This window comes from Drosophila rhopaloa, unplaced genomic scaffold (assembly GCF_018152115.1).
Source record: "Drosophila rhopaloa isolate 14029-0021.01 unplaced genomic scaffold, ASM1815211v1 contig_69, whole genome shotgun sequence".
In the NCBI taxonomy this organism is placed as follows: domain Eukaryota; kingdom Metazoa; phylum Arthropoda; class Insecta; order Diptera; family Drosophilidae; genus Drosophila; species Drosophila rhopaloa.
In genome coordinates this window covers 324,070-468,248 of record NW_025335166.1, presented here as the reverse complement: position 1 = coordinate 468,248, position 144,179 = coordinate 324,070, and the positions used below count along the sequence as shown (strand labels likewise).

The 144,179-nt window shown below is 41.9% G+C and overlaps 4 protein-coding genes across 7 annotated transcripts; 2 read left to right on the top strand and 2 right to left on the bottom strand.

The window, feature by feature from the left end:
• The first annotated feature begins 6,075 nt into the window (after positions 1 to 6,075).
• Positions 6,076 to 6,243, top strand: LOC108039011. Its single transcript, XM_017115908.1, has one exon. The coding sequence runs from the start codon at positions 6,076 to 6,078 to the stop codon at positions 6,241 to 6,243; it is 168 nt and encodes a 55-aa protein (XP_016971397.1).
• Positions 6,244 to 27,001: 20,758 nt separating this feature from the next.
• Positions 27,002 to 110,715, bottom strand: LOC108039013 (zwei Ig domain protein zig-8). Of its 4 annotated transcripts, none has more exons than XM_044461754.1 (10): positions 110,031 to 110,715; positions 78,063 to 78,093; positions 44,674 to 45,586; positions 35,475 to 35,599; positions 34,737 to 34,826; positions 32,697 to 32,864; positions 31,067 to 31,201; positions 30,787 to 31,000; positions 29,284 to 29,395; positions 27,002 to 29,213 (listed from the first exon to the last, which is right to left on the bottom strand). In XM_044461754.1, exons 3-10 carry the CDS (start codon positions 44,783 to 44,785, stop codon positions 29,195 to 29,197), a joined length of 975 nt encoding a protein of 324 aa, XP_044317689.1. In that variant the 5' UTR covers positions 44,786 to 45,586; positions 78,063 to 78,093; positions 110,031 to 110,715; the 3' UTR covers positions 27,002 to 29,194. The 4 variants fall into 4 exon arrangements, with proteins under 4 accessions (XP_044317689.1, XP_044317691.1, XP_044317690.1 ...); XM_044461756.1 differs by having other exon boundaries at positions 34,752 to 34,826; XM_044461755.1 differs by having other exon boundaries at positions 34,737 to 34,823.
• A 6,600-nt stretch (positions 110,716 to 117,315) lies between these two features.
• LOC108038292 (odorant receptor 42b) lies at positions 117,316 to 118,642 on the top strand. Its single transcript, XM_017115062.1, has 3 exons — positions 117,316 to 118,082; positions 118,136 to 118,493; positions 118,557 to 118,642. Exons 1-3 carry the CDS (start codon positions 117,316 to 117,318, stop codon positions 118,629 to 118,631), a joined length of 1,200 nt encoding a protein of 399 aa, XP_016970551.1. The 3' UTR covers positions 118,632 to 118,642.
• A 9,175-nt stretch (positions 118,643 to 127,817) lies between these two features.
• Positions 127,818 to 128,872, bottom strand: LOC108047760. Its single transcript, XM_017128111.2, has one exon. The coding sequence runs from the start codon at positions 128,789 to 128,791 to the stop codon at positions 128,042 to 128,044; it is 750 nt and encodes a 249-aa protein (XP_016983600.2). The 5' UTR covers positions 128,792 to 128,872; the 3' UTR covers positions 127,818 to 128,041.
• Between the last annotated feature and the right edge of the window lie 15,307 nt (positions 128,873 to 144,179).

Genomic DNA, 144,179 nt, shown 5'->3' with positions numbered 1-144,179 from the left:
TAAACATTGTACTTTTTTGAACTAGTCTTTCTAATGGACTTGCCATAGAAATGAGCAAAAAGACAGTTTGAATAAAAGGAAAAAACTATTGAAATGTGGTTATAGGGCTTAAAAAATAATTAACTTAGTTCTCATTGGTCTCTTTTTTGAGCAGAGAAGGAGTTGTACATAGATAAAAAAGGAAATAAGATATACACCATATACCATACACGAAAAGAGCACGATTTGGTCATGTGGACGATAGATGCTTACGGCAATCGAATAAAAATTCTGTGTAGAAAAGCACGGTAAGCGAAGTTGCTACACCAAAACAAAAACTGAAGAGTCTACAATTGTAATATGTTGTGTTATTTTTAAGCCACATAGAAATACATTTTCAGTAAAATTAATACTCTTTTTTTTAAAGAAAAAACTACAGAAATTCAGTATTAATTAATTAATTTATATGAAACCTACTAGAAAGAATTCAATATAAAATATTATAAGGTCCATTCTCTGTAGTGAAAATACTAAACCGGAGTTTCGATTCTTGTATGTGGTGTAAAGCCAGGACAATAGCGACAATTCGAACACAATACGCGTACCACATTTTATTGCTTTTCGTCGCATCAGAGCTTTATTGCGGTCGTCGGGTGCCTGCATTCAGGTGAATTCGTTTTGTAGAAAGGCGTAAGTAAACTAAAATTGTTTGGAAATTAAGGGCAATTACATTTTGTGTTATTGGTAATATATTAATTAGAACCAAAAAATCTGTTTACAAGTAATTTGCTCTGTCGTAGATATGTACATACAAGTTTGTATGTGCTCCGGCAAAACAACTTTCGAAGTTATTAATATCATAAAGCTCCCATGGGAACAATCGGGAAAAAAGAGAAATAAAATTATAACTTCGTTGTTTCTTAACATATATCTTTATTCACCTAGATAGAGTCTTTCCAATTCAGAATTACGGTTTTACTTTTATAAATATCGGACGACTGTATCTAATAGAACCTTAGAAACAAAAAAACTTCGTTGGTTTCTTAACTCGATTTATTAATGTTGGTTGTCCCGGCAGATGTACATTTATAACTACCCTTTTTGAAATATGTGCAAATGTTTTCTGCTCAAAAATTTTACTTGGTCGACTATATCCTATAGCCGCCATATAACTGATTGATTGGAAATGCCATTACTTTGATGTTTGTAAAGTTAGGAAGTTAGGATTTTTTATGGGTTTTATATTTGGCCAATCAATTCGATCTACCAAATATCATTAGGATCGGCCGACTATATCCTATAGCTGCCATATAACTGATTTATCGGTAATGCCATAACTTTGGTGTTTGTTAAGTTAGGAAGTTGGGATTTTCTATGGGTTTTATTTTTGGACAATCAATCCGACCTATCAAATTTCATAAGGATCGGCCGACTATATCCTATAGCTGCCGATTGCAAATGCCATAACTTTGGTGTTTTTTAAGTTAGGAAGTTGGGATTTTTTATGAGTATTAAGAATGCATCATATGAATAATTTTGGAGAATATAATGTACATAATATTCTGCAAGGGTATATCAACTTCGGCTCCGCCCGAAGTTAGCTTTCCTTTCTTGTTAAAGTTGGGGAAGTTGGGATCTTTTATGAGTTTTATTTTTGCCCAAATAATATAATATACGGAATATTTGGCTCCCCCCGAATCTAGCTTTTTTTTCTTGTTGTATGTGGTTTTAATAAATCAACATTAAAAAAAACTTACTTGAGTGTTAGAAAATAACAATTTTTAAAATATTTATAATTTCTTATTAAAAGGAAATAATTTTAGCGATTACCTTTTTTGGTGTGGCGATGTATGTATATTGAGCCAAAAAGTTTTTTTAGCTCCGTAAGAAAACCTAAATCCTAAATCTCTTGTAGTTTCCAAAATATCGACGTTCATACGGACATGGCTAACCGACTCGGAAACAGTATACCCCTTTGCTCTTTGAATAACGAGTATACAAAATTATAATTTCGTAGTTTTTTAACATTATATATCCAATATGTAGTAGGTTTTAACAATTCCGGAATTATGGTCTTAATTTTATGAAAATGGAACAACTAGATCTTAAAGCTGCCATAGGAGCGACCGAAAATTGTATCGGAAAATCTTCATTTCTTTAAAATTTGATTAAATTTAATTAATTTAAAATCGGACAACTATATCATATAGCTGCCATAGAAACGATGCCAAAATGCAGCGCAAAATCGACAAAGCTTCAATGTTTTTTAGTAATATAGACATATAAATTGAAATGTAGTCGTTTTTTAATAACTGCAAGAGTATATAAACTTCGGCTTACACGGATGCCGGAGTGCAAGAGTCCCGGAAAATATGACGCGGAAAATTAGGTGAAAGAGAAAACTTGACATTACAACAGGTCGAATAGCTCGGCGGGCTGTTATTGGCACTGCGTAAGTCTTTCAATGTCGTACAATTCAGGTGACGAGCGGCTGTTGTTACTGGCCGTGTAATTATGTTTTCATTCGGACATCAAATTTAATAGCGCCGGCATAGAACAAACTACTTTCATTTTGTTGAATCGGCTGATTTTGATTTGATGGAGTGGCACTTATAAAGCACTCTTCTCGCCCAAGACACACACATCCGCACAAGCATTCGGCTCACACGCACTCCAATTTATTTGCACGTTGCGTGTGGGTATATACTCCAAGCCCAACACCAACAAGCCAGCAGCCATCGACAATCAGCAACCGGGGGCAACAGTCACCGAAAAAAAGCAACAGCCAGCCAGCCGTGGTCTGGTGGATCAGAAAAAAGGCGAGGAGCCCAGTGTCCGAGTGTCATAGTCAAGTCCACGTAAATTGTCAATAATGCTGCTTCGGCATTGTTGTTTTCCACTTTGGCCGTGATTTGATTTTGACCCTCCCCCACCGCTTTTCGCTGGCGCTTGTTGACTGTTCCTTGGCTGAGTTTATGCCAATAGCTTTTGGCCGAAATGTCACTTTTTTATTGTCTTTTTATGAGCGCAGCGTGTCGTTTGGCTTTTTCTGCCCGTTTTGGCTCCGTTACGGCGTGCCTCGGCCATGCTGTTAAGTGTGCGCCGCAGCTTTCGATTAACGAAAATTATTTCACTACCTTAGTGGCCAAATGAGGGTCTTTTTCCCAACCCCTCTCCCAAATGCCTACAGATTCAGACTGCGTGGAAAGCCCTTTGCTCCGCCGTGCAAATTGACTAAAGCGATTTAGTTATTCAGACGAGCATTGAATTCCTTTTTGCACACGGTCCTCGAGCCACTCAATTGGCCAAGTTAGACGGTGGCGTTTTACATTTCTGTTTGGCGACGAGCATATCTCTAAGGTAAATGTGCGCCGAGCATTTCAATTGCAGCCTTTTGATAAATGGCCAACCAGCAGAGCGGTGGCAGCGGCTTTCGTTGCTGAACTACATTTGACGAGCGTCGTCAGCGCCGTCGTGGGTGAAAATGGCCAAAATGCCTTTCAGCTTTCGCCCATTTCAAAACATCGGCACAAAAGCACCCGTCAGCAGCAAGCTGCACTGAGCCCCAGTCCAGACCCAGTTAACCAAGCAATCACTCAGAAAAATATTGCCAACAAGTTAATAACTAATTTTGCATAATTTTAATAAACACTCATAAAAAATGCATTATTCCTTGAATTTGATAAAACATTTATTCATTGACTTTTATTTTATACATCCGAAAGACCATTTACGATTTGAGTTTTAAATAAAAATCAAAAAATTAAATTTAATACCCTTTTAAAATATATGCATATTAAACGTTCTGTCTGGTTTTCTTGTTATTATCTCTTATTATTTAATGGTGTTGATCACAGTATGAATGTTTATTTTAAGCATTTGCAATTGTACACCTCAAATGTTTAAAATAAAAAATTCAAAAATAAAAAAATTAATAAAATAAAAAAAAATAAAAATAATAATTATTTTCATTCTGTGAAAAACATGAATAATCAAAATTACCAAAATATCTTTACGGAAATTTGGGTAGATTTGCTGGGAAGCTGATACCGTGCAAGGGCTTAGGTGTGTTTCATTACCATAGTAATCTTTGCGCTATACATTTTCATAGGTGTAGATTTGGCTTCACATCGGTAAAGTGGAATAGTTGAGTGTTCAAAGAGTTGCCCACTAACTAGCTGGCTGGGAGGAGCCTTAAACATATTTTCTGGCACAAGGTCAGAGCAGTTCTTCAAACATCTCACACAGGCCCTACATAATTTCTACGACCATTCCCTGCCCCAGCGACACAGATTACGTGCCTGCCGCATTTGTCATGCACGTTTCAACTTGCCGCATGCAAATGCCATCCAAGTGGCAGGCTGCAGCTCCAACTGCTGCTCCGTTTGGGACTCAGGCTCCATGTTCTACCCGCTGCAGAGGTGTCCAATTTTCACGCCTCCCCCGGCAGCCACTAATTTTACTTTCAAGCCGAACCAGCTCCCACTGGGCGAGCTGCAAGTCGGTCACGCATGCGCCTCACGTAGCCCGCTCACGTTTGTTGGCAACGGCCTGTGGTCTGTGAACTTTCGAGAAAGTTCTGCCTGGTGAGTGCATAAATCTTCCAGCTAGCTGCTGGTCTCTGGGATCTGGGAGCTGGAATCTGGAACCTGGAATCTTGAGTCTTGAATCTTGATTTTGGTGGATGCGATCTAGACAATCGCTTCCCTGACTACTTAACGGCTTTGCGGCCCCAGAGGTTCCCACATCAGCGGAAGGGCATTGTTTTGCTCACGCATAATTATGATGGCAATATAAATTTAAATTATTCCAAGAGATTTGGCGGCGACTTCTGGACGCTTTGCGGAGTTGAGTTGGCTGGGGCGGGGTGTTGGCGTGGCAACAGTTCTACCGCAACATGCATGCCACTAATGGCCGCCGCGGTGGGGCAATAACGTTAATTACAAGTTATTGGCATTTGCAGCGCGAAGTCTTTGGCACTTCTTCCTCGTCTATAATTTGTTTATTTTATAACATCTGCAGCTGCGGCTACTGCCACTACCACACACTCATAATGGGGCATTATGAACGCGTACGTCGTCGCATTAAAACAAACATAACAACTACGTGACTAATTATGTTGATATCAAACTTGTTCCCCTTTCCCTTTTCGCCGCCATTAAAGTTCATTCTCTTCTGGGCGATTTTATGCCACTGCGAAAGAAAGTGAAATTAATGTTAAGTACGCGCGAAACATGTGCGTTCGGTGTGAGCTTAGGAACAGTTTGATCAGGATCACATACAGGCACATCCACGGAACGTGTTTCTGTTTTGCTGAAATAAATTAACAAACTGCTGATGAGATTAACGCGAATAAGAGCCGGGAAATGAATGCAGAGAAGGCCGCCCTTAGTCCCAGGGCTTTGTGAGAGCTTATCAGATTGAAGGTTCGTTCAACCCGACTTTGCTAAACTTTCAATTCAACTGAAAGTGATTCTCTTTCTCGGCAATACGCTGCCAGAATTTTCACCGAGCACAACAGCAGAAATGCACATAAAAAATAGTTGCACGTATTTTAGTAAAAGCAACGACAAAAACAGAAGCCGAAAACGAAACTACAAACCGAAACGGAAACTTAAACGCGACCAGACAATAAAAAGTGAAAAACTTAATGCAAATGGCTCCCCACCGCCCCCCCTGCCACAACCAAGTGCATGAGAAAATATGTAAAACAGAAATTAGACTACGACAAAGTGGTGAATGGAAACCGAAAGTGCGTAATTAATTTCGTTTTCCATTGCAGGGCAATGAAAAATGCTAAGCAGGCCTTGGTACCTATTTTCTAAAAATTCGGGCCGCCCATGTACTCGTATTGAATTGACTTCTCAATCAGACCAGAGTGCAGCGGAAATGGAACAGGCAGCAGTACAAATTTAAATTTCATAAGAACCATATTTTTAAAAAGCCTGTCAACGGTCATTTAAGTCCCAGCGCAAACACACAGACACACCCAACACGCTCCCCAAAAACAACACCCGCCCAGAAACCCACACACACACACACACACCCACCGAAGCACACACGACCTAAAACAACAAACAACAAGGGGCACAACTGATGTGCGGTTTTGGTTTCATGGCTTACGGTTTTGATTGCTGCCATCGCTCAATTGATTTTTCACTAATGCCATCGATTGGCAAACCCAAAACCGAAATAAAAGTGAAATGCAAAGCATTAAAAAAAGTAGAACTTAAACGCCAAAATAAACAATTTGTCAAGCGTTGATGTGTGTGTGCGTGCGAGTTGTTTGAGGCAAACAATACATAAAAATCGCCGAGAAAGAAAGGAAAGAGCTTATGTTTGACATGAAATTAAATCGCATCCGAAATGGGAAATGTTCCACGGTAAACAATAAAACTAAAATAGGATTAGTTGCGGTCTGTGCCTAATTTCTCAATGCGAAATGCAGGCCCGGTTTCGGATTGGTTTTGTGAAAAAAATGCGACAAATGAAATAAAAATTTGGCGATACAGATACGCTTTAATGCAGCAGCGGAAAAATTAAGCTAAATGATTGTCAGCAGATTGGGTCAAATTAGATGGACTTTCCGTTTTTTTAAAAGAACAATTGGTAACAATTTTTTGGTCTAAATAGTTTTACACAACTTTTTATAGGCGCGAATTGTCTGACGCGAATTTCTCTCGACAAGACACAAAAGTGTACAAATATTTTCGTTGATGTAAGATTTTTTATTTATAAAAGTTTGCATTCAAAAAGGAGAGTAGTTTTGTGTATGTAAACCAAATCGATGCTTTACTGTCCTGTAATTATTTATAATGTATTAAACAGCTTGAGCTAAAAAATGATTGTTCTACGACTTTTAAAACCGGAAGAAACTCTATGGTCGAGTGCCTCGACTAAAAGATACCCCTTACCCAACTAAACAATTCCAAAACAAATATACTCAATAATAAGCAAATACCGGACAATACCTGCCCTCGGAGCGACATGACAGAGATTCGCAAAGTTTGGGCGTTACAAATGCCCTCTCTAGCCCAATTTTGAATATACTTAGACCAAAGGGGTATGACTAGACTGACTCGGCTCGTGATCCTGATGAAGAAGATGTATACGTTATATGGTGAAAAATGCGTCCTTCACTGTGTTGGAAACAATTTTTTTTTGCAAGGGTCAAACGGCGTTTCTAAAAAGGGTGCAAACGTGCATTACAAGGGCTCTCAGGAGGATGCTGGGGGTGAAGTGCCACCATTCTGGAGAAAACCGAGGACACGGGAAAGGAGACGATTTGTAAATCCTCAAGTCGATACCAGGAACGTCTGCTCACACATGCAAACTGTCTGGCAAGACATCTTGCAACACCACTGGGTCTACGACGTCTCCGCAGACTTATGGATTCTCGGCCGTGACAGACACGGTCGTCTTCTGTTACAACACATCCTGATTAGTTTATGACCGGCTATGACTACACCCGATTTGCCAAGAATGGAGCACCCGCTACCCACCCTTTTTTGGGAACTTTAGAAATAATTTGACAATACACGAAAACAAGGTCCATCCTTATGTGACGTGTTGAACAATCTATAAAAAAAAGATATCTTGCGAATACAAACATTTTCCGACCCACTTTTTACAGCAACATAAAAGGAGTTTTTGTTAAAACGATGTGCAAAGATACATAAAGATACAATTTTTTTAAATTTCACTTTCGAGCGTTAAAAAAATAAAAAAGAAATTTGGAAAGTCAAACATTTTAACCCTAACTTTTTTGTTGTATCTATTTAGCTAACGGGACTGCATATCAAGAAAATCAATTGGTTTACGAGTTTGCAATACCTTAATTGCGGTCTCACAATTGTTGGAGTATAAATTTATAAAATGGGTGCTGCTGAGAGCCGGGGGGGTCAACATTTTCCAGTTTATAGTTACATAGATAAAAAGTTATTGAAAAAAACAAGATTATGTGATATTTTTAATATGATAAGACATTTTAAAACTTTTGTTTGTCGGAATCAAAATCGTTTTGGCCAACTTCTCGAAAACGACCATAACGATTTTATTTTAAAATTTTGAAATTAGCCGAAAAGTATGCATTACAACTTTGGAAGTAAAAGGAAGAAAAATCACAAAATATTTTTAAAGTCACCCGGTTTGAACTCGAGGTCATGTTGACTATATATCGTTTCTTCTAATTTCGTTATTTCATTACTTTCATCACACTCTTTCATTCACGTCACTAGACTCTCAGCTATCTACGGGGATGGAAGCAGAAAATTTAAAACTATTATTAATTAAACAAAATTATATGAAGTCATCAAATTATTTAAAATATTAGTAAGTCTTACGCAGTATTAGTAAGTCTTACATGGCATATAACTATTACTAGCAAATATCTTTAAGACAATGAAGTTTATTAAATTTCAATTGTAAATTAGCATTTAAATTCTATCTAATCATTTGCTAAAATAAAACAGGTATAGCTAAAAGTTTATTTTTTAAACTTCTTTTGGCGTTTCCCTTACCCCTTGCAACCTTAATTTTTAACATATAACCATCTACCTTTAAACGACAAGCCCAGCTTTTGTAGCACAACATAATTTTTAATCAATGAATCAATGAAACTGAAATTGAATTCTATTTGGGTAATGCATTGGCTAATAAATAGTTCAACACTTTTGTGATGCAGATAGCGCGAGTAAGTCGTTTTAACGATCACGCTCGTAACCGTGTTAAGAATATTATTTTTCTATGTGCCTGCCAAAGTGACAGATTCAAAAGCAGGTTTTTTATTATTTTTCCCTGGCTTAAAACTTTAATTAGCGACTAGTGAAGTACTGCCACGCGGACATTTCGAGGCGACGGGAGGAGCATTATAAATAAGTGAAAGGAGAACGAATCTGTGTGTAACTCCGTCTGTGTGTCTGAGTGCATTGTGTGCGGCCCAAAGCGAGTTCACCGATACTCCTTGGATCGAGTCGGACTCTGTGCATAAGATGTCCTTATGTCCTGAGCTGCGAGTTCGTGAGTCGCTGCCTTTCCGGTGTGAACTAGCGCCGAGTGTCAGATGCAATTTCCGTTGTTGTAAATGGCAGCCGAACAGCGAGGGACGACCAATGGGAGGGCAGGATGGTAGCACTGCCAATATGGTTCTGGCCATGTCTTTAATTGTCGAACATGACACTGCTCCGGCTTATGGCGCACTTTAAATTTAACGCACTTTGGCCACTTAGCAAGAGCACACATCCCTCCAGCTTAGCCAACATTTGGTGGCCTTCGTTCCGGCGCTGATGCTGTGCATCAGCATTCAATTTGCCTGGTTGCTGCCACAACTCTCGGGCACTACAGCAACAGCAACAGCAGCAGCAGCTCCGAGCTCAACTATCTGCGGAAATTTGCTCAGTTACTTTTGCGCAATCCCCAAATCCCAGTTCAATTTTATCTATGTATCTATCTGAAACTGCTCGGCAAATAGCAAGCTCTTGGCCCACTCCCTCTGTCGCTCTGTGTGCAGCTTGAATGGAACTGTTGACGTAAATGGACAACAAAGCCCGGCACTCAGCAACCCTGCCCTATTCTTTGCAGCTGCACAACTGGTTATTGTGGCTAAAGGGAAATGCATGCTTCCTTTAATGGCAACTGGGCTCCAATTCATGTTTATTGCATTTCGCATCGTTCTGCGGAAAGTAAATGCTACCTGCCCTTGCGATCGGCTTGGCGGTTTTAAAAGGTAGTTCTGCAGCCTGCCTAATTTTTTGATTCCTTCCTCTATTCATCTGCCCCAAGGAGATACGCCTGCCGACGGCCTTGTCACAAAGCTGCAGCTGTGCTGTTGCTTTAAAATGTAGCTTTGGCTGTGTAAACAGAAACTTGATTGGCTGACCTCAACACCCGGCCACCCACCAGCAATTTGCACATGGCTTTGAATGGGAGATGTGAGCTGGGGGCTTTGTTTGTCCAGATTGATGCTAACTACGAGCTCTTCGGAGCACTGCGCTGCTGGTCATCCATTCATGCTTTTTCGTTCCTTTTATTTAGTTATCCGGACCGCAGGCAAATACGGAAGGGTGCCGTTCTCCTAGGTGGTGTCACCAAGGACACTAAAAGTTGATTTGCCATCGGTGCGTATACGCAATGCACCCGTCTGCCTGTCAATTTGGGCCTGTTTGTGCATCCAACGCTGCTTACCAGCTTGTAAGCAATCGATTTCCAGTTCCATCCGCTCTCCAGTCCCACCAGCCATTCGTCAAGTCACAGCCGAGCCATTTGCGTGCTTCGAGGCTCAGTCTCCGCCGACTCCTTCTTTATTTGCCTCCTTCGCTCTCGGTTGACTGAGGGGCATGTGCACCGCCTGAACATCCTCCAAGGAGTGGCACAAAGCGAGCATTTCCCGCACTGTTAACGGACTTTTCCTTTGTACTTTGGCGGCGAATTTTGTTTGTGCTCGCATATCACTCTCCATTATGTTCCGGGGGGCCGAGGATTTTCCCTAGTTTCCACGTTATACCGGAATACGGCGCCTGCCAGCGAAATCATTTTTATTTCATTTCGTACGGAGCCAGTCTGCCAGTGACTGGTTTGATATTATGTGTGAAAGCCAGCTGAAGAGCATGCATAGCTTGCATCGTGACCTGGGGCTCGAAGCACCTCGGCAGGTTGTGAGCACAATGCTCGCTTAGTGTGCCTTAACCAAATGTATTCCCAAGAAAGATTGCTCACAACTGCTGTGTATCTAGTTCTGCTGGAGAAATTTGAATACTGAATTCATGAACTACACAAAGGATGAACTTTCGTTTGTCCATCTTAACGAGCTAAAGTACAGAATGCAGCCGGGCGTTCTGTTCTGTGCTGCCGTCACTGGACGAAGGTAAATTTGACTGCACATTGGCTGGCCGTTTTCACTTTTAATTATTTACTGAAGGAGCAGGAAGGACAATATTAATTTTCCATTTTCATTTCCAATTAGGGCTGCTCAAAGGGAAAAGAGTTTCAGTGGAGTAATAAAGGCGACATAAATAATATCTGATGAAGAAGCGAATTAAGCTCTTGGGATGGGACATATTTTAAGCCGGTTACGTTGGCGCCATCGGAAGCGAATGCTGCATGAATATTCGATTAACTCGACAAGCCAATGAGGCCATAAAATTAGAAATGACAGACAGGAGAAGACAAGAATTTGACTAGTGGTTTTACGTAATATAACTCAGATATGGCCTTCCGATTTGGCCGTGCCTTAGTGTCAGCAGCCAGGAAAAACAAATTTGGCATTGGCCAGGATGTCCAAGTTGCTGGTGATTTGGCAACATCTCAATTATTCCAACTTGGCCTCGGACAAGCATTTCTTAATAATGGCTAAGAATCCTGGGGAACAGGAGATCTGCCAAGAATGGCAATTCCAAAACTTTCTCTGTTCACTTCTCGGGCTTTTATTTGGGTGCATAAACTACAAAAAAATTAGCAAGCTAATTTCTTAACGGGCAGTAAAAAGTAAAAAATGTTGGGCCAAATGAAAAACGAAGCCAGAAGGCTGCAAAAGCTGAGATAAATTTGTGCCAAGCCAAGAAATAACTCTATAAACGCCATTCAATGAATCGACAAGAACTTGGCAAAGTTTAAGATATAGATGCATATAGATGATTCTCCTTCCGAAACAATAAATTAACGCTAAGGCTGCTGAACAAAAGGCACAGCGGAAAAGGGAAGCAAAAGCGCAGCAAGGAATTTTATTTCATTAAAAGCCATGTGTGTGGGTGGGAAAAGTCAAAGGCAAGTAAATTCTCTTGTTATCCGTCAGTTGAACTCACTCCGCATATTCAATGAGCTGAGCAAGGAAATACATTTTTCCCCGGCTGTCCCTATTCGAAAAACGGCGTTCAATCAGCTCCAAGTCGAGGACCAATGCGCCTCAAAAGTCGAGCGGGACTCACGAAAGTCCAAAAGCCCAAAATATTCCGAGCGACGCGACGGTCATCGCATCGGCCATTCAGTTCGTTCCTTGGGGAAATTTCACTAAATCGTTCGTAATCAATCAGTGGCAAATTAAATTTCTCTGCGCCAGTTTCGATTAAGAACGAACAGTGGAACTGCCAGGAAAGAAGAGCCCGAAGGATAGTTTGACGAGGATGTCAGGCGCTAAATGCTGAGCGTATGTCGCTTTTTCATAATGTGTCTAGGCAGCGGTGTTTTCCCCGAAGCGGACGTCCAAATGCGACGATCCAGTCTCATTTGGCCCTTCCGAATTCCACTCCAGATTAATAATCGTGCCAGAAGGCATTGGGCCCGCTAGCGCCGTTTACCACCAGCTGACTGTCATTTTTTACACTGCCCATAGACGTCGCAACGTGAATGCGTGAGTTGAAAAATTTTTATTGCATACATTTAGCCCGTCAGCGTTATTTCTCACTTTTTAGAGGATTCGGGACTTGGCGCGTTGCGTGGAGCTTAATGGGCGTCGACACTCGCTGACGGATGTGTTCTCCCCTCCAATAAAGGGCAGAATTTCCAGGGAAATGGGCTGCAATGAATGGCGATTTGAACTTAAAATAAAGCCAAGGTAAGTCTCATTACAGGGTATGGCCTTACCTAGTTTCCACTGAAATACCGAAGTTTTTCGCCCATTGGAACTGCAGCAAAAATCTCAATTTTTATTTATTTCTAGCAGTTTATTTTATCGTCCTTTTGACGGGACACCCGCCCACTCAAAATTCATAAATAAACCTCCAGCACTTCACGATGATAAATTGTGTTGACGACACTTATGGGGTCGTTTTTTCACTCCTAATTTACTAGGCTGCCTTTTTTCTTATGTCGGGCTCCATTCTGGCTTTTTACTCGGTGCAGGACCTTGCTGAAAATAACTTGGTGCACTATTAACGTGCATAATTAAAGGTTAACTCACAATCAGAAGAAGAGCTTTAACCAGGAGTGCCAGCCAATATCTAAGATAATCACTTACGGTTAAATCAGAACTGAATTTAAATATAAACTGAAAGCAATACTATATAGTAAGGTATATGCAAATATATTCATTTAATAAACCAAAAATAGTCATTATATATGTTTTTTCACACATTATTTGGTTGCTAATTTAACTAACTCATATTGAGTACAATGTATGATTCTCAAGAACTCAAGAACCAAATATTCTCAAAGTGGTAACCACAGAGCACAATAAAATGTTCCTATTTTTTTGTTCAGTTGTATGGAAATATGAAAGGGTTAACGGCTAGATCACAACTATTTACAATAAAAACGAAAACAAACAGACATGGGCTACAAAAAAAGAAAACACAACTTCGAGAACTTGGGTGTCGACTCACAGCTGCGGAGATCTCAGACCGTTAAATTACTGACCTTGAGTTCGTGGTCATTTTTAGAACCGTAATCTAATTTAAAACAAACAGGTTACATTTCTCATATTATAAGTATCACACTGAATGCATTATTTTCTTATTGGTTTATTCATTTTAATACCTTGTATATTTAACATGCTGATTGATAAATTTAATTTAAATATGAAATAAACAAATTTTTATTCGAGGGATATACTTCCTTGCACTATTCCACTTTTTATCGGTTATATGGGTGGCATGGTCAGAAATTTCTGCTTCACTGCCTTGCAAACATCTGACTAAATTCTATTACCACTTGCGATGAAAGCCTTCCAGCAAACAGAAACTTTGGTATAGACAGTTACACAGAACTTAAAACTGAACTTAAACTCGAGTGCACCCAAGCAATACGACTTTTCCAACTGGCACTGTAGGACCCCGGCATTCCCAGAGTCGGCCACAACAGAACTAAGTCACCACTAAATCAAAAGTTTAAGAAAGCCTCAATGTCCAGGACCCACTGCGCTCCTCGAACTGCTGCAGTCGCTACGTGAGAAGGTTGTCCTTAAAATTTATGCACTCTCCGCATGCCACGGCTGAAGCTCGAGTGGAGCCGAAGGCAGAAAAAGAACTCGCTGACGTCCACAGGTCGAGCGGAAGTGGTGGCCCATAATGGCTCAAATCTAAATTATGCGGCAAAGAAAGCGGAAGCGAACGACCAACGCAGGCCGATCCGGAGCACTGGGAATGACGTGCGGACTTCCGACATAGGTCAGAAATCAGAAATCAGAAATCAGCATGCTAAGCACTTCAGCCCGACCCCGACGTCTCAGACGGCTCTGTCCGTCCATCGGCCTTATCAATTATGCAAATGGCAAATTTAACACCTCAGCAGCGCGGCACATACGACAGTGCAGAGGAGTTGCACTGAGTCGGCGGACCAGGACTCCAGCGACGCCATGGCCATAAATCCTTGTCGTAGGGAGTGCAATGCTGCGACGTTGGCAGATCGAGAATGAATTTAGAGTGCCTCGTGCTGCTGGCGGAGTTTTGAAGTGCGGCGGCAGCCCGCTGCTGGCCGACCTAACTGCGCTGTTTAATTTTACGGGGCTCGATTCCGGAAATCACGGCAAAGTGGATTTTTCCGTCAAACATAAAAGCAAAGTTCGCGCTGGCAATTAAAGCAAACCCGAAGTAAAGTCGCCCAAAGCCCAGGAGCATGTTAAGCTGCAGTGCGATCCTGGCGAACTGGACAGGAGAGCGTTGCGGCGAGGGATAATGGCCATGATGAAGACGAAGTTGATTACGTGGTGAAATACTTTGTGCGATTGCGAAAATGAAACACAAACGGCCAGCGGGCTATTAATTTATATGCACGTGTGAGAGCGAAGGAAAAGCGCCTGAGTCGTAATATTTTTTTATAATTCTGTCGCTGTGCTAGCATAAGCATTTGTTTTAAACCCACCGACACCCGCATTTCGACACACATGCGGCATACACGGCGTATGACAAACTCCGTCAGCTGCTGCTCCAGCTCCTGGTTTTCTCCTTCTGCTGAGAGAAGCACAAAATGCCTTCGCTTATAATATTAAAATAGCCGGAAGCGGAAATTCAAAACGCCATTGCACGAGCGTGTATCAGTACGTATTCACATGAGCACGCCAGTGTGTGTGCCAGGGTTTTTACATATTTGATTTCGTAAGAGAACCTTAAGGGAACCCCTTGCATGTCGCAGGGTATTTATGAATGTTGCATGCAGGCATGCCAAAATAAACGCCCTGCGGCCCCAGACGGACTTTCAAGTCCAGTGCTGGTCCTCATCCTGAATGCAGCTCAAATAAGCAGCCCAGCCCCTCTCACGACGGGGCCTATTGTTTATATGCCCTGCAACAAATTAAAACTGCAGAATGTCGAAGGCTTCCTGGCGAGCGGTTGAATGATGGCAGCTTGTTTGCATAACAAGCACGTGTCGGGAGGGCGGGTCGGCGCTGGGAGGGGAGCCAATCGGGGCTACACAAATTCGAATACCATATAATGAGGCGAAAGAAAGTCCCTTGCAGGACCGGCTAGTTCAACGACTGCAGATTGTAAAACACACACTCAGACGGATCCATTAGGAGTGTTTATCTATTGCAAATCCGCCCGGGCGACCCCTTGTTTAAATGGTGAGCCAAGGTCATCGCAAATGTCAAGCCCACGCCACTCGTTCACATTACATGACATTGATGCCTAGCGTGTCAATTATGTTCCGCTCGGCGACATGCGAGGTCATGGGGCAGGCCGCACTCGGGAGACACTCATTAGTCGATGTGCGTATGTCGGCGTGCCCTGATTGTCAGTGGGTCGACTATCGGCTGGAGAATTGCTCCCAATGCATCCGGAATCTAGTTGAAGCAACTTCAATATCCTGTTCATTAAAATTAATGATTTCGGTTAAGACCGCTCATGTATATATACATATTTACACAGAGGAAAATTTCGCTGGTTGAAACAACCAAGTGTGCAAGATACTTGGCAATTTGTTGTTGCATTCTGTTTTGTATTGTCGCTTAAACTAAGAAAAATATTTGCTCTTACTTATTTTGTTGTTGCTTCCTATTACGTATCAACGTTTACGTAAATTTAGTTAATGTTTTGCTTTTTATAATTCCATATCCGTCTGTTCTTCTGTGCACCCGTTTCAAAGCTATCTACATGGAACTTTTATAAAAGTGTATTTTTATTGCAGGTAGTATATGTATTGATTTTCAGTATATACGCATATAACTCAAGATATAGATGTTTTCTAGGATTTTAAAAATAAATTTCTAATTTTACAAAAATTAAAGGACTTTATAAAGCTGCCATAGAAACGATGGATAAATATATCGGAAAATAGGGAAAGCTTCATCGCTTTTAAGCTTACGATTAAGAATCAATATACATATAGACATGGCGAAACTTCTTCTTTTTTTTAACTATTTGTTCTTGGTTAGAGCTTTTTAAATACAAGAATTAATCTAATAAACTTAAAAATGGTAGTCATTCATAATCTACACAATTTATTATTGATTTTAGTTGGATTGTTGATTTAACCATGAAATTGTTGACTGTGCTTGGTATACATATTTATGTGTCTATCTGCATGTATCTGCAGGTATATATCCAAGGCTAAGCCCGTGTCGTAATCTCTAATGTGCAATGTATACTAGTTAACGAAAACTGTCGCAGTCCCCGACATGAGGAAATACATAAAGGGGTTTTATGCTAGAAAGCCTCAACGTCACTGTGGACGTAGTCGTTGCAGTGAAGAATCGTAACTAGAAAAAAATTACACAAACTAGTCATCAATCAAATCAAAAATAGGTAGAATATACACTTTTACTCTAAAAGTAACGGGTATAATTATCTCACACGAGTCATACCAATATGATATCTTCAAACATAGAAGACATTTTTGAACATTTTATTATAATGATATGCAACTCTTTTCTGATTCGCCATATTATTCAGCCATTGTTTATAAACCGGATGGTGTGAAATGTGAAATTAAAATTTATTACAGTCTGTAATCGTAACCGACAACGTATTTGAATTATTGCAATTTTAAAATTCAACGAGCTAATATATTTAAATATTATTTACATTTTCAATAAATTAAAGAAATTGTGTTGCTTTTATACCCTTGCAGAGGGTATTATAATTTTGGTCAAAAGTGTGCAACGCAGTGAAGGAGACATCTCCGACCCTATAAAGTATATATATTCTTGATCAGCATCACCTCCTGAGTTGATATAAGCATGTCCGTCTGTCCGTCTGTCTGTTTCTTTGCAAACTAGTCTCACAGTTTTAAAGCTATCGAATTGAAACTTTGCACACACCCTTCTTTTCTTTGCACGCAGTATATAAGTCGGAACGGCCGGGATCGGTCGACTATATTCAATAGCTGCCATATAACTGAACGATTGGAAATGTCATAACTTTGGTGTTTTTAAAGTTAGGAAGTTGGGATTTTTTATGAGTATTAAGAAAGCATCAATGAATAATTTTGGAGAACATAATTTACAGAGTGTTCTGCAAGGGTATATCAACTTCGGCTCCGCCCGAAGTTAGCTTTCCTTTCTTGTTTGATTTCCTTTTGCACCGGCAGACTCGTTTTGCAACTGTCCTTGAGAATATTTTAAAATTTTTTTTTACAAGATTTGTAAATTGTAAATAAACTTTTAAAAAATATAAATTAAAAGAATTAATTAAATAATTAATAAAATTAGAAACTGAGATAAAAAACATCTGTTTTTAAAGGGATTTCTTATTTTAAGAAATTTTTTGATTTAATGACTTTTTGGCTTAAATTTAAGAAAAGTTTATAATGGCTTTTAAGAGTCATATTCTAAATTCAAAAAAATCATTGGGGAATTCTTGAATAAAAGTGGATTTTCTGAAATGAATGGTACAATTTTATTGTGTATTCATAGAAATATAAATATATTCGTAGATCATGGTTGAATAACCCGATTATAACGTTGTTTTTCTTGGTCCTTTGCAATACAATAATATTGTGCTGAAAAATTATTTTGTTCAAAAGTCGTTCACAATAGAGTCCATACGGTAACTTTTTAATTATGCCAGGAACATAAAATTAAATTATATCCTTTACTTTTGGAGCGACCTTCGCCTTAGTGGGTCGCGGAGGGGGTGGGACGCGTGTGTCTAGGTGAAATACAGCGTGGACGTGATGATGCACTCCTCGCAGTGCCCGGCAGTCATTGACGATAACTTTTTCAGCACTTGCACTCAATACACAAATGTGCTATAAAATATGTGAAAAAATATTTCTTCTCCTACTGGGATGGTCAGCTTTGTAAATGGTTTTTGGCTTTACTTTATCCTGCTGCTATCCTGAGCTCCCTCCCTGTACGTTACGTTCTACTGCTGTTACCACTTTTTATTTCCTCAATGCTGCGCACGGTTGCATCATCAATTATGCTTATCAAAACACTGAAGGGCTAAACTTTTGCTGACCAACTGCTGCCCCCGGTAGAGTGGGGCTCGCGACCACACAACCCTACTGCCACATCGTCCAACCCCTCTACCGATGACCTGCCCGATGACCCAACAACGACTGCAAGTGATTTGAGTGCACTTGACAGGTAATAAATATGAAGTGCTAAACACGAGATACGCGCATTTTTCTGCTTGCAAAACTTTTGCCACATTGTGGCCAACAATATTGCAAAAGCTTTTAAACAATTGCCGTGGGCACGGGCGGGGAACTATGGACTCACTGCAAGTCGAAGTGCAAGAGGCAAATACAGATAAAAATGTCGACAGAAATGCACAAGGCAGGCCAAGGGCAAATCCGCGGGCGGGATTTGGTTTGGCTGAACGGAGCTGAGCTGAATTGAACCGAGCTTAGTCCCGGTGCTTTCCAATCAATTACAACTGGCACGGAAAATGCGGCGCGAATAGCATGCTCGGGTGGCACAGATTTACAGAAATGCACAATAATTTCTAACATCAGCGGAAAACATGACAGCTTAATGCCTGTGCGCCAAAAGAGTAAATGCTCACCAGGTTGCACCTTGTGACCACGGAGCGTATGCGCAATTTGAATGATTGTTTTGCGTTCTGCTCGCTGTTTTATTTGTTTGCTTTTGCCACGTGAGATTGGCAAGTGTGTTGATTACAGTTATTGCAAGTTATTTGCAAATTTATTGTGTGCACATTCGCCCTTTCAACTGTGATTGATGTGGCTTTACCTATACCAACCCATTTTTTGTACCCTAATGAATTAAAAAATCCGCTACGCGAACAAGGATCTCAAAAGAAATTCAGAAACTCGTAAAAACAAATACGCGCATATTTTTGTACCAGATACTAGTTGACTGTTCGTTGAAAAGTTTGTAACAGGTAGGAGGATGCGTTTTCGACCCTGAAAAGTGTATATATACATATATAATATTATTGACTAAGATCAATAGTCGAACTAGCTTTGTCGAGATATCGGAAACTGTACGACCTCAAGATTTCAGATTTAACATGCTGATTGTAGTGATACATAGGCAGTTTATTAACGTTTGCTAAGTCCACTGTAACGATTGAAGGATAAAAAGGGACATTAAAAGATAAAAAAGGAAAAGTCCGTCGATGTCTATCGAAACACCATTTTCCAAATCGAAGTTATTTAATTTTAGATAGTGAAGGAGACCAAAAGAACTGTTAGCGGGGGTTCAAGGCCTGCTCGAGAATATTGCGAAGAAAAAACCAAAAACCATTTTAACAGTTTTAAACACTGAGATTAAGAAGATTCGTTCCAAAAACCCTTGTGAGTCAGCCCTTCTTAAGTTAAATGTTCTTAATATGAGAACAAAATCGTTCCATGTTAAAGAACATTTTACTATTCAAACATTTTGAACATTTTGGACTTAACATCAATTGTTCAAATTCATCTAAGAATAAGTTAAAAACAATAAAAGAAGCAAACTACAGCTCTTACAAAAATTGTATGTTCTATATTTTGATTTCGATAAATATTTCGATCGTTCCTATGACAGCTATATGACATAGTCTTCCGATTTTTATAAAAATAAAATATGATATTGCCCGGTGATGCTGATCAAGTATATATATACTTTATATGGTCTGAAATCGTGGTGGTTCAATTTGTACTCAAATTTTAATAACCTTCTCTTAAAAACAAAATTAGAATATCAATTGATTAAATACCTTTTTTTGACGAAAATATCTCTGAGAACGCGAAGGCGAGTAAGCACTATTGACGGCAGTACACGTTAACTACGTGCGCATTAGGAGAGTGTGGAAAGGCGACTACTCTTTAAAACCGCAGAATTAAAAATCAGCGTGATAGTCTAATCATAGTCACTTTTTTAAAATCCAAACAGGTTCGATACAAAAGTTTTTCAATAAGAGCAATTCCAGCTTTGTTGCCGTTCATTGGGCGTGATTTTGCAAAATTAATGTTAAAGAAAAACAAGAAAGGAAAGCTAACTTCGGGCGGAGCCGAAGTTGAAATACCCTTGCAGAATATTCTGCAAATTATATTCTCCAAAATTATTCATATGATGCATTCTTAATACTCAAAAAAAATCCCCTCCTAACTTTAAAAACACCAAAGTTATGGCATTTCCAATCGTTCAGTTATATAGCAGCTATAGGATATATTCGGCCGATCCTTATGAAATTTGGTACGTCGGATTGATTGGCCAAATATAAAACTTATAGAAGGTCCCAACTTCCTAACTTAACAAACACCAAAGTTATGGCATTTCCGATCAATCAGTTATATGGCAGCTATAAGATATAGTCGGCCGATCCCTATGAAATTTGGTAGGTCAGATTAATTGGCCAAATATAAAACCCATAAAAAATCCTAACTACTTCAAAAAAACACCAAAGTTATGGCATTTCTCGATCAATCAGTTATATAGCAGCTATAGGATATAGTCGGCCGATCCTTATGAAATTTGGTACGTCGGATTGATTGGCCAAATATGAAACCTATAAAGGTCCCAACTTTCTAACTTAACAAACAGCAGAGTTAAGGCATTTCCGATCAATCAGTTATATGGCCGTTCTATTTTTTTCGGGGGGAAAAGGAAAGAAGGGGGGCAAAGTTTGAATTTGATATCTTTAAAACTGAGAGACTAGTTCGCGTAGAAACAGACAGACGGACAGACAGACGGACAGACAGACGGACAAACGGACAGACGGACAGACGGACAGACGGACAGACGGACAGACGGACATGGCTATATCAACTCAGGAGGTGATCCTGATCAAGAATATATATACTTTATAGGGTCGGAAATGTCTCCTTCACTGCGTTGCACACTTTTGACCAAAATTATAATACCCTCTGCAAGGGTATAATAAAAGCCATTTGAAATTTAATTTTTCAGTTTTAAAAACGACCCGACTGCCAGCTTCCAGGAGGGAACAAAATAAATTCGTTTTCAGAACCCAGTGCTAAATTTATAACTTTTCGCTCTTATTTTGAAAACATTTTTGACTTAATTATATTTTAAGAAGTAATTAATTTCATTTAAGCACAATAAGGAGACCAAAAACTTTTTATACCCTTGCAGAGGGTATTATAATTTTGGCCAAAAGTGTCAACGCAGTGAAGGAGACATATCCGACCCTATAAAGTAAATATATTCTTGATCAGATTACCAATTTTCTTTTTTTCAAACCATTTTAACAGTTTTAAACACTGAAGAGTTGAAAGAAGATTCGTTCCTAAAAACGCCTTATAACTGATCGGAAATGCCATAACTTTGGTGTTTGTAATGTTAGGAAGTTGTAATTTTCTATGGGTTTTATATTTGGCCAATCAATCCGACATACAAAATTTCGTGATTGATCAACATAGTGTTTGTAAAGGAACATAATTTACTATTTTTAAACATTTTGAACTTTATTTTGGGCTTATCAATCAATTGTTCAAATTCATCTAACGAATATGTTATAAAGCCATAAAACTGAAATTGCAAATGCTACAGCTTTTGTGTTTTTAAAGTTAGGAAGTTGGGATTTTATGTATCATATAATTTTGAAAATTTAATTTACAGAGTAAATATTTCGATCGTTCCATTTCCTTTCTTTTTTACTAATAAAACCGTTGACCAGTTAAAGAGTTTTTTAATTTTAATCGGACAATATCGCTTTAAAGGTCAACGGCTTCTACAGGGGCATGTTCTTCCCGTTCATCTCGACGGGAGCGATCAATTCTCTTCTTCGGCATCTCGGCATAAAAATAAAATGCAGCTGAGGAAGGTGTGCCACAGTGATTACCAGCGAGCAGTTGGAGTACCACAACATGTTCCTTGCGGGATAGGTGGCCGGATTCGTGCAGTCCTTTATCGCCTGTCCCATGGTGCTGATCAAAGTCCGCCTGCAGACGGCGACCTGTAGGTTTGACCTGTTGGTATGATTAGGAAATTGGCACTTAATGTCTCAATGCTCACAGATTACAATGACTACCTCTATGGTCAGCGCCGGACTGCCTTTGGCACTTTCAAAGAGGATACACAAGACTGATGGGATGAATATCAATTGATAGTTTATTTTAAATATTGTTTCAAATACGCATTTGTATTGAAATTGCTTTACATACATTTTTATACCCTTGCAGAGGGTATTACAATTTTGGTCAAAAGTGTGCAACGCAGTGAAGGAGACATCTCCGACCCTATAAAGTATATATATTCTTGATCAGGATCACCTCCTGAGTTGATATAGCCATGTCCGTCTGTCCGTCTGTCCGTCTGTCTGTCCGTCTGTCTGTTTCTACGCGAACTAGTCTCTCAGTTTTAAAGATATCGAATTCAAACTTTGCACACCCTTCTTTCCTTTGCAAAACCGCAGTATATAAAAGCGGGGAGGGGCACACTATATCCTATACTGCCATATAACTCATTAATCGGAAATGCCATAGCTCTGCTGTTTGTTAAGTTAGAAGTTGGGACTTTCTATGGGTTTTACTTTTGGCCAATCAATACGACGTACCAAATTTCAAAGGATGGCCGACTATATCCTATAGCTGCCATATAACTGATTAATCGGAAATGCCATAACTTTGGTGTTTGTTAAGTTAGGAAGTTGGGACTTTCTATGGGTTTTATATTTGGCCAATTTATGTACGTAAAAAAAAAAAGCCAAATTTTATAAGGATCGGCCGACTATATCCTATAGCTGCTATATAACTGATTGATCGGAAATGCCATAACTTTGGTGTTTTTAAAGTTAGGAAGTTGGGATTTTTTATTGAGTATTAAGAATGCATCATATGAATAATTTTGGAGAATATAATTTGCAGAATATTCTGCAAGGGTATTTCAACTTCGGCTCCGCCCGAAGTTAGCTTTCCTTTCTTGTTATTTTTGAGCACATTTTCAATTCAGTTCAGAAAGTCCGAAGTCCGATACTCTAAGAAAATCAATTGTTTATTAGAAATGCCGGTGGATATATGGAAAAATTTACTGTTGGGGCCAGTGTAGACAAATGTCCCAATTTAACATTATTATATTTTTGCTGATTGACATTCGTCAACCGACTTCTTAAATTCCGATGTTCCTTTCAAAAGTTATTAAAAAACATATTTTGTAAAAAATTCAAGTGTTGGGTCATGGTGGTTTTTATGTCCAAACAAAGTTTTTTTAAATCCTTTTTAGTGTAAAACAATGTTATTATTATTAAAACTCTTTTTGAAAAACCCACTGGTTCCGGAAAACAGATAAACGTTTTCCGCCAATAGACTTATAGATTTGCAAACTTATATTAACATACTTTGTCTAAATTCAATAGATACTAAATGATCGCTATTTTTGTTTGTTATCTCTTGACTGTTTTCAGGCCTAACGATATTTTTTTAATTTTAAATTATATTAATTTCGCTTTCCAAGTTGTATATATATTCGTAATATATTTTCGTTGCAGTCTATCTTTTTGTTATGTCTACACGGCTTTGAGGTTTTATCAAGAAGAACCGAAAAACATATTATTGGTTTGAACGTATATACACACAAAATACCACAAAATAATGTGATGTTCCTGCCACACACAATAATATTGATAATATAGAAATAAATCAAAACTTAACACAAACAACATTATAAATCACACATCAAAATAGAAAAAAATAAGGTCAAAAATCTTTGAAACGACGAAATTTGGTAATTTTCAACCAATCGTTCTATTGGCGAGCAGCTAGCAAAAATGTGTGTTGTGTTCAAAGTTACCATATGAGTTATACCTTTATTAAATGTGGCTACATATAAAAAAAATCGATCAGTCGTTGCGGAACTTATTTGTACTTAAATGAAACAAAAGCGTCAACCAACAACATTTGTGAAATAAAATCTTTTAAAATATTTAAGCTTCTTGTCTAGACACAAAAAAACATTTGTGAAATCAACATAGAAAAGTGTTTTTTGTACGATTTATGCAATTCTTATGTATTTTGTTGTTTTATATCTAAGGTATGTTAATAGTAACATCACAATTTAAATCGTAACAAAGGTATTTTTGTTTATTAGCCTTGTTGTTAAAAAATGTGCGTTCAGAACATATCAAAAGTAGACAATCTTCGAATTTTTATGTTTTTAAAAAATTTGAGGAACCGTGTTCAGAGTGTCAGGCTAGAAGTCTGTGGTTCGCGAGTTAAAGTCCAGCTTTAGCTGCGTGGCGTATATTAGAATAACAAGAAAGGAAAGCTAACTTCGAACGGAGCCGAAGTTAATATACCCTTGCAGAATATTCTGTAAATTATATTCTCCATTCTTAATACTCATAAAAAATCCCAATGTCCGACTTATATACTGCGTGCAAAGGAACGAAGGGTGTGGGCAAAGTTTCAATTCGATATCATTAAAACTGAGAGACTAGAAACAGACAGACGGGCAGACGGACAGACGGACATACTTATATCAACTCAGGACGCGATCCTGATCAAGAATATATATACTTTATAGGGTGGGAGATATCTCCTTCACTGCGTCGCATACTTTTGATATACTTTATAGGGTCGGCGATATCTTATTGACCAAAATTATAATGCCCTCTGCAAGGGTATAAAAAACCTATTAGCTATCTTGTTAGAATGATTGTGTTATTATGTTTAGGCAAGGCGAATAGCAATTTAATAGCATTTTTCCTAGGACATAAACAAATGTTTACACACATGTGATACACTTTAGTCGTTTAGTCACAACAATTAGTTTTTACAGCTGCTTTCCCGTTAAACTTGGTTGTTTTTCAAAGTGTTGTTCCTATATAGTAGTTGTTTTCGCAGTACTGCCATCCACAGTGGTTTTTAAAGATATTTTAATAAGCAAATTTAATTCAAGATCGAGTGATTAGGGACTTTTTATAAGCACTTTATAAGCTACGCGAGCTGTGTCTTAATAATTTATTTCGCTTGGTTGTTTGAGCTGAAATGGGGTGTGCAATTTCTAATGAATCAAATAGATAATTGCTCCATGAATGACGGTACATGTTTTTTTGCGAGTCAGCTGGACGAATAGTCGTTTTTCCGCTTAAAAATTCTAAAAAATTGGGAAAACCAACGTTTTGCAACTAAAGTTAAATAAGAGCTAAATTATTCCAGGACTCTAAAACGAAGCATACACCTGAAAAACTGGCCATCAAACAGATACACATTAAAGTATCGTTTTAAAAATGGTCTTCATTTGTAAGCTAAATAAATGTTCAATGGATTGGTTTCACGAGCGACAATTTTTGAAACCTACATTATTTAACTTTTATCGTAGCTTTACCGTATTATTTTGTTACCAGCCGATTTTTAAAACGCATAAGTATAAGCATCCGATTCTCAACGGACAATCGTAGCAGACTTTAAATAAATTTTACTGTAATTTTGTTAAATAGAGTTCTCTTATTAAATATGAGAAATGTCTAAGCTTAAAGTAAAACTCACCGTGAATAATGAATTGAAAAATTCTTTATTAGTACCAAAATGTAAGAATGTTGTTGTAGTAAACCTTTTCGACACCAGCAATTCGCTCCTGCAATCAGGAAGGGCTGAAAAGTGTGACGTCGGTGGGTAGGCTGGGGGTCTATCATGTCATGCCATTAAAGTTAATGCATTGGAAAATTCGATTATTTACAATTTTTATAACTTCACCACGAATTGATGTTGCGCCCTGAGCTTTTAAGCAAACAGGCGGCCAAAAAAGACCTGAATTCACAGCTGTCACCGTGTGGCCCGTGGTTGCATGTGCCACTCTGTAAACGTCCTCATAAAGCACATGTGGGTTGGGTGAGTTCGCAGAATTTCAATTCATCGGAGCCAGCAGGCTGACTCTGAAATTAGGCAGCATTTTGAGAGGGACCGGAGACTTAGAGTTCCGTGCCAAACTTTTTAATCAAAACGGCAAATCGAAAATAAAAATGGCAAAGTTTTCAATCTCCTGAACGTCGAAGTCTTTCGACACACTCAACTCGGAGCTGTCAACAGCCAATTTCGCCCATTTGGCTGCTTCACTGGAGAAATGCGCCGAAGAGGTTCTGGCCCTGGTTCAGAGCCGCTTGAAGTGGCTGGCAGGACTCCTTTGGTGTGTGTACACTATAACTTCTTGTTGAAATTCTCCATTACTTTTGCAGTTCAATGTTTTACTTTTGAGCCTCCACCCATCGACCCTGGCCCGCACTGGCACTTGTGCATGGCAAATTTACCCGGGGTTCATTTGATTTGCCAAAAACTTTGGTGGCCACAAAAGTTTGCTCCTCGGGCTGGAGGCAGCGTTCAATGCATTTGATTTCACAAACACACTTGGCAAACTTTCAGCGCGAATTTCGAGGCGGGCGCGAGTGTCGGTGGGTGTGCCCAAGTGCAACATGTTCGCTGCGAAATGAACGGCGACGAGGCGCTGAGTAAAATGTTGACAGAAAGTAAACTGCCGGTCTTAAGGAGAACGTCGAAAAATAATTGGCGCGCCGTTCTGAAAAAGCTGGCGACTTCGGCAAATAGGCAGTCGGTTGTGGGTGTTGTGCCAACAATAAGGTCCAATTATGGCGTGTTGACGAGCCACCTTAACAATGGCTATCGATTTGGATTTGCAGAGAAGTGGGCTGACTGATTGGTTGTTGCAAGACACTGCCCACTCTAGGTTAACTTACCGAAATTCCTTTTCCAAGCCCGGACCGACAAAAGGATAAATGAGAACTGGATTGCTTGGTTATTGTTTAAATTACATTTATTTTTCCATGATAATCACTTGATTTATTTGAATGCATTCGTATTGTTAGCCATGCATTGCTGCTTTGGTATTTCTGTTGTTTCCACTCTTTGTATCTGTGCGTGTAAGCACAATGTAGTTCTTGTATGGATTTATTAATATCTGTACTATTATTAAATTCATATTCGTCAAATTGTTGCAAGTTGAAATTTTACACTTATTTGCTCGAGCATTTACATTGAAAACATTTGAATCATTCTATATTAGTTGTTCGTTTATTTTTGCTCTGCCTGTTTTCACACCAAGAGTACAATTACCTATCATATTTCCTTTGTTTCCATATGTGATTTTTATTAAATAACGAAGGGCTATTATCAGCCATTCTATATACGTATGTTAATACAAAATATTTACAGTGGAAATGCTTAACAGTGAAAACCAACTAAGTGTTTCTTTTAATTCAGATTGTTTCAATCGAGTCAAATAACTTTTAAAGTGTCCAACGGGCTTTGGGCATTAGCAAACACATACAGACACATCAAGGAGGCTGTGGATTCGATTTAGTATTTTCGGTATTATCAATAGTTTTATAGTTTATTCAGTATTAATGATTACGCTAAGTTTTTGGTTTCTGTGGGTTCACACTAATGAATCTATTCAAACTTCAAATGGTATCTCTTAACAGTTTTTTTAAAGTACGTACCGACAATGAACGAATGATTAGTTATTGCTGGCTCAAGTCTGACAACACATCAACTCGAATTGGAGCGGATCCCCTATATTGTATTCTATCGTAAGTGCAGGCTGCAGCTATTAGTGTGGTCAGCCCAAGTTTAATAAACAGTCGAGAAGTTGTACATAATTCATTACGTAGATGTTTGTTTCATGATTGAGGTGTTCAGCTCGTTGGCACAGGCAGGAAACAAATGTGGGAAAATCGATGGAAATATTTCCAAAAATATTCCCTGCCACTGCCGGTCAGATGGAGTATTTGGAGCTCAAGATGTGTGTATTTTTTGGAGATTTCAGTAATCTTCCCATTCTAGATATCTGCTTGTAAAGTAATTATTTTTCCATTTTATGATTTGGCTGATTGGTGAATTTGGATTATCCTATGTTTGACTCTATAGCTAGGTTTCTGCCTCGACCTTTCTGGCACCTCTTTCCTTGCCTGCTTTTGCAATTAATTACAGCTGGATTTTGACAGTTTGAAAGCCCATAAAGCATTCGCATGCTCGCACACCTCTTCTCCGATCTCCGTCCCATTCCAATGACCAATATATTGCACATTTCAGTCAGTTGTACGCCTTGTGGTTGATGTTGTTGGAGCTGTATGGTTTCCTTTTTATTTACACAATTTAAATTAATTTTTTCTACTTGCCGTGTGTGTCCTTGTGTGTGCGTGTGCGTGCTATGCCATTCGCAATAAAAATTATTTACAAACTTATTAACATAATTAATTAATATGGGCTGATGTTCTCGTTCTTATTCTCGTTAACGTTAAATTTACTCTTGTTGTTGCTGCTGCCTTCTGGGCTGGACGTGCCCGCTGCTCTTTTTTTGTTTTTAGTTTTCAATTAGCAATTAGTAACAGTTATAATAGCGTTTTAATGCGTGTTTTTGCTCATAAATATACCTCATTTTAATGGACTCAAATTGGCTACTTATGCAAATTGCGTTTACAATGAACCATTTTTTGGGTTGCGAATCATTGAACTGGGTCGAACAAAGGCATTTCAAATAAGTTTCTGCGCTCAGCTCACCGAGCAAGGAAAATGGCACTACATATATACATAACAGGGGGCGGCAACCGAGGAGTTTGGGTGAATGCAAACCGAACGATGTTCAAAAACGCAATGCACATATTTAAAAATCCTTTAACATATTGTACACAATCAATGGGAAGTGGGTTACAAACTAAACTGGTACTTATCTAGACTTGTCTGGATGTACGGGTAAATGCCTGGCATACGTACAAGTACACACATAGTTGCATGCACAGCGACTGCGATTGGATTAACTTGATTTTTACACTTGAGTGCGCAGCTTTCACTGAGCTTAGCTTAGCAATTATCCTAGACTTGGGTTATCCAGTTATTAACTCTGCTTCGGTTTAGGTCTAACACTGAAATAGCTTAAATAGGATTTCTTTGTCGTCGTCCTTCCGCTCGCCAGGCTGGCCAAGAGGTCCGCTTAGGTCAGGAAGATGCGTCTGATGGAGGAGCGGGGTTAGGACTTGCAGGACTCTTATCGCCGGATATAGGATATCAGCCACAACTCACCTCACAACAACCGTGTTCAGCAGGAGACAGGGCGCCAGCATCGACCTGAATATGTGCGTCAGACGATCGGCCGAGGAGGTCTTCCGTCGCGAGATTGCCGCCATATTGTCGCCTGCAGGTGTCAGTGGGATAAATTTGAATTTGAATTTGAATTAGAGCCAGAATTTGTTTAGTGACAGACAGGCGAATGCAATTATGTGCACCAACAACCGTGCTCTGCATTTTCCCTTCCCCTACTCGCCACTTTCACCCCGCGTTTCCCATTTTCATGTTAATAAGCTGCAGGCTGCAGGCTGCACGCCATTTGCATACTTTCATTTACTCGTCTTATCGTTATTATCAAAAAGGGCGTGGTGTCTATTTAAATGCTAAAATCACAAGAAACGCAATGTGGCAAGGCAACAAGGTGCCAAGTTTTCGTATCAGGGAAAGGTACTATTTTGAATCCATTTTTAGCTCATCCTTTCTAAAAAATATGCTATGGCTGACTCGAGTGTCTCTTGCTTTAAAGAATTCGCAGCTTGTCTTTTTATTTAGTGCTTTTTTATGTAAGCAAAGCAAAATCAATGCGCTTCTATTCAATTTAACAGTTAATAAACACGTTTTACTGCTCTTTGATGACGCGGTGAAAGTTTACCAAAAACGAATCAATATATATAAAAAAAATATGTTTATGAAAATAGTAAAGTTAAATAAAAACGCTTTACTTTATTAGAAATTGGTTCAACTGAATCAAGGTTTTTTACTTCACTTCTCTACGTGATCAGTTTTTCTCGTAAATGTTAAAACTAATTAAAATACTTTAAAAAATATTACAGTTTAACGATTATTTTTTGATCATTCTGTTTTAATTACCAATTATACTTTTTTTTTAGTTAGATGAAAGTTTTTTTCGGTATCGTTACAATCCCTGATTAAGAAAATGACTCTTGAAATGAATATTATACATTGGTACCATTTTTTTTTAAGTGTAAGCAATGATTAGTGGCGGCTCAAATTTCTAGCATTAACGAATACCTTTAGAATTAAAATTTTAAAAACATTTTAAGATTAAAAACATGAATAGACTTTCATCTCTGAAGTAATTTGTCAATTTAATTTATTATTTTATCGATCAAAATGCTCAAAATTAAGTTTTCTTTGATAAGAAAAATAGGTTAGGTTATTAAATGAATCAGGACGAATCAATGAAACCAATTTTAAAACTTGTTACTAATAATACTAAAAGTGCGAGTACCATCTATTTGGGCATTTTATTCTATTAATTGGGAGCGTCTTAATTGCCTCTGTATATAGGTGAAAATAAATGAGTTAACTGTTTGTTTATCTGTGCCTATTACATTTGAAAGGCAAAGAATAAAAGCGACATGGCAAATGTTATATTAGAAATCTGTCCCTGGTGTTACGTTAAAAATCACTTTTAATACCTCGTAATTTTTTGTGCCCTGGCCTCTCGGCACTGCCAATAACAGCCTAGATACAAATGTAGAGGCTATCACCCACCTTTCGAGACGAAGACGTAGATGCTCGCCGGCTCCGTGTTGCTGGCCGAGCAGGTGTAGTTGCCGGAGTCGGTGATCTGTGGCTCCCGGATGATCAGACGGCTCTGCGTGCGGGGTCCCGGGGTCGTCTCGATGGTGATGTCCCGCCGGGAGTCCACGTAGTTGATCAGGCGGTCGTTCTTCTGCCAGTACACGTACTGCGGTGGTGTGGGACTCTGTGGCGAAGAGGCGAAAGGGGGATCAGGGGGAATGCGGACTTCTCCCTTCACCGCTCAACTTACCTTTTCAATAATGCAAACCAAATTGATTGTTGAGCCCATGTCGACATGCAGTTCGCCGGAGCCCAGTATGAAAGCCTCCGGCACAACCACTTGAAGATTCACAAAGTGGGAAATGATGCCAGTCGGCGTCGAGACCTGTGTGTGGGTGTTGGATTTGTGATAGTGAGTCCGGAGAAAGCGTAGAAGGGAAAGAGCAAGTGTGGCAATTGAGTGCGATTGGTATTCGTAATCAACTCGAGTCCTAATGCTTCAGTAAACTGCGAGCAGGAATCACTCCCCTCCCAGGCAGTTTCGAAAAATCGTGGCGAGTGCAGGCGATGTTGCACTCATTGAAATGCAAATCAAACAATTTCAATTTGGCACGCAAAAATGAAACAAAAACGAACGGATTCTATATAAGTGGAGCGCTTCCTACACGTCCCAGCTCGGAGCTCTTCTCCAAAATATCCGGCAGGCAGCGATTGCTGTTGCAGTTTCTCCGCATCCGCTGCCGCAATGGAGTAGGAAAATAATCATTTCGGCATATTTGCATGCAGCTCTCGTTTGGTGCTCAGCTTCATAGTCCGTATTGAGGTCCTGAGTCCTGAGTCCGTAGTCCTGAGTCCGCAGTCCGTAGTCGAAGTCCGTAGTCGTAGTCCGAAGACGGGAGTCTGGAGGGGACATTGCCCGACCCACTGACTCTGAGCCTGACTCTGTGAGTGACTGGTTTGTTCTGGCATGCGGCTTCTCATATTGAAATTGCATGCAAACAATTTTGAAATTGAAGCTACGTTTCTGAAATTGCACTCCGCTCCCCGGCTGCGCCGCCAAAACCCCCCCATCCATCCAGTCAAAGCAGACCGAGTGGCACTTGTGCTGCTGCACAAACAGAGTTACTGTCAAGTGTCCATTTCAGCAGTGTCCAACTTTGTTGCATTTCGGTTGGTTGTCTTCCCTTCCCTTCCCCGAATCTATTCTAAGCTGTTTTTCTTTCTCCCCGAGCCCGACCCAAGACCTTTCCTTTCCATATTTGCATTCGCATGACTTTCGGGCTTACTCCTGCATTACTATTACTTCGTCAGGCGGGAGCCTTGGTCCTGGCAGGCGGCCGCATTTGTCAGTGCTCGGTGTGTCAGGACCGTGTTCTGGCCAGATCCGTCGCAGCCTGCTGGCTGACAGTCACACGTTTTCGGCTGGCCGCACAGTCGGACTTGTCAATGTCACTCCCACTCCCACTCCCACTTCCAATCGGATTCGGACTCGGATTCGGCTTGGCACTCCCTTCAAAGCTCCCCTGACAACGACAGCTGACCAGAGGCCGGGGGCAGCTGCCTTAAATCGAACCCTTGCATATACTACTTCATTTGCATTTTACAATTAAATCATGTACAGGCGAACAAATCGACGTGACGTGAAATCAGCGAAAAGCAAAAGCCCGAAAACCTCAATGCAGCGTTCACACACGGCGCAGGGAGGCGAAACGAGAGCATATGCAAATGCACTTTAGTTTATTTCAACTGCGCCGCATGCATAAAATATGGAGCCATCATTCCGGCCCCCCTTCCGCCGCCGCCTCTGGCTCCGACAGCCTCCCACTGCCACTCCCACTGCCACTCCCACTCAGCCAACTCCCATCCCACCCCCCACTCACCTGGCACTCGTACATTCCGTGATCCCGGCGCTGCACAAACTTTATCTGCAGCGTCCACATGTTCGAGCCGGGCGTGTGCAGTATCGCGAAGCGCTCGTCGTTCGTGTAGAGCTGGGCCCCCGACGACAGGATGTGCCAGTCCCGGCGGCGGATCCAAGATATTTGGTTCTGGTGACGAAAGCCGATGCCCGACGGCGTTATTAACGAGCGGACAAATGGGTAATCGAGGACTATCGCGCTCACTGATAATCATTAGCGCAGCAAGAAGGCAACTCAAACAGGCCCGCTCGTGCAATTAGTGAAACATGCGACTATTTCTCGAAAAGTAATTAAAAAATGCTCAAAAGTCCCACCGCTGCCACCATCACCGCACCAGCGATGTCCGTGCGGGTTGACGTTTCGCAAGGAATGTGGGCGGTGGTGGTGGGATGCTGGGGGATTAAATTACGACATCGGTTTACAAGTGGATAAACTATTTTTAATGTCCCTAGCAGGTGCACTCTCGGAAGTAGGGTATACACGTTCCGTAGAGGGAGCAGAAAAAAGGTAAATAAATTAAAACAGCAAAGCGGAAGTAAAGTACAAACTCATATATAGCTATAATGCAATGGAATGACTAACATCGATAAATTACGAATTTATTATGTGATAATAACTGTGTGTTTAGTGTATTGTGTAGGAGGGGAGATAAATAAAAATCTACCAATTTTGTTTTATATAAATCGGCAGTTATTAAAAAATGTGTAGTTAAATTTTTACGGTAATACTTTAAATACGTTGCCAGCTAAGCAGTTAAAAGTCGCTTAACATCGAAAAGGAAACGAAGTGCGGTTACGATAACTCGCAAAGTACATTTTGAACACACGTTTCAAATACTACAACCTGTTCCTTGAACCACTTTGAATTAATTTTTTTTTTAATTAAACACTTTGTTTTTAACAAAAAAACGGAAAAGATAAGAAATTGACTTTTTTACTTTTAGCGTGTCACTTGGAGATGTTTTTTTTAATATTTGAGTCTTACAAAACTATTACAATCTTTTCACGAAAAACTGAGATTCATAATTTTTTATCAATGCATTTATTTTAAAAATATGTATGATGTGATTTCATTTCTTTATCGTAACAATACAATTTCGGGTTTGTATAAATTTTCTTAAATTCAATGAATTTCGTTAAGTACTCTTTTATTACTCTACTACTATAAATTGCCAGGATTAAAGTATGTATCGAGTTCCCAAAGAATCAATAGTGCAATCAATCCTTATTTAATTTGTATATAATTGAATTAAAAGGTTTTCGTAAAATGTTTGCATCTGATACGTTTCGGGGACATTTAACAATCTAAGACGATCTGAACTCGTTGTGGCAATTGTGTTTTAATTAGTTGTTATTTCGGGCTGGTACCATATATGCACAGCCGAATCCATTGCGTGAGGTACTTAGTCGCTTGTTAGCAAAACCGAATGTCAAACAATGTTTACTGAAATTGTCATTCTGCCAAACGTTTGCTTTCAACTACAAATTAAGCTCTTGTTCGGCATTGTTCGTGCTTGGCTGTTTAACAAATTAGACTTTTGCGTGCCGCTTTCTGGGAAACAAAAAGGCAAATGAAAATGCCATATAATTAGACAGGAAAATGAAATGAAAACGAAAACGCAAATGGGGAAATGGGAAAATAGTGCAAAAAACGCAAATACAATGTGCATATAGGATTGCAGCAGCAGCTGTGCTCGCAGCAGATCCTGCTCATCTCCATGTGCTGGGCTCGAATGGAATTCAATTTTGCAGCCACTAAACAAAGCGCTTTTCCATGCAAGGCATGCGTGGGAGGAGTGCTGGGACTGGGGTTTCGGATTTGGGAAGTGGGTGTGGTGTGGGTGGTGGGGTGTGGGTGTGCGGTGTTCGGTGTTCGGAATTCTGTGCAGGACAGGGCAGGGCATTGTGTTCTGGCCGAGCTGAGGTGCAGGAAGAAAGGAATGACGTCGCCGGCGACGACGTCGTGGTTCGACGAGGTACAATTAGAGAGACAAAAACAAACCCAATTTACACCCACTCTGTCCACGCCGGAGACCTTGCAGACCAGAAAGGCGGTGCCACCCAGCTGGACGGTTGTGTTGTGCGCCATCAGCTTTTGGAAAGGAAGAATCGGAGAAAGAAGCAGATGGGAGGGAGAGAAAAAACACAAGACAAAAAGTTAAAAGTTCATTTTTTACGACGTCGTGGGAGGGAGGTTTCGAAGGCGAAACGCGCCCGAGTCGCACAATTAGTCAGCAAAACAGCGCCAGCCCAGGTTCCAGGATCCGGACCGTATAATACATCAGAGTCAAAGCTATCCGGGCAGGATAGGGTCGATAAGAAGAGGTCTGGGCGCGCGTCCGGTGGCCGTGGGTGTCTGGCGGTTGTGGCGTGCTTGCTATTTGGATAATTAGATTCGAAGCCAGCGCGAATGAATTATAAATAAGCACTAAAGATTAATTAGTCCCGGCACTGGAGTCCAGATCCGAGTCGGGCTAGTCCTCGCCGTGCTGGTAATTAGTGTTGTGCCGGTGAACGCGGGCTCGATTGGTTCGCCTTCGGACCTGCTGCATTTTTTGGCAGCGACATTTACATATTGATGGGATAGGGGGAACTGTTTTGCTGACAAAACTGGCTATTGTCCTTGCTACGGCACGTAGCCTCTGCGCTTGCAGTCGATTCAATTTGAATTTGAATTCGAATAACAGTTCATTGCATCCGGTCGGGCGGACGAAGAGGGCAATCTGTCAATGGGACTTACCTCACTGTCTTCGAACATTGGGCTGTCGCTGGAGTCGAGATTATTATCCAATTTTGAATCGGCACTCATACCGCCGCGCATCCATAGCTTCTTCCAGTCGTTATCTGTGAGTATTGACTTTTGATCTGCAATCAAAGGAAAGAGCAGCCACGAGCGTTAGACAAGGCCAATTGCGGAGTGGAAAGTGCAGTCGCAAATTGTGTTAAAGTTCGGTTTCTTTCCCATCTTCTGGCCCCCAAATCCGATTGATGCAATTCGAATGCAATCAGCAAAAGTGTCTGGGGTGGTGCAGCTGGAAAATAAATGTGATTGGCCTCGGAACTTGAGCAATGCAATTCCATCCCAAGTCAAAAAACCCACTATCCTTATGGCTAACCACATAGCCATATCTTCTTATAACCTGAGCGTCTGAAAAGCAGTTCACGTAGTGACGAATCGCACTGAGAGTTTCCGGAAGAAGCCTTGCTACCCACCGAAGAATTGAAAATCTTTTACGATAGGCAGATCGAAAACATTAACAAGTGATCGAAAGCTGTTATTTTTATACCCTTGCAGAGGGTATTATAATTTCAGTCAAAAGTTTGCAACGCAGCAATGAATACATATCCGACCCTATAAAGTATATATATTCTTGATCAGCAGGAGAGTCGAACTAGCCATGTCCGTCTGTCCGTTTCTACGCAAACTAGTCCCTCAGTTTTAAAGATATTGCTTGAAACTTTCACAAAAGTTGTCTTTCTGTTGCAGGTAGTATATAAGTCGGAACGAGCCGGATCGGGCGACTATATCATATAGCTGCCATATAACTGAACGATCGGAAAAGCCATAACTTTGGTGTTTTTAAAGTTAGGAAGTTGGGACTTTTTATACCCTTGCAGAGGGTATTATAATTTTGGTCAAAAATGTGCAACGCAGTGAAGGAGACATCTCCGACCCTATAAAGTATATATATTCTTGATCAGGATCACCTCCTGAGTTGATATAGCCATGTCCGTCTGTCCGTCTGTCCGTCTGTCCGTCTGTCTGTCCGTCTGTCTGTCCGTCTGTCTGTCCGTCTGTCTGTTTCTACGCAAACTAGTCTCTCAGTTTTAAAGCTATCGAACTGAAACTTTGCACACACCCTTCTTTCCTTTGCACGCAGTATATAAGTCGGAACGGACGGGATCGGCCGACTATATCCTATAGCTGCCATATAACTGATTGATCGGAAATGCCATAACTTTGGTGTTTGTAAAGTAAGGAAGCTGGGACTTCCTATGGGTTTTATATTTGGCCAATCAATCCGACCTACCAAATTTCATAAGGATCGGCCGACTATATCCTTTAGCTGCCATATAACTGATTGATCGGAAATGTCATAACTTTGGTGTTTGTTAAGTTAGGAAGTTGGGATTTTCTATGGGCTTTATTTTTGGCCAATCAATCCGACCTATCAAATTTCATAAGGATCGGCCGACTATATCCTATAGCTGCCATATAACTGAACGATTGGAAATGCCATAACTTTGGTGTTTTTAAAGTAAGAAAGTTGTGATTTTTTATGAGTATTAAGAATGCATCATATGAATAATTTTGGAGAATATAATTTACAGAGTATTCTGCAAGGGTATATCAACTTCGGCTTCGCCCGAAGTTAGCTTTCCTTTCTTGTTATGAGTATTAAGAATGCATCATATGAATAATTTTGGAGATTATAATTTATAGAATATTCTGCAAGGGTATATAAACTTCGGCTCCGCCCGAAGTTAGCTTTCCTTTCTTGTTATTTATCAAAATATTCATTTTAGATATAGTAATTACTTACTATATCAGAATTACGCTTTTAGTTCTGTCAAAATCGGAAAACAGTATCATATAGCTGCCACAGAAACGATGACAAAATCGACATAGCTTCATTGTTATACCCTTGCAGAGGGTATTATAATTTTGGTCAAAAGTGTGCAACGCAGTGAAGGAGACATCTCCGACCCTATAAAGTATATATATTCTTGATCAGGATCACCTCCGGAGTTGATATAGCCATGTCCGTCTGTCCGTCTGTCCGTCTGTCTGTTTCTACGCAAACTAGTCTCTCAGTTTTAAAGCTATCAAATTGAAACTTTGCACACACCCTTCTTTCCTTTGCACGCAGTATATAAGTCGGAACGGCCGAGATCGGCCGACTATATCCTATAGCTGCCATATAACTGATTGATCGGAAATGCCATAACTTTGGTGTTTGTAAAGTTAGGAAGTTGGGATTTTCTATGCGTGTTATATTTGGCCAATCAATCCGACCTACCAAATTTCATAAGGATCGGCCGACTATATCCTATAGCTGCCATATAACTGATTGATCGGAAATGCCATAACTTTGGTGTTTGTAAAGTTAGGAAGCTGGGATTTTCTATGGGTTTTATATTTGGTAATCAATCCGACCTACCAAATTTCATAAGGATCCGCCGACTATATCCTATAGCTGCCATTTAACTGAACGATTGGAAATACCACAACTTTGGTGTTTGTAAAGTTAGGAAGCTGGGATTTTTTATGAGTATTAAGAATGCATCATATGAATAATTTTGGAGAATATAATGTACATAATATTCTGCAAGGGTATATCAACTTCGGCTCCGCCCAAAATTAGCTTTCCTTTCTTGTTTTTAGTAATATAGGCATATAAATCGAAATATTGTCGTTTTTGTAATAACTGCAAAGGTAGATAAACTTCGGCTTGCCGAACACAATTACGATGCCCAAACAATTAAGATTTCAAAAACATCTTTATACCCTTGCAGAGGGTATTATAATTTCAGTCAAAAGTTTGCAACGCAGTGAAGGAGACATTTCCGACCCTATAAAGTATATATATTCTTGATCAGCATCACCAGGAGAGTCGATCTAGCCATGTCCGTCTGTCCGTCTGTCCGTCCGTCTGTCCGTCCGTCTGTCCGTCTGTCCGTCTGTCCGTCCGTTTCTACGCAAACTAGTCCCTCAGTTTTAAAGCTATCTGCTTGAAACTTTCCCAAAAGTTGTATTTCTATTGCAGGTAGTATATAAGTCGGAACGAGCCGGATCGGGCCACTATATCATATAGCTGCCATATAACTGAACGATCGGAAAAGCCATAACTTTGGTGTTTTTAAAGTTAGGAAGTTGGGAATTTCTATGGGTTTTATTTTTGGCTAATCAATCCGACCTACCAAATTTCATAAGGATCGGACGACTATATCCTATAGCCGCCATATAACTGATTGATCGGAAAAGCCATAACTTTGGTGTTTTTAAAGTTAGGAAGTTGGGATTTTCTATGGGTTTTATTTTTGGCTAATCAATCCGACCTACCAAATTTCATAAGGATCGGCCGACTATATCTTATAGCTGCCAGATAACTGAACGATTGGAAATGACATAACTTTGGTGTTTTTAAAGTTAGGAAGTTGGGACATTTTATGAGTATTAAGAATACATCATATGAATAATTTTGGACAATATAATTTATAAAATATTCTGCAAGGGTATATCAACTTCGGCTCCGCCCGAAGTTAGCTTTCCTTTCTTGTTTTAATTCGTAACAAGATAGGAGGTCGTCCGATTTATATTTATTTTATTTTTTGCTTTTGGTTCCTATGGGAGCTGTAGAAATAGAAGGTCGATCCGGCCCCTTCCGACTTATGTAACTGAAACCAATAATAAAAACCTTTTGCCAAGTTTAGTCTAAAACTAAAACTAAAATTTTGAGTAGAAACGAACAGACGGACATGGGTAGACTCCCCTGCTCATGCTAATTAATAATATAAACTATATATTATGGGGTCGTCAATCTGCCCTTCACGGCATTGCAAAAAAAAACTAAAATTACAAGGGAATAAAAATTATATGACTGTTATTGAAACCATTTTAATCGACAAAACTTTATTGCTTTGTAACATCTACACATAGGAATTGAGATATGTATAGTCGTTTTAAAAAAAATTTAATTTGTGATAAAGCTTTAACAACAAGCCGAAGTTTACTGCTTTTATTGTTTAATAAAATAATACATAGCCCTTGGGATTCCTCCACTTTTGACATATAACCTGAAGCGTATTTAGGAAGTGGAACTGGGAAAACTTTTAGAAACAACACATTTTTGCCAACTTGTGCGGAAATTTCATTTTTGTGGGCCTTTTAGTGATACCAAAGTTAAGTTTAAAACAAAAGCATTTCTTGAAACAACAATTCCCCTATTTAGTTTTTGTTAAAGGAACATTGTTACTTAAAATATTAGGAGCATTTGTAAATATTGTAGGTACCATTTATTATTTATGTTTTTCTTGTTGTATAGTCCACTCAGCAGACATCCAAAGTGTGGCTTTAAACGAAACCTTTTTTTAAACAATTTTGTAACAAATCGTTGATTAACGGGGGTCTTGTTAACGCACTAGGATAAAGTTTCTTGTGTATAAAAAAAGATGTGCAAATTAAACGAGAAAAAGCGGAAATGTTTGTCCTGTCCGCAGGTAAGAACTAATTTCTTGGAATGCTCTTACTGGCAAACTTAGCAAATAATGTTTGCTAAAAGCTTCTGCTACTAAAATCTGTACGTCCTTATTGCGTGAGACCGGCTAAGTGGCAATTAATATGCCGGCTCTGGTACTATTAAAAATTCGCTGAGGCTTCTCCGGAAAATTTTAAATTTAATCAGTTCAACTACGGCTTTTCGTCTGGTTTTTCTCTAATTAGGAAACTTTGATTGCCCGGGCAACCCGCTCGAGTAGTGCAGCTGACCGTCTGGCATCCAAAATGAAATTTACGCCAAAGTGCGCCTCGCTTTTACGCTCCTCATGCTGCCTGCTTAAGACCCTGGAATATGGCCATCTGAAAGGTAGGTCGTCTATTATTAACTTGCTGAGAGCTCAAGTGTTTGTCTGTGCTCGGTTGTGAGTGTGCTCTAAAACGAAATTTTTCCAATCGATCAGGAAGCGTAATGCAAAAACTTCAACGAGGCGCTCTTAGCCGAGGCAGCTTTGCGATTTGTTGTGCCAAAAATCGAAGGAATCGAATCCCAAAATGCGCAGTGTCGTTGGCTGCAGGAAAGCGCGTCTCCACACCGCCCACCTCCGCCTGTGGGCTATAAAACACAGCGGAGCGAGCTCACAGCTTTATTGCCTCGTAAATTTTTATAGTTCATACTTTAGGCATGCGTATGCAATGCCGCAGATGTATGCTATCTGTGAGAGCTGGCTCTGTGTGTGTGGTTCGAGTGTGTCCGTGTATGTGTTTGGATCGTCCTTTGTGCGCTTCCACGTTATTTATGTGGCCAAAGTCCGCAGTGACGTCAAAGAGACGCTGCATTGATTTCAAATATTTTCCCCTTTAATTATTCAGGCATCTGATATATGTACATGTGATATGACCTTGCCAAAGCTGGCGACTTATGTCCAACTATTTATAATACGAAATGAGCAAGGAAAAAGGCAGCGACTAAAAGATACCCCCTTCTCAAAGAATCAAAATATGATGTGTACCCAAAAGAACTGAGTAATGTTTTTAAAAAAATCAAGAAAGAGCCCTGTGGTCAAGTTTCGAAAGCAAAATAGAGTTGCTTATATACTAAAAACTGGGTTAAGTTACTGAATTATTCAAAAAAACTATTGTTCTGTGTTGTAATTTGTGCTGAGATCAAATATCGCGAGAATGATAGAATATCACGCGTAAAATCAAACGCGTTTTATTTAATTTTTGTACAAATGTGTATTTCACTAAGTTGCAGACTTCTGACTGATATTTTCTAGTATCCGTGCAATTGTATAAATATATATGAAGTTGATATGGAATTTTAATAACTCCTAAGTTTTTGTTAACTTCTTTAAATAGATGGTATTGGCTCTTAATGCAACTCAGGAATAAATAAACTGCAGCCGTTGGTATGGTTTCCGATATTTGTGCGATAAGGATTGATAAATATAAGATTGATAAATTATAAATACTCGTTTACTGCACAGGTTCGAAGTCGTTTTCTTTTCCCAATTACCCACTTTTTCTCGAAAACAATATACACTTTTACTCTACGATGCGGGGGTATAGAAATCAAGGGCAGACAAAGGCGAGTCCACTTGACTTAAGTCGTCTCAAGGCGGCTTTATGACGGGTCAGGTCGGGTTTGGTGGAATAGGGAGCAGGCATAAATTGTTGGTACGCACACACATTCTTTATCTCTGCATTTGTATGCATGACAGGAGCAAGCACACACACACACACACCCACGACCAAGTGGAAATATATTGGGCATGTTAAGAGGAATTTAAATGCTCGAGCCGAGATACAAAGCCAACGAACTGTTGGCAGGAACTGTTCAGGAACTAAGGTCAAGTGGGTGGGGACGCGGGGTGAAGGCCGAACGCGATAATAGTGAAAAAACACGCACTGCTAATAAAATGGCTAAGGCCGCGTATTCCAACGCATCCTGTTCGACTCTCGGCTAGGCGGTACGTGCGCATGTCAGCTGCCTGCGGCTTAGGCGTGTGAATTATATTATGCCTGAAAGTAGGCAACTGTAATAAAACTTTCGCAAGAAGCGATAGAAAAAGGTCCCCGGCTACGGGCCTCCACGCCCATTTCGCTCGTCGCCTGGCTTTCGCTGGGGCTTTGGAAATCCATTTCTGGGCTAACCGGATGCCGCAACAAAAGTAGCAAAAACTGGCAATACATAAGTTTTCGTTTCGTTCGTCGCATTTTTCATTCCATTCTCCCGCCCTGCCCCCGCAACTCAACTGCTAAAAAGCGATAAATAATGAAGTCAGCAAGTGCGGCTGGCATTCTCGCATGTTTATTATTAATAATAAATATTTCTTGTCAATCTCTCGCCCCCCTCCCTTCGCCATCCGACCGCTTAAGTTGTATGGCCCACAGTCACGACACATTGGTTATTGTCCTTGTTGTCGACGTTGTTATTATTGTAGCTGTAGCTGTAGCTGTGGATGTGCGCACTTGCCATGTTTCAAATTATTATTTATCTGTCTCAGTCGCTGTCAGCAGTCAGCAGTCAGCGCCTCCCTGTTCTCCGCAGCGTATACGTAATATTTTAATACCCCACCAATATGTTTGCGCTGGGCGTGCTAGTGTGCGAGTGTTAATCCCTAAATCTGCTTAAGTCGACGGTCTTTGCCCGCCCGGCTGGAGTGCTTAGCTGTTTTTAAGCTCCCTGGCTCCCCGTGGCCTGGCTGCCGTAACCCATAACCCGTAACCCGTAACCCGTAACCCGTAGCCAGGACTCAGCCCGCGGGTGAAAGATCTCGCCCTGGCAATACCTTCCGCCACTCACACGGGCAACGAGCTTAATTTTAAAACCGCTAAGCAAATTTGCGAAAAAGCTGACTGCGTCGCAATACCAAGCTTCAAACTCATTTGCACTTGAAGCCTGGAATCGAGTGTGGGGTAAGGCAAGGTGAAAGGCAGCCGTGTGTCCCATGTCTGTGCTCCACACCGTGCGTGTGGAGAAGCGACCTTGAGCCAAGAGTGGCACAACCCCACAGAGAGACCGACATGTTGCTAAGCTGACTTTGCCCCGCCCTCCATTTATTTCCAAAGTGATGTTTTGGCCAAGTTCTGTGCTGCCGACGAAGCCAGAAAAATGTGTCTGTGGAATCCCTTTCCCTTGCTGAACAGGATCCAGTTATCAACGGATGATACTTTTGGTCTGACTTACGGGAACCAGAAGGAATCCACTTTTATGTTCATTCCCACATAGCTGATTTTCAAGAAATTAGTGTCTGAAATTAATGCAGGAGTGAAGAGCTGCGTGAAAGCTTATAAGCGCTTCGTCACTCTAACTTTTAAGTTTCACCTGCGCCGAGCTTGTACCTCCCCCTCCTTTCCTCCCGTCCCGCCTTTTCCCTACACACTTTTTGGCCCAGTGCGCTGTTCACTTCAAAAGTAAATTTAAAAAGTTTTTTCGGACAGCGATTTTCCAGCCACAAGTCGTAGCCATAAATTTTCAATTTTTGCACTGTCACACGATCTCAGTTTGTTTTTGGCGTGGCAAGAGTGCCGCCCTCACTTCTCTCAGGAGGCTGCGTAATGAGCGGGCCGCGCGATTTGATAAGGTGTCGTCGTGGATGGCGCTGGTTGCCGGTAATTTATGCGTAACGCGTTTGCCCGATGGGCGGCTGTGAAAAATAACACTAAACACAAAGGCAGCGTTCGAGCAACAAAAGCAACAAAAGCTACAAAGGCAACCAGGGGAACGCGGCGACTTTGACTTTCCATGGCGCTCCAGGTCAAAACCAAAGCCGCAAGGGCAGCAACTACGCCGTGCCCATCAACAAGGTGGGGCGCCCTTGGCGCTAATCTCTCCCCTGTGTATTTTTCATTATCCTTATTATTTGTGAATGTTACGTGGTGGCCATAACTTAGGAGCTCTAACGATGCGTATACGTGACGTACTCACACTGGCGGCGGGAAGGGCGCGAACCGAGGAGCCTCGAAGTGAGTTCTTGGGTGCGGCTCTCAGCTGGGAAACGCCGCCTTTTTGAGTAAATTAGCGGAAGGTCAAAACGCTATGCGTTTTGGATAAAACACCCATAATTGTTTGCATAGCAATTTCCGAAAGCTTTAAATTACTCGGCTGCATTCAGATAATTGCGCAAAGCCCCCCTCCCAAGCGCCTCCGATTCAGTTCGGTGCAAGCTCTGTTTACAGCTCGCAGCTCGGTTGCATTCCATTTGCGAAATGAATTGCAAACATTTAAATATCCCACCTACAGTATTGAGCTACCCCGCCCCTGCTGGAAATATTTCGAGCGAAAGTTTGTGCCGCAGGTGCCTGCTTAGGACACTTCCAGCGGAATTAAACGCCGCGGAGATGGTAATAAAATTCTTAGCACAATAAATCCGCAAATTGGCAAAGTTCCGAGCTGGCTTTCGGCCGGCGTTAAGGGGCTTTAATTGTGGGGCAAGGACAGGCGCCAAGTGGGCGGTGACCCCGAGCCCACGGTTTGAAACGATTTGTTAGCTTTGTATAAATATTAAAATAAACTGCCGCATACTTTGGGGCGGCTATCGGGAGTGTCAGTGGGCCGAACTGGGCTGAGCAGTTCGCATAAATTTCGTTTTAATTTACTTAGCACTTAGAGAAGTCCTTCCCAGCCCTAGGTCTCGAAGAAGCAGCCCTAATTAAATCCCGGAGGGTGGTAAACCTATTGGTCTCGGGACGAGGGGATATGACTATTGGAACGCACCTGGCTCGAGGGTCGTGGCCAGGAGCAGCGTCGGCAGGCAGAGCAGCAGGATGCGGAGTTCCATCAGGTGCAGGGGCCGCCGCAGACGCAGCAGCAGCCGTGGCGGCACCATTGGCTTCCTTTCGCGCTTCCCGGGCCTGGGACTTCCCAGTTGCAGCTTCTCCTCAGCTACGGCCTACTGTCCACAGCCTATGTCCTGGATGGCGGAGGGGGACTGGCACATCGATGGGCGGGCGGCGCGTATTGTCTGGCTGGCTTTTGTGGCTGCTTATTAGGGTTAATGGTTTTTTGAATGAACGCGCAGAATCCTTTCAGCTGCGGCAACCACACAATGCCAGCATCTCCGGCGCACATATGCCTCCTCGGGCTGGTGTTGCTAGTTGGGGCGATGCGTCGCTGATAAATGATGCTGGTCCGATGTGCAACGCTGCCTTTTTTGTCTTTTCTCCTTTTTTGCCTTTTTTTCCCTTTTCCTCTTACCGTCGCCCTTCAATGCGATGCTGTTGTCTGCTGTCTGTCGCCTGTTGTCCTGCGAGTTACAATGCTCCCCTGCTCCTCGCACGCGTCACAAATTTGCAGCTCCTTTCTTCCTGGGATTCTTCTCTAGCAACTGGGTGCGGGCGAAAGTTGCATGGTCTTCATCATTTTTCATGTCACTGCGTGTTAGCACATTAAGCCACGTCGGAGTCCGTGTATCACTGGCTGTATCTATCTTGTATTGTGTGGCGGGCAAAAAATTAACACTCGCCTTTTTATGAAATTACATTCAATTTGCTGTAGTGGCTGTTCTGCTTCCCCGCCTCGCACTCGCCTGCGAAGAACAATGCCAGAAGCGTAATGGTGGCGATGATGAATCGTTTTCAATGTAGTGTCCTCGGAGGGTCCTCCTCCTTCGCGCCTCCTGCGATGTGAGCTGAAAGAAAGAGGGTAGAAGAGAGCATGAATATGAGATTGCCGGGTAAATAAGGAATTCTTGTAAATAGGTATGCGGCCTATGGAAAACTAATTGCCTGGCCCAATTAATATTGCAATGCCAATGCCTTTCGTGAGATTTGTCCTCGACTTACTTCCGACTGCTCTGTCCGCCCGCAGGAATTGCGGGGATTTCTATTCATTTGCATATAGAATGAAATTTATTTATTGTTCAAGCAAATTTGGCACATTATTTATAGGTCAGCGATAGCAGGGAGTCCGGGGTGGGGTGGCGGAGTAGGCAGAGGGCCAGTGGGTCCGAGATTATGCAAAATGGCCGCGCGGCCACCGCCCGAATGGGCCAACAATTGGCCGGACAGGACACCACGCAGCAGGACTCAGTCCAGGCTTTTCCATAAATTTGTATTTATTTGCTCGCACGCGTGAGTGAGTTTATTTAAATTTTTATGCTGAGACGCATAAAAAGCGAAGAGCACTGAAAACTTGGGCAAAGTTTTGTAGCTTGTCATAATTTTTATCTGCAGCGCGGGTCTTTGTTCTAAGTCTGTTTTTTATTATTGCCTTACATTTCATAAGTTTTTTATATTTATGCCGATGTTTATATTGCTGACCCAGGGGCAGCTCTTCAGTTCTGCGGTTTCACGGACAGAGTTTATTCAACTCGCTGCGCAAATAGCGCTAATGAATCCGAATTTCGCGAAGCGCTGTGCACATAAATTAAAATTGAAATTCGGCCGCAGAATTGCCAAAGCGTTCGCTCATTTTAATTACAGAACTATGTGGCTTTCTGAGCTCGGCGGTACTGAATTTCTGATTTGCGCTGCAGCCCGCAAGTATGCCATGGTATTTAATTAACGCCGCCGCTCTCATGGACAAACATTAGCAAATGTCATGCAGCCCGAATTTATGGCACACTCGTGTACAATTCATTTAAATTGATAATGCCGGGCGGGCTGCAGGGGGAGGGGCTGCTAGCTGTTATTTGCTGCCACTTTGCTTCCTTCGCACTCGCATATCGCATATCGCATCGCAGCAAATGCAGCAGTTTAGAGTAATTCGGAGAGCAAATGTCATGCCAGAGGAATGCTTGTTTATGTATCTGTGTCCTCCGAGTGAGAGTGCTGTTCTACGCAACTATGCACTTAAATGCAGTCACGTACACTCACAGCGACGTACGTATTATTATCTTGACACAATGGTGCCATAAAACTTAAAGACCCCACAGCAGTTTCGCCCTGCCTTTCCTTTGCCTTTGCATTTGCCATTGCCTTTGCCTTCTCCATTGCGAGGGCAAGCGCTGAAGGACATGGCATTTGCCTCGCCTCCTTCAGGCGCTGCTCCTGACCCTTCACAACCCCCTGCCCCTCTCCCTCCCTCTTCCTCTTCCTTCTCTTTCTTTTTCTGTTTTTGTTTCTGTTTCTTTTCTCCTGTGCTTTTCTTTCATTCCACTCGCACACTGCATATGCGCATTTGTGCACTTGTGCATTTGTGCATTTGTGTGCATCTCACACTCACACACGCTCACACTGCTAACGGTGCTTGCTCTCTCCCGCTCTGGAGGCTATATGGAAATTGTAATAAGTTGCAAGCCCAAAAAGCTGATGTCATGAGGTTAGTTGCTGTGGCTCAAGTTTCAAGCGACAATCATGTGCTTTCCCTTTGTGTTTTGCCTCGTTTTGTTTTTCTTGGCTGCTGACCTCATACTTCATTTTGTAGCTTTTGTTTGGCCTGTCATCTGACTTGGGTCCTGATGTGACTGGGCCAGACTTTGGGCCCTGTTTGTGTCTGTGGCATAATGCACTGCGATATTGCCATGTTGCTATTGCCGCCGTGTGTCCGTGCTGACGGAAGTGTAGCGCCATGCCAGCTTGCTCAGCTCGCACCCAAACTAGGCTCAAACCGTGAGCCGGAGCAGCCTGCATAATTAGGTATTGCGAGGAGAGGGCATTATTTTGACAGTAATTGCGAAAAGTAGAAAAACGTTTAAGTGTCTATTCGGGGGCTTGGCCAATATCTGTCAGCGCAATATGGGCAAACAAATTTAAATTTCATGTTTTACTTTATTTGTGGATATCTAATATTAAAATAAAGCTATAGCAAAAGCGTATTGTTATATAAATCGACCATATAATGATTCTATGTCGTATATGATTAAAAAGCATAAATTATTAATAACAAGAAAGAAAAGCTAACTTCGGACGAAGCCGAAGTTGATATACCCTTGCAGAATATTCTGTAAATTATATTCTTCAAAATCATTCATATGATGTATGTGTCCCAACTTCCTAACTTTAAAAACACCAAAGTTATGGCATTTCCAAGTTCGTTCAGTAATATGGCAGCTAAAGGATATAGTCGGCCGATCATTATGAAATTTGGTAGGTCGGAGTTGATTGGCCAAAAATAAAACCCATAGAAAATCCCAACTTCCTAACTTTACAAACACCCAAGTTATGGCATTTCCGATCAATCAGTTATATGGCGGCTATAGGATATAGTCGTCCGATCCTTATGAAATTCGGTAGGTCGGATTAATTGGCCAAAAATAAAACTTATAGAAAATCCCAACTTCCTAACTTTAAAAACACCAACGTTATGGCTTTTCCGATCGTTCAGTTATATGGCAGCTATATGATATAGTCGCCCGATCCGGCTCGTTCCGACTTATATACTACCTGCAATAGAAAGACAACTTTTGGGAAAGTTTCAAGCAGATAGCTTTAAAACTGAGGGACTAGTTTGCGTAGAAACGGACGGACGGACGGACAGACGGACAGACGGACAGACGGACAGACGGACATGGCTATATCAACTCAGGAGGTGATCCTGATCAAGAATATATATACTTTATAGGGTCGGAAATGTCTCCTTCACTGCGTTGCAAACTTTTGACTGAAATTATAATACCCTCTGCAAGGGTATAAAAATTAATTTTAACAAGAAAGGAAAGCTAACTTCGGGCGGAGCCGAAGTTGATATACCCTTGCAGAATACTCTGTAAATTATATTCTCCAAAATTATTCATATGATGCATTCTTAATACTCATAAAAATCCGAACTTCCTAACTTTAACAACAACAAAGTTATGGCATTTCCAATCGTTCAGTTATATGGCAGCTATAGGATATAGTCGGCCGATCCTTATGAAATTTGGTAGGTCGGATTGATTGGCCAAAAATAAAATCCATAGAAAATCCCAACTTCCTAACTTTACAAACACCAAAGTTATGGCATTTCCGATCAATCAGTTATATGGCAGCTATAGGATATAGTCGGCCGATCCTTATGAAATTTGGTAGGTCGGATTGATTGGCCAAAAATAAAATCCATAGAAAATCCCAACTTTCTAACTTTACAAACACCAAAGTTATGGCATTTCCGATCAATCAGTTATATGGCAGCTATAGGATATAGTCGGCCGATCCTTATGAAATTTGGTAGGTCGGATTGATTGGCCAAATATAAAACCCATAGAAAATCCCAACTTCCTAACTTTACAAACACGAAAGTTATGGCATTTCCGATCAATCAGTTATATGGCAGCTATAGGATATAGTCGGCCGATCCCGGCCGTTCCGACTTATATACTGCGTGCAAAGGAAAGAAGGGTGTGTGCAAAGTTTCAATCCGATAGCTTTAAAACTGAGAGACTAGTTCGCGTAGAAACAGACAGACGGACAGACAGACGGACAGACGGACAGACGGACAGACGGACAGACGGACAGACGGACCTGGCTATATCAACTCAGGAGGTGATCCTGATCAAGAATATATATACTTTATAGGGTCGGAGATGTCTCCTTCACTGCGTTGCACACTTTTGACCAAAATTATAATACCCTCTGCAAGGGTATAAAAAGACATTTATAAAATTGTGTTTCAAATAACAGTTGAATAAAACATTGGCCATATTACCTACAAAAAAAAGGGCTGTTAAAATATTTTTTGGCGTCTGAGGCCTACAGTTTCGAACATTTTCTAATCTTATACGAAATTTCATTTTAGGTAATGCATTACCCAAAAATATCAATATATCGATTCATTAGAAAAGTACCACAAAAAAAAGGACTTTATTCCTACTTTTTAGGTAATGTGTAGAGAAAACGCTTAGGCAGTTCTTAAATTAAATTAAGCCTATTATAAAGTTATAAAAATCGAATGCGCAGAACTAATGTTTCGGTCGCAATAACCAGTCCGTTAATGCTCAATATACATAGGGCATATAAAAATACATTTCTTCTAGAGGGGTAAGATTTTTATTTATCAGTATTTACTTATAACAAGAAAGGAAAGCTAACTTCGGACGGAGCCGAAGTTGATATACCCTTGCAGAATATTCTGTAAATTATATTCTTCAAAATTATTCATATATTCATATATTCTTAATACTCATAAAAAGTCCTAACTTCCTAACTTTACAAACAACAAAGTTATGGCATTTCCAATCAATCAGTTATATGGCAGCTATAGGATATAGTCGGCCGATCCTTATGAAATTTAATATGTCGAATTGATTGGGCCAAAATAAAACCCATAGAAAATCCCAACTTGATAACTTTACAAACACCAAAGTTATGGCATTTCCGATCAATCAATTATATGGCGGCTATAGGATATAGTCGTCCGATCCTTATGAAATTCGGTAGGTCGGATTAATTGGCCAAAAATAAAACTCATAGAAAATCCCAACTTCCTAACTTTAAAAACACCAAAGTTATGGCATTTCCGATCGTTCAGTTATATGGCAGCTATATGATATAGTGGCCCGATCCGGCTCGTTCCGACTTATATACTACCTGCAATAGAAAGACAACTTTTGGGAAAGTTTCAAGCAGATAGCTTTAAAACTGAGGGACTAGTTTGCGTAGAAACGGACGGACGGACAGACGGACAGACGGACGGACAGACGGACAGACGGACAGACGGACGGACAGACGGACATGGCTAGATCGACTCTCCTGGTGATGCTGATCAAGAATATATATACTTTATAGGGTCGGAAATGTCTCCTTCACTGCGTTGCAAACTTTTGACTGAAATTATAATACCCTCTGCAAGGGTATAATAACTAAAATAAATCATGTAGCTCAAAAATATATACTCCTATTAAGAATTCTTAAATATATTATTCACTTTTTAGGCCATTTTAAAGCTTTAAAGTTACCTAAAATTCAAACTAATTTATATATCCTTATTACACTGTTTCAAGCAGTTTTGTTGGCTAAAATCTTTATCACCTGGGATTAGGGCCAAATTCAAGCAAATATTTCGGCTCTTTATCCAAAATGATTTTTTTTTTGTTTGGCAGCTTATCATTTAGCTCTCCGATTTGGCCAGATAATACTTATGTACCACTTGCAAAGGGATAGTTTTATCCATAGAGACTTTAAGACTAGCTTGTGTCTAAATCAGCTCCCCTGGTGATGCTGATGAAAAATACAAATAATTTTTTGGGTCGGAAATATATCCCTTACTGTGTTGCTAGTTTTTAAACTGAAATAATAATATCCTCTGCAAAAGAAATCCATACAATTATCTGAATTTACAGCAGGTGACGTCGACACCAAACAAATTTTCAAAGTGTCGTTTGTCATGTACGATCTGCAGGGATATATGTACCTTAGGAATAAAATTGTCTATTTTCTCAGTGCGCATACACTGCTTTACATTTTTAGTTTCTGCTCAGGTGAGGAGATGGGCTTGTGGGCCCCAAAAGTTTCAACCGCCAACTACTGTTTGGAAATTTTGCTCTAGATCCAGTAAGTGGTGGGCGCCCGCATTGGTTGGCTTTTTAATTAGCATTCGTAATTAACGCGATTAGCGGCAAGCGGGGAATTTAGATAATTATTACGGCTAACTCTGGCCATGGCCAGTAGATTGCATTTGTCACTGCCCACTCGGTTGTCGTCGTACTGCGTCGGATGGCAAGGGCCAAGCTATTTATGTCGGATTGCAATACAAATGCCATAAATGCGGCAGCAAGCCATAACAATGTCCATTCTGCGGCTGAATTGTTGGTGGGCGAATGCTCGATTTCTAGCGCCCTGCCGCCCTCACTCGAGCCCACAAATCCAAATGGAAATTACGCGTTACGCATTTTGATTGCACTTGAGTGCCTGCATAAAAATGAGCATTATATAAACCCCCCTCAAAGTGCCGACCATGTAGAAGCTCTGTGGTGCTATGTACTCGAATCAACCGCTTCTGTGAGGGTGCGTGTGCATGCGTGGCCATTTTGCATCTCTCGTGGACGGGTAATTGTTTTGCGCACGTTTCCGTTTCCGCTGCGTTGCACTTGAATGCCCTTAATTTGCGCTATTTTTATTTACAGTCATCTCCGCCGTCCCTTTGTACTCTTAATAATTGACCGATTATCCGGCTTGCGCCAAAAATCAGCATTAACTTGCCATTCATTTTTAAAGTACCCTGATATAGATAACGAAATATTCCGCGTATTGACATTTAAAATACTTAAATTTTTTCATTAAGCCATTATACGGAAATCTATTTGAAGAAATGTTGCTTAAAACTAAATTGAAAATATATTTAAGCAATTTTGTGTTTAAGAATCTCCTGAAAAGAAGCCCTTCGTGTTCGTAAAATTACACCAAAAAAAAATAAATCTCCTTAAGCCTTCAAAAACTTAATTTTGGTTCCCCAAATAAAGAATTCTCTTAATTTACTTTCGATCGTACGGAATTTAGCATAAATCAACCTCACATAAGAAGAGCTCTTGAACACGAATTCTTTTGCGGCATTATTTCCCAAGATGTTCATGCAGATTTATGAATGATTCGGTTCTTGACCCTCATAAAAGACATATGTATATATTCCGATTTCAAACTTCGCTTGATCATCTTGTGTGTTTAATATTATAAGGTCTGGTACGAAAACAAGCCTTCAAGTGTCGATTTCATGCGAGGGATCGGCAATCTGAGTCGGAGCTCACAATCGCAGCGGGTGCCAGTATACATGGCAAACTTGTTCGTGGCCCGAGGGGGTGCAGCAAATCCTTTCCCAGAACTAGTTCTCAACATTTAAAACCGAAAGAAACTTGCAAGCTACAAAACTTTTTCAATTTAAGCCCGATGTGCCCACTGTACCGCTCCGCCCGAGCTGCATCCGCTGCGGCGCCATAACTTAAAGTTTGGCGCTTGTTAATTTACCGCTGAAAAGTGCATTGGCAACATTTGAATTATTCCGTGCCATTGCGTGACTGCGAGGACAGTTTGTTGAGCTTGACTACCCCCCTCCCCTCACCACTTTCGGCCGCTCATTTAGCTTTAATTAAAACTGCCGGAGCAGAGACTAAGTTGTCGACAGCCCATTTAGCGGGTGCATTCTATAAGACGCTCGTAAGTATGCCACCAAATATTTAAGACGCCGTTCGCTTGGGCCCCTTGGGAATGGGAATCGGAATGGGAGTGGGTTGGGATGGGATTGGGCTTGGGCGGCTGGCGGAAGAAAAATCGTGGCAGTAGTAATAAAAATAAAACTATTCTCGGTGTTTATTTAAGTTTAGAAATTGTACAAATTTTCGTAAATTGTTTTGTGCTTTGCCACGGTTGTTACAGGCCAAAAGGACGAAAGTTTCCCAGCCATCGCCTAGGTATTGTTTGGATGTGTGTGTCACTACATTTGTGCCACCGACCCCCCTCCCCCCTCTCTGCACCCACCACAGGACCCTTACTTGTTCGCTCAGCATTTGCTGTTTTTTTGTGTCGTGACTGCAGCAAAGTTTTAGTTTGGCAATTTTGCTTTTCCGTTCGCTTCGTGGGTTATTTTTCTTTTTCATTTTCCAGCTTTCCTTTTCCACTTCCCCCGCTTTCGTAGCTGAGTTTCGCTTTTTTGGTGGACATTTTTGTTTCGTTTTGTGCTTTGTTAGTTCCGTTTCCGTCCGACGCTCGCTCGCTACACCCGCTCCCCCATCCCCACCCCTTTGCCAGTCCCCTTACCCATCCCCTCCGCCTTCCCCGGCTCCCTATCTCCACTGCTCTATTTACGTGGCTGGCTCGTTCGTTTTTATTTCATGTGGTGTTGTCAACTTATTTCTACGTTCGGTGATTTATTTTCTAAACAATTAAAGAACAAGAAAGGAAAGCTAACTTCGGGCGGAGCCGAAGTTGATATACCCTTGCAGAATATTTTATAAATTATATTGTCCAAAATTATTCATATGATGTATTCTTAATACTCATAAAATGTCCCAACTTCCTAACTTTAAAAACACCAAAGTTATGGCATTTCCAATCGTTCAGTTATATGGCAGCTATAGGATATAGTCGGCCGATCCTTATGAAATTTGATAGGTCGGATTGATTGGCCAAAAATAAAGCCCATAGAAAATCCCAACTTCCTAACTTTAAAAACACCAAAGTTATGGCTTTTCCGATCAATCAGTTATATGGCGGCTATAGGATATAGTCGTCCGATCCTTATGAAATTTGGTAGGTCGGATTGATTAGCCAAAAATAAAACCCATAGAAAATCCCAACTTCCTAACTTTAAAAACACCAAAGTTATGGCTTTTCCGATCGTTCAGTTATATGGCAGCTATATGATATAGTGGCCCGATCCGGCTCGTTCCGACTTATATACTACCTGCAATAGAAATACAACTTTTGGGAAAGTTTCAAGCAGATAGCTTTAAAACTGAGGGACTAGTTTGCGTAGAAACGGACGGACAGACGGACAGACGGACAGACGGACAGACGGACGGACAGACGGACGGACAGACGGACAGACGGACATGGCTAGATCGACTCTCCTGGTGATGCTGATCAAGAATATATATACTTTATAGGGTCGGAAATGTCTCCTTCACTGCGTTGCAAACTTTTGACTGAAATTATAATACCCTCTGCAAGGGTATAAAAACAGAAAAACGAGGGGGGGAGAAGGGCGGAGAGGAGGGCCGCTACAGATAACAGCACGCGTCAGTGGAACTGGCGCAGCTTTATGAATTTTGCAGTTGAATTATTTACAGGAAAGGCAGGATAACGGTCTGCTGGTTGCAGGTGAACGAAAGAGGACGCCAAACCGAAACTTAATATCCACAGTTTCCCAACAGGCAAACCTTTTAGGTATCAAAGCTATCGGTGCTTTGAGAGGATTCAGAACGCCGTTAGTCCTTTTCCAAGTTGAGCTACTGTCCCGGAACGAATACGTCCACCAAGATGCAAGCCAACTTCGGGCCCGTGCTTCACGCCAAGAAGTTTTGATGAATTTTAAAGCAGCCCTTGCCGCAGAATAACTAATAAAACGTGACTGCACTATTTTCTTTAAAATTCATTTCCCTTTCTGGCCCTCCACGTGTGTGTCCCCTTGCCAGTCAACTGGCACATAAATCTTGGCAGGTATTTCATTAAGTCAGCGCAGGGCGATGTCGCAGCGCATCGCTGCTCATAAATATGTGCAGACACCCCGCAGACACGCCCACCACGAGCCACCGCCCACAGTGGCAACTATATACCACACGTATAGACCCACCTATAAAGTCGTGTAATCGTCTTCATAATTCGCGCCAAGACAACTCGACTCAGCCCACCCGAACCACCTGAGCCACCAGAGCCAGCCAGCCGGCATAATGTTTAACGCTGCGCTGTGAACAATAAAGCGCAGCAGCGAGACTATTACACACACAGCCACACACACGGGGTCCTGGGGGAGTGGCACAGGGAGAAGTTTTCTTCGCTACTTCAGGAAAAACTACTGAAATTATGCGCATTTATCAAAGCAGCAGCGGCAAAGAAAACTTGTACGAGCGGGCGAACGCACACATAACTACAAGAGCAATTACATGAACGCCACGGCACATGGGGAAAAGTGCATGTAATTTTGTGTCAGAAATTATAAACTCGACACACACACGTGGAGCATAAATGTGGCCCAAGGAATTCCGCAGTGATGCAAACAACTCTTGAGACGACGAAGTGATATATTATTATAATGTTTATTGATTATTATTATTTGGTATCCGATTACAAATATTGTGGTTTTAACTTTAATGAGTTAACAAAACTTAAATTTCTGTGCTTGCGTGACGCTTGAGATCTTGACACCGACTGACTCTTCTTGAGTTCTACTTTATCGATTCTCTCGCGTTCTCGATATACTTTATTAGAAGCGACAACCGCTCCGTGTCTCTCTTCCTACTTGCTCTTCTGGTTTATTCCTGATTCCTACATTCGGCCCTCCTGACGTGATGTTCGTCCCGAACTTCTTCATAAATTCAGCTACAGTGGTTGTTTTCAAAGGACCTTCGCTATCTCCCACTTTTTCAACATCATACCTGCCATGTTTGTGAACTTTAACTACCTTATAAGGTCCAAGATATTTTCCTTTTAACTTTAGACCAACACCATACTGCGTTCGCCTGATCGCAACTAAATCATTCAAGTTGTAGAGCTTTTCCTCCTTCCTCTTTGAGTCAAAGGATCGTCTGTTTTCCTCCTGTAGGGCTTGAATATTTTCCCTGGCTTCTTTGCGAATCTGATCTCGGTCATCGGCTAACTCCTGAATCAAAGACTGCTGCACATGTTCTTTCAAATTCGCTATGTCAACTACACGCATATCGACACCGGTTAACAACTTAAACGGAGTTACTTTTGTGCTCCTAGGCTCGATATTGTTGATTAATTGCTGCACTTTACCGACATGCTTGTACCAATTTCCTGGATTCTCTAGACTCATTTTCGACAACATTGGCACAACAATTTTATGCATTCTTTCGACCTGCCCGTTACCACGAGGTACACCTGTAGCGATTAATAAATGCTGAATCTTTTGTTTGTCGCAGTATTCCTTAAATAAGTGCGAGGTGAACGCTGCACCCCTATCTGATACCATCCTGAACGGATTACCAAAGGTTACTGCTTGCCTCTCTAAACAATTAAGTACCTCTTCGACTCCTGTACTGCGCGTCGGATACAACCAAACAAATTTCGAAAATGCATCTACGACAACTAGGATGTGATTATACTTTTTCTTGGTGATCCCCATTGGTCCCACATGATCAATGTGATAAGTGACTAAAGGTTTGTCCCCCTTATCAATAGGATTTAAATATCCTTCCTGTTTTCCCATTTTTGCGTTAACCATAATGCACTCCACACAACTGCCTACTACTCTGGATACTTTATCTCTCAGCTTTGGAATGAAATAAGATTTCTCCACCAAGTCTTGTGTTTTCTTCGCCGAAAAATGGCCTTGCCTATGAGCAATTTGTATGATTTCAATTTCCATTTGAGATGGGACTACTATTAACTCTCGGTCGGGGTCTTTGAACAATATTTGATTGGCGATGTAATAATTCTCATGTCCCTTATTTTCAACCAGGCTTCGGACGGCTCTTGTCCATTCATCTGCCATCTGAGCTTCTTTTAATCTGTGCATCACACTCTCTGTCAATACGAAACAAGCAACTCGACTAAGCGCGTCTACATGCCTCATTTTCGTGCCTGATCTATGTTCTATCTCGTAATCATAATCTTGCAAAAACATTGCCCATCTAGCCACTCGCAACGGAACTTCTTTCTTTTTCATTGTCATGGCGAACGCGTTACAATCAGTGATGATTTTGACTTTCGTTCCCAACACATATACACGCCATTTAGTCAACGCTGCAATGACTGCCAACACTTCCAGTTCGTATGAGTGATATTTTTCTTCACATGGCTTCGTTTTACGACTCATGTACATAACAGGGTGTAGTTGACCGTCTTCTAGGTCCTTTTGCAGAAGGACTGCCCCAAAACCAAACTTAGACGCGTCCGTGTGTATTTCAGTAGTTAATTTAGGATTATACAGTTTTAAAACTGGTTTTCTAATCAATGCTGCCTTTAATTGTTCGAATGCAACCTGCTGCAACTCCTTGAACACAAACTTGACATCTTTCCTCAGCAAATCTGACAACGGCTTCGCTATAACTGCATATCCATCCACGAACTTCCTAAAATACGACGTTAGACCAAGAAATCGCTGAATAGCTTTACGATCAGAGGGCACTGGAAAATTTGATACCGCTTGCGTTTTCTCATTACTGGGTGTGATCGAACCGTTTTCTATAACATATCCTAGAAAATCGACCCTGCTCTGTAAAATTTGACACTTGGTCCAGTTAATCCTCAATCCATTTCCCTCTGCTACTTCAAGCACTTTTTTAAGCTTCTCTACTCCCTCTCTGATATCTTTGCTGGGAATAATAATATCGTCCATGTAGACAACTGCGTCACCGTTTTTAATGAGGTCCCTGAGAACTGACATTATAAAGCGAGTAAATACTGCCGGGGAGTTAGAAATACCAAAAGGCACATACAAGAATTCAAATTGTCCGTTCTGTGTAACAAATGATGTATACTTCTGAGATTCAACATCAACTGGAACATGAAAATAACCGTTTGTTAAATCTATTGTTGTGAAAATCATCGCTCCCTGTAACTTCTCGATAACGCTATCCATCTGTACCATCGGAAAGTTATCTCGCACAATTTTCTCGTTTAATTTACGATAGTCGCAACACAATCGTTTCTGCCCATTCTTTTTTGACACAAGTACGATTGGAGAAGCGTACTCTGAAGTACTTGTTTTGATAATTTTCTCTTCGAGCCACTCTTCAACCTGCGCATCTACTATCTTCTGTTCAGTATAAGGAATACGTCGAGGATGTTGAAATACTGGCGATTCATCGGTGAGTATAATCTTCATCTCGACCGGACAACGAACATTTCTTTTCGGCTTGTATTCATCAATCATGTGTTTCACGACACCTCTAAACGAATGTGGCAAATGCGTCAACTCTATGTCCTGCTTACTTTCCGTCTGCTCTATAGTTAGCATACACAAACTCTGAAACTCCTCCAACAACTCCGTGCATGAACTTACTTGTTTTTGTTCGCGAATTTGGCATTTTCGTCCTGTTATTACCTGCCTGTCTGATCTGCGAATCAACTCTGTACCGTCCTTTGTTATCTTCATATCCACACTATCTAAGAGAGTTCTACCTAAAATAGCTTCAAAAGCCATGTCCTCATCCGATATTATGTGAAATTCTACACAGAGATTAATACCATCTATTTGTACTGGGATTGTCACACTTCCAAAAGTCACAATTTGGCTTTCACCGATACCTGTCAAACATTTTTCGTTTCCTGTTAATTTTTCCACTCCGAGCTTTGAGAAAACATTGCGACGCATTAAGCACAAATCAGCTCCCGTATCTATCAATCCTTTAAAAATAACTTTTCCAGATGAAATGTACTTTAACTCCAATCCTGAAGACGTAAACGTGCTTGTTGGCTTCGCCCTGTCTTCCGTCTGTACTAAGTTTGTTGTCTTTTCCTGTTTAGGTACGATCTCGTATTTGCACTGAGCTGCTCTATGTCCTGGTTGGTTGCATCTAAAACACTTATTATCTTTCTTCGGGCAATCTCTTTTGATATGAGATTCGTCCCCACAGTTAAAGCATTTCCTTACTTTCTCGGCTGTTTTTACTACCTCTTTGTCACCTTTATTGAAGTGAGAGTCATACCTAAATTGCTTTACTGATACTCGCATCTTCTGATATGCCTCAATCAATACTTTCAACTGCCTCATACTCTTTGCTTGGTAAAGTAAAGCCTTATTTGTCTTAGAGTCTGGAATACCGTCGACAAAGTATTCAATCAAGCTTTCATCATCCAGATCAATTGGCTTTGCCAATTCCATTAATGCATACAGGTACTGATGCAACGATTCGGTCTTCCTCTGCTGCCTTTTGCCAAGTCTACGATGTATCTCTGCTGATGACACCCTCACACCAAATTCGTTGAGTAATGCGTTCTTTAAAGATCTCCAATCCCGAACATCTCGCTGACTACGAATAAAAAGCTTCGCCGCTCCGCTAAGTAGTTGTTTAGCATAAATAAAAACCTGCAGCTGACTCCATTCCACAGTAAGTGCACATTCTTCAAGTTCCTCTATCCACTGATTAATGTCTGGTGAATTATTTCCCGAAAACTGTGACACACTTCCTTCCACATCCTTCAAAGTAAACCATGACCTACCCGAATTAGAACTTTCACGGTTTTGCCCACCTACAATTGAATTCCTATTTGATCCACCATTTTCATGTGCCTGTGAAGGTACTGAAACGAAAGATCCGCCCTCATCATCATCCACTTCAATTCCTACCTCATTGTTATCATCAATTTGTAAACCATAGTGAGCAAGCAGTCTATTTTGCAATTCGATTTTCCTTCCATTTCGGCTTAATCCTAGCTCTGTCAATTTTTCGCGTAGTTCTGCCACAAGCAGTGCCAAAATCTCTTGCCTGTTCATTTTAAAGACTTAAATATAATCGTATAAAATAGAAGAGTAATAAAATGCTTATCAAATAAAATATGTACATATATCAAAAACAAAAACTCGCCAACTTACGTTATTACGTTACTCTAACATAGCAGCTTTATGCACTGCTTGAATGTATGCAATAATGGAAACTTAACTCTACGTTGCTGTAAACACAACAGCACGATTGCAGAACAGCAATCCAAAAATTTGTTATTGTCTTGGCAATTTGTCTCGATCTCTTCGTCTTGTGTTCTTCTTTCCGCAAATTTCTGCCCGTCGAAATCGCCAAATATCTTGTCTCGCCTTCCTGTCACTCACCAATACTGCATCAGCTTAACTTCTCGCCAGCCCACAAATACTGTTTTGTATTCTTCCTGTTGTATCACCAATACAGCTGGACTTCTCGTTGCCTGATGCACACGACCTTGAATTCGTCTTCTAGCCACGCCAAGTCACCAGTACTGCTCCAGAATGGACTTTTCGCTGCAAACCCACAATTGGTACTTCTCCAGATCTTCCTGCTCTTTGACCGCCGATCTCCTTCCGTACACTTTTCCGCTTCCTTATCTTGCGTTGACCAGCCTTTGAAGCCTGTGTCCTCGTCTTCTCCTGACGCACAACTTCTGCGATCCTTCTGCCTGCTACCGTACTGCTCCACGCCTTGCCTTTTGTCCAGATGACCACTGGCAACAATCCTGCTTCTTGCTTGTTGACCTGCACCACACAGCTATTGCGTTGCTTCCAGATTTGGTACTCGTTGATCAATCGCCTTCTACGTTGCCCACGTCAGTGTTCTTTGCGTCGGTTCCTCTGCAAATTCTTTTGCGTCTCACAAAACTGAATTTCACAACTTTTTTATTTCTGCAATTTTGCCTCTCCTTTGTAAATTCGTTTAGTTTTTCTTTTACTTTCCAAATTTTTTGTAGTATCTGGTTCTACCACCGCGTTGCAAAAAATTAAATAAGTTTTTAAACGCACAACTCAGTTTAATGACTGTAGTTTGTAATGGATCCAAATATCTCCGGTTGAGCCCCCAAAATTGTGGCCCAAGGAATTCCGCAGTGATGCAAACAACTCTTGAGACGACGAAGTGATATATTATTATAATGTTTATTGATTATTATTATTTGGTATCCGATTACAAATATTGTGGTTTTAACTTTAATGAGTTAACAAAACTTAAATTTCTGTGCTTGCGTGACGCTTGAGATCTTGACACCGACTGACTCTTCTTGAGTTCTACTTTATCGATTCTCTCGCGTTCTCGATATACTTTATTAGAAGCGACAACCGCTCCGTGTCTCTCTTCCTACTTGCTCTTCTGGTTTATTCCTGATTCCTACATAAATTCACACAGATCGCACAAAGAAAGGCGCCTCGGCAGAGTCGTGGAGTTTTCTGCTGACAGGACTTGAGAAAAGCTTAAGCTGAAAATACCACGCCCCGAACCGCGACGACGTTGCTGTATGGAGGGCTTCTTAACGCGTCTTGACCCGATCTGCATCTTTCACATATTCCTTGCCTTCCTATATTAACGAATATGAATTATCGCGGAAGATTAAAAAGGACATACATGATTAAAAAACGATAAGGACTTGTCCTGTTTTTAATTGGACGACTGGTATTTATAATACATTCTGCTATACGGACATTTTTTTATTTTTTGGATACTAAAAATATTTATTAAAACTTTATATATCATATTTACTTTGCAAGCTTAAAGATTATAATATTATTGTATTAAATTAATAATATGTCGTGCACCTCCAATATAAAACATTCTGGTATCCTATTTTGTGACGAAAACTGGGAATCTTTTCGTGTTAAAAAATACATTCTTTAGAAACATTCTCATTCGGTCCTCAGCAGAAATATATAATTTCTTTTAACCTTTATAGATTTTATTATAGCCGAATATAAATTGCTTAATAAATCTTCACAAATTGGAAGCTTTTCAATTCTTTTTGTTAATATTGCATTTGGGACATGCAATAAGTTATAGCTTTTATAGACAGCACAAGCAAAGATAAAACAAATTGTTAGATTACCATTTTCATAAGCGTAACTTTTCGGGTATCCGTCCCATTCCGACTTATACTATATACTATATACAAAATAAAGAAGACTTTTGGGAAAGTTTCGTTCAGATAGCTTTAAAACTGAGAAACTGGTTTGCGTACAAACGGACTGACATAGGGACAAACTGACAGACGGACATGGCTAGATGGACTCTCCTGTTTATGCTGTTCAAGAATATATGTGGGAATTGTGTGCCTGATGTACACTTCCTATTTGAAATGTAACGAACAGTTTTATTTTAAAAGTAACGAAAAGGTAACGACAAGTTTAGCAGCAAAGAGGTTCGCGAAAACGACGAGACAAAGACGACGACGAGAGCAAAAGGACGAGGCGATGATATGAAGCAACTAAAGACGAGCGCAGAGTTTAATGAAGGAAGCCGAAGACGACGCATCAAGACGAGAGCAACGACGTTCGCGATTAATTAAAAACTTAATAAAATCTCTAGACACTGTATTTGAAGAAACTGTAAATAATTATCCTAAACCTTAATTAAATATTCTATTAAACTTTAATCAAAACCCCACATTTTGAGGGCTCGCCGGGAGAAAAATAAAACTTTTTTCCGTATTTCGCAAGTGTGTGTGTATCGCAAAAGAGAATCGAAAAACGACGCAAATTTTTTGGCTAAAATTAAATGAAAAGAAGTTGCCGAAATGCCGCAACTTGGTGAAATTATAGCCGGAACTCTAAAATCGAGCAACAAATCGAGCATTGTTGCATTACACAAGTTTGTGTTCGGAAGTGAAGGAGACAGAAACAACCGAAAGAGGCTTCGCGAATTTAATGGTTTTTGCATTAGCAAAGAAAGCGATGAGTACAGGCGCAAATTGGCTTATATTAACGAAAACCTAAGTGACCGTGATCTCGTGAGCATTTGTGGTGTTCTGAAAATAACCCATGAAGTGGATGATATTTTCTCACACATTTTTAACAATCTGCAAAGTGAAAGCCTGCTAGAAGCCACTGGTGACGAAGAAAGTGAGGAAGAAAATGACGAGGATTCAGTAGATGAAGACGATCCTGAGAGAAGTAACCTTTTTTAACTCTCAAGTTTTCAATAGTGCCCAAAGCATAATGCAAAACGACAACGTAGCGAGTGTGCAACAGAATGCGAAAAAAGTCCGCCAATTCTAAGAACGGGCGGGAAAGTCAGGCAAATGGCGTAGTTCGTGTTTCGGAGAAGAGAGACAGCAGAAACTCTCCGCTTTTTGCTTTGAGTTTTCGTGACGTTGAGGAATCGCTTCGTGTCTTTGATGGTACCGATGTTTTACCCGTGGAGACTTGGTTGCGCGAATTTGACGATACGGCATCTCTAATGTGCTGGAGCGACTTGCAAAAATTAGTGTTCGCTAAAAAATCTTTAAAAGGTATAGCCAAACTTTTTGTCAGCAACGAACGTGGTTTAAACTCATGGGAATCGCTTAAAAATGCTTTGCTTGATGAATTCCGGTCTAATGTAAGCTCCAAGCAAGTTCACAAGCAATTAGACGAAACCAAACGCCGCAAAGACGAAACTGGGTACGAATACTTCTACCGTATGAAGGACATCGCTTCGCGTGGTAGTGTCGAAATAGAAGCGCTTATGCAGTAAGTCATTGACGGGATCGACGAACTATCGGTGAATAAATCAATATTGTACGGAGCAAGAAATTTAAGTGAATTTAAAAATAAACTTAAGGACTACCAAACGGAAAGTGATAAACAAAAATCGAAATCAATTAGCTCAATGAAAAACCAAAACGGTCCATTAAAAAGTTACAAAAGAGAGTGCGTTTGTTACAATTGTGGAGAAAAGGGACACGTTTCTAACGACTGCAACAACAAAAAGAAAGGCCCTAAGTGCTTCCAATGCAACGAGTTCGGTCATATTTCGAAAAACTGCGTGAAAAAAGAAAAACCAGCTGCAAATAAATCCAATATGAACCGTGTCCAACCCAAGAACGACATCACTAGCAAAGAAGTGGCATTTGATGGCCAAAAATGTGTAGCTCTATTCGATACGGGCAGCAAGTTTAACATCATACGCGAAGACTTGTATATCGAGATGAACAAGCCAAAACTCGAAAGCTGTGCCATTTTTATAATCGGTTTCGGTAATAGTAACAGCAAAATTCGCCCTATCGGTCGCTTCATGCGTTCAATTGAAATCGACGGTAATGAATATTTTCTAAACTTTTACGTGGTGCCAAACAACTGTGTCGATATAAAATTAATAATCGGAGAAGAACTATGCTTACACGCTGATATTTTATTCGGTCGCAATGGTTTAAGCGTTCGAAAAGTGCATTCGAATACTGAAGAATTTGAAATGAACCTGATGAAAATTGACGTAGTGTCCGAAACTGAACTAAATATAAACAAAGCGGTTAGTGCGAGTGCGCAAACAGAAGTTCGTGAACTTATATCAAACTACAAGCCACAGAAAGTAAAAACAACTGGCGTAGAGATGCGGATCGTTCTCGCTGATGAAAGCCCAATATTTTCGCGACCGCGCAGATTACCATTTGCTGAATCGCGCGTAGTCGAAGAGCAAATCGACGAGTGGCTAAAATCCGAGATTATCGAGGAATCTAATTCTGAGTTTACGAGTCCAATTGTTCTTGTCAAAAAGAGTGATGGTTCTCATCGACTTTGTGTCGATTACAGACGCATAAATAAGGTAATTATCAAGGACCATTTTCCATTGCCTCTCATAGACGAACAACTAGATCGACTCCAAAACGCTAACATATTCAGCCCCATAGACTTGAAAAATGGATTTTTTCACGTGGCAGTTGCTGAGACGAGTCGCAAATACACCTCTTTTGTGACGCAGAGCGGTCAATATCAGTTTAGGAAGGTCCCGTTTGGAATGTCGAACTCGCCCGGAGTTTTTCAGCGTCATATCAATGCTATTTTTCGACCCCCTAACTCAGAGAGGCATCGCGTTGCCCTATATCGACGATATAATCATCCCTTCGAGCGACGAACGAGAGGCATTGTCGAACCTTAAAGAAGTCATCAAAACATGCGAAGAGTATGGCCTAGAGTTGAATATGAAAAAATGTGCTTTTCTTCAAACGCGCATCAAATTTCTGGGTCACATTATTGAGAATCGCAAATTATACCCGAGCACTGAAAAAATAGATGCAGTTACGAAGTTTCCCAATCACACTGAAGCAACTTCAAAGCTTTTTAGGTCAGTCTGGGTACTTTCGAAAGTTTATACCCAATTATGCCAGAATTGCGAAACCACTCACGGACATGACAAAGAAGGACACCAAAATCGAAATAGGAATGCACGAGCAGGTCGCGATTGATACTTTGAAGAGAATGTTGACGGAGAGTCCTGTTCTAAGTATCTATAACCAGGATTACGAAACAGAAGTTCATACGGACGCTTTTCAGGATGGATTTGGGGCAGTTCTCATGCAGAAATCTCCGGAAGATGCTCATCTGCACCCCGTTTACTATATGAGCAGGAAGACGACACCGGCTCAAAGAGAGTATCCGAGCTATGAACTGGAAGTCCTTGCTGTTGTGGAAGCTGTCTCCAAGTTTCGAGTCTATCTTTTAGGCAGATTCTTTAAAATTTTCACAGACTGCGACGCATTTAACAAAACGATGCTAAAGAAAGACTTGAATAAAAGGATCAGTCGTTGCGTAATGGCACTTGCAGAGTACAACTGCACAGTTTTCCATCGTCCAGGTGTCCAAATGAGGCACGTGGATGCGCTAAGTCGCCATCCAGTTATGACCATAACCGAAGACAACATCACTCTTGCCATTAAAACAGCACAAGGCCAAGACGAACATCTAAAAGCCGTAAAAGAAATTCTGGACAACGGTGCAATATCGCACGATAACTACTTTATCAGGTCGGGAATTATCTACAAGCTCGTCAATGACATCGAATTGATCGTCGTCCCAAAGGACATGCAGCGTCAAATAATAAGCCGTGCTCATGACAGAGGTCATTTTGCAATAAAGAAAACGAAAGATCTCATTTCCAAAGACTATTTTATCCCAAACATCGAGTCCAAAATTGAAAGGTACATAAACTGTTGTATTCCTTGTATTCTCACAAATCGCAAACGAGGAAAACAAGAAGGTTTTCTACACCCGTTAAGCAAAGATGAAGCTCCGCTGCACACATTTCATGTAGACTTTCTTGGACCCCTTGATTCCACAAGTAAGGACTATAAACATATTTTGCCGTTATTGACTCATTCACAAAATTCTGTTGGCTATATCCAACCAAGTCAACTTCAACAAATGCCGTCATTGTTAAACTTCGACAGCAAAGCACAGCTTTTGGCAACCCCTCTCTTATTATTTCTGATAGAGGTGCAGCCTTTACGTCTCAGGAGTTCCTAAAATACTGCGAAGAGGAAAATATAACGCCAATAAAAACTACCACAGGATTACCCAGAGTCAATGGTCAAGTTGAAAGATTGAACGCTATCATCATCTCAGTTCTTTCTAAGCTCAGCGTGGACAACCCTACAAAATGGTACCAACATGTCAACAGAGTGCAGCAGGCCATAAATTCAACGTACACTAGAAGTATCGATTCCACACCATTCGAACTTATGATTGGAATAAAAATGCGTACCAAGGAAGATCACCAGCTACAGGATTTACTCAAAAGGAAACAATGGACGCTTTCAAAGATGGCCGCGACGATCTCCGAGAAAAATCGAAGCTACAAATTTTAAAGCTCCAAAACGAAAACAAAAAATCATATAACTTACGACGCAAAAAAGCAAACGAGTACAAGCAGGGCGACTTAGTAGCCATTAAACGAACGCAATTCGGTGCGGGCCTTAAACTTAAACCAAAATTTTTAGGTCCATACCAGGTAACGAAGGTTAAATCCAACAACTCATACGACGTTCAGAAACTGGGAAACTCCTACGGTCCTGGCAAATCTTCAAGTTGTGCCGAGTATATGAAGCCTTGGCCAACCAATAATAACATTTCAAACATATCCGACGACTCTGATAACTAAGCATTCGAGGCGAATACTTTCGCAGGATGGCCGAATGTGGGAATTGTGTGCCTGATGTACACTTCCTATTTGAAATGTAACGAACAGTTTTATTTAAAAAGTAACGAAAAGGTAACGACAAGTTTAGCAGCAAAGAGGATCGCGAAAACGACGAGACAAAGACGACGACGAGAGCAAAAGGACGAGGCGATGATATGAAGCAACTAAAGACGAGCGCAGAGTTGAACGAAGGAAGCCGAAGACGACGCATCAAGACGAGAGCAACGACGTTCGCGATTAATTAAAAACTTAATAAAACCTCTAGACACTGTATTTGAAGAAACTGTAAATAATTATCCTAAACCTTAATTAAATATTCTATTAAACTTTAATCAAAACCCCACATATATATACTTAGCATGTTCAGAGATCCTTTACTGCGTTTCCAACTTTTAAATGAGGTTATATAATCCTATGCAAGAGTATAACAAGAAAGGAAGCAAACTTCATTAGCTTGGGAGAAGAGCTATAGCTTATATATCCTTGCAGCTGTTACAAAAATAAGATATTCTATAAAAAGACTATACTTTTATTTTTATGGGTAAAGGTTTATAAAAAGCCATCTTTAATTTCCGATAACTTTTTGAATCGTTCCAATGATATATTAATATATATATAGATTGTCTTCCGCTTTTTATAAAACTAACGCGGTAATTCTAAAATTGCTAAAAATGAGTCTTCTGGTTATGCTGATCAAGAATGTATATTGGGTCGGAAATGTTTCCTCCAATGTGTGGTAAACTTTTTTCTGAAATTTAATATTCTCTGAAAGGGTAAAATAAAATATATTTGATCTACCTCAAAGACCTTCTGCGCCGAATTTTTTCGTTGACAGTGACAGAAAAACCAAACGTTCTCGACCCTTTAAAATTGAAAATATATTCACTTCTACTGTTATTAAAAATATGGAAACATGCATAAGAGTTTTAAATTGAACATGCATCACTAGACACGCGTTAATATATTTTTTTTTATTGTTGGCTGTTTACTTGAAAGCCGGTGGCGTTTTCATTTTACATGGCACAAATATCTTGATTTTGGTTCTATTGAAATGTTTAATTTCCCAGATGTCCAATTTGGCTCAAAAACTATTTTTAGCTAGATTGTTTTTGTGCTGAAAAGTGTACTTTGGTGGAGAGTGCTTGTGTGTGTCTAAAATTTAAGTTTGCTACTACTGAGTGCCAAGCCCATCAACAAAGGTGAGTATCTAGTTTACATTCTAGCAGGCCATCTTCGGGTCATAAGCTACGAAATTAAAGGTTATCTTGTCGGGAGGCTCGTAGTCCATCATCTGGGCTGGAACTCCAAGCCTCGTCTTCCATCCCACACAAAATCCTCCGGCCCCATAATCTCGGTCCTTGTTTTATGCAAATTGTCGCCTTACAATATTTCATAAATGCATGAAATTAATTTCGCTCGCAAGCGCTGCCGCATGCATAACTGCCTAAGTGCTGGTGTGGGTATATACACACGTATGCGTTTTGATTGATTGTTCTCACTTTGCGGTAAAAGCCTTGGGCAACGTTTTTCGGCTCCCCTCCCCCCTCCGAACTAGACCGAGCGTGAGAAATGCATTTGAATTTACAATGTGTCAGCCCAGCACCATTAATATGCCTTTCTCCGGGGATATAGATGTGGATGTGTGCGGGTGGGCGTGGCCAGGCGGCCCGGTTCCGACGCCTTTGTGCTAACCGCTCTCCGTCATTTATGATGGCCGGCCCGAAACTTTGGCAGTGTATAAATATTTCCCCCGCCGACACCTCCAGGCCAGATAATAACGGCTTGAATTTACGATAAATGCTTTCCAACCCGGATTTCTTTCTTTCATTCTGTCTTTATTTCGGCTGCGGTTTGTTTTCACTGGCATTTCAGCCGTGCGGGCACTTTCAAGGACAGCACGCAGGCCTCATAATGCGAACCGGTCGCCATTAAAAGGGGTCCATTCCAGGGTGCGGATCGGGACCCGGCCGGCACAAAGGTTGTCCGGCCGCAAACGTTCTCCTTCGCTTTCGATTAAGCGACGGAAGTCCGCGGCTCTGCCAGTGTCCGCCGCCCTAGAGCCGGTCCCGGGCCATTGCGCGGTGGACATCATTGCCGCCATTAAGCTCTAATGACCGTAATAAATAATAATTTATTTTACCTGCAGGCCACCCAGCTCCTCGCCGCTCCCACTGCGCTCTTAACCCAAAGCACGCATGAGGATTTGAATTTGAGGGGTGTTTGTGGCACGGGCTCTTCGCTCTGGCGTGGCACTAAAAACAAACGGCTTTGTTGCATACGCAATATTAATTGTTTTCCTTGGCGCGGTGTATTCTTCTGGCAGGGATTTAAGTGGCACTTTATAGCCGCTGCCTGTCAGGCCCGATGGCCTTTCCCTTTGCGGTCCGAGCCAGGGCTTTCTCTTAGCTAAACGGTTATTTTAAGCACACAAAACATTCGGGGCTGCCTAATGCATGCTTATTAAAACTGTGTGTCATTAGAGTGGACGAAAATTGGCTAGACCAACCGGTTGCGGTCAGCAGAGGGCTTTTCGTGCAGGTGGCTCGAGAAATGCTTCACCTGACTTGGCCCGACCGGATTTTCTCGACCTGCCTTTTCGCAAATTAAATTTGATGGCCTTCAACGCGGGGTCAAATTATTTAATGAGCCGTGTTATCGGTCCGGACACTTAGTGGCTTGTGCGAATCAATAAATGCGGGCCGTCAAAGGATAGTGTGGCCAATAAATGTCACTAACTGGATGGAAACCTAGAATTTAATTAATTTTTAGCTGGGCGCATACCCAACAAAGTGCAGCGCTATGCACTATGGTCACAACTACCTCTTTTTTTAGCATAAAATCTTGATTTTATTCTGAAAGTATTCTAATTCACAAACAAAATTAATAATATTGTTCAAGGCGTATAGAACATTAACTTGTTAGTCAAATTAAAAATATGTGTTATCTGTTTTACGGAATTATTCTTAAAGTAGTAATGTTTATCCGAAGTGTTAGTATAATATGAAGGGAAACAAAAGAAAGTATGTAGAAATACAATAGTAATGTTTAAGTATAGTTTGCATCATTATTTACGCCTTTCGACCGTTTTCCCAATTAAATACATATACAAATCTCCATTTCGACAACTGTTCTGTGGTCTACACCTTTGTGGTTATCTAAATATCAAATGTAACAAGTTACAGCATTTTAAGAACATTGCTCGATTTTTGCTTAGACATCGGTCCTTGGGTCCATAGTGTAGGCGACGTCACCAAAGTCGGGGGAAGCCATTCAGTCCGAATGGTATACCCTGGTGCTCCCACAGCTGAGATGTGGCTGGAAATAAAATCAATAGACGACAACGTCCCCGACAATGGCAGCATATGCTGCAGCGGGCCACAATAAACATGGGCGTGAAAACCACAAAATTTTATGCAAACTCATAAAATGATTTTTACAGCTAAGCAACGAACAAAAAATAAGACCCATTGTGGCGGGGCTGCTGCCAGGCATAGACAGCCAGAGCCGTCCATAGATGGCCACATAAAACTCCAAACAAAAAGTGCAGTAAAACATGGGGCCAAACGTGTTTGGTTTTGGGTTTTGTACGGCTCGGGGCGCTAAAGCCGCTCCAGCGTCAATATTTTTCGTGAGGCGATTTGGCCGAGTTCGCCAACAACCGCAAAACACCCAACGGATTTTTATACACAATTGTTTGTTTGTGAACGAATCGCCGAAGCGGTCGAAGGGGCGGAATTGGCACAAAATATGGAGGCAAAATCAGGGGCAACCGATATAAACTGCAAGCAAATGGAAAAGTTGGGTCTCGAGCGCCTACTGGTATGCTGGTATGGCTCGAATAATGGAAATCGAATCGGACGGCCACGCCCGGCACAAATCTCAGCTTGGCCAGCTTTTGGGCTGACCTCAGAGGATTTGGCGCATTAGTTGGACAGTCATGACTATTGAACTAAAATCCAGGCCGGAGGGGCAGGCCTCGGATTTGGCAGGCCAGCGGCCAACTGTTCCCCAAGCGACACAAAATTGAGAATTTTATGACAGGCATTTCCCGAGCACTTCTCTGCGTGTGCCGTGCCAAAGACGTTCGATGTTTGCCTTCGCTCGCAGCTGATCTGCATCAGACGGAATGCAGGCTAATTGGCTGTGTGCACAGGACTGCCCCTCCCTGCGACCGGCAGTCCTGCCAAATGGCCCGGGACTCTGCAGGTCGCTCGGCAAACAAAGGACGAGTGTGCAGGCCATTTGGGGCGAAGGACCGTCAAAGTCGCATGGGGGTGCACTTCAAACACAACTGTCACATACGTCCGCCACCCCACTTGGGGCTGGTCTGATTTTGCGATAGCCACACCCACTTGCCGCCAGATGGGGCCCTCTTGCTGGAAATGTCATTAAATTTTCGGCTCAAGTGTTTATGCAGAACTTCAAAGCTTAGCGAAAACAATGCGAAAGAAGTGCAAAATATTTACATATTATTGATTGGCTGACAAGGAGCTCGCACACAACTCCATATGTGTGCCCGTATATACCCGTGCGATGCCGTTTAAGTCGAGGGAAATGTTCAAGCAATAACCAGAGGGGCGGAAATATTGCGTATACGACGCGTGCAACGCAATTCCCCTGCTGGCCATAAGTTCGGAATAGGAGAGGCAGCCAGCCAGCGGTGAGGGGAGCGGTGAGGGGAGCGGTTCGGAGTAGAGCACACATGTGGCTGTGGGGCAGGGGGAAATTAAGCAAATCCCAGCTAAGCAATTCCCACAAACATGCAAGCATTTATGAGCAAAAGGGAGTTGTGCGGTTCATTAAACTTGTGCTTGGCATGTTCTTGTAGCCCGGTCCTTGTCCTTGCCTGCATAGTTCTGCAGCTCGTGCCAGCACACAAGGATTCCGATTGCCCTCACCTGCATCCTTTCGAGTCCCAGCAGCCAGCATTTTTCAGATTCAAGTGCTCGCCCCCTGCTAAGTCGCAATCGGTTCTCGTAGCCACGGCGGAGAATTCGCATCCTCTGGAAACTTATAATTATTGCCAATAATCGGACGCTCCTAGCGAGTACAATTGGGTACATGTAATTGGCACGCTGATAAACCGAATGCAGTCCCCTCTCAACTTTCTGCTCACTTTCATTCACAAAGTCATTACAAATGCAACATGGCCAAGTTGAGTTGAGTTTAGCCGCGAGGGGTGCAATACGAGAGGCCAAACCGAAAAACAGGGCAGAATTATTATGTTTCTGCTCGTCACTGCCGCAACATTATTCTCTTCAGTTAATTGCGACTGGGATCCGAGTCTGAGTAGAGACAAGCCCAGCACTAAAGGGAAACGGAGCTCTGAACTGGGGACAGCACAAAGAAAGAGTTTCATTTAAAAAATAATGAGTTTTCCGGCTTGCACGCCAGCAAACAGCAAACGGGCGCGAAAGGGATGGGCCTTGGACTGGGATAAAGTCAAGTCACACTACATCCACATAGCAAAAAATTAACTCTGCCCTTAATTATAAAGCTGACAAAACGGCAGGCGACAGTGGAGGCAGGCCAACTCCCGAATCAAGTCAAACCAGGCTAATGGAAGATGGATTCCAGAGGGCTAGAGGGACTCCCTATTCCGGCGGCGATCCTTAAGGGCTGTGCGCGGGAGTCTTGAATGAAATCAGCTCCGGGGGGCCCGAATCAGATAAAGTTCGGGTCAACGACAACCGCAGTTTCGACCAAGGTCCCTATTTCTCTGGGCATTGAATATTTTAATTAATTACCAGACGCCATTGCGAGTCCTAAGCAAAATGAAAACAAAACGGGGGCAGAAGCGTATAATTATTCAAATGCAAATGCAAATGAAAGTGAGAGAAGGAAAAGGAGTTGTCCTGCTTGCGAAATACTACCCCACTTAATTCCCTTGAACTTGTCGTAAATAATAGCAGATAACGCTGGAAGTGAAAGTGAAAATCGTGAAGTTTTCTGATTGTGAAAAACTCCGTCCAGCACTCACAACTCACAACACCAGAACCATGCCCAAATCATCACTACTCAATTCAGTTTGTCATTCGGAAGGAGTGGGGCTCTCATTACTCAGCTTGAGCTCTTGTTTAGAGGCACGTTAAAATGGAAATGGGTTTTCGGGATTATCTCCACCAGTTTTTATGATCTTTTAAATGTAATTGCCCCACATTATGCAGATGTGTGTCGAATATGTATGCTTTGGATATTTGCTTCCCATAAATACTGGCGGGGTAATAAATGAATTGCCATTTTATTTGCAGTGGCTCTGCCTTTTACTCTGGGAGTGTGAGTTTGTTTCCCTGCTAACGCGCATTTGGCATGTGCATGTGAATGTGTGTTTGAGTGAGCATTTGTAAAATTTATCTTTTGTGCATCGTAAATCTTGCTGCCTTTTCAGCATTTCCGTAAAATTTATTTCCTTATTAAAACTTTTCCCTTTTTATTTGATTTAATTCGGAATCGGCCAGGACCCTCGGCATATGGTAACCCTAGGTAAATGTAAACGCAAACTTAAGCGTAAGCCACACAAAATGTGATCTATGTAACGACTGTTTGGCTGTTATTTGTGGGATTCAAGGCGGCAGGAGCGAGTCGTGCTCTAGGGCGAAATCTACCCTTTAGCCAAAGTCAAATAGTTCTTCGAAAAGAATTCAACTTTATCGTGCGTTTCCTGGGAAATTAACATGCTGCCCCCCTCGTATCGTTCTGGATCCTAACTAGCTCGTCCATTCCCCTCTCCTCCAGCCTTCTGTGGCTGTAAAAAATACCATCTGTTTGCCTGGGCTGGCCTTTGTGTGAGCGTTCGGCTCAACACTAAACTTTTATTTTAGATTAAGTCAATTTGCCCAACAGGCCGCCCACACTCGAGCACACCCACATCCCACGTGCCCACACATGTCGGTGTGCGGATGTGGGACTGGGAAAAGTATTTTTCATTTGCTTGGCTGCCCTTTTTATTAACAACAACCTCGCTTTCGAAGCTATTCGGCTGAGCATCAAACTATGCACGTAACCGAGGCTCCGATCACAGCTCCCTCGTTAAACCTTCTGCGTGTAGATTGTCTGTTTTCGTTTTGAGTTTGGCCCATTATTACGTATACGCAACGTGGTCTCCACGGTGTAATCGACAAAGTTAAATTTCGCACTTCGGCCGGAAACTTCTCGGCCCAGGCCTGATTTTCGATTCATTCGGTCGGCCCCATATTATCCTTCCTGTGCGCCAGGGACCCGTTTCGGGCAGCGAGTTTAAAGCACGCCATAAATTATGTTGGAGGCTGTCTGTACAGTGTGCACTCACACAGCCGAACGGAGCAGCCCTTTTCGCTGCCTGATTGCTTGATTTATCCACTGTCTTTAGGCTAAAGACTTTATTGGAAAAGTTTGATTGGAGTTCTCACTACTCAAGCTGTCGCTCCAGAGCCGTGGCAACGACTGCCTTTGCGGTGGCTCTGATTGCTTTATTCCGCGGAAAGAACTAGTGGGAGTGGGTGGTCGAAGTGTATCGTGATTGACGTCAGCTCGCTGGGCCCATAAATCATACATGCACACGCCAATAAGGCACATTTTGAAGTGTTTAAACATTAATGGGTCTCCGCACAACCGTACTCAATCAATACATAATAAACGTTCGCGAAAAAAGTTGTCATTAAAAATGTATTGCCGTGCACAGCATGATTCCCTCGAGACGGACGGCATCGGGCTATTGACGGAATCGGTCTTGTTGACGGTGAAAAACTGCCAAAATGATATCGCAATTTTATCATGATAAATTTTTCAAATTAACTATGTAGAAACACTGGTATATTGCCTCGACTGTGAAAAACGCGGTACTTAATACTTGAGAAAAGATCATCAATAAAATATTTCACGCATTTGAACTGTCACAAATGAAATGGCCGTTTGAATGAAAAAATTCAGTAAAAATTAAATCAAATTATGCATTCACCATAGAAACAGATAAAATTGGTTTATTAAAACCAATGCTTTCGAGCGTCGTAATCAAAATTGCAATAAAATAAATACAACATAAAGAGCCGCATCCTGGTCGTATGCTCCCTGCACTCTGGGACCTACATTGTTAAATTTATTATCTTGCTCGTAAATCAAGTTTTAATTATGGCCACCCAGCCACTCCTACCTCCCGCCCCTACTAAAAAAGTACATCAAAATGTTAATTACCTGGTGGTTATTTTAGAAATGGCACCCCGTGAGACGATGTCCTTAATTACAGCGTCAATTCCAGTTGGTGGAAGGCGAACGACCAACCTGCAAGATCTTTTAGCTCAACCCCTATTATCAACGCGTCTGGCGTACATGTGCAATTGAATATTTCATATCGCCACCCCCCCTCCCAACCACGCCTCCTCAAGGTTACAGGCATCTGGGCCTGGCATTCTGGCTTTCTGCGGCTTTCTACGGAGCGAGGGATTCGCAGACTCGCTAAGGGCTTGTTAAGGCTCTTGCTTTGTCTTGGCCCTGTTTGTTTATGGCCTTTTGTTGCTAATGATTTCCGGCTCACCCACGTGTGTTTGCGTGCTCACAAGTGTGCGGTGGAGATTTCGGCCTCTGCCATGCGGTTTTTTTACGAGATTTGCAAATTGTCTTTTACAATATTTAATACGTGGGGTTGCCGTCTGTTTGTACGCACAGAGTACTTTCGGCCTGCCAGGCTATCAGATTCATGCACTGAAATAAAATTGGTAAAATCAACTAGTTCTACAGTTTAAAGCTGTAGCCGACAATTGTGGGTTCTATTTACGGAAATGTAACAGCAATTAATTGTATTGTTACTATTACAACACCTAATGAATTCCATTACCAGGAAATTCAAACCAAAAACCTGAAGTTAAAATGCCTCAAACGAAAAAAAGTAAAAAACGTATTACTGATGATTACAGTAAAGGTTCGATTTGTACAGCAATTACCGCTTGTACAATTTTATTAGTAATGCCTTTGCGAGAACCAGTCTTTTAGCAAGTGTGGAAGATACTAACAAGTAAAAAAATTGTGTTTTATCAGTGCCTGATTTGTAGGCCATTGTCCACGAAGCGCTAAAAGTCGCGAATTATTTAAGAAACCAAACACCACAATATATTTCATTTTAGTTATGATACTTTAAAATTGAGCAAACGATATGGTAACTTCTGTTTAGGCTAAAGAAAAGAAACACCCGTGCCATGTTGTTTTTCTTATTGAGGCAGTGAGTGGTGGGTATCGTATAGTCGGTGAATCGGATACAACGTTCTTTCTTGTTAATACTTAATGTTTCCGAGAATGCGAAAATTACTGTCGTTTGGGCATTAACACCAACAGTGACTTTTTAATGGCAGGAAGCCATTGAAATAGGCGCCGTTAGCAAAGATAGTGGCCAAATGTTTCCCGAACTGGTTTTAATACGCAATTAATGTGGTCTGCTGACCCTAATAATAAGAAAAGGAGACAAATTTTTTGTTTTAATAAATAGTGGGGGGGAGGATCATAAATCACACCTCGCTGGCCTCACGGGAAATGCAAATAAATCATCGCAAAAGACTTTGGGCTTCGAGGCCCTAGGCACGCCCAAACGCCTTCTTAGGGATCTCCGATAATTCTCCGAGTGGCTCTGTTTCTGATTGAAGTCCTCGAAGTAGTTGGCGCCGGCTTTGTTCGCCGCTGGCACAAGTTGACATCTTTGCACATGGGATGCCAAGCATTAATGCCAACCACGCCAGCGTCGCAAGATTTATCGTAGTTCCCCTTTACTCCCCGATGGGTGGATAAAGTTGTTATTGCCACATCTGCTGCCCGGAACCTATCAATACCAAATTGCAGTCGCTTAAAATATGCTTAAAGTTTCCGGGCAACAAAGGGAGCCAAGCATTTGACAGCTTGATTATGCGCAATCCCCCGCCTGCAAAATCCAACCAAATTAGGGTTCCTGCGCTGACCAGAGTATCGGCTAATGTCCACTCATTAGGAGCCAGTTCCTTTTTTGCCTGCTTTACGGGTCCTATGTCTTCCGCCTTTGTTTTTAACACAAATTTAAAAACAAAAGCAGACTTTTCCCAGAACCAGAAGGAGCGCGTTCCAACGCGGAGTGTGCAGCCATGCGTATAATTAATCTGTTGGCATTAATTGCGGCAAGGGCTGCAAAACCGCATTGCCAGCAGTAACAGAACCGAACTGGGGACTCAGCAGGAAAGTAGGGGAAAGCCTGGAATTATTTTAACGCTCAGCCCGGCGAGATAAACTAAAGCGGACACTTCTCCGCGCTTAAATGTCATTCGTAGGCAGTCAGGCGTGGCAACCAAATATAAATCTGCCGCCTACCAGCAGCAAAAGCAGCGTGCCGAGCAGCGAGAGATCAGCGAAGTGGGTCAGGGGTCGGGGTGACGGGGGGGCTTATCCAGGTCCTGCGATGGAAGTCGATTGGGCCAACCAAATGCGCTTTAAATGCCGTTTAAACTCGTCGGAGAACAGATGAGCTGGCGCTCCTATCTGGACGAGTGGCCGCCTGCCGGTCTATCCTGCTGACGCAATTAATTGCTGACCAAGTTGGGCTCACGCCAACACATTCTCACCTGGCCGAGCTCAAGGAAGACCCTGTCGGGGGAGGGGGCGGACAAACGAGTGCACAATTTATAAAAGTCAACACTTGAACACGTTTCTGCCTTCCAGGGAAAGAGAGAGACCGGCTCGAGCTCGAGCCAGGTCACTTCATTTTATTATCAAGCGTATTTCTGCACGTAATTGTTTTGACGTCACATTGCAAATTGTCCTTTTGGCCGTTGCCGTTCGTTCTCGTGCTGTTTTTCTACTCTGACCTCAGCCGATGTTATCGGGTTCTGTTCAACTAGTTCATTAACCAAAAGCCTTGCAATTAATTTCCATGTGCCAAGCCGGCCCTACGCCCCCACTCCCTGGAATGTGCATGATATGGATTTAAATGGTGGTCGGACACGCTGCGAACACCTGGCGTATGCGTAATGTGGGCCGCAAATCGATAGAGCCATCGATCCCGGGCTGAGGTTCCCACTCGTTTACTTACCAGTCAATCAATGCGGCCCGTCTGTCGCTACCTAGAAAAAAGAAACAAATATCGAAATCAGTGAGTGGGTAAAGAGGGCGATGAGCTCAAGCAGACTTGAGCATTGTTCAAGGATTATTCGGTTCAAAGTGCAGGCCTCGGCCTCCAAATGCGAGTTAATAGCTCCATGTTTTCATCGGCCATTGTGTCTGCCAGCTGTGCCTGCAACTCAAGCTCAACACACACGAAATCACATCGCAAAACAGACCCGCCCGAGAGAAGGATGTGTATATCCTCGATGGTGACGATGCCCACAGACACACATTCCTCCAGTGACACAGAGCCGACTTCGCTGATTGCCGCCTGCTGAGTCAGGCATGTCAGCCTCGGCGTCAGCAATTTGCGTGCTATTGACATTAGAGGCGGACGGAGTGGGATTGCGACTCCGAATCGGAATCCGGATCCGATCGAGAATGGGAATCGAAGCTGGAGTCTGTGCCGCGCCTTTTGTCGGGGCTTAAGTGCAATCAATGTCTACGACATCGTCGTCATCGCTCGCTCAAAGTGCTCTGGAACCCATGCCTCGTCATCGGACCACGGAAGTCCTCTAATCTGCGTATCAACAGGCAATGGGAATGCGCTGCTCGCATATCAGGGAGACATTCGCGAAGCTGTTTCAATTAATTATTGGAACTGTTCGGGGAAAATAAAATAAATTAATTATGCTCGCTTCGCCAGACCTACGCAGGGGAACCTAAAGCAACAAAGCTTTGGGCAAATAATTAAAAAAGGACACGCTCGTCCAATCCGAAAAAGTAATTATTTGACTCCGCCCCCCCTCCCTTCGCAACCCTGTCTCCAGCTCGTTGGCGGCTGGGGCAGAAAAGTTTTGCAGCGAATTAAAATTAATGAAAATAAATTTTGTGAATTGTTTTCAACCCCTTTTCGGCGGGCAGAGACCGGTGAAGTTGACTCTTGAAAATGATTTGAGTGTAATAAAGCAAAGCAAAGCAAGCCAAAGCAAAGAAAGCGCCACGAGAAAGGACGAAGGGTCCTGGCGCTACCATCCCGACCCATCATAGCCGTCATTCTGGCGAGCGACCCGTGGGGCCGCGGCACATAAAAGCACTTAAGATATTTAGTTCTTGTTCCCAATCTTGTATTTGAGGTCATTCCGGGGGTCGCAGCAACCTTTTCCCTCGACCGGTTTCTTTGTGCGGCCGATCAGAAATCTCGCAAATGCCTTTGACTTTGGCTGCGGCTTTGGCTTTGGCTGCCTTCTGTTTCCCTGAGCGGGGCATAATTCCCCCAAGTCCTATGCTAATCTTCGAGCCGATTTGGGATGGCATCAAACTAATTAAATATTCGATTAGCGAAAGAGACTGCGAGCTGGGCGCAGGACGCAGGACGCTGGACGCCACGAAGCGAACGCACTGACAAATTAAAATCCATTAATATGCTCTCGCAGCGTTTCATTATGCAGGCGTAGTTGGCGGGTTGCTCGGTTCACAGGGACTTAGCCAGCAACCATATCGGAGCCCTATCCCAAGCCTTTGGCCGCTCCGCATTTCTCGCGCCTCGTGTTGCATACACTTTTAATGCGGCCACGGGCAAATGCGCGCTGCCATTTGTTTATTTAATTAAGCCCATTAAATGGCGGCTACTTTGAGCTACAGCTTTTTGCCGAGCTTAGGTTGTCCATATGCTGCCGCCCACCCACACACATGCATAATTAATGGGCGGCTTGGCGGCTTCATCTGATTATGAGCATATTGAGCTTTGTTTTGGCCATATTGTGCTCGAAACTGGAAGCCCGGACGCCTTTGGCAATGTTTTGAAAAGATTTTGTGTTATCCCTTTTAAGCCGCCTCGACTGACATTTAAAACGCCTAATTAGCCGCGGGCCTGCCCCCGCCGGCGGATCCCGCCCTGGCCCCAATGAAATTATTGAAGCATGTCTGTCATGCATCCGAGAACCCATGTACGGCCGTTCATCCGTCCCAGCATCCACACTCCGGGCATGAAATGACCGCTTATTATAGCCAGCTGCAGACAAATTTAATTTATTCAAAATGAGGCACATTGTGAGCTCGTGTGTCCTTGCCGAAACTTTGAGTGGTCAAATGGCTGGATCCTTAATGTCCCCAATTCCAGGGCAGACTCTCCCCCCTCCTCCCGATGCCGCCCGTATCCATGGCCGTTTTCATGCATGAGCACACCTTGGAGCAGAGTGTTATTTAAAAAGGAGCAGCACATCCTTGACCACTGAAAGAGGGCCAACAGCACGGGCAATTTCATTTGAATTGTGAACGAGCCCCTTTTTATGCCAGTGATTATTTTATTTTTATTTATGTGGCCCGCAAGAGGTCAGCAGATATGCTAGGGAGCCATAAATAAGTGCACTTCCTGCTCGGGTACCGCTGCCTAATCCCCTCAAGGTTATTGAACTTTACGAGCTAGGATTACACGCCCCAACCGACGCAGGGAACCAGAATGGGAAACGAAATGGGGAAAGGAGCGGACCCTCTGCGATTTATGTGCCTATGTGTGACTGACAAGTTTATGCTTTCATTATTCTCGGACTCATAAATTTGCACCAATTCTGGGAGATTTAAAAATGAGTGCCACGAACTGCGATATAAATCCAGGGCTCCGTGGCCGGGTCCTTTGGCAAGTGCCCCCCTGAGTTATGAGCTCACGACGCTCCTTGGCTGGGTTTATTGAAATGTGAGGCAAATTAAGCCCGAGTCCGACCCGGATCTATTTATAAACCTGATTTCCATCCCGGTACCATGTGGGTCTGCAAAGCTGGCGAGAGAGTCCCTTTGAAATTCGTCCATAATGGCATTATGCACACTCGGCTGCATTGCGGCACATAGCTCGATTTCCACTATTTGACTATCTGCAGATGCTCCGCTCGTCCTGTTTATTTTTGAGAGTCCAAACAATGCACGTTGTTGGCCCAGTGTTTCAAGCATTTAATCAATTAATGTGAATGTGTGTGCTCGTTGGGGCTCCCGGGATGTTGCTCGAATCGGAGCGAACTCCCTCTTTGAGTTGCGCTTAAAACTTTCTGTTTATCTAAACAGGCAGACAGCCGGAAAAACCTCGTAGCGAGCAAAGTGAAAACAGCCCGAACGCCATTTTTTGCAGAGCATACTACGCCCCACTTGCCTTACTTTCCGTACTTTACTTGGCCCGCTGGCTCCGCAAAAGCCTTTCAGCGCCGAGCCTTTAAAGCGGCGGAATTGAATTTGCCAGCATGTTGTTTTAGCGCTTCCTTCCATGCACTTGGCCAGCATTTATCGCTGCCACTACTGGGCGCTCCGCTGCGCTGCTCTTTGTGCCGGAATGACCAATTTTTGTGATTTTCAATTCAGTTAACGGTGAGAAGAGCGACCTGCCACAGACGGGCGGCTGACCCGCCCCAGATTGCTTGTATTTTTGTAGCAGCCTAGGCCGCTGCCGGCTGCACTTTTCCCCCGGTTTCATCCAGCTCCTGGTGCGGATTCGAATGCGGCAGAGGCTCCTCCGCGTTTCCTTGGGCGCCCGGCACCATTAGCTCGGAAATTTATCTACATGCACTTGACAGGTGGCCAGTGGCCACAGCTTGATTTAGTTGGGGCGGGCGGGCTGCCACATTAAATTGGCCCGCCACTCGACGTGGCACACGGACATCGGACGTTGGACGTCGGACATCGGACATTGGACACTGGATTTTGGATTCTGGCCGAAGGATGCTCACGGCAATTGTGCTGCTGTGTGGTCTGCTAAGTGCTTGCTGCTAAATTGGCTTAAATTCAATAAGTTAATGGCAGCCCCTGCCGCTCACTCACCGGCCTGACAGCTGAAAGCTGTCGACATTGCTCGTTGCACAGAATTTCATTTTGCATGAGGCAAGTGTTTATTTTTGGCAACTGCCATCAGCCCTGATTACATTAGGCATTAAAAACAGGGGACTCGGCGCTTGGCGGTCAGCCTGTCCGCAATCGTTTCGGTAGCTCATCCTGCTGGCCAAACGAGAAATCACGAAAATGGATTCACTTCATTTGCCACAATCGCCGGCAAATAAAACCGCCTTCCAATGCCATTTGTGCCTGTCAGCTCACAATTTGCGATTGACAAACGATGTGCGCCGAGAAACCCCCATCCGCGGGCCAACGGAAGCAAATGGGTGTGCCGAAGCACTGGAAGTGCGCAACAGTCGTCCGAAATAATAAAACCTATGTGTGCCGGGCTCTATGTGTGCAGCAGACACACGTGATCCGCAGTCGAGGAATGGGGAGCGGGAAATGAGGACACGGAGCCCAAGAGGAGTAGGCGACGGCAGGCGAACCCTTTTAAGATGTCAGGTTGCATTTTTGTCCGGCCGCCTGCGCCTAATGAATTCTGACGCCGACAAGGACACTGATTCGAGGGGGATGCTGGCGGGCATCCTTATGTGGCGGCCCCGCCGTGCTCCGCTTGTTTTCATACTCAATTAGCCCTGACAGTGATTAATACCGACCGTAATTTCATTAAATCGCCTTTTGATATGACCTTCCACCACAATCGACAGCGGGAATGGACGTTGGCTCTGGCCGTGACATAACTTCGTTACGATTGGGAGTCTTTTGCCGTTCAATCTGGGTGCATGTAAGTGCGGACGTGAGTGGCTGCGGACGGGGTCTTGGAGGGCCGAGGGCAAAGAGCTGTGTTGGGTCCTCCAGGCCAAGGGGTCATCATTAATTCGAGCGGAGCTCGACCTTAAATCTTTATAAATGATGCGGCTTACTGGTTTTCGCTCGGGCTTCGCCTTGCAACATTTCATATTCGGGAGCAAACAAGCAAGCAAAGCGCAGGCCAGTGATATGTTCTTCAATTAATCCATGTTATACATATTTAAAGCACTTTGTTCATAAGCGGGCACTGTTTAAATAATAAATACCAATTAGGGGAACCAACGGTAGTATACAGACTTAAAGATATACTACTATAATCTACTATTTAAAGATTGTATGTATATGTCTATTTTAAAGAGTTGTCAGTTTTGTTGTAAATGTTCTTAAAACAAAATTCAATGAATGTCAACTTTCCCAAAATGAACCGATTTGTTACGTAAATATTTTCAAATCTGTTTTTTCAAACACATTATCTGTTTTCCATTAGCAATCAAGCAAGCACATTGCGACTTTCCCCGCATTACCTTGTATCCTGTGAATGTATCTAGAATACCTAGGTCCTTTTGCTCACCTGCCATGGTCCTGGAAATGGGGATGCTCTCTTAGTTTTATTTGACGGCGTAGCCTCATGTGTGTTATAATAACGTCGACCTGCCGCATATTTGCTCTTGTTAGCTGTCAAAATAATTGACATAAAGTGGCATGTGTCTTCGGCGTTGTTATTTACGAGCCGAACACGCATAAACGGGCCCCGTAACAAAGGATCCAGCCACGCCCACTACTATAAATAAACGGAAAGGTGCTGACGTGCCACCAAGGGGCAAAGGAGTCGACAATCTGGCTTCATTTCCTCATGCCATCCCAGCGTGCCCAGAATTTATTTACCCTGAAGTGCGTTGCTCGTTTCTCCAGCCTTGCATAATAAGGCTGAGCAGGACTAATTTATCAGATATTTGCGCGATTTCGATAAGAAATATACTTTAATTTCGTGCCTCGGTGGCGGCGGAAGAGAGCCTAAATCACCCGCTCCTGCCAACTCAGCCACGTAAATGGTGCCCGGATATATAATGCACGGCCGTCTAAAATATTTATTAATGAAATTGCTCGACGCTGTTAAATATTTAGCTCCTGTGCATAAACAACTCTCGAAAAATGTCCAAGTATTTTTGACTGACATGACTGCCTTCTCGCAATGGCCCTATCCTTTGCCGGCAATTCGCACAGTTCACTGTCATCGGCAATTTCGGGTTCATCAAAAATTAAGCAGGAGCTGCGAGCCAGCAAGTCGTGCCGCTGAGGCAGCCAAAAGATGTGAAAAATTCTCGGCGCAAAGTTGGTTAATGGGCATAAATGTGGCAACAGACGCTGGCAACGACTGAAGAATGAACTTTAATGCGAACACAGTACTCCACTACACGCGTATACACACAGGAGCACGAGGATGCGAGTGCGCCACGGCTGTTTCCCCGACTCGATTCGCCTCCTGGCGCGACTTCGTCCTTTAGTGCTCTCACTTCGCGGCTGCTTTGGGGCTTGCGAGCATTATTAATAAGTATGTACGGCGCTGCGTATACGTGACATTTACGGAAATTTGATTGAAAAATATCGAACATACTTTTCGCCACTTTCTCGGGGCGGCAAAACATTTCCATTTGATGCGAGGGAAAATATGAGTTGATATGCCAATTTCTGCCCCGGAACCCAAGCCAAGCGGAAAGGCACGTAGTGCTTGTGTCAGGCTCCGCCCGTGTTATGTCATATTTCACGGACCACCATTCCGCCCCCCCTTCGGCTCCCTGTTATCGATATGCGATAGCAAGTGTGAGTGCGTGTGGGTGTGCGTGTGTGCGTGTGTGAAATTACGTGTCTCCTGAAAGGGTAAACTGAGCCAGCCCCGGCGTTTCAAACCCCATCCCCGCCCTTGGAGTCGCCGGCCATCCGCCGAAGTGGCTTTGCAGCGGTGCAGCCGCGCTGACAGCTCGCAGATTTCCAGCAGTAGTTGACATTGATTCATCAAAAATTAATCGAATTCCCAGTCTGCGGCCCTGCGTCAAACTGTCAGCTGTCACGCAGGCCAACTAGCCCGCCAGTCTTCGCCCCCCTCCCCCACTCTGCACGACTTCAGCTAGGGATTCGCACACGTTTCGCACATTGCATAATCCGCTTAAAACAACAATTCGTAATGGCATCGATAGGCGGCGGAGCCACCAAAAGCCGACTGTGGTTGACGGCGGTGAGGAGCTGGCCGTGCCCACTATTGTTGTCGCATTATTATGAGGCAAAATGGAGCTCAAAGTGCTCGGATAATTGGAATTCTGGGGAGGTGCTCCTAGCTTGCGGTGCTCCTCTTTGATCCCACGACCTGCACTTGCAACTGCATTCCATGTGCCATTAATTGTGCAGGACACAAGCCTGCAATTGTTATTACGAATATGCATCTCTATGTGGCCTTACTCTGTCTTTGCCCTTGTCGGCAAGTGACAGCTGGCAATGTGACAGCAGCTTTTATTTTATGCCAAGTTTAAGTGCGGCTTTGTAATTTCGCTTTCATCAGGCCCTAGTCGGGCCTGCCCCGGCCTCCGGCATGGGATTTGGCCAGTTGCCAGTTGCCAGTTCCCAGATCCCAGTTACCAGTTGCCCCTTGCCAATTGGCAGATAGCTGCCACAAGCTCCGGGGCCTCTGCAGCAGTGTTTTCCGCCCCTTCGGTCATTCATCATCTTAGATCCCACGCGAGTGCTGCAATTTGTTGCACATCGCTGCTGCCCTCCGACTCAGACTCAGACTCAAACTCAGATGCCCTGCCAATCAATTGCCTGTTTGCGAAGTGAAAATTAAATGTGTCTTCCTCTAATCCGCCTAGCCTCGAGCATCTGTTTGTAATTATTGAACAGGGGGATTTCATTCTCAAAAATGTTTGACAGTTCCGTGCTTAATGCCTCATTTATTGAGCGTTGAGCGGCCCGCTTTGAGGTCCGCAAACATTTCCTAGTCCCAATCCCACTCGCGGCCGCGTGACGAATGAGTGTTGATGCCCGCACTTTGGTCCCCATAAATCAGACCAGGTGCGTTCTTGGCCCGCAAATGAGCTCCTGGGTCAGATTTGCGGCATGCAAAACTTCGTCCAGCTGGGCAGCCGTAACCCAAGGCCCGATCAGGGACCGACTGCCAAATAGCCCTCCTTTGTGCGTGTCAATAAATGGAGCGTGATTGATTACGGGGTAAAGTTTTTGGGCAAATTTTCATGTTTATGACAGCACCGAGAGGGGCTCGGGGGGAAGCTTCGATGGGCGGCATGGAGCAGCACGGGACCACGGCCTTGGGCTGGCTGGGGCCACTGGACAGGTGTTCCTTGCCGGCTGTGGGCATTTGTTGGTGTTTATTGTTTGAATTTCGTGTGTCTTTGTTCAGCTGGCACTCCCTGATCCTTCCCGCCCTCGCCTCCCCTCCCCCCCCTCCCCGTGTGTTTCGGCTGGGGAAATATTTTGTCAGCCATTTTTATGCAAATGAAATACATTTTGCATAAAAAGTCAAACATCAACAGAGATTTATGACTTGTTGAAACTTTAGCATAATTTCATAAATATTTAAACATTTTCATGTGCTGCAGAAAGCAACCAAAATTATGCACAAGTACGAGGACGCCGGCCAAAGGAAAAAGGATGATTATGTGCAAATATTTGCGCTTATTATGCACAGCTCTCGGTCCTGTCCAAAATATTAATACTATCGAGTGGCCGACGTGCAGCCAAGAGAAATTGGACCCTTTGCGGGTCTTCTACTTCCTTCTGTGCTACGCGCAAATCACTCCTTCAATCAATAGTCCTTGGTCGATAGGAAAATTAGCTGAAAGCTGTCATTTAAATTTCTATAATGAACGATGAATAATTACGATGAAAGAATAAAATTTCAAAAATTTTGTTGAGAATGCATTTTTAGCACTATCGCCTAAATTTATTAAAAAAAGATGAGATTACTTCATTCAGTCGAAGTTACTGACAGTCATACCAAAATTTAATGAGCGGCTAGATTATCTCCCCTCAGCGTAATTCTCATAGGTGACCAGCGTGCACTGCTCAACATCATACTAGGCTAAAAAAACAGTAAGGTAAACGTAAGCGGCCATGACAGGATATAGTCCAATAAACAAGATCGTTTAGTATAGGGCATTTCAGCAAATAAATTTATAGATTTTGTTCCTATCAATAAAAGGTTCGTATAATTTAAAAGTTGTGCCTTTAGTGTTTAAATACATCGAAGAATTTCTACAGTTCCTCTTTCGACATTATTCTTAAACTTAAAAAAAACTGTATATATTCCGTAAAAAATAGTTAGTTAGTTTCAATAATTTTAGAAGCTTAACTTGCTTTCCTTTTACCTCACAAATTTCTAGCAAGGTTTTTTCCATTGTTTTGTGCGCCTTAAAATAACCATTAAATGTTATATGTATATAATTCCGTGAACGGTTCTCAAATAATGCATGTTGGGGAAATCATCGCTAAAAGTTGTGCAAAATACATTTTCAAAGATTTATAACCCGGAGCTGTATTTTTGGGCGTTTTAATAACTGAAGGCATTATAAATCTACCTTTTTCTTGTTTTTTTCCTCTAAACTAGTGGTTTTTTAAAAAAGTCGTAAAACAAATAGTTTTTATTACCGAGCTGTTTGACACAACTGAAATGATGCGTGTCCCCAAAACAAACATGGTGATTAATAGAGTGTCATTGTGCTGAGATAGTAACTAATCTTAAAAGCTCTGAGAAAACGATTTAAGACTCCAAAACCGCATCGATGTAATCTGCATTACTACTAATTAGAACTTTGAATATGTTATTCATTTACTGGCTTAAGGCGCCTTTTAAGTTAACTAACCTGTATGTTGCATATTTGGCTTCTTAATTGTCGCTGCGGCGAAATTGGGAGCAAAACACTGTTAAGTACACGATTATTTATCCTCAGAAAGCGAAATTAATAATGCATTCAGCGCCATGCACGGAATAACAAGCTGAGGCCAATTGCCGGGCACACTGGCATACTGGCACTGAGTGCGGAATGGCTTTGAATACACGCTGCAAATTGCTGAGCTCGCTGGCTGGAGCAGTGAGTGTGCCAGTGTTTTGTCAGACTGCCCGTGACAGTCGCGGGCACTTCAATTAATGTGCGCTCGGCTAATTACAGGACGGGCAAACATGCGGAATTAGCAGCGGCATGCAATAATTCAATTGCACGGCGATGGAGAGCGTAGTGGCGGTCTTGCGGCTGACATATTTGCATTCAGGCCCGCTTTGGGACACGCCATTCTAGAGGCCCACAATAACATGAGGGTGCTCGAGGGGAGGGGCGACCCGGGGAGGGGCGAACACGGGGAGGGGGCCAGAGCCGAGCTACGATAAGAACCTGAAAGTTGCCACGAAGCGGCCTATGTTGGCCGCTTATCGGCTGTGTTTTATCGGGCCCAACATTTCACGTTAATTTACTTCGCTGCTTTGATCTCACAAGGGCCACCGCAACGACCGAGTGTTGGGGATAGAACTTTTCATATAAATTTCACATTTTGAGCGACAACATGTCAGGCCAGCGTCGAGAGACTTATCTGTCCGATAAATTGAGCAACTTGCGATTCAAAATGTTTTCGAGGACCTCTAAGCAAATTGTGCGGGCCAAGCACTCTAGCCACCCTCCCATCCTAATTTTTTGTGTGAGTGGGCAACATGAAAATAACAGCCGAGTGCTTACAAATCAACATTCAAAATGTGTGGAATACATTTTGTGACGAAAAACGATTTTTCAGTTGACTACACAAACACTTCATATTCTAATATGCCATCATTTGGTTCGCTGCAGTAAAATATTTTAATATTTTAATATTTTAGCTGTAAGGATACCTGTTTAAATTAATTAATATTTTCGGATAAATTTTAATATGGGTCAAGCTAAAAAAAATTAAAAACAATTATAACGTATTTTTAAAATTGAAAGAAATGACATTCGTATATCTTAAAAACAGCTAAGATATATAAAACAGCCCGATCCAACATTTTAACTACCAGCAATAAGAAACTAGACTTAAAAACCGTCAAAATATTCTTTATTAAATAATTTTAGAAGGAATTATCGAATTCTAGCGGGTTATGCGGTTTCGAATACATACACTGGTACAACTTATTTACTTTAACGCTGTTTCTTCTGAATCAATTGATTTTCTCAAGGATGGAATACACACCTAAGCTAAATCGCTACCATTCTTTCGGTATATCACTCGTTATGATCGGACCATCGCAGTAGATTTTCATTTCCGCGCGGATTTCGTCACTACGTGTACTGCCGTCCACAGTGATTAGCGAACCCTGAACTGGGCTGAGGGACGGACAAACAGCTTGACAAGGATAACACGGCTCCTGTCATGGATGTGTGTTCTTTTTGCTGATGCTGATGCTGATGCCGAGGTCCCGGGCACAAGGATAACAACTGCGTTGCCACGGAAAGTTTCCACAGTAACCAAGAAAGCCGAAATCCCCTTCCATTACTGTCGCCACTAAAGGCGGGGGGAAAAGACGAGTACAGTTCCACCTGGGTTGCGTTTAGTTTTGTTTTGATTTGGATCGGGGACATTTCCCACAGCCATTTCCCATTTCCCATAGTATTCGGTATTTAACAGTGAGCTGACGTCTGACAGGCCCCAGATAAGCGGCAAGAAAATAACACATCTAATGCCGGACACAACTTCAACTAGCTACGTGTTGTTTCTTGGTTACTCCGATTATGGAATGGATGCTGATGCATTTTTATCAAACGAAAAACAATAAACTTACGTAACCTGCAAAGACAATATAGTCGGGTGAGATTCCGCCACTTACAGTTCTGTTACAAAACCACCAGGCATAAATTCAATAAAAGAGATGCTAATTGAATCCTTCTTAAAATATTCAAAATAACAAAATTGTTTTTTAATTTATTTGTAGCGTGAATAGCGAAAGTCCCATTTTTAAGACATTATTATCCTTCTTCTTTTTCGGGAAAATTGCAAATGGAATACATCCAAAAATTTGTGTGCTGTGCAATTTTAGTTTTCTGTGCCTAACACACTGCATAAGGAACGGCTACACTTATTTAAACACTTTAGCCGATTCGGAGGCTTCATTTGAGTTCCTGCTTCAGATGTACCCTTCTAGGGCCTTCTCCTTGCCCCTGATGCGATGTTGTTGCCAGTAAAGGAAAGAATTTTCTGCCTTGCATCGCGAAATCGTTTGCACAGCTTAACGACATCGACATGGTGGGTGGAGGGTGGAGGGGGGCGATGGCAGCCACGGCTCCGCTTATGCTGCAAACACAAACAAACAGCACCACCTCACCGACCCCCCTCCCAGCCCCTGCGATCCGCCGGCGCCCCTTGGCATTGCGCTTTGTTGAGATTTTATAGCTTGCATTTGTTTCACGCTCACTCGACGTCGACGGCATTGACACACATACCCTCGAAAGTGCGCCAACATTTGCGCTGCACAATCCACACACTCTTTCCGGCGCCCAAGCTCGGGCTTGTAGGTATGCACTTTGTAGATACATATAAATGCATGCAATTTACGAGGCGCTGTAAATGAAATTTTGTTTGTTCGTTTGTCGACATTTTGAACTTTCGCTTTGCCCCCATTGTTGCAGTAACTGCAGTTGCGCCATGGCTGTTGTGCTGCACTTCGTTTAGTCCTCCATCTCGTGCATAATAGTTGTTCTGGCCAAAACCCGTGCTAATGCAGTCTTATGGCTCTGGCAAATAAAACTGAGAGCCTTAATCATTTCCAATGGCAAAGAAAGTTGCAGGAGAGCCTGTACACATCTGAGCTCTCCATCTCCCGCATCTGTTTTGAAGTCCTTTTGAGGCTGTAAATACAGCACTTAGTATCTGCAAACCATTTCTTATGCCCTTGCAAAAGAGTGCATCGCATTGGGCGAACCATAAAGCTTAAATATTAGTGATCTGGCCAGTCGATACGAGTACATCCCTCAGTCCCTTAGTTGGCACATCAATCTGTCTTTTTTCTGACTTAGTAGTCGGCAAAATAGTCTACTTTATGCACATGTATATATGTTGAATAGACACATTCTTAGAAACAGATTGCAAAAAGGATTGCCTGGTAGCTTAAATGATATATTTGTGGGACTTCGAAGGACATCGGCTTGCCGAAGAAAGGCAGATGACTTAAAACTGAGAAACTTATATACGGGCTCTTTATTTTTGTCGGTTTTCATTATTGGGAACTCATGTATTCAAACGCAGAAAGACGTTCCTACAAACGTGTGTACCTGCTTATGTTAATGTGTGCCAGCTCCTGTGTTTTTCCGGGACTCCTGCGGCAGTCGGCAGGTGCCATAACATTTTTAATGCCGTACTCGGGCGCAGCAGTCAAACTTGACAATGCTCGCAGGTTCTTTGCCAACGGTAACGAAAACGAAGTCATGAATAAATTTATTTATTGAATGTATCTTCCTGCTCTCAGCGGAATATCGGGCTTCTTCCGGAAGTGGTGCTGAGATGCGCGGCGCTTTAATTTATTGCTGCACGTCGTGGGGCACGATCTTTCGTCACTCGCTTTAAGTGCCGCATCGGATGCTGCTCAGCGTGGCACATAATTGATGCCACCCACCAGCGTTCCGACGTTGGGAAATGAAGGCAAGGTCGGCCGACCCACTTGCCGCCTAATTTAAAGGGCTCTGCGGAGCAGCTTAACCCGCTGACTGGGCGCAGGGGCAGATTCAATTAGAGCCCCAAAGTCGCAGCTGCTAGTTGCTCGGCCTTGTCACTGTCAACCGCGAGATGCGTACGAGTGGTTGATAAATTAAGTGGGTCTGCAACAAGCAATGCCAGTCGGCGCACAGGTGGGTGGCAAGTGGAAAGGCAAGCCATTACAAGGCGAATAGAGCCAAAAGTCGCCATGACAACCAGGGCTGCCCCGAGGAAAGGGAAATAGACGGCCGCCTTGTCAGAAGCACCTGCTGTGAGTTATTTACTCGTGCTTGCCTGGACATTCAGCCAAAAGTGAGCACCCGCACGCGGCAACAGCTAAAAAGTAAACGCTGCCCAGGGGAAGTGCCTCACGAGATCCAGAGTCGCAGTTTCAGACACGCCGGAATAGTACAAATAACTGCGGGAAAATGTCGGAAAAACTGTCCGCAAAACGAAACTTTTAATTTCACCGTCAAACGCCAGATTTATTATTTATTAATGTCCTGTCACATATGCAAATGGATTCCAGCTTGGGTGGCGACAAAAATTAAGCATCGTAAAAAAGCCCGCGGAACGAAATGGAACGCACCGCAACGCAACGCAAAGGAAGGAAAATTGCGTGCAGGCCGAAATGTTGGCAGTGTTGACAGGGCCGTGAAGCACGGTTAAAACGGGCGGAGTGGGTGCTAGACTCCCACCTCCCACCTACCACCTCCCTGCCCTCCGGCCCGGAATCCCAGCACACGCACATAGTTGAGGTGGCTGTTCCCCGGCCCACAAATTGATCAAAGGAATGTGTGGGAAAGCCAGCGGGAGTGCACACTGCTGGCGTTCCTTTGGCTCCGCCAAGATGCTGCAAAGTGGGCCAATCGCCTAAATTCCAGCCTTTGGGGTGCCTTTAAGACTCGCACGCGTAGCCTGGGAAATACCTGCGGATGGCCTTGCCCCGAATCAATTGGGGCTCACACATGCAGGCGGAATCAATGGCATAGAAATAATTTCCACCTTAGTTCAAACGCAAAGCCAGAAAATTTCAAATCACAAAAAGACGCTGCGAAAGTCCAATATACAGGAGGGGGTGGAACGGGAAAAGTGGGGGAGTGGTGGAGTGGGGGAGTGGGGGTGTGGGGACGGCTCGGAGTTTTCTTGTTTGTGCCTGCGGCTATTTTTATTGAAAATTGTAGACTTTGCATGTGGCGCGGGGAAAGGCAAACAGGACTGGAATTTAATTTCGGCCTGGCAATATTTCTACGAAGTTTCATTGGTGCCCGCTTCCGTTTGCCGCATCCTCCAGCTATGGAACCCTCCCAATATTTCAGCTGTCAAACAACCCAAGCCCGAAAATCAGGCTCTCCGGTTCTCGAGCTGGACATGCCAGAATCCAGACCGACCGTCACGAATGTGATGTGTACATATCGGAGGCTCCATTAAGAATTAAAATCTGATTTTGTGTGAGAGCCGCTCCTAAGACACACACTCAAACAGAAATCCAGATATGACTGCATTAAATTCAAGTCCATTTAAATGTTTTATGACCACTGAGTACTCTGCGTGATGTCACAAAAAATATCATCGAAAACGAAATCCATAAATAATTCTTTATTGTTCGATTTTTTAGGCTTCGTCGGCAGTCGAAGCCGAGCAAAATCCGAGCTCAGGAAAATCCCCAATAACTGGTGGCTGGTCTGGCCGGTTTCTGTCATACCCTGGCAGTGATTTTCGCACCCAAACAAAGACCGTGCTCACATCCTTGGTCCCAGTCGGTACAACCCCCTGTCAAGTTGACCACTGGGCAGGCCAACAAAACGCTTAATAAGCACCGCAGCTGTCAACAGTTTGGTATCAATTTGTTGCCGTTGACTCTTGCCTTTCTGTTTTTTCGGCGTTTTGTAATGGCTTGTGTTTGGTGCGTCGCCCACAAAACGTCGGCCATCAAAAGTTATTGCGCCGTGGTCGGCGCTATCAATTTCTAGCTCAGTGATCTCTTAGCCGGAAGTGCCTGGGCAATTGGCAAAATGGCGGACGCCATAAACCGGGGAATGGCCGCCGAGCGAAGCGCAGCTGGAGCATCCGAGGTACGAATTTATTTAGGGCTGCAGGCAGACGGCAAATTAATTTCGAGCACACGCCCGTCTTACAGCCTCCTCGTCGGTGGTCTGGAATCCCGTATCTTGATGTCACGGGAGCCGGCGTTATTATCAACGCAGTTGGCGCCTTGTCAAAATTAAGAGCTCCGACCAGCGTAAGCTGCCACAAGCCACGCAGGACCCCAGCCGCCCCTGCCACACTGCTCCTCTTGGCCTCGTTTATGTGCCGCAAATTGCAGCTGCTGCCCAGCGTTTTGACAATAATCAAAACACAAACAGCAGCATCGCTGCGACAGCTCAGCAGCTCGGAGCCCTGTGGCACACTCTCCTCCCCACACTAATTGCTTTCAATTTAATGAAAATTTTAATAGAAAAGCGCTTTACCAGAAACAGTTGTCGCTCCTTGGGCTCGGGTCCCAAGCCATCGCTATGGCGTGCATAAAGTACATAAAGGACCCAGCCAGCGGGTTGGAGACATCCCGAAAATTGCGCCAAAACAATTTGCACTTAATATTGTGCAGGGAATTCATTTGGCACACACGCACACCACACAATGAGGAGGGACTTGATAATCAAAAGTTTACATTTTCGGGTATGTGAGAGTGCCTTTTCATTTAAGTTTCGTATTTGCATTTGGCGCCCAAAACTTTTACGGGCTCAAGACAGGCAGCCAAAGCAATTGGAGTTGCAGTTTCACTTGCTGGTCGGACTCCATCTGCCATTCACTTTGTGGTGGCCCTGTTGGAAGTGTCAGCCTGTCGAACGCAGCCTCTACCCATTGTTGAGTCCTTTCACGGGCCTTCAAGCCAAGGGGACTGCCATTGACTTCCTGCTGAGTCTGACTAGGAACGACTTGGAAAAGACTCAAACCACGGCGACAAGGATCTGATCCTGGTTCTGCGCCGCTAATGAAGACACAACTCCGAACTGCCGCCTTCATGACCAGCTGCACATTCTTTTGCTTTGTTAATGGCCTGCCGAAATCGGCAGCCATAATTCTTGGCCTCGGCAGTTTGCGCATCGATGGAGCCAATAAACAATGATGAATCACTTATAAATTGTTGCCATATTTCGAAAGCCCACCTCGCGGAATATTGGGCCTGGTGGACGCGTTCGCCGCCCACTGAAGTGAAGTGGAAATTGAAATTGATGACGTTGCTTCTGGCGAAGCTTTTGACTTGTCGCCGCTTAAATGCTGCCGAGTAAGAACTCCGGCATCCCTCCGACTTCTTGGCCCTTCTCGCGATGTGGTTGTTTATTTACGAACATTAACAAAATAAATGACATGCAAATAAAAAGGCAAATGCGAACGCGAATGCGAAGCGACGTTGCTGTGGAAAAGTTTGAATAGACAAATTATTGTGATGCCATGGGGCTGGAAAAGTGGGCGGGGTAATCACTAATGGCAACTGTCATCCTTCAATCGGCGAACGCTAAACGCAATTCATTCAAAAAAGTCCGCCGGAGGGAAGAGCAGCGGAAGTTAATTGCGGGAGATCGGGGATTGCGAGGCATTTTTAATTTTTCCCGCACTGTTGCTGACGACTTTCAGGTTGATTGGTTTCGGCCTGGAGAAAACCGATGGCTCTTGGTCACGTAATTAAGAGCAAACTTATTAATCGCCATTTGACAACTCCCGCCAGTCGGCTAATTAAGTCAAATTGCCTGCAAATCGGACTTTTATTTAATTGCTTTTCCCGACTGACGTTTCTTTTTCGTCCTTTGTTTTCTCCCCATAAAACTTGTTATGCTGAATGGAAATGAGGCGTCGTCGACGACTGTCCCGCGGTTGTGTCTTGCTAGTCAAAGTGAAAATTCGGCAGCTCCGAAAAGGTTTCCTTTCCCGCGCTCGTGGAAGGGGGCTAGGTGTGATTTCGGATTGGGGGCCAACCTAAGAGCCTGTCGCTGACAGTTTCCGGTGGTGGGCGCTGATGGCGGTGGGCAGGCATTTACAGAATGTTATAATAATTATAATTTTGTGTGTATTTGCATATTTGCGCCAAAGGGCCAACGCGCGGGGCCCAAAGGGGTTGTGTGGCTTGCTGGCTGTGGCAGCTGTGGGCTTAACATGGCAAAAGTTGTGCCTCGGCAAAGTTGGCAACGTTATGAAATGTTTGCGGCAAGCTGCATAGCAGCAGGCTGGTACCTGCCGGTACCTTTCCTGCTTTCGGTTCTCACTCCCGAGTTTTCATCAGGGTTTTTAACCATTTTTCCGAAAGTGAGAACTGTGTGCTCGACAAGCTCAATAATTGTGAACGGGGTGCAACAAGACATATTAATTAATGCATACGACCACAATTGTGGCAATTAAGGGCGTTTGTATGGCTGGGGTAGCAATTTCACGTTCCATAGGTTAATTATGCCTCAGTTCATTTGTGCCGTTCTCTGCAGAATAGTATGATAACCCAAGAAATTAAATTCTGGGCCAAGGCCAAAGGGCACCACAATTACTTAATTTATTGCTGATTAAGGCTTCAAAGCACATCTTTTGGACTGAGTATGCAAACATAATAATATGATTGCAAAGATTAGAGCACGGCTATGTCATCAAATTTTAATCAGTTATATCTGGCCTGTATCGAGCAACAACAAGTAAGCTACCAACCCTTTGTTCGGGGTACAGAAACAAACTTAAGTTCTACTTACCGTGTTCCACCTGCAATACATTTGCTGAAACAGTTCCTTGAAGAGCTAGTGCGGTTTTCGGAAGAAGATGCATAGATAAACTCACTAGATATTTGTAATTCTGCATATCGAAATGGCTTGGGAAGCAAAATCCGTTTTCATGCAAAGCCCATCGTCAGCAATTGCATTTCTGCTGTGTATTATCATCCCCAGCTGCTTTCCGTAGCCATTTGATACGCTCGTTTGTGCCTCTGTTCGGCAGCTGGCAAATCGCTCCATTGCGCTTGTGCTGGGGCTGGGGCACAAATGTAGCTTTTAATACATTGTCACTGCAATTGACATTTTGTCAAATGGCAATACAATGCGATTTCCCCTTTGATGCACCCCCTCCCTTCGCCCACCGACCCCAGGACACGCACTTACACAGACACATGTGTCCGGGGAAACAATCGTACGAATCAGGGCCTCGTGCATTTGTATCTGTAAAGCAGCTTTTAATGTTGCGTAATAAATTGAAAAGTAAGCAAGCGTACAAAGCACACACAGGCCCACCAACAACATGGTAGCCCATCCCTGCAGGGGTGGGGGGTGGCAGGGTTAAGGGTTTGGCATTGGCAAGGCGACTATCACTTTCAGACAGTCATAAAAGCAAGTTTAACAATGCCAGCTGCCGCGGCTGTTGCTGTTGCTGTTGCTGTGCTACGATTGCTGGTGCAATCCAATACGAAACACAAAGATACTTATTGAGTCCAACAGTGGGACTGGGATCTGCTGGGATTGAAAAATTCCTCCGCTTTGTTTTGCAGCAGGGCCCACACAACACTACCGCATTCACTTGATTTCGGGGCTGTTGGAAAAGTGTCAGTGGCTCGATTCAGGATAACCGGCTACCCGCACTCGCAGGACTCGCATTCAATTTCCAGCATCTCTGCGATTTGTTACTTGGCATCCCTGAGCCCCGCCCGGCTACATTTAATGTCACGTATTTGATCAGAAAATTAAGGATCAAAAAGGCATTTGTGTAAGCATCTGAAAATGTTGTGATTTATTGCGCCACAGCCGGCTGGCCCGGCCAGCGCTCCTGGCCAAGCTGTGGGGATTTGCAGGGACACTGCCACACATCCTTATGATGAACGAGACCAGCAGCTGCTGGGCTGGTCGCCAGAGCTTAATATATTTTTTTTAATTTTTAAACATTTTTTCATATACCCGGCATACGCGGTCTTAAATTTAACAAATTTATCTAGTTTTTTTCTTTTTCTCTCATATTCATCTTTATTTTTTTTTTTTTTTTTAAATTTTCCCATTTCATAATGGTGTCGATATACTGTTTTTATACAAACGTCAAAACCCCATGTCAGAGCTTCTGTCGCAGGCTCAGACTGTTTAGTTTTAAACTGGGACGTGTACAATTTAATTTAATCTTTGGATTTTCCTCCGCACAAGCAGCATCCCTGCCTGCCGTCCTCCTCTGGCACTGGCTATCCCATTCGCTCGCTTTCCCGCTCCGGCGACACATAAATTTTGCACATGACTGGCGCAGAACAAAGTGGAGGACAAGAAAATATGGAAAATCTTTTAATTTTCCAGGTTCCTTTTGTGTGTTAGATTACTGTATTTCATTTCATTTTATGCGGCTCCATTGACATCTGGCAGCGCCGGTGTTTGTCTGCGGGAGGAATTGTGTTTTCCCAATTATCTGAATTACTTTCGCCCACTATCCTCGACAGCCACTTACCGGGAAAAGTGATAAATCACTTACCTGAAGGAATATCCTTTGAGCAGGACATGGGCTATCGCATCGAGATGCGAGATGCGAGACGAAGGCGAAAATGCGATGTCATTGCAATTAGTAAATGTGGCTACGAATATTTCAAATATTAATTAAATTTACGGAATCTTCATCCGATAATAATCTGAAACAGCCCGCCACTCCACACCACTCCACTCCACTCCAATCCACTCCTGTCATCTCGTCGAGCAGTCAATTTAATTTGCTGAGAGCTATTGCTTCCCACGGCACGTAAAGCAATTTGAAATGAGCAACTGACGGGCAAATTTAATAAATATTTCACGTTTCGAGAGCAGTGTGTGTGTCGATCCGTGTCAACGAGAACGGCCCGGCGAAACCGATAGCCCAACATAATTATGCCGTTCCATATTGATAATGATTTTTTCACATTGCTGCAATTATTGTCTGTTTATGCTAATTGAAAATCAATGGGAAATGCCATCGGGATAGTGTTTTCCGCGCTCTTGTTAATTGCAGTTGCGCGACTATTTACCTATCAATCCCATGCCACTCCATTTACACTGCAAATTAAGCAGAGCTGCAGGTGCTGCAGATGATGGCGGGCGGCAGTCAAATTAGCTGCAGCACCGCGTCGCCAAAAAGAGCAAAAAACTGGGTGTGCAAACATTAACCGAGCAAACAGTGCTTTGGGCAGAACAAATCAAGCTTTGGGTGAGTTAAACTGCGCTTTAAATTCCCAGCAATCCCACATTCTCGCATTTAATTGTGTGCTGCTCCTGACTCCGTGTTTTAATAAATACAAAACAAACACGGGGCGTATACTTAATTTACGTCCAAGCAGCCTCGTCCGCAGCCACCAACAGGGCCATGGCTCGGCTCGGCTGGCAGCGGTTATTTTTGGTCTTTATGTCAAATGAAGCGTGCGAATGCCATAACGCCCCCAAAGCCCGGCCATTATATGCGCAGCCCCCGAGTCCGTGCGCTGCAGGCACTCCACATCACTCACCATGGACGCCACAAAAGGGGGCGAAAGGCCCTTTGTGTGTTTGGCCAACAAGTGACCAAAGACGGCCCAAAAAGACAAGCGCCGCTTGTTGATAAAGTCATCAGCCGAAAATCGATAAAGATAATAAAGGAAGAGGAAAAATACCCAGAAATATGTATACCGCCGATGTGTAAGTTGGTGTGCCAGAGTCAGCGGAATCGTTTCAAATACGATTCCATCCCGGCCGTATTCTCGTTTGCCGCTTTCGCTCCATTTGATCGGGGAGCAGGAATGCGAAATTAATTTATTTCTTTAAAGACCCGCACCAGCTGCCTCCTCCACCCGTCACCACCAATTTACCAAATTAGATACACGTGACGCCACTTTTAATTCTAATAGATTTCACTTCCAATTGGCGATTTATTCGCCGCACCGCCAAAATGTTTTCACTCATGGCCAGCCGAAAGTGAGTGCCATCAAGGCTTATGATGCGCAAAAAATAATAAAGCAATAAATTAAATTAGTGCGCAATATTTAAAAACAAATAACCGGCCATGGCTCTGCGCATGTTTGCGCACAGCCAGCAATTGCAGCCCCATAAATTATGCAAAACATCCATGCAAGTCAACACTGGCAGCAATCGGGTCTGTTTGCGGAGATGTTAGGCACAGCGGGTGGCTGGCGGTCAGCGGGGACCCTGGGTTTGGGAGTGCGGGGTCGCCTCATAATCGAATTAGTTGCAATAAAGCACAAAATTAATTTCCGGTCCGCACGCCGCAAGCCGCAAAACATAATTGCGGTGCTGGGAGTGGGAGCGGGAGCACGCCAATCGGATCGGTCCACTTTTCGGGTCCACACCTAACTCGCTTCCAGTTCATAAAGCCGGCGCTGAATGGCCAATCGCACTATGTGATAAAGCGCAGCACAAAAGGATAACGGCATGCGAGGCCCATAGGCCGCCAATATGGGCCGACGGCCCGGACAAACGAGGCGGATAAAGGACGATTGCAGCGATACGAGCGGTAAACAAAGAGGGACCCTGGGAGCCGAATCGGGGACATTCTGCAGGCGCACAACTTAAGATTGCGTCGCACACAAATTGAATTTTGTGGCTAGAGCCGCAGTTCTTTGTTTGAGCAGCAGGCCACGCAGTGCTCCTGGTCCGCCTGTGGATTATGCGGTAGCATACTTGCGCCTGGAGCCTCGGCATGCCTCACATTCGCCCCATAACATCTTTCTGCCGGCACTCGCCATATTTGCGAACTTCTATGGCATACTTTCCCGGGTCGGGTCGGGCACTCGCAGTCGATTGTTGAAAGTTGCTCGATGCTGCATGGGAAATTCCTCCGCACCCGGAGTCGTTGCACGGAGTTGCCGCCTCCCATGCGTGGATGTTGATGCTGATGCTGATGCTGATGCACGCTGCCAGCCACCCATCCTGTTTCCCAGGCATCCTGGCAGCCCCTGCGGGCACTCAGCATGTATTGACTCTGTATTTCTTTCTGTGGCGCTGGCTTAATGGCACAGTCCCCTGCGGCCAGCCATATGCAATATTTCTCAAGTCCTTGGAGTGTCTGCCGAGGCAGCTCCTCGTCGGACCCGGGCGATGTAATCGGCAGGCAGGCTGGCTATCCCACTTTCGGGCTGACACCACACTTTAAATCCACCAGGCAGTAGTTTAAAACTTTTGGCCAGCGCTGTGTCTTTCGAGCCCGGCCAACTCACGCAGGCCCCGAAGTGCTATTACTAAAATTGAACACATCTATAAGTTGTCTTTTACCATTGACGGCTTGGCTCGCATACACATACACACTCGAGCAAGCCAGTGCTGTTATTCTATCCTTTTTCCGGATGGATTTGTCCCTTCTCAAACGCCTTTGTATTGGGCATTATGTGGTTCAAAGGGAAATTGATATTTATAGCGCTGTTTTGTTAACCTGATACTTCACTCAAACCATTTGTACTTAAACAATTATTACGCATATAATGGCATACCGTGATCAAATGGTGAATTGAGGACAACCTAATTCCGATTAACAAGCCATATGCTTTTGATATTACCCATTAAATTTATTTGAATAAAACAGTAAAACTTAACCGCATAAAGTTATAAGAAAATCATAAAATCAAAATTAAAATCTTAAGAAAAATAATTTGGTTTTGTTTTAATGTTGTTCTTTTGTATTTTTTTTTCTGCCTGATCTGTCCTGTTTTTAAGTTGGCTGCTAGCAGCACTCCGCTTTTGGCCGCACACACACAGAACATGTGAGCTCAGAAGGCAATGCTTTTATGGTAATGAGCTCGCATTACATTTGGCAGCAAAGAAAGGCGAGGAAATATCTTGAGGCGGCGCCCACATTTGATAGAGGAACTTTCGCACGCACCCGTTTGGGGCATCGGAGGCTTATCACATAACACTGAATGACTCCGCTCCCTGGAAGTTGTCCTTTGCCCCGTGCGAGATCCTTTCACTCGCAGCAAGTCGTCTTAAAGTCAGTGCAGGCGTGCAAAATGTTTATTTCCGTAATTTCACTTGAGAGCACTTTCGCTGCTAAATTGTTGAATGGGCGCGACTCGGAGGCAGCTCCTCATTGTGGGCCAAGTGCGGAGATCCGAGTCAAGTACTTCGTCCTTCTTCTAGTTGCACACACAACCAGGGACACATTTCATTTGCGCATCTTTTTTACGGCGTGCCTCATCGTATCCAGGCCCCTTTGTCCTGGCGCTGGGAAACATTTTTAAATCTTGATGTCGTGTGCTCATTTCGCCCGGCCATTGTTTTTATTATTGTTGGCACTTACATGCTTTTTTGTGCCTGTGCCAAAGAGACAACTTGATCTCAGCGCGTCACGAGGACCTTGAACCCTCTAACGAGCCAGCGCAAGACAAAGGATATAAAAAACAGTGGTGCTACTAGGTAACATAAACTAACAAGAAGGAAGGCAAACTTCGGCAAGCCGAGCTTACATACCCCTACATCAATTTTTATGCGAATGTGTTCAAAAACAATAAAGTTATGTCTTTCCAGATACATTTTTCGATTCTCCCTATGTCAGCTGAATGTATATAAAGTCCTTCGATTTCTATAAAACTAAATTATTATTTTTAATTCGTATGTTTAAAAACAACCAAGTGCCATTTTTTCCATTATTTATCAAATTGTTATACGATTAAAATTTAGTTTAAAAGAGTTTTCAACGATGCTGGTCAAAAGCCAAGTTCCTTAACTCAATAATGGCAATCCACTCCAAAAATTTCAGCAATAAATTTACATATAAAACTGTTTTTTTTCGTTTGTTATTTTATGCAAAGCAGCAATATTAAACTGAATCTAGCTTAACGAAATACATGCATGTGCAACGACTACAAAAAGTAAACAAGTGCCAGATCCATGGATTAAGCCCAAATCAAAAATCGGTTTCGGTTAATGTTATGCTTACAACCAGCATTAATAATTATACTCGTTACTCGCAGAGTAAAAATGTTAATGCCTTCGTTGAAAATATGTAACAGGTTAAAGAAAGCGTTTCCGACCCTATAAAGTATATATATTCCTGATCAGGTTCATTAGTCGAGTTGATTAAGCCATCTATAGGAACGTCCAAAACTTGAAAAGTATGAGATCTCTGTGGGATTTAGCAAGATTCTAGTTTTTTTAGGCAGCCAACCAGTTTATTTCACAATGTTTCCACGCCTACTCTAACGCCCACAAAATAAAAAACTCTTAAAAGACCCCGTGGACTTCTTTTTATTTGTTATTTGGCGGAATATCAAAACTAAAATACCCTACAAATACTTTGGACAATATATATATAGATTATACACACATTTTTTTTAATTTGGTTAGCTGATTAACGATGCACTGTTTCTGTTTAAAATTGTTCATTTAAATTGCAAATGATTTTTGTTATCACTCAAGATATTTAGAGAGTGTAAAAAGTGTTGGATATTTAAACGAAATATGTATAATAAGTTAAATTAAACGAATTAGTTATTGGGGTGACATTCCACTTGGTAATGACTCGTAAGAAGAATTTAAAGAATTTGAAAGAAGAATTTAAAATCACTTACGAACGCCCTATCAGAAGAAATAAAATCAAAAAGTATTATGTTCTTTAAATTTTCTTACCAGGAATTTTAAAAAGTTAATTAGGTCAGAAAATTGCTGAAAAAAATTGGTTTAATTTAGTATTTTTAAAAAAGGAAAACCCAATGTATTGTCCTTGTATTTTTACAAAAGAAGGCGTTCGACCCTATAAACTATATATATTCTTTATCAGCATCACCAGGAGAGTCGATGTCCGTCCCGTTTCTACGCAAACTGGACCCTCAGTTTTAAAGCTGTCCGAAGTTTGCTTCCTTTCTTGTTTTTTTAAATTTGTAGAATAAAAATGATTCTAGGATCCTATAATTAAAATTTGATTCATTTTTTGTGAAACCGATATAGTAGTGAGTTTCTATAATTTGTTTTTAAACTTTTAAACGGAATTGAATTTATAGCAAGTTTAGGGTCAATCGACGTGTATTTTCAACAATTATGCAACCAGAGACACAATGAAACATTTTGAACCACACCAACAGCTCAAATTTTAAAAATTTCACTTTTAACAGATTTTTTTCCTGAGCACACAGATTTTTATACGCCTTCTAGAACGTCAGTTTTAAATGTCCAAAGTTTGCTCTCTGTTTAATTGTAGAAGAAAAATATTCTACCCCTATAAAGTATATATATTCTTTGATCAGGATCACCTCCTGAGTTGATATAGCCATGTCCGTCTGTCCGTCTGTCTGTCCGTCTGTCTGTTTCTACGCGAACTAGTCTCTCAGTTTTAAAGATATCGAATTGAAACTTTGCACACACCCTTCTTTTCTTTCTCTGTATATAAGTCAGGAAGTTGGGATTTTTATGGGTATATATGGTAGACTTCTTCGCACACTCTTTTGGTCAATCTATGGCGGAACTCAAAGAGCGCATCTTTGTTATATTTTACATTTTTCTTAGGCGACCTGAAATGTTTTTCATTTATGAGCTGCTTTTAAAAATTATATATAAAATCATGAAAGGAAGCAATCTTTGGCAAGTCGAAGTTAATTTACCCTCGCATCTTTCGATGCTTATAAACTATCTTTATATTGATACCTAATAGGGTTGAAATGTGGCCCTCCAGTGCGCTGCAAACTCTTGACTTAAAATTTTTCTTTTTAATTTTTGGGCCTTTCCATAATAGTGTTTTTTATACCCTTGCAGAGGGTATTATAATTCTCTATAATAAAGTATATATATTCTTGATCAGGATCACCTCCTGAGTTGATATAGCCATGTCCGTCTGTCCGTCTGTCTGTTTCTACGCGAACTAGTCTCTCAGTTTTAAAGATATCGAATTGAAACTTTGCACACACCTTTCTTTCCTTTGCACTCTGTATATAAGTCGGAACGGCCGGGATCGGCCGACTATATCCTATAGCTGCCATATAACTGATTGATCGGAAATGCCATAACTTTGGTGTTTGTAAAGTTAGGCAGCTAGGATTTCCTATGGGCTTTATATTTGGCCACTTAATCCGACCTACCAAATTTTATAAGGATCGGCCGACTATATCCTATAGCTGCCATATAACTGAACGATTGGAAATGCCATAACTTTGGTGTTTTTACAGTTAGGAAGTTGGGATTTTTTATGAGTATTAAGAATGCATCATATGAATAATTTTGGAGAATATAATTTACAGAGTATTCTGCAAGGGTATATCAACTTCGACTCCGCCCGAAGTTAGCTTTCCTTTCTTGTTTTATTATAATATAATGTAATATTTTGAGCAGAAGATAATTTTTTTACGAAAAATTTGAGAGGCCGTGGCTTAGTGTTCAGGCTAGAAACCCGTGGGTCGTGAGTTCAAGTTCTGCTGTTTTTAATTATATTTATTTGTACAATATTTATTTATTGAACGCAACTAAGTTTCACTTACTATGAAATATAAGGGTATATACAAGATTTCCATTTATTTTTATACAAATTATTATATAATCATAAAATAAAAATTTATAAATAAAAAAAGTAAATTTGGCAGTAACGAGAAATATAAATAGTTAAAGCACATTTTTTTAGGACCATTACGAATGGACCATTACGAATTTTTTAGGTAAAGTAATACTTTCATCGTATATAATTATTTTGTTATCTATTGACGCAGTTTAAGCAATTAAAATGTTGATTTTAAAAACGGTTTTTCAGTGTCTAAAAATGTTGCATAATGCCAAGTAGTTCAGTCCTAAACAAAATCGTATCGAGCCCGAAATAAAAACTTAGTCACCGAAGAAAACGAGAGAGTGTTCTTAATTATTTACCAATTTATTGTAGTTTAGATTGTAAGCCCTACAGAATATTTTTTTTGTATTTTGTTTTTAAGTCTTATTCACATCTTATTGCCAAAAACTTTAATTTTAATCTAAATTAAATTTTAAACTAAAATTCGGCGGAAATGTTAAAATTTTAATATAGTAACAGCATTTTTTGGGCATTAAATATTTATGACTACCGATGACCAAAATGCATTAACAGCGCAAATAACAAATAATTGCCACTTAATATAGAATTATATATTAACAAACAATACCACAAATTGGCTTGCGGTTGTGTTTAACATAAATCTTCATATCCCAAAATAACAATTTTTAATGGCGTTAGAATTTCAGTTATTTTAGTATTTAAATAAAGAACTAAGTTTTTGTAACTTTGTCTTCCCAAAAACATTACAAATAAATCTAAGAGGTACATCTCGAAATTTGACATGCTATGGCGTCCGATTTGATGAATCTTTTAATGTTTGTTTTTTTTCGGTTAAGAGTAGGACTAGTTTCCTATCTGAAGAACAATATTTTGGGGAAACCGGTTAACGGTTTAACGGTAACTTTCCCGAGATCCAACCTTAATTTAGCGCCTGGTCAAAATACAGTGAACACACCCAATATTTTTTCATGACGTTTTGAATTCAATATACATTTTATTGAGAGCTAAACAATTTTTATGTATACCAAATATGCGTGCTGCCTAATTCTCCTCACAGAATATGTACGTGCAATACTAACTGTTTAGCCTCTACAGATTCAGAAATCACGGTCCTCATACAAACAGAAGCACTAACAAACAGGAAACCCGAAATAGCTGGACAATCCTGATCAAAATTAGGAAATGCTTTTTCCTCAATGTTACATATACTATTCATTCCACCCTTTTCTTTACGAGTAACGGCTATAAATACTAAATTGAACTAACAATGTAAAAATGCTCTTGAACGAATTAAAATGTTGTTTAACAATTCTAAAAAAATCGATATAAACCCTACCCTAGCTAAATAAAAACAAAGAGAACACGTCTAGTAACTTAAAATTGTGCGTCATCTATTTATGCAAAGTGCGAGCAGGCAGTGAAGAAAATAATTGTCGATGATGGAAAAAATAAGTAAACAAAATATAGAAAGAAAAATTCTGAATTCTTTCTCTGCAACAACAACATCTTAGTGTCAGTCTGTTGTTTGCTGCCTTGACAGAATGGCTTCAATAAAAATACAAAATAAAGCGAAAGCAGAAAACAGAAAACAGAAAAAGAAAACAGAGGTTTCCAGAAAAGACAAAGGAACTTTTCTCAGCACACCGAGCACACAGGGTAATTCTTAGTTAACGAGCAACCGAAACGTATTCACGCTCAGCTTAATCCCCCAGGAATCCACAGGGCCTGAATTCTAGTGGGAGTCCTGATTCACTCTCTGCACACAGTGTGTGGCGCTATTGTGTGTGTGCTTAGGAGCTAGGATAGTCGGAAGGCGGCTCTCTACGGTCGTTCTATTAAAGCCTAATTGTGGGCAATTACTTGCTGCTCGACTAATAAAAACGTTAGAGATATTTGCGCATTTCAACTAATGATTTTCTGCTTAGGCCTAAGCAAACACTGCCAAAATTTAAGTGTCCAGTTGAGTTGCCCCCTTCCATTTGGTCCGTAAATAACACCCACACCCAGCAAACGGCAGAACACACAACATCTCATTAGCAGGCGGCTGACACAGTTATTAATAATTCATTCAGTGCTAATAGAATGTTTGTAGTTCGAACGGCACACATGACACAGAAGCACAAAGCACAGGACAGGACATGAGACACGAACCCCAAGCTTTTTCGATAATTAGCCAATTTCGTGAATAATTCAGAACTCAGCCCAAAAACACTCGACTGATACCTGGGCAGCACTTGTGAACAGGTGGGACTCCGGCCATCAATCAGGATTGGTTTCCGTCCAGGCAGCTCGTGTAATTTTCCAGTCATCAATTCGCGTGGCCCACCTTCGACTTTGGCTTGATTATGCAAAGTCCTCATTAAGGGCTTAATTTGTAAAGCTTCAGTCGGGCGATGTAATTTGAATTGGCTGCTCGACATCTTGCAGCCCATTGTTAATGTTTATGTTGGGCTTTAATCCAATTTCCAGTCATAAAACCCGCCCTGCCATTTCGACGGTAAAGCCGCTATTTGATTGACTTCACATTCTGGAAGCCCGGACCAGTTATAGGTATATACAATAGTATCTTTAACTATTCACATCCCACTTGCAAACTTTTGCATTTGTAGCCCGATGGGCTGTGCCAAAAACTCGGGCTGCAAGTTCCAATCAAACGGAAAGCACTAAAAGATGCCAGCCGATATTTATCTGCAAAGGGTCGCACAATGCGGGTTGCACACAATGCCAGAAAGATAAGCTGGCCAGGCCGTAGCAAAAGTCACAAAAATAAATGGAAATTAAAAGTTGGCAGAGTCCTGATTGGACTGCATCCTTCCCGGGTCCCTGAAGGACATTTGAATGGGCAGCAGGGCCTTAAATTATGCTAAACCCAGCCTCAAGGGGTGAGAGTGTGTGCCGAGATTGAATAAAAACCATAAAATGGCGCACGTTCAAAATTCATGATTATGCTGATGCCTTTGCCAAATGCAATATTCTGAGGAACCATCTGGTGTGGGGCCTCGCCACTGGTGAGTACGTGCGTTCGCGGCTTGGTTAACATGACATCATCGTGCAATGAACGGAGTCTAATGAATAAAAATGAGTTTTAAAACCAAAATAAAAACAAAGCCTTTCGCCGGAGACACAATGAAGTGAAACGGAGCAGAGACGGGGGAAGTCCTAGCAGGCTGCCAGCCAGTCTACGCACTGATCCAGTGACTCGGGTAGGCAATCGGCCAAGAAGCGGAGCTCATAACTAAATGGGAAACTTACATGACGTCCAACGGGCTTGTTCCAATTTCTGTTTTTGCTGTGGCAGCAGCATCACCATCAGCATCAGCATCGCTTTCTTTTCCGACTTGCTCCCCGCCTCTGCCTTGTAATCCGTTATTTAAATATTGTTTGTTTTTTATTTGCCTTTGCTATTATGCTTGTGAGTATTTTATATAAATAACTATGAGCAGGACGTGGCTGGAGCAGAGCAAAAAGCTTGCCTGAAGTGGCACACACGCCTGCGAGGATTTTCATATGCACACAATTAAATCAAATCAAGACAAGACGGAACAACAATCTGCCGAGTAAGGCGAGTACTTCTATGTGTCACTTTTTGGTAGAGCTCCAATTTAAATATTTGCTGGTCCATGTTTGCCCAGGCCAGCTGACATTTCGACTCTACGCAAGGACCAAATGAGTCGGGCGGCCACGGGGCGTATGATAAACACCCATTACGCATACGCCCGAGTCTGCAATGCTCATTAGCCATCACACTAAGTGTCGAAATAGAGGTCGTAAAACAGGCCCCTACCTATGTGGCTGTGCAGGTGAGGCAGGGCTACAGGAGGGGCGTGGCCCACCAACACAGTGACGCTCGGATCCCGGCGGGCTTTGGCATTCTGCTTGTCAGACCCCGAGGTGACGAAACGCTCCTCTTCCTGTCCCGCCCCCCTGCTCCGATGACAGTCCAGCAGTGGCCCACATCCGGCCACCTGGACGACCTTTCTTCCCTTGCACGTGTGAGTGTGCGTGCGCGCTTTCAAATATCAAACTCGCATTAAATTTGACATCGAAGCGGAAATACATTTAATTGCTTTCCGCGTGGCCGTTCCCCCGACGTCCTTGCACGCACACACACTTAATCACACGGCCACCCCCCGCCCAACACACACACACGTCTTAGCGCCGGGGGCTCCGTCACACACACACGCCTCGCCAACGTCTTTCGCCATTAGCGCCCGTCTCCAAGGGATTCGTTTACAAATATTTGGCTTTTCTTAGCAATTTTCATGTGCTTTCATTTTGTCATTTCATTAGAAAGCCGTCGGACCCCCGATCCCCATTTGCATGCCCCAGTGTGTGTGTGTGTGTGTGTGTAAATGCTGGCTGGCGAACATTCTTAGGCCAGGCTTACTCTTGCGGCCTGGTCTGGTGCTCTGAGCTGGCTTCGTCATAATCGAGCCGAGTTTGTTTACGGCACGTCGTCAAAAAACAATTCTTGAGGCTTTTGATTAACTCAACATAATTTTGATTATAGGTAAACAGTATTTTGCATTCCTACTCAACGAACTGAAAGTGAAATCAATTTATGGTCATATCTTGACAATAATTTTTAACTTCAATTTAAATATAATTGCAATTAAGATTTCATCTAATCTATACAACCTAATAAGAAATTGCAAATGCAAATAAACTTAAAATACTCATCGTGAAAGGAGAGTTGGATTAAGGCGTTGTGTTATAAATCAATAAAGTCCCTTCTTGTTTGTATGACCATTATATTATACATTTTAACTATGACTATTAAACATTTTAAGGATCGATACTAATATTTGAAACCGATTTAGTTAGTTCCAATATGGCCCACTTATCAAGTCTAGGCAAGCAGATTTCATTGCAAGCCGTAATAAAATTTGAATACACTTTTCCCTCTTGATAAGCAACCCATTTAGTCAGCCACCTCCCCGGAGGAATGGGAGGTTCCATTTACCTGCCGTAAATGATGTGTTTTCAAGCGACGTTCGTGTTGTGTGTTTGACAGCAGCCAAGTTTGTGCTTGCCGCAGGCCATAAACCAATGCCCAAACTTCCAAATCCCGCATAAATAAGCTAGCTTGGGCCAAAGTGAGGCAGCGGGAGGCGGAAGGCGGAAAGTCACATTAAGCACGTGTCATACTCACATGCCAGAGACGGCCAACTGTGGATGGCCTTCCGAGCGCGGACGAGTCCGGAATGGATGCTGCGGCTGGCTCCGATGGCTTGAGTTCTATGTACTTGTCTGGCTGCCGGCACGCGCGACTTTCGTTGGCGGTGACAACCACTGGGCTGGCTTATCGGTCACCGTCGGACATACGTTCGCACCGTACGTTCACACACCGGCACTGCTCGGATGCAATGCGATTTGGGTCAAAGTAGAAACCAAACGACACTGGAGCCGCACATTTCACACTTGTCACTGCCGCTGCCTGTTCCTCGGTCCCCTGGCGCTCTGCCGCCTCTGTTTCCGTTTCCGCTTTCACTTTTGTCACCGCCGACTTTTAGTTGCAGTTGTGGACAGAGTGACTTGACGCGGAGGCACTGGCTCCTCTCGGTTCCGCCCACTACGCACCGACTTTGCCCGGCACAAGTGCGATTACAGGGCCACACAACGAAACGAAACACACAAGTTGAACTCGCTACTCGCGGCAACTCTCGATTATTTCAAACACACTTTTGCCGCCGGAAAGCCTTCGCTTCCACTTCAACCTCAGCCCCTCACTCGGTGCGGCCTTGTTGTTGTCGCTTTCAGTATTCTGGTAGTGTTCGCCGTGTTGTTGTTGCCAATGGGCTGCGAGCGATGCCGTGGCTTCCGCAGCGTGCACAGCTTTCGACGAGCAAACGAAGTGAACTGACAGGACGACCCGCGCCGACCAGGACTCCGTCCGCCTTCGGGAACAGCCCGCCGCTGGAAGGGAGCGTCCGCACATGCGCCTGGCCGGGCTGAGCGAAAGCTCCCGCCAGCTTTCAGGTCAGCGACACGAGCCGACCTCCTCGACGAGGACCCCGCGACGCCTTCCATCGCTTCCAGGACGCAGCCGACTAAGAGAGTCCTTCCCGCGGCAGCTCTCTTAGGTCTCCGCGGAGGCACTCCGAGCTGCTTGGGCCCAAGATGCCCAAACTGTGTCACATTTGCGAACTGAATTCACTTTGCCAATGTCACGTGCCGGAGCGTTTGGCTGCTGAAAGACCGCACTAGCCGGACCTCGGACGACGCCCTCCGGCGCGGTAGACGGGGACCCACCAGCGAATCAGTGTCCTCAAATTGATATCCTAATGCAACTGGCAGTCAGATGAGCGGAGCGACGGACAGGAGGACAGGCGGACAGCTGACTGCCGCAAGGAGAGCCGCAACTTGCAACTAAACTTTTGCGGTCGCCAAGCCTGAACGTGGAGTAAATCCCCCGGCCAACTGACAACTATCGCTGGCCACCAGGATGCCGGATAAGGGTTAGGATATGGCAAAGTGGAGGATGGTGGAGGGTGGAGCGGGGAGATGGTCGCCAAATCGGCTGCCCACATGCCGCTTGTCGTTTTCCATTAGTGTGCCGACCAACCTCAATGATTTCTTACTTACAGCGCGCAATTTGTACGCTGGCGTGGCAGTGTGTGCGGCTGAGTGGGTGAGTGGGGGAGTGGGGGGTGGGTGTGCTGGTGTGCTGGTGTAGCAGGGGCATAATCGCATTCGCATTGGGTTTCGAGTGCTGAGGCATCCGGGAGTCGGCCAATGCGTTCCGAGTGGGGTCGCCGTCTTAATCTGTGAGTGGGTCTGGGCGCGCGTGTGTGTGCCCGTGCTGGCGGTCGGGTAAAAAGTCCAGGAAATTGCTTTTGCATGAGCGCTTTGGCGCGGGGAGCGGAGAGCGGAAGAGCGCCAGATAGCCGGACGCTCGTCCTGGCCATAAAAAGGAAGCTGTGGCTATTGCGACAGAATTGGGAATTGACTGGGATCGCCAGTTGTATAAACTGGCATCGATAGGCGGGCGCTTGCCTACAAATATCCTTAATTAAGAAGCAAAGTCGCCCTGGAGAAATTTGTGCTGCATAATGCCTTCAGGGATTTAATGTTCCGAATTGAATTATTGCCACTGTGCTGAAAATAATACAAGCGTTGACCCCTTTTTTACCCAACCACAATCGACATCTGGCCCATAGTTTTTTGCTGGCTCGCATGCTTGCCAGCCATTTAGTCAATGGTCAATATGCTCGATTCATTCACTTTGACCCCGTTCAACTTCAGCCGTGCTCGATATGATTTCGTATCTACCCCTCCCCCCGCCCACCGCCCACTGCCCCCTGCCCAATGCCGATCGCCCTTCGCCTGCTTCCTGCCCCGCCTGTCCTGTCGACACTATCTGTGTAATGTTTTGTTGTCCCCGAACGTAGTTTCTCTTTTTATTTCCAACTCGAATGAAAAATGTTACCTACTGTTTGCCGGCTGCCAAAAGAACAAATAAAAATAAAAAAATGTGTTGACACGAGGAGAGGAAACAAACTGTTGGCCCTACAGCAAGGATAGGCCATACATCAATTGAGTAAGCATTGTATTTGAGTCGTAATTGAATTGAAAACGACCTGAGGCCCTACTATGTTGATGAATATTTGCCAAACATAAATTTAAAGTGCGAGCGTTTTTTTCTTGCGGACATTAAAACTTCTCCGTATTTTAAATGAGATGTGATTTGCCTGCGGATTGCGATTTAACAGAGGGAAAACTGCTTCAGTCTTAAACATTACGCTTCAATTGCCTTAGGTCCAATCCAGTATTCTAAGATGTTTTCGCCAATCAAAAGCCTCAACGAGTTATTTAACAGTTATTAATTTCATCTTTGATCGATATTTGTATGAGCTAGACACATAAATGGAAGGTAAGTTCATTGCTTGATTGACTTAAGCGTTCAGTAATTAATTCGATTCACCTGAAATTTCCAATTATCCAAGCCGAACCACTGCAGCTTATTGACAAGTCTGTAGAAACTGTTGAGCAGTAAAGTCGCCCGAATGTTGGTGGGAGGGTGTGAATGCCCCATACACATTGGGGAACATCTGGCAGCATGTATGCATTTAGCCCCCATAATGTAGGGCTATTAAATCAATTTCGGTTGTTGCTCTTTTGCACTACTTTCACTTGCTGTCTGTCAGACATTCAGGCAGTCAGGCAGTCAGGCCGTCGAGGTTGGCTGACAGGCGGCACGAGTGGGACTCGTGTCTGGGCCAAGTTAATGTCTAGGCTGACTGAGCATGCAATATTTAAAGAGCAGCGAGCAGGCCGCTTTCCAGGGAAATCAATGCCCCCCACCCGGAGCTTTGAGTCCGCTTCCGCCCTGCTTTCCCTGCCTTTCCTGTTTTCCCTATGTGGCCATGCGAGGACAATAACTCAGCAAATCATTATTAAGTTCAAATATGCGAGGCAGCCGTGTAAATATTGACAGTGCAAAACAAATTACCTGATTACATTTGGGTCAAGCCATTTTTGCCACCAAAGCGACACTAAATGTTCGTGTTGTTCTTGTTTGTTTGTGTGTGCCGAAAAGGACCCTCACACACACACACCCACTCCCCGCACACCACACGCTTACACAAGTAAACAAAACACCAACACCAACTAGCAGTATCATAGCAATCAGTTAGACGTATGTGCCCGTATACTCACGGGTCACACAGACAGAAATTAATTAAAAGTTTGTATGTTGCTGCAACAGAATGTCTAGCTTGTTTATTTGTCTTGCTGTGTGCGTTTGCACTTGTCTGTGTTAGTTGCAGCCATTGTTTTTTTATACGCGATGTATCCCATTTTTTATGTATTTTCACGACCTTGTAAGTTAACAATTTTGGGCACTCACTCTGTCGCAATGTTTACAAAATAATAATGGCATTTACGACCCTGGTCTGCACTCGCCCCCATGTGAGCCCGTGTGCGTGCTCGTTGGAATGGCTGTGTGTGCTAGGGGTCGTCCTTGCTGCTGCTGCTGCTGCTCCCGGTTGGGGAATTCTTTTATTATAATTTCATTTGCCAGAGCCGGCTTGGCGGCACCAGCAAAGCAAATCATCAAAATGCATTCTCATGGCTGGGCACTGGAGCAGAATAAAATAATAATAAACACACAAATCATTTTTTTATTGGCAGTCTTCATAATTTTTGTAAGCACTTTGTGGTTAAAACCATATTTCAAGGACCGAAAATAATGATTACTTTTGATTTGGACGATAAAAAAAATAAACTGACAATAGTCGTACAAAAAATACAAGAAAACTAATAATCCTACATTTTCGTTAGTCTAGACAAATCCACCATCATTTTTATTTCATGAGTATTATTTCTTTAACTCATAATTATAATTTTATAATTTTATTCCTTAAGCTCAGACAACAATCATTATTGATGAGAAAAAAAATATAACCATACAAATTTATCTCTTAAATCCTAGAAGTCTTTCCCGATTAGGCCAATTTATAATTAAAACCTAAAGAAACAAGAAAGGAAAGCTAACTTCGGGCGGAGCCGAAGTTGATATACCCTTGCAGAATACTCTATAATTATATTCTCCAAAATAATTCCTATGATGCATTCTTAATACTCATAAAAAATCCAAACTTCCTAACTTTAAAAACACCAAAGTTATGGCATTTCCAATCGTTCAGTTATATGGCAGCTATTGGATATAGTCGGCCGATCCTTATGAAATTTGGTAGGTCGGATTGATTGTCCAAATATAAAACCCATAGAAAATCCCAACTTTCTAACTTTACAAACACCAAAGTTATGGTATTTCCGATCAATCAGTTATATGGCAGCTATAGGATATAGTCGGCCGATCCCGGCCGTTCCGACTTATATACTGCGTGCAAAGGAAAGAAGGGTGTGTGCAAAGTTTCAATTCGATAGCTTTAAAACTGAGAGACTAGTTTGCGTAGAAACAGACAGACGGACAGACGGACAGACAGACGGACATGGCTATATCAACTCAGGAGGTGATCCTGATCAAGAATATATATACTTTATAGGGTCGGAGATGCCTCCTTCACTGCGTTGCACACTTTTGACCAAAATTATAATACCCTCTGCAAGGGTATACAAATATTCCTCATAACAAAAAGGGCATAGCACCTTAAATCTTTAAGACAAATACTTATGTTAACCTTAAAACCATTTTTAATTAGCTTAATCGTAAAAAATGTAGGATGAATTATATATATTGATACTTCATGTCTTGGCAAACGAAAAGCGATTTTATGCCCGCTTTTGGAATTTTATAAAATAAAACTTACTAGACCTCATAGATTATTTTTTTTCTAGTCGTTAAAAATTATTATTCCTTCAGTAGTACAATAAAAATAAAAAGCTCAGTTTTTTTAAACAAACAAAAATCAGATACAATAAACCAAACTTATTGCGATTTTAGACCTTGCGTTATTCCTTGTGTGTAGAAAACTCTATACAGAAAGGTTAGCGATTTGCTAGTTCCCACAAAAGCAGCTTCGATTGTATTTTAACTAACTTGGAATCGAACTTTAACTATCATTAAAAGAGATATTAATATGTAACCGGTTGTTTTTTCTAGATGTGGGCTGTCAAGACTTCTGGCTTTAGGATATTTAATAATCTCGAGGAGTCAGCAAGGAGTTCATTTGCAACATATCAAAAACAGATTGACACTCAGTTATCCTTCTCAGCGTTCTGAGGGCTGTGTGCTCCAAGTGTTTACCATCGAGAAGGCTGACATCCTTCTCAAAAAGCTGCGCGTATGCATTCATGTGGATGCGTGGGTGGAAGAAGTGGGCTGGGAGCTCACCTCGATAGCTCGTATGGAACAGCCCGAAAATGTGTGTAAGCTACTACTGCAAACATACTCGCACAGCTGCGCAGGGCGGCGTTAATTTCCGTTAATTAAAATAAATACGTCAAGCGATAATAAATGATGGCGTGGTATGAAGCATACTTCCAGGAGGCCTGTTTAAAAGTGATCCAAAAGACACACGCCGCCTTCAATTAGACGACAACTTCAAGCCCGGTACTCGCATCGCCCTCCCCATCTCCTGTATCTCCTTTTGGCTCCGCAAAGCGCAGCAATTAATGGGATAATTGGTTTGGCCGAAGCCAACATAAATTTCTGCCACGGACAGCAGATTGGCGATTTGAGAAGAACCCGCTCAGAAGGACCTGAGCTCGTGGTCCACCCGTAGGTTATTGCAGCGCATAAATTCTATTCAAAGCTGCGATGTGTCGGCACACAAGCGCTCCTGCCAGGCAGTCTCACCTGGACGGAGCGAGGGGCGGAAAGATGGCCAAATAGCTGGCCAGGGCACAAATGACTGAGGAGCAGGCGACAATGACGGACCTGGAGAGCAAACGTAATCAAGTGTGCGAGCCCTGCCAAGGCAAACAAAAGATTATCCTTGCCCTTGCCGTGCTCCTTGGACACAGGGCTCACACTCAGCCAGGAGAGTAGCAACAGCTGCTCGGCACACTTCCTCGTGGCCTGGGCTCGGGCTCGGATGCCCCTGCTGCTGCTATTGAAATGTTGCAGTAATGAAAAAAATTGTCAACTTACACGAGGCAGGGATGTATGAGGGATGTGTGTAGCCGTGGCTGTGGCCGAAGCTGAAACTGAAGTTGAAGCAGACACTGAAGGTACGTTCAACAAAAGCGACAGCGACAACAAAACATGTGTCAACTGCCAGACATCCTGAGCAATATTAATAACACTCGGGGAACATATTTTTCATTAAAGCTGCAAGGAGATGTCACCCAGGCGATACACAACACAACATGTGGCGTCTGTGCGGGCTTACGTTTTAAGGATGATTATGCAAAGCTTTCGGCACACACTCGCCCACACGCCCACCGACTAACAAGAGGGAATTTAATAAATGTAGTTATAAGGGCGATTAGCGGCCATTTTGCATTCCACCCGAGCGCAGAGATGGCCTTAAAAGTTTCGCGGATACAACCTCGGGCTGTGTGCCTTCAACCTCCGTGACGCACTCGCAAACAAGCACTTGCCCCTGTTAAAGTTGAAACAGCGCGGCTCACGATGCGTATGAGGAACGTCTTAATTGCCATTAAGAAGCCGTCTGCGATTTTCGCCAGCTTTTTCATAATTTATGCAGACCGGAAAGCCGGCATGTGGAGCCAAGTACCGCCCGGGCTGATGCAGTTTCAAATTCAAAACCGTATCGGCGTATCGAAATTCGTGAAAAACACCGAGAAATGTCCGTCCGCTTTGAGCGCTTGAGTCAAGTGATTTCACTGGTTAATTAAACATGACGTAGCGCAGCAGAGAAATTCTCAAGTGAATAATTAAACATCAGAAACTTAATAAAAACTTTTCGAATTTATTGAAAACTTCATCTATGAAAATGTGGCAAGCTCTGACGGCCACAGGCCTATATAAGCCGGGCCCCAGGAGTCCACAGCACACTGGCCCCAGGATGGTCTTCGATCTGATACGTCCCGCCCCGCTCACCGAGCAGAAGCGGTCCCGCGACGGCTGCATCTACCTGTACCGCGCCATGAAGTTCATAGGCTGGCTGCCGCCCAAGGGGGGCGTGCTGCGCTACCTGTACCTCTTCTGGACGCTGATGACGTTCATGTGGTCGACCACGTACCTGCCGCTGGGCTTCCTCGGCAGCTACATGACGCAGATCAAGGACTTCTCCCCGGGCGAGTTCCTCACCTCGCTGCAGGTGTGCTTCAACGCCTACGGCTCCTCGGTGAAGGTGGCCATCACCTACTCGATGCTCTGGCGGCTGATCAAGGCCAAGAAGATACTGGACCAGCTGGACCTCCGCTGCACCACAATGGAGGAGCGCGAGAAGATCCACCGCGTGGTGGCGCGCAGCAACCACGCCTTCCTCATTTTCACCTTCGTCTACTGCGGCTACGCCGGCTCCACCTACCTCAGCTCGGTGCTCAGTGGCCGGCCGCCCTGGCAGCTGTACAACCCGTTCATCGACTGGCACGACGGCCCGCTCAAGCTCTGGGTGGCCTCCACGCTCGAGTACGTGGTGATGTCGGGCGCGGTGCTGCAGGATCAGCTGTCGGACACGTACCCACTGATCTACACCCTCATCCTCCGGGTGCACCTGGACATGCTGCGGGAGCGCATCCGACGGCTGCGGTCCGACGAGGCAATGAGCGAGGCGGAGAGCTACGAGGAGCTGGTCAACTGCGTCATGGACCACAAGCTGATTGTGAGGTAGGTGTGAGCTCCAGGGATCTGTGGAGCAACTAACGCTTTGTTGCCCGCAGTTACTGCGCGACCATCAGACCAGTCATTTCGGGGACCATCTTCACCCAGTTCCTGCTGTGCGGCCTGGTGCTGGGGCTCACGCTGATCAACGTGTTCTTCTTCTCGGACCTCTGGACGGGCATTGCGTCCTTCATGTTCGTTATAACCATCCTGCTGCAGACGTTCCCCTTCTGCTACACCTGCAACCTCATCATCGAGGACTGCGAGTCGCTGACCCATGCCATCTTCCAGTCCAACTGGGTGGATGCCAGCCGGCGCTACAAGACAACACTCCTGTATTTCCTTCAAAATGTGCAGCAGCCCATCGAGTTTGTGGCCGGCGGCATCTTTCCGATATCCATGAGCAGCAACATAAGTGTAAGTGCCTGCGAAACTATTTCTTCCCCCCGCACGGCTTCTCATTCTCTACCCCATCTTTAGGTAGCCAAGTTTGCCTTCTCCGTGATTACCATCACCAAGCAAATGAACATAGCCGACAAGTTTAAGACGGACTAATGGTCGTATTTTCGTTTACTTTTTCTAACACCCAGAGGAAAAAACAAAACAAACTTCAATATTTTTACTTTAAATAAAATTTTTTCGGTACTGATTTGAGTGCCAAGAGTTGTTGTGTTTAATTCAAAGTGTATAACACTTTAATATTATTTTAATATTTTCATATTTACATTGAAATCATATACATATTTGTGTAAAACTGTTTTAAGACTGCAAGCAATAACACCCAGTTCAATAACGTCGACGACCGGTGTGTAATAGTGTCCAACTTTCTTCAGTATTCAAACCATTAACCAACAAGGATGAACTTAAATTAGTAGTAGTAGTCAAATTTGTAATACTTTATATTTATTGCCAATTTACCCATTTGAACAAGCGAAAGCCATTTGTTTAAAGTTTAAAGTGAGCCAACGAAGTTTTGCGATACGATTCCCGTATTGACAGCTGTAAAGATTTAGTCAGCATTTCAAATAATACGTGAATAACAAGTAATTAAAGCTGATAGTTAATTAAAGAAACAAAGTAAATAAAGAAAAACAAATTAAGAGAGTATAAAATAATGACCAAGAGTGCAAGGATTCTGTTGGTGAATCAGCATTATTGAGTTTTAAAGTACGCTTTCTGAGATTCCCTAAAAACCCTAAAACTGTTCCTTGATCGATATGAAAAATCAAAACATAAATAAAAGGCATTCAATCGGCTTACAATTTTGGGATAAAACTTTTCGTACATACAATTTATATTATAACAAGAAAGGAAAGCTAACTTCGGGCGCAGCCGAAGTTGATATACCCTTGCAGAATATTCTGTAAATTATATTCTCCAAAATTATAACCCATAGAAAATCCTAACTTCCTAACTTTAAAAACACCAAAGTTATGGCATTTCCGATCGTTCAGTTATATGGTAGCTATAGAATATACACTCACCCTTTGTGCACGCAGTATATAAGTCGGAACGGCCGGGATCGGCCGACTATATCATAAAGCCGCCATTTAACTGATTGATCGGAAATGCCATAGCTTTGGTGTTTTTTAAGTTAGGAAGTTGGGACTCTCTTATGGAAGCATCATATGAATAATTTTGGCAATCAATCCGACATACCAAATTTCATTCTCATGAAATTCGGTAGGTCAGATTGATTGGCCAAAAATAAAACCTATAGAAAATCTCAACTTCCTAACTTTACAAACACCAAAGTTATGGCATTTCCGATCGTTCAGTTATATGACAGCTATAGGATATAGTCGTCCGATCCCGGCCGTTCCGACTTATATACTGCGTGCAAAGGAAAGAAGGGTGTGTGCAAAGTTTCAATTCGATATCTTTAAAACTGAGAGACTAGTTCGCGTAGAAACAGACAGACGGACAGACAGACGGACAGACAGACGGACAGACAGACGAACAGACAGACGGACAGACGGACATGGCTATTTCAACTCAGGAGGTGATCCTGATCAAGAATATATATACTTTATAGGGTCGGAGATGTCTCCTTCACTGCGTTGCACACTTTTGACCAAAATTATAATACCCTCTGCAAGGGTATAATAATTTTGGAGAATATAATTTGCAGAATATTCTGCAAGGGTATTTCAACTTCGGCTCCGCCCGAAGTTAGCTTTCCTTTCTTGTTTTTTTTTTTTTTTCCGACCTTTTTTTGATCCAAGAAACACTTTGCAATGGCAACACAATTTAGTTATGTTACAGTAATATAAGTATAAACATTATTTTTAACATAACAACCCGCTTTTGGTTTTCCGCTGGCAAAGAAGCGTGACCAATGGAGTACTCGAACTTCGAAAAATCTATATTTCCAAAGGAAGGTGGTAGAAGGACCGCCAAGAAACGAAAGGTTGAGGAATCACCAGCGACGAAACTTCCTGCAGCAACAAAAACAAAACACTCCCATTCCCATATTTGCGTACTGTAAAGTACGGAGCTTAGCAGTATCTCTCCAGAAGATGCTGCTAAAGTCGAGCAGGAGATTTGTATTGCCAAAATACTTGCTAATGTCGATCCCTGCCGTTCAAATATTCTTTTAGGTTGTTGCGAACTTCCCTACTGAAATCCTGGGGGCAACTTCATCGGCAGGGTCGCCAGTCGGTCAGCACAGAGCTTGGTATATCCTGCATCACGCAAGTTGCTGAACATTATAAAATTATGCAAGGCCCAACAGAACCTTGCATTGGTTGCATAGCAAAGTACGTTGTACAGCCATCCACCTTGCGCTGAGAATACCAAAAGCGTTCTCAATGCAAAGACAAGCACGAGCACAAGGATGCAGATCCTTGCCACTATACGGCTTCATAATGCGCTTATGAAGGGGGAATGCATCATCACCGACAATGTTATATGAAGTTCAATACCCGTTTATCAAATTGTATCCCGAAAGGGCAGCTCGTCTAATAGGAGCTGTTCGCCAAAATCACTGCGGAAGAAGGCATTCATGTCTCCTTGCTACCAAAAGCCCGGACATCAATGTAGGTGAGGCGATAGTGAGCTTCGAAAATTAACATAAATTATTATATTCTATTGGCAACTAAAAAGTACTTACCTTTTAATTGTAAAAAAGATACAGGTACTGGGCGGGCCCTTATCGCAATATACTTCTCCAATACAGTTCGAAAAGTTTCTCTCAGGTCTCCAGTGCCAAGAAATCTAAATAAAAAGAAATATTTAAATACATTGTTATCCAAAAATAAACACATATATTCTAATTACTCTGAGACGAAGGCCAACTTGGCTTTTATAGGTACAGCATCTGAGCGAGTCTTTCGTTTCGAGACAAGATATTGCTCCACCTACCAAAAAAACGTTCTAAGGTTTTTATCTTTTGGCAATACTTTTCCTCTATTGCCACAATACAAGCCGCCATGCCAACAACCAATTTACCGCTTGCGTCCTTTGTGCTCAACATCTTATGTTAAATTTCTTAGATTATTTAGTTTTCTTTTTAAAGCCTCAAACTTAGATCGATAAACGAGTTTGTAAGCATTAAAACTTGAATTTCCCTCATAGTAGACGAACGGATATCGACGTTGTAAGTACTAGGCTTTTAGCCTAATACAGCATGATAATAACTGTAGAACTTCGGTAGACCTTTTCGTTTTAGACAACTCAATTTAACAATTAATTACAAGGATAACGCGATAGATTTCAACCGTTTAAACACATGAACACTTAGTACACACCACCATTCTTTGAATTCATGTGAGGTTTTGGTTAATGTTTAATAGAATATTTAATTAAGGTTTAGGATAATTGATTACAGCTTCTTCGAATACAGTGTCTAGAGGTTATGCTTCGTCTTCGGCTTCCTTTATAAAACTCTCCGCTCGTCTTTCAGTTGCTTCATCTCGTCGCCTCGTCCTTTTGCTCTCGTCGTCGTCTTTGTCTCGTTATTTTCGCAATCCTTTTTAGGTTTTCTTTTTGCTGCTAAACTTATCGTTACCGTTTCGTTACTTTTAAAATAAAGTTGTTCGTTACTTTTCAAATAAAACAGTTCGTTACTTTTCAAATAGAAAGTGTACATCAAACACACAATTCCCACATTCGTATTACAAAATTTTCTTGGAACGCTTTCAAACCTTTTTTTATTGCACTTTAATTTCAATAGCTCGAGGCTTCATTTTAAACAGCTGGCTTAACATCTGTTATCTTAACAGAAGCGATTTCTTTAGGAAGTCCTGAAACGTAACATGGCAAATTGGTCTTTGTTTAATGCAACCTAAAACAACATTTTTGGATTTAACGACTTTTCAAAAAAGGGTTTGGGCAAACGAAGGGCTTTTATGGGATGTAAAAGCAATAGTTATTGGTTGAAATAAGTTACTGTATATTAAACAGACAAACTTGCATTTCTCCAACCTTCTAATATTCTGACAATATCAAAACGGCATTTATTAATCCTTTCAAATTTTTGCTTTAATATTAATTTCTGCTATTAAATAAATTGGTTTTTTAAACAAGTTGCAAGTATCGCATGTTGAACTGTTTAAGAAGTTTAAACGTTGATTATTTGGCATATCCTTAGCACTATTAAAGAAATAAGTAAATGGCATTCACATGAATTTCTAATATATCTTAGACGCTAAACATATCTCTTAGGTATTTAAATTATATAATACGCTTAAATTTTTACTCTATTCTGCAGACCCTATTTTGAATTCCGATTTATTTGATTTCACCAGCTGGTACATTATCACCTCTAATTTGTATGACGTTTCCCGATAAGTAATCTAGTTACCGTTACCGCCCTAAGCCGCGTATTTTTGGATTTGAACACAAAGTGTCCTAAACAATAGTGTCTCATTATTTATTAAAATTTTTCGACTATCGAAGAGAACGCTTTTGCCCAACTTAAGGCCCAATTTTGAACGATCGAGAAAGGTTTGAGAAACAACAGCCTGCAGCTGCATCCAAAACATTTTTCAACAAGGAAGATGATTGCAAGGTGTAGCACATCCTATCCTAATATCCCTAAAAGTAAGAAGTGCAATCCACTGGATTAATAAATTTATTAATTGCAATTTAGGTGATCTTTTTATTCATACATAAATAATAAAATGCGAATAGAGCGTTCATGGCTTAAAATAATTGATTTATTATTATTTAATCGATGTAAAATCTTCTTTGTCAATAAAACAATTTTGTTGTTTAGGATATGCAACCGACAGCTTAAAAATCGAATAAATTCAAGAAGACTGACCTAAGAACCAGGAAAACTCAACCTAAATTAAATTGATTCCCAAACCTTTGAAAACATATGTCCAAAACAAGAAAGAAAAGCTAACTTCGGGCGGAGCCGAAATTGATATACCCTTGCAGAATATTCTGTAAATTATATTCTCCAAAACTATTCATTTGATGCATTCTTAATACTCATAAAAAATCCCAACTTTCTAACTTTAAAAACACCAAAGTTATGGCATTTCCAATCGTTCAGTTATATGGCAGCTATAGGATATAGTCGGCCGATCCTTATGAAATTTGGTAGGTCGGACTGATTGGCCAAAAATACACAAAAAACACATGGAAAATACCAACTTCCTAACTTTACAAACACCAAAGTTATGGCATTTCCGATCAATCAGTTATATGGCCGATCCCGGTCGTTCCGACTTATATACTGCGTGCAAAGGAAATAAGGGTGTGTGCAAAGTTTCAATTCGATATCTTTAAAACTGAGAGACTAGTTCGCGTAGAAACAGAAAGACGGACAGACAGACGGACAGACAGACGGACAGACAGACGGACAGACAGACGGACAGACAGACGGACAGACAGACGGACATGCTTATATCAACTCAGGAGGTGATCCTGATCAAGAATATATATACTTTATAGGGTCGGAGATGTCTCCTTCACTGCGTTGCACACTTTTGACCAAAATTATAATACCCTCTGCAAGGGTATAAAAATGTAGTTTTGCACGAAATTCGACAGTCTAGCTCAATATAATCAAGAGCTGGTACCTAGATTTAAATGCTATCATATTCGTTTGATAGCAAAAGGATATGGTAGTAAAATTGTACGGAGCATAACATTAAAAAATAGTGCAAGCCTCTGGAAAAAAAATGTTTAAATCTTACAAAAGTATTACATTTGCTGTTTTAGTCAGCGGGACTCTAAAAAGTCTTCATAGGACTTCGGTTTTTCGTATATTCTCCATCACATTTCAGAACTCCAAAAATAATAACATTAATTTTGGGTATAGTATAACGAGCTAAAAATGTCAAAGGAAGTTAAAGCCTCTTTAACGGACATGTATGTCCGAATAAGCATGTCCACTAAGCAACCATTCCGAAGTGTTTTCCTTTTTATACCCTTGCAGAGGGTATTATAATTTCAGTCAAAAGTTTGCAACGCAGTGAAGGAGACATTTCCGACCCTATAAAGTATATATATTCTTGATCAGCATCACCAGGAGAGTCGATCTAGCCATGTCCGTCTGTCCGTCTGTCCGTCCGTTTCTACGCAAACTAGTCCCTCAGTTTTAAAACTATCTGCTTGAAACTTTCCCAAAAGTTGTCTTTCTATTGCAGGTAGTATATAAGTCGGAACGAGCCGGATCGGGCGACTATATCATATAGCTGCCATATAACTGAACGATCGGAAAAGCCATAACGTTGGTGTTTTTAAAGTTAGGAAGTTGGGATTTTCTATGAGTTTTATTTTTGGCCAATTAATCCGACCTACCGACTTTCATAAGGATCAGACGACTATATCCTATAGCCGCCATATAACTGATTGATCGGAAATGCCATAACTTTGGTGTTTGTAAAGTTAGGAAGTTGGGATTTTCTATGGGTTTTATTTTTGGCCAATCAATCCGACCTACCAAATTTCATAAGGATCGGCTGACTATATCCTATAGCTGCCATATAACTGAACGATTGGAAATGCCATAACTTTGGTGTTTTTAAAGTTAGGAAGTTGGGACTTTTTATGAGTATTAAGAATACATCATATGAATAATTTTGAAGAATATAATTTACAGAATATTCTGCAAGGGTATATCAACTTCGGCTACGTCCGAAGTTAGCTTTCCTTTCTTGTTTTCTATAGATTGTCTTGTACGCGACCTTTCTATTTCGTGGTGACAGTTTACCCAACTCAAGGTCTGCAGACGAGATTTCAACGTACTTGCATAGCAATTAGACTACTTTTTCGTGAATGAGTACCCCTTGAACTTAAAATGGGAACTGCTCGGGGAGCACTCAAATTGCGAACCGACTTCTTGAGAGATTTTAGATTCTCGAATTGAGGTCTAGCGTACTCATAATCCGTACATCGACCAAAAATGTTATTCCTTTTTTTCTTGTAATTTGAAGATACTAACATACAAACCTTTTTGTTAAAAGCTTTAATTGATAAATGAGCCCGGGACCTTATGCACTAAGGACCTAACCTATTGTCCATGTACCCTTTTGCTTGCCAATGACCAAGGGAGACAGAATTTTTTTAACCACAATATATTAAATAGTTGCCATTAGGGCAATTTTACATTTATGGTTTATCATTTAGTTTAGTTTACTTTCAATTTAAAATTTTTGGTAAATTTATCATTTAGTTTCGGTTTCCGATTTTTTCAAAAAACCATTAAAAAGAACAAAATTATCGGGATTGAGGTTAACCAAGAAGAGCCGCACACTGCGGTGAAAGTTTATATTCCCTTGCACCTGTTACAAAAATTAAACATTCTCTAAGCCGACTTTATTTCAATTTTGATATATATGTGTTTTAAAACAGTGAAACAGTCGATATTTGCGATAGTTTTTTCGATCGATCCTATGGCAGCTATTGTCTGATTTTTATAAAATTAAAAAAGTAATTCTGAAACTGTACACTACTATATCTCGGAGCATATCCGTATATATCTTTTAATATATAAAATTTTACATTTTAATTTCTCATTTTAAAAATTTTATTTATTTTTTGATTTTCTTATGGGAGCTTTATAATATAGATGACCGATGATAATGTAATTTAAACCGTAATTCCATATTATTTAAATACTACCAAATCCCAAAGAACAAAAAAAAAATTTTAACCAACACAGTTATCCTTTTTATACCCTTGCAGAGGGTATTATAATTTTAGTAAAAAGTGTGCAACGCAGTGAAGGAGACATCTCCGACCATATAAAGAATATATATTCTTGATCAGGATCGCCTCCTGAGTTGATATAAGCATGTCCGTCTGTTGTAAAGATGTCGAATTGAAACTTTGCACACACCCTTCTTTCCGTTGCACGCAGTTTATAAGTCGGAACGGCCGGGGTCGGCCGGGATCGGCCGGGATCGACCGACTATAGCCTATAGCTGCCATTAAAAGGGTTTAATTATTTTAGTTATTTATAAACTAATAACATTTGTATAAAACTCAACATCTTCGTTTAATAGAGATTGAATTAAATATTTGACCACAGAAATATTATTTTTGGTTTTAAGAAAATTTATTTCGTACTTTAAGCAATTTTATTTCTTGTTTTCGAGAAAGAATTGACGAATATTGTTTCAGGAAATATTATATTGTTTTAAAGGCGGTTTCCTAAGCAAATATTTCTTCCTTTGAGAAAATATATTTCTTGTTTTCAAGAAAGATATCACTATTTATTTAAGAAAATAATTTTGTTTAAACAAAAGTGACTAACCATTGGCAAAAATTAAAGCCGAAAGATGCTATAATTCTTAAATTAAATTTTTTAATTGTGCTTACGGAAGATAGAAACGGCACGTTCCAACTTCTATACTAACTACAATAAAATCCATTTGTCTATATGGTAGATAAGTTTCCGTAGAAACGGACAGAAGATTGCCGCTACATGCGGATTTTAATGGTTAAGTTGTGGTTTTTATGATTGTTGCCACAGTATTTGATGGCATTAATCAACTTAGCTCGATTACCAACATCAACTCGATTAAATAACTTAGCCTCGGTCTTAGTCTTTAAGGTAGACATCAGTTATGAGTTTTAAGTGTTCCGAATTGATTTGGTTACGCTTTTAGTTGTTGGTTGTCCTTTTTTTTCGTCTTGCGTCCTCCCCGTTAGCGAAAAACACTCTTGCTTTTCAAAAGACTAACTGTCAAACTATTTCGAAATCTTTAAACCAACGTCATAAACGTCGACATCATTAAAATATCACAAAGTTCCCAGCCACCCGCAAATGCACTCTAGCCTCCGGCTGTCAATTCGCCCGACCATTCAGCATTCCAACATCAAGCCACCCACCCACTAGTCATCGCAGGAGCATTTTCAGTAGAAAATGTGCAGAAATTTCGCGCACTTCCGTTACATTTCGCATCCTTTTCGACTGTTTATTTTTCGGCGGCGCTTCCTCTAGACAAACCGCAACGGAAGCACCGCCGTGCACTTCTCCTTACCGTTTTTTCCCTCCCGGTTTAAGGCACTTTCCCCGTACCATTCCCCGCTTGCCCTTGCCAAGGCCCAAAGTAAAAAGCGAATGACACAAATTGGCCGCCTTAAAGAAATAAAGAAAAGTGCTGTTTATAAAGATTTGATTTTATGAAAATAGGTTCTCCCAGGCTAGCCCCTTCTGCTGCCCGCCCACTCCAATTTCCATTAAAAGGTTGAAAACGTTAACATTTGTACCGAAGTTTGTTAAACGTAATAAGCGACAATCGACAAATAAATCTTTATAAATCCCTAAACCTTATTCGATTGGTTTGCTAAGGCTCATATCGCAGCCATTAAATGTATTTGTGGCATTTGTTTCGAGGGCTAATTAAGTGCGGCATTAACAGAAGCGCTGCTGGATGTGGGAATGTGGGAGCATTGCTGGGTTCCAAATTAATGAGCCGGAACAAGATGGCCAGAGGCGTTGGCTATCACTGCTGAATTAAAGTTCAATTGACCAGAGCGGGCAGAGGTAATTAATTTCGCCCCTAATCGCCGTCACGGCCGGATGTGGAGGGGTCCGTCTTCTTCGTGCCCGTGTTCTGATCTAAATCCTCCTCAGAGTCGTCAGAGTCGTAGGGGTCTTCGTTGAACTCCACGTCCTTGAAGTGCGTCACCATGACGATCAACCCCAGGAGGAGAAACAGGGACACGATGATGTTGTCCCTTGCCACGTCCATCTCGACAGTCCACAGGTACTCGGTGAGCTTCGTGGTGCACCCGGGGCAGTTCTGCTCCCGGCAGCAGGAGCCACTGGCCCAAGTGCGGTTGGACGAGGCCGTCTGGTAGTCGACCACGCTGGTCTTGCCGCAGCATCCGAACTCCACCTCGACCTTGCCCAGGCTGTCCCCTATCCACATCTGGAGCACCAGCATCTGGACGAAGAACTCAAACCTGCGGCGGTACATGAAGCGAGTCACCGCGATGCTGGATGTGTACAGCAGCACCACGCAGCCCACCAGCATGTACCCCGCGAACTTAAAGATGCTCGGCCGCCGGGCCATGCGGATTCCGAGGATCGCGTTCAGGACGTAGACCACCATCGTCAGGCCGCGCACCCAGAAGAGCCAGGGGCGCAAGGCCACCGGGTAGAGGCGCAGGCCGGGAAACATGACCGTCTTCAGGTAGAGGTGGCTGAACACGTCCAGCAGGAAGATCAGCCCCACCACCACCAGCACCACGTTAATCTGCAGCACGCAGTCGTGCGACACGCGACACCAGCGGCACGGATTAGCCATCTCGCAGGCGAGGCTCCAGTGGATAAAAGCGGCGAGCAGCGGAAAATTCGAGTTCCTATTTATTTGCTTTGAAGTGAAGCGAGCTCGGGCTCCTGTCGCTCTGAAGTTGCCCCCCCGGCCCTGCTGTTGATTCCAGCGTGCCCTGCTCGGGTGGGTAGTATCAACATTTGGCTAGCTGCCCCTTGCCCTCCCACCGGCTTTTGCCAGTCAGACTTGTTGCCATGGCCTCAAGTGCAAATGAGTTTGCTTCCCCGAAAACGAAATTCCGCACCTGTTGCGGGTGGGCCTTCTATTGGGGGACGGGGTCGGGGGAAGGACGAGCACGGGGACGAAACCGCAATAAAAACAGACCGAAGAAATCAAATATTTGTGAGGCGGCTTGAGTCAACCGTGTGCTGATTGCTCATGTACTCATGTACTGTGGGGCCGAATAGGTAACTGATGGACATCGGATCTTCTGTACGCGTTACTTTCGACTCTTGTGATATATTTAAGTGCTGACAAGTGCGCAGAGTTCAAAAACTACACATAGCCTTCATCATCTCTCAGAATATTTGAGTGAAAATTATTAGAAGGGATGCTTTTTTATTGATTACTCAATAAGTAAGACACGGCCCAGTTCCGATATTATGCCTTGTAGCGCATTGGCTAAGCGACTGATAAATTGACTGATACCAATATAGCTTCGGAAAGACGAGTCTTGAGGGTATCTAAAATTCCGGACTTGCCTCACGTATCTATGTGCTGAATCGCTTTGAAGTTGAAGCCACACTTCGTTGTCACTTGCCTGAGCGCTCGGCTGATGAAAAAATAATGCCGCTGTGGCGTACATTATCTTGTGGCTTACAATTTCACTCCAGTGACTTGCCGCTGTTTACGCAATGACGGCCGTTGGGTGGATTGGCTTTTCCGTGGAAATGGCGGAATTGCCATTCTGGTGTTGCTTGCTGGAAAAATTGCAAATAAATTCGCGCTTGACTTGGGGCCAAATGCTCGACATAATCACTGGTGGCACTAGCTAAAGTGATTCAGTGCAAACTCGTACTGCTGTTTGTTTTCAGTTTTACCCTGCGATTTCAGCTGCTGCCCATTGACTTATTACTAATTTACACTGTGTTATTGAGTCATTAAATTTTTTACATAGGTTTAACATAATGTCATAGATGTAAAAAGGAGAGTTTAAGTTGAGTTTGGATGCAATTCATTTGAATTTTTGAAATTTGAAAAGTTTTATCGTTTGCATATTTTTTTATATTTGTTTCATATTTTCCATAACAAAAAACAGCTTGCCCAACCTCTTAAAAATAGTTATTTCAAAGAAAACTTTCCCAAAGGTTGTGTTTCTATTGCATGTATACTATAAATCGGAATGAATATATATCAATTGAATATCATCGTTTGGCAAAGATGAGCTCATTATGCTTGGGGTCATATTTGTATTTTGGCTTATTATCGACAATTAGGCCAAGTTTGTCCGCACTTTGCCTCAAAGTTGTTTTGAGAATGGAGAAATATTGCTCAGCATTCATTGTGTTTTCAATAAACGCAAGCTCTCCCACTCCCTTGCAGCTAATGCATCTCCAAAATAAAACGCAGAAAGGTTAACTGTTGTTTTAACTTCAAAAATATGTTTTCATTTATTTATTCTAGCAAGGAACTTCTTAATTAAACAATAAAAACTAAAAATACTGCCTTTTTCAATGTCACAGCTTATTTGACCCAGTTCATCAAATTAATTATAAAAAATTGCAAAAAAAATATTTTCTTAACTTTTAGTATTTGGTATGTCCGCCCTTTTGGTCCACAACCGACTTAAGTCGATTGGGAATAGATTCGACCAATTTTTTTGAGGTTCCTGGGGTGATTTTAGCCCATTCTTCGAGCAAAGCCGTTTTCAAGTCATTTTTATTGGAAATATTGCGTTCCCGAATTTTTGAGTCCCGCAAAGCCCACAAATTCTCAATAACATTAAAATCGGGTGACTGAGCTGGAGATTTCATTATATTGGGACAATTATATCCCAGCCAATATTGAATAATACCCTACTTATGCTTTGGGTCATTGTCTTGGTAGAACCGAAAACCCTGTTTTATTCCCAATTTCTCAGCACTTTGGAGTAAATTATCCTAAAGGATATTAAGATAAACATTTTTATTCATTATGCTTTCAATAAATTTTAGGTTTCCGACTCCTGCTGCGGACTTACAGGCCCAAACCATAACGTGTCCGCCGTCATGCTTAACGGTGGGTTTTAGATGTTTGACCTGCAGCTCTGTATTGGCTTTACGCCATAGCTAAGAACGTCCTCGGACCAAATATATTAAATTTTGACTCATCAGCGAAAATGACGTAATATTTTTGGGTCTAAATGTATGGCGTATAGCTCCAGGCATCTTAAATAATTTATAAAGTAGCTTTTTGATACGTGTGCAGAAGGAATTCGAAATTAAATGAAAAGAAATGCAAAGAACAAAGGAGAATTGAAAACCAAAGTGAGTAGAGTTTCTTGACAGTGTTAAAAATGTGTACTCATATTTTTTTGCTTACAAATTTTCACATACTCATTAAACATTTGCGTTATTTTTGCATGCAAAGACAAACAAAAATTTGTTTTCTGTGTGTAATAGGATTCTTGACATATTATAGATATTGTTTTTGCCGCGCACCTGTTCATAACCTTTAGATTTTTTTTTTTTCTTCGTGCATTTTTGCCAGTGTACTATAGTGCTGCCAACTTTTGAACAAAAAGCTGTTTTTAACTGGAGAGAAAGAAAAAAAGATGAAAATATTCAGAAAAAAGCCCAAACAATATATTTTTTTAAAATCTTTTTTAATATTGTTATTTATAAGATATTTAGCAAGTCATCTAATTCGTCGCGACTATCATTAGTGTCGCTATCGTACGATATGTTTGTTCCGATCATGCGAAGATAATTTAATGATACTACGAAGTAGTCATCATTTTTCCAGTCTTCGTAAACCATATCTGTATATTAAAATAAAATATATAAGAATCGGATTAATCTTTTTACTTAAAATAAAATATTACCTTATGCTTAGAATGCTGTCAGTCGTGCTTTCGCTCATTGAGTTTCTTAGCTTGGATTTTTACCAAGCTAAGCTGGCTAAATACGCGCTCAATCTCGGCGTTGGACCATGGCAACGATAGCATTTGCATAGCGACAGACGACAGTTCAAGGAATCTGCGGTTGCCACCTGAGTCCTTGTAGGTGGAAACTGCAATAGACTCTTTTCTTGTCAGTGTCATCCCTGCGAGGCCATGCTTTGAATACGTCGCTTTTTAAAAAACGTGGAAAAAAGCCAACTGCTTTTAAAAAATCCAGAATTCACGCAATTCCCAATTTTTCCCGCATTACGACTTTGGAAAAAGCCGGATTTGACGGGAAAAAAGCTAAATTTGCAGCACTGTATATGAGAGCCATTCAGTCCATCACGGTACTGATCGAACTGTACTTTGTTTTTGTTTTGTTAAGCCTAATTTTCAGATCGACAAACAATCGAACTAAGCGTGCTACGGTCGTACTGGGTTTGTTGACAAACAGTTAAAATTTAAATTTGGCATTTGCGGGAAAGAGCCTTTAAATAATATTATCAACTATGACAATTCTGCCGCTGTACAAAGAATTTAAAAAACAATACAATTTAAATTGCACAGTTGTTTTTTTTTTTTAATTAACTGATAATTATTTGCTAATTTAAAGTTAATAGCTGCACTTTTATTGTGTTTTTTCGTACATTTATGACCTAAGAAACACTTTGCTCTGACAAGAGGCACCCCAGATACTAATAATGTTATTTTGCACTCACATGTAAACTCCGGCAATCGACTTTTGCTGGTTTTTTGATTTTTCTCCCTGCATTTTTATACCCTTGCAGAGGGTATTATAATTTTGGTCAAAAGTGTGCAACGCAGTGAAGGAGACATCTCCGACCCTATAAAGTATATATATTCTTGATCAGGATCACCTCCTGAGTTGAAATAGCCATGTCCGTCTGTCCGTCTGTCTGTTTCTACGCAAACTAGTCTCTCAGTTTTAAAGCTATCGAGTTGAAACTTTGAACACAGCCTTCTTTCCTTTGCACGCAACGGCCGGGATCGGCCGACTATATCCTATAGCTGCCATATAACTGATTGATCGGAAATGCCATAACTTTGGTGTTTGTAAAGTTAGGAAGTTGCAATTTTCTATGTGTTTTATATTTGGCCAATCAATCCGACCTGCCAAATTTCATAAGGATCGGCCGACTATATCCTATAGCCGCCATATAACTGATTGATCTGAAATGCCATAACTTTGGTGTTTGTTAAGTTAGGAAGTTGGGATTTTCTATGGGTTTTATTTTTGGCCAATAAATCCGACCTACCAAAGTTCATAAGGATCGGCCGACTATATCCTATAGCTGCCATATAACTGATTGATCGAAAATGCCATAACTTTGGTGTTTTTAAAGTTAGGAAGTTGGGACTTTTTATAAGTATTAAGAATGCATCATATGAATAATTTTGAAGCATATAATTTACAGAGTATTCTGCAAGGGTATATCAACTTCGGCTCCGCCCGAAGTTAGCTTTCCTTTCTTGTTAAAATGTTCAGTAAGAAGCGCACGCCAAAAGATTAAATTTTTTTATTCTTTTCGCTAGGTTTCACCAAAAGTTCATTTCAGGTGGTTGGCAATGCGATGTAATTTTCTGGTATTTTTTCGTCAATCAGCTGGGCTTGTTGACAAGCAGTTAAGCCTAGTATCCAGATCGACGAAAACCGTACGCCAGTCAGAGAGCGAGAGGCAAACAGCTGGCGTTCACTTTTCGTCAGGCCTTTTTCACGTCGGTCCACAGATCGACGAAAAAATACCAGAAAATTCCATAGCGTTGCCAGTCTGCGGAAATGAACTTTGGGTGAACCCTAGCGAAAAGATTACAAAATTTAATCTTTTGGCGTGCGCTTCTCACTGAACATTATAAGAAATGGAGGGAAAAACTCACAAAAGTCGATTGCAGGTGTTTACATGTGAGGACAAAATAACATTAATACTATCTGGGGTGCCTCTTGTCAGAGCAAAATGTTTTTTAGGTCCAGAATGTACGAAAAAACACAATAAAAGTGCAGCTATGAACTTTAAATTAGCAAATAATTATCAGTAAATTAAAAAAAACAACTGTTAAATTTAAATTGTATTGTTTTTCAATTTCTTTGTACAGCGGCAGACTCGTCTAGTCAAGGTATTTGATAATATCTTTTAAAGGCTCTTTCCCGCAAATACGATATTTGAATTTTAACTGCTTGTCAACAAACCCAGCTGATTGACAGTACGACCGTAGCACGCTTAAATCTGATGAACTATCAAAAATTTGGTCACTATAGCTCCCATAGGAACAATAGGGTAAAAATCGGTTCAAATTTGTAATTTTTCAGAATATTTCGCGCAGTGTATAAGCTATTGACATACATTTTTCCAAGTCTTATTTGATCATGGTAAAAGCGCTTGCCGATCGGACGTCTATATCTTATAGCTTCCGTGGTAAAAATGATTAAAGGCAGCGAAAATATCCCTTTTTTCTATATTTATATGACGTTTTTGCAGTATAAAAGCTATTGACATAAAACTATGCAAATCTAATTTATTTATGTATGTATACCTTATTCTTTTCGCTACTTTTTCAATTTTAGCAATTTCGGCAAAGTCTGCAAGGGTATTAGAACTTCAAATTGCCGAAGTTAGCTTTTGTCCTCGTTATTACTGATAGTTTCTATAACTTTTTTTTTTGACTTATAGCTTCTAAGTAAACATGAAGATTGGGGTTGTTACCTTCAATGTTTAACGTAGATGTTAGCAACTGACGCCTCCTTGAAGAATTTACGTAAATTGCCGTTTAATGTGTTTTGAGAAAGCTTATCATCCAAAAACAAGTATACATTATGATGTTTATTAAAATGGCAGTATAAAAAGAAAAAATATAATAAAATTCAAAATAGCTTATAAATAACTTAATTCTACTAATTTTATGTGGTAATGACCTAATATTTTGTTGTGTAGGCTTTTTTGGCTATTACAGCTGGCATGGATTCCATCAATTTCTCGCACTATGGTGTCAACGACAACATTTGTTGGCCAAAACCTATTTTTGAAAAATCGTTAAAACCAATAATTTTATTTTAGGGTGCATTAAAGGGTTACACCACTGTATAATTTTCAAAAAATCGATTTTTTTTTGTCTTTAAAAATAGTTTAGAATACGAAGAAAAAAAATTAGGCTGAAAAAAAATTGCCGAATTGCTCCGGGAGAGCGCCCGGTATGATGATATGACATGTCAAAACTTTAAACGCGTATTTCTCGAAAACAAGTTTTTGGAATTGGCAAGTTACGCCGGTAACTTGAACAATTTTCAAAATTTTCACTTGAAATTTTGACCACATCTTCAGAACGCAAATACGCAGAGGAACTCGTGCGGATTTTCTGATAAATAAATTACGCGAATTGTAACCAAGAAAAAACTGCCCTTTTTTCATGTGAAATTTCGACTGTTTTTTTTTCAAACCTTCGCCAAAGTCACAAGAATCACTTTTTTCCGTACGTGTTTCTCTAGCTATACTAATGTAGATCACCAGGATTATTTCTTTTTATGCTGCGTGCAACGGAGGCCTTCCTAATAAACGCATCTCAGGGGGCCGGCCATATCACCGCCATTTTGAATTAAAAACAAGAAAGGAAAGCTAACTTCGGGCGGAGCCGAAGTTGATATACCCTTGCAGAATATTCTATAAATTATATTCTCCAAAATTATTCATAAGATGCATTCTTAATACTCATAAAAAATCCCAACTTCCTAACTTTACAAACACCAAAGTTATGACATTTCGAATCGTTCAGTTATATGGCAGCTATAAGATATAGTCGCCCGATCCGGCTCGTTCCGACTTATATACTATACAATAGAAAGACAACTTTTGGGAAAGTTTCAAGCAGATAGCTTTAAAACTGAGGGACTAGTTTGCGTAGAAACGGACGGACGGGCGGACAGACATGGCTAGATCGTGATGCTGATTCAAGAATATAACAAGAGAACGCTAAGTCGAGTCCCGACTATCAGATACCCGTTACCAGGTAAAGGGAGGCAGGAGATGGAGATAGAAACTTGATCACGCATAACTTTTTAACGAATGGTCCGATTTGAAAAATTTCTTCACATTTCGATAGGTATTGATAAACACAATAAAACTGCATTTTTACTTTTCCGAAATATTTAAATTTTTAAAATCGTATATAAGCGATTGTGGGCGTTAAAGGGGCGTGGCACCTTTTGAAACAAACTTGCGCTGCGTAGGAACTCCTAGAATCTGCATGCAAAATGCCAATCTTCTAGCTTTATAGTTTCCGAGATCTCAGCGTTCATACGGACAACAGACAACAGACAGACAGACGGACAACAGACGGACAGACGGACAGACGGAATATATAACTTTATAGGGTCGGAAACGCTTCCTTCTAGCTGTTACATACTTTCACGAATACAATATACCCTTTTACTCTACGAGTAACGGGTATAAATACTTTATAGGGTCGGAAATGTCTCCTTCACTGCGTTACAAACTTTAGACTGAAATTATAATACCGTCTGCAAGGGTATACAAATGGTAGTGTGTACTATGTGTTTGTGCGTCTAAACGGTTGAATTCTAACGTGTTCACCCAAAGTTCATTTCAGCAGACTGGCAGCGCTAAGAAATTTTCTTGTATTTTTTCGTCGATCTGAGTACCGAGGTGAAAAAAACCTGACGAAAAGTGTACGCCAACTGTTTGCCTCTCGCTCTCTCTCATGACAGGCGGACAGTTTTCGTTGATCTGAGTACTAGGCTTAAGGGGGTATATACCTTTTTCATTTTCAAAAAATCGAAAAATTTTTTTTTGCTTTATCTGAAAGAACAACTTTTTGAGAATATTTCCCAAAATTTTCATAGAGATTTGAGCAGTAGAAAAAAAGTTACAGCGCTCCTAGCCGCGCGCCTCGTCCCCGCCCAAACCCAAACTTGAAACTTTAAACGCGAATATCTCGAAATGGTTTTTTTTAAAAATGACTTTGCGGTGATATGGATTGTCGAAAAACTACTAAACCGATTTTCTTCAAATTTTTTTTTAAATGTTCGTAATGAATTTTATTAGTACTTGAACGATCGTTTTTTCATGTAAAAATTTTTATTTCGCCGAAATAGATAGTTTTGTAAGAATTTTTGCGTCCAAAAACGTCATTTTTTGCATTAAACGTTCCCGTGTGAACAAAAAAAAAAAAAAAATTTTAAGAACGTTCGTTCAAGTACAGGATACTTCTTTCAACTTATGAAATATTTTTATTTTTTCGGTATCAGTTGACCCATTCGTCCTGGGGAATTATCACCGCAAGGCTCTTTAAAAAAAAGGCGTTTAAGGAAAACAGCCACACCTTAAAAACTATTAAATATTTTTTCAAAAATTTTTGCATAAACATTGTCAACAATCTAAACTTTCAGAAAATATAATCATTCATTTAATATAAACAATAGTTACATACATAAAAAAATCCAAACTTTCCTATTTTTTTGACAAAAAAAGGTATATACCCCCTTAAAGTAGTTTTTCACTTCCTATATTATCTTTATACAATCCAAATCGAGAAACGGAATTGCATTGCGACGCAAGAAGCGAAGTGGCAACAAAGACCAACTAGTTTCAGTAATTCACTGTCAATTAATTCACGACGTCAATCTTCAGCTTCAAAAAACGCAAAATAGGGATAGTATTATAGTAAAATTGAAAGAACATTTAAAACTTGGAAATGTGAAAAACTTTATTTTGAACGATGGAATCTATATATATATATAAATGGTTCAAAAAATGTACGCCATCGCAAAACAAGAGAACGGCTGGGCCGATTTGGCTCAAATTTTTTCAGTTGTTTGTAATTACCAGAAGAAGGTTAATACATAAGAAACCTGCCGGAAAAGTCGCTATCGGCTCAAGAGATGTATTCATTGTTGTACATAAAACTGTTTAAACAGCAGTTTTTGGAAATAATGCCTTCATTATTGTACATACATAAAACTGTAAAACATCGAGTCAACGAAACATTGCCAAAGTTTTAATTTAAAATAATGCATGCTTTTAGATCAAGACTTGGACGGCGTTCACGCAATGCGATACATTCTCAGAATGTCCGTAATAATCGAACGCAAGAGGTACGTGCAGAAATAAATGCATCGGCACGTGCCCGAATTGCACAGCTTCGCGCTGCACAAAGACCACCTCAAGCCCGACAAAATCTGAGTAGAAGAAGACCAGCCGCAAATGAAAACTTGAATCGCGCTGCATTCGCAAAACACCCTACAAAGATCATAGCTGCGTTGTTATTGGTTCATTTTTTTATCGTATGTCAGCATTACAATGCACTGAAGTTTTGATTGGAAACCACCGGCTTATGCTGTGCAGGTGTCAAAATTAAATTGCCCGTTTCGGCTCATCCACTAGAGCCATTGTATTTGCTATTATATGGAAATTCAGCCCAATCAAACAGTTTCCTAAAGCATGCACAAAAATATAACGGATGCTTTAAAATGACGTCGTTTGGAGCCGAGGTTGTTAATCAACCAGGCTACAATCCCAGTTATAAGGTAATGGGGTCTCTTTATTATCAAAACAACTCTCATATTTTTCAAAATTGCATCCCAACATTCAGATTCAAGGGCAAATTCAAATTCGAGCGGGCGCTTTGTTATCACCACCAAACAAAGATCATAAATTCCTTCAGATCTACTTCATTGGTGATTCGGAAGATGAACTAAATCAGCGTTGTGCAATTTTCACTGCAACCCAACGTGAAGTTATACAACAATTGCAAAATATTCTGCATGAGCGTAATGCATTGGTCAGATTGTTCAAAACCGCATTGGATACAATGCATTCTGGCGACCACAAAATCATTATCAGCCCAAATGCCCACTGGAAGCCATGCAAGACAATTTAATGCTCCCACTATTAATGAAGTCGCAGTGGTGATTGTTGGAGAGAATGTGGAATCACGCGATATTGTTCTCAAGCGTCGGGATGATGGCCAATTGCAGGGAGTTTATGAGACTCATCGGTCATACGAGGTGTGTTCAAAAAGTAAGGTGACTTTTCAAATTTCGCGGGCAACATATTTTCGATTATCGATTTTTTTGTTTTGTTATATTGGTACACTCTTCCCTAACATCTGTACCAAGTTTCAATGGAACATCCTCTTTTGTTTGGTTGTGAGAGGCGTAAAGTTACAAGTTATTTTGCGAGCTCGGCGATTTTTTGCTATCGAAAAATATGGATCAAAGGATTTGCATCAAATTTTGTGTAAAAAATAAAATTAAGTGCTCTGAAACACTTGAAATGTTGACAGTGGCATACGGTGAAACTGTTCTGAGTAAAAAAAATGTGTACAAGTGGTACAAACTCTTCCAAGATGGCCGGGAAGATGCCAATGACCAGCCTCGCTCTGGACGCTCAAGCACGTCAACAACTGATGAAAACGTTCAAGCAGTGACGAAAATTGTTTTGGAAAATCGTCGAATCACTATCAGAGAAGTTGCTGAAGATGTCGGTATATCGCTTGGCTCGTGCCATGAAATTTTTTCAAACGTTTTGGGTATGAGTCGTGTGTCAGCGAAGTTTGTTCCGAAATTGCTGAATTTTGACCAAAAGAACCGTCCCATGAGCATCGCTCAAGAGCTGTTGAATGACGTCAACGACGACCCAGATTTACTCAAAAGGGTCATAACTGGTGACGAATCATGGGTATATGGTTATGATATCGAAACCAAAGCCCAATCGTCCCAATGGAAGAGCCCAGGCGAGCCAAGACCGAAAAAAGCAAAAAATCGCCGAGCTCGCAAAATAACTTGTAACTTTACGCCTCTCACAACCAAACAAAAGAGGATGTTCCATTGAAACTTGGTACAGATGTTAGGGAAGAGTGTACCAATATAACAAAACAAAAAAATCGATAATCGAAAATATGTTGCCCGCGAAATTTGAAAAGTCACCTTTTTTTTGAACACACCTCGTATGATGCACTTCAATACCCGTTGATGTTCTGTCGTGGAGAAGATGGGTATCACTTCAACATAAAGATTGTCACTCCAACGACAGGTTTGTTTACAAGTCATCACTTCTTTTTGATTCTACAACTAAGTTTGAATTCAAATTTTAGGAGATGAAACGAATAAGAAGGTCAGCTCTATGAATTTTTATGCGTATCGATTGATGATTCGACTAGATGTTGACAATCATCTGTTGAGATACCGCCGTTTGTTTCAACAGTACTGTGTCGACATGTACGTCAAAGTAGAAACGGAGCGTCTTAATTTCATTCGTTTCAATCAGTCGAAGTTGCGCTCAGACGAGTACATCCACTTGCGTGACGCCATCGCTACTGAAGGACACGCGGCCAACATCGGTTGTTTGACCATTCTGATAACATGCGATGACATATGTCCGTAATTACGGACGCCCAGATTTATTCATCACGTTCACATGCAATCCGAAATGGCCCGAAATTACGAATCTGTTGCTTCCAGGACAAACATCAAACATCGACCCGACATCACTGCACGAGTATTCAAGCAAAAGATCACAGTACTTATGAATAACATCGTTAAGCAGAAGGTTTTTGGCGCAGTTCGTTGTTGGATGTACTCGGTTGAGTGGCACATGCGCACATTCTGCTTTGGATGTTCGACAAGATCCGACCAGATCAAATTGATTCGATTATTTCAGCCGAAATATAAGATAAACAAACTGATCCCGAGCTGCATTCCATTGTGACAACGAGCATGATCCATGGCCCTTGCGGAGTCCACAACCCAGAATCAGTATGCATGGATAACGGAAACTGCACTAAACGATTTCCCCGTCCGTTGACGGCTGAAACAATCAGTGGACACGATGGATATCCATTGTATAGGCGTCGTTCTCCAGATGACAACGGCAAATGGATCGAAGTAATGGAGAAACGTAACGAAAAAAACGTAACAGTAATCGTGGATAACCGCTGGATCGTTCCATATTGCCCGCTTTTGTCGAAAACGTTCTCAACGAATTGCAATGTTGAGTACTGCAACTCTATCAAATCCATCAAATATGTGAACAGAGGGAGCGACATGGCGGTGTTTGGCATTGCTGATCCGAATGCAAACGATGAGGTGACGAAATTTTAACTTGGACGCTACGTTAGTTATAACGAGGCCATTTGGCGGCTATTTTCATTTCCGATTCATGAACGTCACCCGACTGTCGTGCACTTATCTGTTCTGGAAACGGCCAGCGTGCCTACTTGACTTGTTCGCAAGGACTTTACTCTATTCAGAGATGCCACGCTATTATACATGAAACGCTGCATCGAAGAAGTTTCAACGCCGGAAGAAAGGTGATGCTGTTGCTGACTTCGCTGGTGTCTATTTTACTGATGCGCTCGGACGAATATACACAGTTCATCCCCGCCAAGACGAATGCTTCTATCTTCGCTTGCTTTTGGTGAACATTAGAGGCCCTACATCCTTCGAGTCCCTGCGTACTGTGGATGGTGTGCTGTGCGCCAGTTTTCGGGAGGCTTGCCAACGTTTTAACTTGCTCGAAAACGATGCTCATTGGGATTCAACGGTCGCCGATGTCATTGTTTCTGCGTCAACGAATCGAATCCAATCATTATTTGCAATAATCATAGCCACATGTCATCTGTCGAACCCGACCCCACTGTGGGACAACTATAAGGACCACATGGTTCGCAGGACAACTAATAATTTTACCATTACCGAAGAATGCACGATGGCGCATAAACGAGCTTTGGAGGCAGTTGACCAAACGATGAAGGATTTACTAGGGGATTCGAAACTATTTGGTGGGGCTTTGATATTGCTGTCCGGAGATTTTCGTCAAACGCTTCCCGTCATCCCGAAATCTACGGCTGCCGATGAAGTTAATGCATGCCTAAAATCGTCCTCTTTGTGGCGATATGTCAAGAAGTTTAAATTGTCCACGAATATGAGAGTCGCATTGCAGAATGACCCCTCCGCTGCTGAATTCTCGAGACAACTGCTGGCGCTTGGCAATGGCGAAATTCCTGTTGATGTTTCTACTAGACTAATATCGTTCCCAGCAAAATTTTGCGAGTTCACATCGTCAAAAGAGGAACTCATCACAAAAGTGTTTCCCGACAATGCACAAAATTATAAAAATCTCGATTAGATTAGTGAACGGGCAATACTAGCAGCAAAGAATAAGGACGTAGATAGTTTGAATTTCGTTATTCAAAGTCAAATCGCTGGAGAACTGCATTCATACAGATCCGTTGACAGCGTGACCGACGAGGATGAAGCGACCAACTATCCGACAGAATTTTTGAACTCACTGGATGTGCCAGGAACTCCGCCGCATAGTTTGCAACTGAAAGTGGGATCAATTATTATAATGCTGCGGAATCTAAATCATCCGAGATTATGCAACGGTACGCGGTTGTCCGTTTAAAAAACTGATGAACAACGTGATTCATGCGACGATTATTAAGGGCAAATTTAAAGGAGAGGAAGTTCTTATCCCACGAATTCCGATTATTCCAACAGATCTTCCATTCCAATTCAAGAGGATTCAGTTCCCAGTTCGATTGGCATTTGCGATGACAATCAATAAATTGCAAGGCCATTTTTATGAAAATTTTAATTACCAGTGTTTTATTATTACTCTGGGGTTATATGAAGTCGTGAAATTGGGGCGAGACAAAGTTCGCCGGGTGCTCTAGTTGTTTATAGATTAGGTGAGAATGATATTGAATTGTTATATGCACCAGCTTAAATGGGATCCCATATAATTAGGAGAGTTCATGAAAACTTATGTCATTTAGGTACTGAAAAATGTTTGAAGGAAATAATGAGACATTATTGGTTTCCGAACATGAAATCTAAAATATATTGGAAATGGTTGAAATTGTATCATGTTTACAGTACCTAAACATGCGAATAATCGAACCGTACATAATATACCCAAGCGACCAATTCCTTTTGATCCGTTACATGTATTTTGGACCATTGCCCACACCCCTGCAGAGGGGTGTTTGCAAAAAGTCAAAAGTTTGCAACGCAGTGAAGGAGACATTTACGACCCTATAAAGTATATACATATATTCTTGATTAGCATCACCAGGAGAGTCGATATAGCCATGTCCGTCCGTCCGTTTCTACGCAAACTAGTCCCTCAGTTTTAAAGCAATCTGCTTGAAACTTTCCCAAAAGTTGTCTTTCTATTGCAGGTAGTATATAACTCGGAACGAGCCTGATCGGGCGACTATATCATATAGCTGCCATATAACTGAACGAACGGAAATGCCATAACTTTGGTGTTTTTAAAGTTAGGAAGTTAGGGAAGTTAGGGATTTTCTATTAGTTTTATTTTTGGCCACTTAATCCTACCTAGCGAATTTCATAAGAATCGGACGACTATATCCTATAGCCGCCATATAACTGATTGGTCGGAAATGCCATAACTTTGGTGTTTGTTAAGTTAGGAAGTTGGGATGGGTTTTATTTTTGGCCAATCAATTCGACCTACCAAATTTTATAAGGATGGGCCGACTATATCCTATAGCTGCCATATAACTGAACGATTGGAAATGCCATAACTTTGGTGTTTTTAAAGTTAGGAAGTTGGGACTTTTTATGAGTATTAAGAATACATCATATGAATAATTTTAAAGAATATAATTTACAGAATATTCTGCAAGGGTATATCAACTTCGGCTCCGTCCGAAGTTAGCTTTCCTTTCTTGTTATTTAGAAAATTTTAAGTGTAGCAACAAATTGAGTCCGGCGGAGTCCACTTCTTAAACCTATTTCGATTTGTAGAGTATTTAATTCTTGTTCTTGTTCTTGTATATTGTAAGAATCGCACCTTATTGCTCCTTTTTCTAAAATGTTATTTTTAGTACATAACCTCAAGTTTTGCAACTTTGAGTTGTTTTCTATATGAAAAGAGAAGGCAACTAAAAAGGCAAAAAAAAAGATTCTATTCTTACTTTTTTTTTAACGGCAGAAGCTACTTCTGACCTTGACAAATGGCAGAAGGCTTTGGTAACGGCAAGCGCAAAATTTTGCTACCGCCTACATCAGGTATGTAACAAATGCAAATTGGCTTCAAGCCGAAACAATCAAATTCCTCCGAAAACCATGACATCGGTTGGCCGTCAATCACCTACCTTGCTTACAAGAGGAACTAGATCACGGAGAAGGCAAGCTGCAAATTTATCAGCATCTGAAGGCGGCGACGTAACCTTATTAATCCAAGCGGCTAGTGTAGCTGCACGAAGGGCGGGAACAGCTGA

Coding starts and splice junctions, on each gene's coding strand:
- LOC108039011 (XM_017115908.1), top strand. CDS start 6,076: ATGTGCGGTTTTGGTTTCATGGCTTACGGTTTTGATTGCTGCCATCGC.
- LOC108039013 (XM_044461754.1), bottom strand. CDS start 44,785: ATGGTGCCGCCACGGCTGCTGCTGCGTCTGCGGCGGCCCCTGCACCTG. Junction 35,600..44,673: donor GGCCACGACCCTCGAGCCAG/GTGCGTTCCAAT, acceptor CTTTGATTGCAG/ATCAAAAGTCAATACTCACA. Junction 32,865..34,736: donor ACAGAGTGGGTGTAAATTGG/GTTTGTTTTTGT, acceptor TTTCGTCACCAG/AACCAAATATCTTGGATCCG.
- LOC108038292 (XM_017115062.1), top strand. CDS start 117,316: ATGGTCTTCGATCTGATACGTCCCGCCCCGCTCACCGAGCAGAAGCGG. Junction 118,083..118,135: donor GACCACAAGCTGATTGTGAG/GTAGGTGTGAGC, acceptor TGTTGCCCGCAG/TTACTGCGCGACCATCAGAC. Junction 118,494..118,556: donor CCATGAGCAGCAACATAAGT/GTAAGTGCCTGC, acceptor CCCCATCTTTAG/GTAGCCAAGTTTGCCTTCTC.
- LOC108047760 (XM_017128111.2), bottom strand. CDS start 128,791: ATGGCTAATCCGTGCCGCTGGTGTCGCGTGTCGCACGACTGCGTGCTG.